This window comes from Giraffa tippelskirchi, chromosome 6 (assembly GCF_054371585.1).
Source record: "Giraffa tippelskirchi isolate mGirTip1 chromosome 6, T2T-mGirTip1v1.2.pri, whole genome shotgun sequence".
NCBI classification, from domain to species: Eukaryota; Metazoa; Chordata; class Mammalia; order Artiodactyla; family Giraffidae; genus Giraffa; species Giraffa tippelskirchi.
Window position 1 is genome coordinate 73,112,905 of NC_137280.1, and position 121,896 is coordinate 73,234,800.

General features: G+C 52.2%; 1 protein-coding gene across 1 annotated transcript; it reads right to left on the reverse strand.

Annotated features, from left to right (window-relative positions):
* Nucleotides 1-28,321: 28,321 nt before the first annotated feature.
* Nucleotides 28,322-121,392, reverse strand: KCNK9 (potassium two pore domain channel subfamily K member 9). Its single transcript, XM_081496690.1, has 2 exons — nt 121,110-121,392; nt 28,322-29,257 (listed from the first exon to the last, which is right to left on the reverse strand). The coding sequence occupies exons 1-2, from the start codon at nt 121,390-121,392 to the stop codon at nt 28,416-28,418; spliced, it is 1,125 nt and encodes a 374-aa protein (XP_081352816.1). The 3' UTR covers nt 28,322-28,415.
* Nucleotides 121,393-121,896: the final 504 nt, after the last annotated feature.

Sequence of the window (121,896 nt, forward strand, 5' to 3'; positions counted from 1 at the left end):
TTCTTCCAAAACTGTTTCAGGTTTACAGATCAAAGGAGCTAACATTAGTCCTACATGCTCAATATTATATGAAAAATAAATTTGTATTTATCTAAATTAAATCATTCTTGTGATGAACTTGTATCTGTTTTGTAGTTTGTCAGCTTGAAGACAATTTCCAAGATCTTTAGATAACTTAAACCCTTGGACTGATGTTAAATTGAGTTAGTGATACTCATTGGATGCCTAGATAAGTTCTAGGTGAAATAGAATTCTGAAACCCAGATCACAGAGCCTGGCTTTTAGGTTATGTGATTTTGCTCCCTGTTTTTATACACTACCGCAAGGCTGCATCTTTGGGTCTGTTGAGAACAGGTTTGTTTGCCACTGAGATGTTATATAAGGAATATGTGTGTCTGTTTAGCTGTGTTGTGTGTTTCCATGAGCTCTAACAAGCTCAAACACTGGTGTGCAACACATAGTTCTCATTTATCCCTCAGTTTTCTGTAAAATACTACTTAAATAACTAATATAGTTAGTATACTAATTTAGTAGATAAGCGTTTGATACTTTACTTGGGAGAGTGTTTGCAAAGACACATAACCATGCACATGCTTCTGTTTTGCAAGGAAGAGTAGTTTTGTCCTAAAGCACAGTGTTGAAGGTATTTTTGTTGTCCAAACTGCCTTTCCATTCTTCAAAGTTCTGTGGACTCCTTAGTTAAAAGTCTAATCTGAGATTTCTTATGAAAACTTTCAGCAAAGCAAGCTTAGGGCCTATATGGTAAATTAACAGACTAGGTGTACCTATGTATATAACCAGGCCCAAATTAATGAGACCAGCCTTACTCTGTGATCAAGAATAATTTTTGAACTTTGATCAAACATGTGGGAAATGTAAACTTCAATGGAAAATGATGGTGCATCATAGCACTCTCTCCCTCAAGTGATGCTGAATTTATGGAAGTTACATGACAACTCTGGAAGCTGGAGATAACTGATAACAGTGCAAAATCATTCTTGAGGTGAAATGTGATGAATCCTCCACCCCCTCCAGCACCAGATAAATCCATTTCAGCTCCATTGGCACATCCATTTCAGTATTTCATATCTATAAATGTGTTCTTTGAATTCTCCTTTGAACTGGTTGTACCACCTCACAAGTTTTCTCATTATTCAGTTAAGCAAAATATTTAATGTTTTATCTTTACATCTGTGTGAGAATCATGCCTGTGTTTTTAAAAATTATGATCTGATTTGCATACCTTGGAGAGCTCACTCTATGATAAAGACTGTATTTCAATTCAATGGGAAAATAACTGTCTAGGTTGTGAATGTTGCTGGTGTTGATTGGCTCCCTTTTTGGAAGAGAGCAAAGCCAGACCCCCAAGTCATACCACGTGCAAAACTGAGCACCAGGTGGATAAAAAATTGAAGTGTACATATGTGAAAAATGAACGTAAAAATGTAAAGATTTAAGTAATAACAAATGTGCATAATAAAACTCTTAAAAGAAAATTTAGGAAAAAATCTAATAAGCTTGGTGCGCTGGAGGCCTTCCTGAGTAGGACAGAAAAGTGTGCTACTTGAATATTAAAAATGCTAATTTTTATTTTTCATATGGGTTACATAAGACTCCTACCCATTAAACTGGTATTATAAAGATAAACACTGCCTCAGGCTATTATGTCTTTTGACTGTATAGCCCTTATTGTTATTCAAATTTTTAATCTTTTTAGTCAAGTTTCTCTTACTGTTCAGCTTCTGAGTTTCCTATTTTGCTTTTGGAAAGTTGCCTTTAATTTACTTTTTTGTTCTGTAACAATTCACATTTTGTTTTTAGTTTATTTTTTCTTTAACAATTCATAGTTTACCTTAAGTTCAATTAGAAGTGTTTTTTGCTATACAGTAGGTTCTCAGTTATCTACTTTATACATAGTATCAATAGTGCATAATACATCAGGTTCACTGCAGCACTATCTACAGTAGCCAGAACATAGAAACAAACTAAATGTCCATCAACAGAGGAATAGATAAAGATGTGGTACATATATACAGAGGAGGGCACAGCAACTCACTCCAGTATTCTTGCCTGGAGAATCCTATGGGCAGAAGAACTTGGTGGGTTATAGTCCACGGGGTTGCAAAGAGTTGGACATGACTGAAGTGACCTAGCACATATATACAATGGCATATTACCCATAAAGAACAAAATTGGGTCATTTGCAGAGATGTGGATAACCTAGAGAGTATCATACAGAATGAAGTAAGTTGGGAAGTTGTTTTTATATTATTATTTATTACTATTATTTTTATAAAGTTTTGTATTATGTTGCACCAAAGTTATTTTCCTATATACATGTAGAGAGAGTTCTTCGTAGATTTTGAATAGAAAAATGCATCCAAACAGTTACACACCAAAGGATGCATGGTGACTTTTTCCTGGAGTAGGATTATGGATAATTTTATTCTCTTGGGTTCTGTTTGCTCATTAAACAAGCAATACATGTTCATTATAAAACGCACACACAAGTTTTTTTTTTTCCTAAGAAAATTTAAATGCCTTATCTTTAGAAAGGTGTATATATTAAAAAAAAAAACAGGCTAAATTGGTTGTCTGTGTGGCTGGGCACTGGATAGATAGGGACAGGAGTGAGAAAGAAACTTCACTGAGTCCTCTTTTGTGCTTCTTGAATTTTGAACTATGTAAATGAATTGTCTATTCAAAAAATTAAAATTGTGATTCCTCCGTTCCCAAAGGAAACCCCCTCCCTCCACACATGGTTTCAGGCACCAAGTTGCCTGCTAGTGTATCTCCCCAGCAGAAGCATCTTCGCACCAGGTTGTGATTACAGCCCACCCGGCATCTCTGCAGCCAGGTCTGGGTACCAAAGGCCTGGGCCCAAAGCCCTGAGCGACAGGACCCCAGGAGGAACCTGCTTTTCCTCTCTGCTCATTTCTTCATTGCCAGAGTGAAGGTATGAATCTCAACAAACCTCCAAGTCTGGAGTCAAGATACTGAACATCAAGTACCTCATTGCAATAGATGCTGTTAGACTTCGATCAGGTGTCTTTTAGAGCAGGGTTCCACATATGGCATTACTGATGTTTTAGATGAAAATTCTTTTTTTTTTTTTTGGTGGGGCAAGGGGGGGTGGTCTGTCCTGCACATAGTAGGATGTTTAGCAGCATCCCTGGCCTCTACCCACTAGATGCCAAGATGCCAGTAGCACTCCCACCCCCCACTCCCCAGGAGCTGCGGCAATCAAACCTGTCTCCAAACTTGGCCAAATACCCCTCGAAGTTAACCCTAACTTGCCCAAGTTAAGAGCCACTGACCTAAACGGTCCAGAGAAGTCCTCAGATGAGCTGATTGCTACTAAGTTTTCACACACAGGCTGGTTCATCCTGAGCTTTGGGCAGCCCGGCTTCTGCAGAGCTCAAGGTCTCTCACCTTGGCCATCACTGAACTTAGCCTCATAAGGAGGCTTTATTCAGAAAGCTTTACTCACTGTGTGTGCTGATGCCGTATCACTGGCCTTAGTGCTCCAGGACAACTCCAGCCCTCAGGTACAAACTGTCCCTGTTGTTTTTCTCTCTTTGACACATTTTTAAATCCCCTCCGTTGGCTGTTCTCCTCCTCCACAAGCTTCCATGGTCTTTGTTCCCACCCAGGGTCACAACCTGTATCAACATGGATTTATGAGAAGCTCAGTCTCCTCTTCAGGACAGAGGGAACCCAAATGATCATTTCATTGCCCAAGATGAAAGTAACTAATTTGTCATATGATTTCCAAACTAAAGAGACTGCCCGGAGAGCAAGTCGCACAGCGGCCTGTGGGCAGAGATGGGCAAGAGACGTGTCTGCTGAGGGTCTTGGAGCTGAAATGTTCTGTCTGCCCTAAAGACGCCATAGAGTGCAAACATATCTGTTTCCATTTTCTCCTAAGTCTCCATGAAAACTGCAGAGAAGAGAATTTTTTATCTCTGCATCTAGAGGGACAGGAAGAAAATAGTAGTAGATAGCAACACACTTCAGTAAAAGGAAAGCAGACGGGGTAATAGTACTTAGCTCAGCCTCGCTGAGAAATCCAAGTACTAACTGGGCAGTGGGAAAGCCAACAGACACAACTGGATGTACCGAGTCCTCAGAAGGCTCAGGAATCAATGTACCAGGTACTTGCAGAGGTGGACGGTGAAATGGGAGCTTAGAATAAGAAAGATTCAATGATAGCAATTTAGAAACATCCTTAGAAAACCCCTTTCGCCCAACCCCCCTTCAGAGCTTCCCCTCCCCTCCCCTGGCAGAAGACTGGAAATTTATTCACTGAAGTGAGTAAAACAGAGCATCTCTAACCTAGAAGATCCTTGGATACTTAGGGACAGAAATGTTAATGTAGAAAACTAGGGCATTAAACGGTCATGTGCACATCGAACAATGAAACATTCCAATTCCTTCTCTTTCTCAGCTCCTAACCACTGACAGCTTAACCTCAGTCCTTTAGACAGGAGTTGGAAAGAGTGCTCTTTGCAAACCTCTGCCCACCATCAGGGGCTCTTCCCAAAAACACCTTGCTAGATCACCCTACATTGAGGTTCACAGTCAGCAAGTCCCACCCTGTGCCCAGAGACCCCATCCACTTCATTGTTCCCCATTCTTAAACATAACAGCCAGGTGAAGAGTACCAAAAATATGAGGGGAAAGTCTTTAACATAAAAAGCAGAAGCCAAAATAAGCAGGAAGGTAAAACAGCATTGAAATGAGACAAAGCAGGAAGAAAAGTGGAGGAAATACACTTGTATCCTCAGAGACACTGCATCCATGATGTGAAACAGAAAGTTGGACTTTATTGATTTAAATCAGCAAGCACTTATTAACTGCCTGCTGTTTGATAAGTAACCTGAGGACACAGCAATGACAATGTTATAGATTCTGCTCTCAGAGTTGGGAGACACATGTAGGTGTCCAATACTTTGGTTACTGTCTTCTAACAAGTTGTCACAAGAGCTGTGAATGAGAACATCTGCCTGCCAACACAAGAGATGCAGAAGACACGAGTTTGATCCCTGGGTCAGGAAGATCCCCTGGAGGAGGACATGGCAACCCACTCCAATACTCTTGCCTGGAGAATCCCATGGACAGAGAAGCCTGGTGGACATGGGGCCACAAAGAGTCGGACACGACTGAGAGGCAGAGCCTGCACACGTGAAAGAAGTCTAGGGCATCATGAGACCATACAAGAGAAAACTATAGTTTACACTGAGGGGGCCCAGGGGGTACAGCCAAGGAAGCCCGCCTCTGAGACCCAAAGGATGAGTAGGAATTGGCCAGGCCCCAGGAGAGGCGACCCTCCATGCAGACCTAGGAGCAGGGCCCAGGCCCTGAGTTGGGAGAACACCAGGTGACCTGAGGATACCAGGAAGAAAATGATCGTATCTGGAGGGCAGGGAGCCAGGGGGAGTGTGTTGGAGGCTGGGCAGGACTTGCAGGGTCTTATAGTATGTGGCAAATAATTCAGACGGTGGCCTTTCTCTGTCCAGAACCTATTCATGGCATGGCTTCTCAGTGGCTTAGGACAACAGCAGCCTGTGGGTGAGGCCTTGTCATCAACCAGAGAACGTGTTGAGAGGCTCCGCTTTGATTCAGAGCAGACAGTGATCACTGGCTGCCTTTTGAGATTTGATGTATCAGTGATGGGTGGGATCAGAGTTTGACAAATGCCTCAAAGACACGGCCAAGCCTCAGGGTATGGACCCTCAAGGAGGGCTCTCTCCACCTGACACTGTTCTGATTGCCCTGGTCTGAATAGAGACATTGGGAGGGTGACATGCACACAGCAAGCCCTGAAACCACTTACTGCTCTGCTTCACGGTCTGGTTCAGTGCCATCTGCCCACCTCCTGAGGATGCCTGGCACAGAGTGAGTGCTCAGTCGGTTGTTTGCTGAGCCAGTGAGGGTAGGCACCAGGCTGATCATCCATGGGGCAAGGGGACAGTGTGTAAACGGGGGTAATGTAGCCCCATCCCTTGCCTGGCATCACGGACCCAACACACACCTCTGCTCATCCTTCCCTGTCAGGGCTTTAAGAGGACGTGGCTTGTAAGTCGACAATGTCCTTACAGCAATTAAGTGTGCCTAGGGAAATACAGACTCTCCAGAGAGATTACAGAGGAGGAGCGCTTATCTTATTGTCTTTTAATTATTATTAAATACTCAGTCATTGTGCCGGGCCCTGGGGTACAATCTGCCAAGCAATTAGACCCAGCCATGCCTCAAAGAGAATGGAGGAAGGAAGTGGCACTTCCAGGCTGTGGGCTCCCCAGGGAGGCGGGACGTCAGGACTTCTGCCCCTTTCCCTCTGGGCCTCCGTCTCTGCAGATTGAGATGCTCTCACCTCCTCCATGGAGCCACGACCAGCCTCCTGGGCGTGAGTTTAGGCGTCTCCGTGTTGCCAGAACCTTGGCTCCCTGTCCACTGATGCCAAACAGAAACATGGAGACAGAGTATGGAGGAAATAGGAAAGAGTGGCTTTATTTTTGCCAGGCAAAAGGGAAACACAGCAGGCTAGCGCCTCAAGAACCGTGCCCCCCTTTCTTGGGAATAGGGAGAGGTTTTACATCCTCATGTAGGTCTTGTATTTTTTTTTTTTTTTGCTTTTTAAAATTTCCGAATGGCCACAGCTGACATCAGACAACTCAACAACTGGGTCTGGTGTCCGTGAAGTTACCAGCCCGTGACCTTAATTTCTGAAATGCAGAATGTTACAAGCGAGTGTAGAGGGAGAAGAATGCCAGGTACAGAGTACGATCTAGATGGAATCAGAGTAACTAGCTTTGTGAAGGATAAGGCCAGCTACAAGTGTTTGTTGGGAGTAACAGCTAAAGAGGAACCAAGATGGTTTAACTCTTGTAGGCCTGTGTGGCTGGTTTGAGCCAAAGGCTGTTCACTGTTTTTGTTGCAGCATCCTTGAGCAGCAAGGGCAGTGAGAGTCATGTACAGCAAAAGAGAGATAACTTCACTCTGGGAGTGACCACCTGTCCCCGTCTGCCTGGGACTGGGGGACCCGAGAAGGGGGGATAGTTAATGTTAAAGTCTGCAATGTCCCCAGCAAATCATAATGACTTTGGCACCCTGCTTCTCCCTCACATCCAGGGGGCCAGACTCCAGTGATCCTATCAAACGCTCATAAAGCATGTTGACCTTTTGCAGAGGTTGGAATGGCCCTGGCATGCCAAGCTCCCCAGTCCTGCAGACTTTCCATCACCCGACGTGGGCAGCCACCTAGCAGTTCCCAGAGCTAAACTTCTCTCAGGGCTCCAGCAGGAGACGATGGAGTGTGCAGAGGGTTTCCTTTGAGGGGGTGTAATGCAGAGACCTTCAGTAGAGATGAGGGCAGAGTTAAGGGGACAAGGAAGGGAGAGTGAGGCGCCAGAGGTCTGAGAACCATGGAAACCTTTGCCACTCTGGGGCCTAGCACGGGCTGGGAGAAAGGACGTGATGGGTGTTGCCCAGCCCAGAGAAAGACAGGCCACTACTGTTCCATGGCAAGGCAGGGAGGGGTCAATGTCAGCATATACTCTAATCTGTCTCTTCTCCCGCTTCCGTCTCCTAGCAGTGTCTCCTCTTGACCAACTCCAGCAAGAAGCCAGAGGGCACCTGGGTGATGAAGTTCACAGGGTCAGCCTCCTGGGGCACAGAGCAGGGAAAGGGGGCAGGCAGAGAACAGGTCTGGAGGGTGGCCAGCACACGCATCCTTAGGGAAGTCAGCCCAGATCTCAGCCCAGGAGCTTGCGTTCAAGAGCCCCAGGGCCAAACCAGGCACTTCCTCCAACAAACTTCCTCCAACAAGGCCAGGTACCAAGGGGCACAGACCTCGGTTCGACTCCTCGCCTGACCTATGGTCTCTGAGTCTCCAGCGACCACACAAGGACGATAACGTCCACTGCACAGGCAGGCACTGAGGACAGGTGAGAGGACCAGTGAGGCAGGCAGGTGAAGCCGCCTGCTTAAAGAATGAGCCAAGAAGGCGTGAACATGTAGAGGATATTTCTTTACTCTTATCAGATGGAATTTAATCCTCTCACATCACTTTCATCTGTAAAATGTCCAGCACAGTGTTAGTGTTAGTCGCTCAGTCGTGGCCGACTCCTTGCGACCCCATGGACTGCAGCCCACTAGGTCCCTCTGTCTATGACATTTTCCAGACAAGGATACTGGAGTGGGTTGCCATTTCCTTCTCCAGGGAAAGGAATAGCATAAGGAAAGGTCCAGCATAGCACCTGGTTTAAAAGACGCCTTTATTTGACTTCTGGATCCTATAAATCTTAGACTCAGGTTAAATAACCTCTTTGGTCCATGAAGATCAAAGTGATACCTCCCAGACGGGCTCATGGCAAGGACGAAACAGGCACTTAGAATGTGCCAGGCACACAGTGAGTTTCCACAGTTGTTGACTGCAGTTATCACTTGTCTTTATTGCTAGCACTAGGCTTGAATGAGATGCCACATGTAAATCACGCAGTAAGCTCCCACAAAAGCCCATGGACACTGTCCCCACTTTACAGAGGCACCGCCAGTCCTAATCTTCTTATGTATCAAACAGACCCCCATTTCTCAGCCAAGCACTCATCTAGGTGTTGCTGGAAAGGTATTTTTGTAGATATGATTAAAGGCCACTCTCAGTTGACTTCCAGTAAGAAAGATCATCCTAGATAATCTGGGTGGGCCTTGTGCTGTCCACTGAAAGGCTTTGAAAGCAGAGCTGAGGCCTCCCTGACAGAGGAAAAAAAAAAAAAAACCCACCTATGGACAGCAGCCTGAGCCTGTGCTGGAGAAGTCCAGTCTGCCCTTCCTGGAGGTCTGCCCTGTGGACTCCAGACTCAGCTGAGCCAGACCCCATAGTCATGTAAACCAACTCCTTGCAATAAGCCTCCTAAAACTTTATCTCCTCCTGCTTCTGCTTCTCTGGTTGATCCCAGGCTGATTGCAGCATTGAGTGTTTGAGAGGTTAAGACACTTGCCTGGGGCTTGCTCAGCAAGAAGATGAGGACCCAGGATAAAGACTCGGGCCCATACGACCCCAGGCTTTGAGTTTTGTCTTTAACTGTGGAAGGCCATGTGGTCCGGGGTAGGCCCTGGCCTCCAGGGCTCAGAGATGAATGGGTCTTGATTAAACCCCCATCTGCCCCTGTGGGTTCATACCTCACTCCCCATTGTGCCCAGACTGTCACCTGCGCTCCATGAAAGCAGCTGACATTTGTCTCAAGGATGTAAGGAACGGCTGCTTGTTGGCAGGACAGGGTGGAAGGGGGCAGCCCTGCACTGAGTGGGCAGCCCAGGCCCCTGTGCCCACTCAGCCCCCCCCCAGCTATTGCTAATATTTTTCACAAGATGCCAGCACACCCCCCCCCCTTTTAAAAACCATCTATTCCTGGTGTTGCACTGGGGTGTTGCCATGGCAACAGGACAACGCAGGAGGCCTGGTAAGCGGGCTTACTTCTCTGATGGGTCTGTGGGGACCTCACGGTTCGCAGAGTGGCTGTACAAGCCCACACCATCTGCTCTGTGCAGTGAATGCACACCCTCCCCGCCTACCCCCACCTCACTGAGTTTACCTCACAGCTAACCCAGCACCCAGGGTCTGAGGACCCCATCAGAGGGGCCGCAGAAGAAGGGTCAGCTGAGAAATGCAGAAAACCAAGGTCCTGATTCTAGTGCTGGAGCTAGGAACGGGGTGGGCTGTATACGTCAGGAGTGGGAGGTTTGTATCTCCAGGGAGGAATCAGCCCTGTTACCCCCTGAAGGGGAACATGGGGCAGGCGGTGCTTCCTAAGAGAAGAGCTGAGGGAAGAGCCCACATAAGCTGCGTCCTGTCCCTTAAGTCCAGAGCCGTGTTGGGGCCAGCCACCCTGAACCCTGGGAAGTCAGGGGACGGCTGGACCTCGGGGGTGGAAGCAGGGCTGAGCCTCATCACGCTGGGCTTTTGTGTCCAAACAAAGGAAGGATAGGTTGTGTCCTCCATGTCCTCCTGTGTCCACTGGGCTGCAGCACAGTGCAGCAGACGAGTCCCATGGACTGGGTCATGGCTCCCGTCTTGCAGGTGAGCATGGAGGAGGTCCTCTCCATTGTCCTCCCCACTCCCCTGTCCATTCCTCCACGCCCAGTCTCCACCTGCTCGCCTTTCTCCCAGCAGATAATGGGTTCTGGTTTTGCAGGAGACATGGCCACATAATCCTGGAGATGATCAATCACAGCCCTCATGTCCTAATCACTCATATACTAAGCAATTGCTCTCCTTTCCTGGACAACCGAAGTTAACTTCTCCAAGATCAGTGCCTTGGCAGAGATGCACACCCAGCGCTCAGGATGAGAGGATCGCATGGTGACATTTTGCCTGCCTAGGCTGAGTTGTCTGAGGGTAGCAGTCATGACTCATTGGAAAAGACCCTGATGCTGTGAAAGACTGAGGGCAGGAGGAGAACGGGGAGACAGAGGGCAAGATGCTTGGAAGGCATCACAACTCCAAGGACATGAGTTCGAGCAAGCTCCAGGAGATAGTGAGGGACAGGGAAGGCTGCCGTGCTGCAGTCCATGGGGTTTCAAAGAGTCGGACACAACTGAGAGACTGAACAACTATAAGCGGCCAGTCAGTGGGTGTAGCTCAGGGTCTGCCAGAAGACAGATCGCATGCGTACATTGGGTGGGCCATTTTTAAGTCTTTATTGAATGTGTTACAACATTGCTTCTGTTTTATGTTTTGGTTTTTTTGACTGTGGGGCACATGGGATCTCAGCTCCCCAACCAGGGATCGAGCCCGCACCCCGTGCGCTGGAAGGCAAAGTCTTAACCGCTGGACCTCCAGGCAAGTCCTGAGAACAGTTTAATGAAGGGACTATTTTCAAAACCTTAAGAGTATAAGGAAGCCATAAAGGACAGTGCAGTACCAGGAGCTAATAATATCAGGCCACTGTTGCCCCCTGAGTCAGGAAAAGAGGGGCAGTTCCGAACCTGAGAGCAGAGGCTGTGTGGAGAAGGCCACCCAGGAGAGGATGGGACTCTTGCTGTAGGAAACACCCAGACACCAAAGTCTACAAGGTGAGCAAAGGGAATAAATGCTGCCACCACTCCCACCCTGCTGCTTCCAACCTCCTGACTTCCTGACAGAGCTCTTCATTGGCTGAATCTAAATGGAAGCCACACAGGTTCATTTCCATGGACACAGACCAGACTGTATAAAGGTGGAGAGAGATTTGGAGGCGAGAATAGGAACATTTCAGCAAGCACTTGACACAGGACACTAGAGTCCAGTCCAAGTTCGCACTGGCTTGTTGAAATGGATTAGCTTCTATCATCAGTGGAAAGGGCGGGGGAAGATGTGGTCTCAAGAATAACTTGATTCAAGGCCTGCACACTCTCAGGCTCTGCGTCTGAATGCCAGCTTCATCCTCCCAGCCCGCCTGCTTCGAGAGGCCCCAGCTGGTAGCAGACACAGCTCTTCCGCCAAGTCCTGCTGGGGAAGAAAAGAGAGGGCTCGTACTGGCCGCTTTAGGGTCATCATGTGCTCATCCTTGGAGCGATTGCAGTGGTGGCCCAGGGGACACGGTGCTGTCATTAGCCCAGCCCGGGTGGCAGACCACGCCTGTGGCTGGGAGCGGGAACCAGTGCAGAGAGCTCACCAGTGCTGAGTGCCCCTGCCCATCAATGCAGTCCAGAACTTGAAGCAGCCCACACGGGGTGACTCGGGGGACCCCCTGGACCCCCTGGACCCACTGTGAGACAGACTTGACCTTGTTGATCACCTGACCTGTATAAGCTCCTACTCTGATGGTGGGATCACAGTGATGTTTTGGGGTCTCTTGGAATTAGTGTTAGCTCAGAGCCAGTGTCTAGGAATCCTCCCAAAAAGTCTGACTATTCCTCTTTCCCCACTGCACAGTCACCCTGGTAAATGGCCACAGGTCCCTTCAGGGAAGGCTGGGAAGATCAGTAGTATACACTGTTGGTGATGGACTCGGCTACTTCCTCAAGGGCACCTGGCCTCCCCTTCCTTCGAAGGGTTCTGGGTCAGTAATTTGGCTCGAGTCTGGACTATTACTAGAAGAAAGAGCACAAGAGGGTGGGCACCAGACGAATAAACACACTGGAAGCCACTTTTCACAGTAGACACACAGCCCACGGCAGACACACAGTCAAAGGGAATGTGTGTGGAATGCATACCGCGGAACTTAAAATAATAACTGCAAGCACAGGGTCTCAAAACAGCACTGGCACACAGCTAGCATTTATTATGAGCTTTGCATGTATTATCTCAGTAGGTACCCTGACTCATGGGGTGATGTCAATAATAATAATTCCTCAAAAGAGGCCTGCTTTACATATGGGAAACCTGCAGTGTAGCAAGGTTAAACAGCATTGCCACCTAAGACTGTGGGCACAGAGCTGGGAGGCTGACCCAGAGCGTCCCCCTCCCCACCCCCGTCCCCCCCACTGTGTCCAACCCTGCAGGTGGGCCCAGTGAGAAAGTCTTACATCCTCTGGCTGTTTGGGTTTGGTTGAGGCTGAGCTGATCAGAGCTGCTAACACAGTGGACTTGAGCTTCTCAGGCAATTTAATAGCTGAGTCTATATAGACTTTCTAACTCCTCAGGGGGAGGGGACTTGGAAAGGACGCCCAGGCTGTGTCACTGACCCTCGCCTAGAGCTCCCCACAGCCATCTCATGTTCTCTCTTTGGATGAATGATTTGAGCTCTCAGGAGGGCTTGGTGGGACTGGGATCACAGCCAGGCTGAGGCTTGTTCCCTGCTGCTTCCAGCGCTAGACACATTATGAAAAGCAAGATCTGGATTTTACCCACAGCCAACGCTGCTGGTCCCTCTTCTGCCGCTGCTGACTGAAGGATATTGAGGAGCCTGGAAAGGAAGAGGCTTTCTTAACATCCTCATTTGTAGAGGGTGTTGCTACCCCTGATGTGGGCTCCTCTGCACGTAGGGGAGATGCTGGACATGCCAAAGGTGGGAATGGGGCTGGAGTAGCTTGTGCTTAACCCAGATAAGTAAGACCCTGATGTGGAACTGATTTCACTGCATGCAGCTGTCTCCAGGAAGATGCTGCAGGCTGGCCGCTAACTCAACTCAGATAATTATGGTTGTTACACAACCAGAATTGGGTCCACTTGCCCACAGGCAGTAAAGTCAATCTACTGACTTTGGGCTGTGCTGGAGAAAAGTACAGCGCTTATTGCAGGGTGCCAAGCAAAGAGAATGGACAGCTTGGGCTTAACTCCCTGATGCGTTTCAAGGGAGGGGTTTCAAAGGCAGGGTGAGGGAGGAGTTGCAAGGTGCATGATCAGCTCATGGACAATTCTCAGATGGGTTGGCATCAGGGTGAAGTTTCAAGCATCGTCAACCTTCCGGTTTCAACAGTCTAGGGTCTAGGTGCTGTGGTCAGCAGTTTTCTGCAGGGCGTCTGCTTCCTAGAAAAACAACCTAGGAATGTGTATCAGGCCTTTATCTTTCAGGGAACTGGGGGTTCGGTGACCCTGCCACGTGGGGGATTTATAGTCTAAATTGTCACCTGGCAGCAGTTGAACTTGGTTTCTACATCTTCACATCTCTAACTCTCCAGCCAGCCTTTTGAGACTCATGAGAGGCCTGAGAGACTAAAACAAAGGCCTTTTATTTACAAGGACAGGGACACAAGGGTTTGTATATAGTTTCAACGGTGAACTCGGAAGAGGAGCCTGGTTTCTTTACGAACCAAACACATGCCTGGCACCACCCACCCCAGAAACCAGTGTTCCAAGGCACATGGCTCAGTCAGGAAATAGGTCATGGACAGTCCCAACCCCAACATCTTCATGCTTTAAAGGTATTTTTCTCCCTCACTTCCTGTGCCCACATGGGCCAAGCAGGGACTCAATGCCCTACCTCACTTCAGGACCTGAACTCGGAAACCACTACCTTGAAAGCTGTCAGCATGGTGTTCTGGAGGGTCTCACACCAACATTTCTGCAGCTGAGAAGGGACCAAGGCCACTGCTCATGATTCGTCAGCCAGAGCTAGTCACATGATTCCATACACCCAGTGGACCAGGATGTGCCAACTGTCTGTGCCTGAAGAGTGGGGCGCTGGGAAGAACTGATGCACCAGGGTGTTCTGGGTGGGGTTGTGATGCTTATAAAGAGGTGCCCTGGGGAGGGAGGCCTCCTTTACCCATTACGCTCGGGAGTCACTGGGTTAAAAAAGCTCTGAGGTTCTTCATATAGTAAAGGCTCTGAGGAGCTGTATGTAGTGAGCTGTCAGTCTCCAGGAAAGGGGCTTGACCTTAGTTACACTCGAGAAGGATTGCTGTAAGTTTCTGTGTGTTGTCAGAATTTGGAAAATTCTATATTCAGAAAGGGTGATTTGTCCTGTGTGTGAGTTATGTTTCATTAAGCCTGAGTTTAAAACGCAAAGGCATTCTGTGGCTTCTATAATGAAAACAGGGGGTTAGGGGAGGAGAAGGGGATGACAGAGGATGAGATGGTTGGATGGCATCACTGACTTGATAGACATGAGTTTGAGCAAGCTCCAGGAGTTGGTGATGGACAGGGAAGCCTGGCATGCTGCAGTCCACGGGGTCGCAGAGAGTCAGATATGACTGAGTGACTGAACTAGGGGATCGGGGGAAGGGGAAGGGCTGACACAATAATCCAGGGGAGACATGGTCATGTGGACCAGGGGGATTGGTAGAGGTGAGGAGGAGGGGTCAGAGTCCAGATAAAGGTTGAAGATAGAACCCATAGGACCTTGGGTTGGATTTGGGGTATAAAAGAAAGGAGTCAAGGATAATTCCAAAGTTCTTTGGCCTGAACAACCAGAAGGATGGTGCTGACTTAGATGAGATGCCCTTCAAGAGAAGCAGGAATCTGGGGAGATGGGTGGAAGGGATGAGCAGGGGTTCATGTTGGGCCCTTAAAGTTGGAGATGCCTGATGGAAACCCAGGTGGACATGTGCAACAGGCAGCCTGATATACAGACTGGAGATTTTTATGTGCTTGTTGAATGTGAGGGAGGGAGGAGGGAAGGGGGGAGGGAGGGGGGAGGGGAGAGAGGGAGGGAGAGCAGGAGGAAGCCACTCCTAACTGTTGTCCTCTACAGGACCACCTGGGTCCCCAGCAGCCCAGTTGGGCTGACACAGGATGAAGGCCCATCACCGCACCCTGAGACTCGTGGATCAGGGAGAGACCATCATCTCTAAAATGTTGACACACACTGTAGAACCCTCTGCCAGAAGCTGCCTGGTATCTTCTTGGGAACCTCCTAGAGGCAGGACAAGGAGACCTGGACTGAGCAGGTTTTCTCTGAGGTGGCATCACTGGGAACAATGGCCTGGGCTCCCTGACCTCACCTGGGGGTTGGGGTGGGAAGGCTGCATCTGGCCCTCACGTGTACCTGCTGTGTTTCTGCAGCATCTTTGCTGATGCTCGATGTTCAGGTGGGGGTGGGGTGGTGCAGAGAGAGGAGCAGAACCACGGGGTGAGGGTCAGGGAAGGCTGGCCTGGGCCAGTCGGCCTGATCATCTTTCTGAACCCTGCCAATGGTGGAAGTCCCTGAAGAAGGAGTAAAACAAGAGCTCCTCTGACCCGTGAACTGATTTCTTGCCCTTGCTGCTGTTGTGAGAAACCTGGCTCAGATGAGAACATTGGATGGTGATAATATTGTCAGGCTTGGACTTGTGGGAACATAAAATGAGTCTGTATCTGGAGAAGAGCTTAGGCAGGGGTCTGCAAATTGAGGCCTCCAGATCTCAAACATCCGGCCCACAGTCTCTCTGCTGCCCACCAATTAAGAATGAATTTTAGGTAATTAAATGGTGGGGGGGGGCAGTGGGGGGGCAGTGTGTGTTAGTCGCTCAGTCATCGGACTCTTTGTGATCCCTTGGACTGTGTCCTGCCAGGCTCCTTTGTCCATGGAATTTTCCAGGCAAGAATACTGGAGTGGGTTGCCATTTCCTCCTCCAGGGGATCTTCCCCACCCAGGGATTGAATCCTCCTCACCTCTACGAATCCTCCTGGTCCACGTGACCATGTCTCCCCTGGATTATTGTGCAGGGTCTCCTGTATTGCAGGCAGATTCTTTACCATCTGAGCCCCAGGAATGAGGTGGGACAGGGCGGGGGGTGGGGGGGGTGATACCAAAGATGAAGAATATTTGTGTCCCATGAAAATTCATGTGAAATTCACATCTCAGTCTCCATAAAGGCAGGTGTACTGGCCACAGCTGAGCTTGTGCATATCTATGTATCATCTCTGCATGCCTTCCTGCTGTAGCAGCAGAGCTAGGGGATTGTATTAAGTCTAAAATACGTACCATCTGGCTCTTTACAGTCAAAGGTGTCCAGCCTCTGGCCTGGAAGACCCTGCCCCCAAAACAAGGTGTTTTATCAGGTGACAAACTGGTGATGTGATGTCAATCATTAAGAATCAAGGTTCTTACCAGGGGCAGGCATGTTCCCTGCATGAGCCTCTGTTATGGGGGAGCAGAGCAGAGCAGGTAGCAGGTACCCCATGAAAGAGTACATTTCCCACCAGACAGGTAGAAAGACAAGTCACACCTGTGGCCACGATGTGCTTTGGTCCAGAATCTCTCCTTCATCTCGGAGTTGGGACCGTATGGAGAGGATCAGGTTCCTCAAGGTGTGGGACCCCTCCAGCAGCATCAGGCCTGCTGAGACCTTGTCAGAAACGCAGTCGCGGCCCCATCCTGGACCACCCTGACGGTGAGCCCAGCAATCTGTGTTTTCAAAGGGCCTTCCGAATGAGGGCAAAATCAGAGAACTACCACCCCTGATACGAAGAGTCGACTCATTGGAAAAGACCCTGATTCTGGGAAAGATTGAAGACAAGAGGAGAAGGGGATGACAAAGGATGAGATGGTTGGACGACATCACTGACTTGATGGATGTGAGTTTGAGCAAGCTCCGGGAGTTGATGATGGACAGGGAAGGCTGCCGTGCTGCAGTCCATGAGGTTGCAAAGAGTCAGACACAAGTGAGCAACTAAACACCATGACCACTATCCCACTGGGAATCTCTGACCCTGCCCTCCCTCCCCTCACTAGACAGAGTTCCACAACGCCCAGGCTTCTGCAACACGAGTGAAGTCAGAAGACTCTAATGTTTCAGCAGCTACTGTAGGTTGCCAGGAGCAGAGTTTTCCTTTGATGGAGAGATGATTTGAGCATCTTTATTTGCCTGTTTTTCCCTCTTTTTTCCATACACACAGAGGCAGGTAGAAAAAGGGCAAAAGGAGTCGTCTCATGTTTTGCAGACAAATTCCTCAGCCCAAAAAACAAAAAGTGGCAAATCAGATCTCAGTCAATTTTATTTGAAGTCCTTGCTGGGGTTTTTAGCAGTAAGGCTTCTCAGCAGGCCTGCCTGCAGTGAGGAAGACCAGTGACAAGACGGATGCCCAGTTTTGACTCTGTCCACCTTGTTTGAGAAAGTTTTCCAGATGTGAGCTCAAAGCAGGAAAAAGCCTGGATGAAAACAGCCCTTAGCTCCCCGTTCTCAGTGAAGGAAGACCACGACACATTTGCAAACGTGCCATAGAGATTTTAATGAAAAAATTAGAAAAGTGCATTATTTTACAACACTACAGTAAATGATTCTTTCTTTTTTTCTGTAAAGACATTGTAAAATATATACAGTGTTGCTTAGTGCATTCGTTACAAAAGAAAGATGCAATCCCTTGCATAAATTACATATTTTACATGGGCTGGATGTCTACTCGGACTTGTAAACATTGGTGATACAGTTTTGTTTTTGTTTTTCATTCTTCAGATAAGCTGCGATAGTAAATACCTCTGATATTCATTGGATGGTTGTCTCATTCTGTTAAACTTCAGAACGGCATTCTAAGGCCATTTGTGAAGGCACCCTCTCCACAGGCGGAGAAGGCCAGAGAAGAGAAACAAAAGGAAAACAAACAGGAACAGGAACAGTAGGCTTCTCTGAATTTGGTTCACTGTGGTCCACTGGGGATCACTGGCTTTGCCAAATCTGGTGCGGCTTCCCACCCAAGGTCTGATGCCTTGACCACACTTGGGCCTGTGGTCCAAATCCCAGATGCCCACCAACGTGGGAAGGGAGGTCCCTGCTAGGGGGTTTGGGACAAACCATTCCATCCTCCGGGAACATGGCCAGGCTGACCCAGCTTCTGGTCGAAACTTCCTAATTGTCATCACTCCCGGGGAGTGAGTTCTGGAGGCCCTCCAGGCAGCAGCATCACCATCAGAAAACACGCAGGTCCTTTTACCAATGCAGTCATGAGAATGTCCAGCAATGCCCCCAAAACAGAAAAAAAACAGAGACCCAAAGATACCCAGTCAGTGCATATGCGTGCGCACCTCAAAGGAATCAATGACGATCACACCTCTGTCCCCCCACCCCCCAGAATGAATCTCCTGTGCATACGGGCCAATCATTTTAACCAGTGTTTGAATTTAATTCAAGCTTAACTTCTTCTACACCTAGGGTCACAAACGACCGCTTCCGTAAAGTTTAATGTTTTGAGGTACAAGAATACACAGTTGGCTGAAGTTTAAAAAGTATAGAGGGAGTATCAGCAATTTCTTGGCCTGCTGGGAATTGACTAGGAATTCTTCCTCCTCGTTAAGCAGTTCAGTGGCTTAAACCTCCTCATCCTCTTTGACATCTTTGCCTATGGGTCCTGTGTTTGATAAATTGCAAACCTTCTGATCAACATTTATGGACACGTGAGAGAGCCTCAACCTCTCAGTTGGGGTCAGTCTGTTCTATTTCAATTTCACTCGATAAGGCCAATAGCTTCACCTGACCTGGTGCGTTTTCTACTCAGTGGAGGTTTCTGATAAAGCACAGAGTGGACTCAGATGGCCCCTGGAGGTCCCTTCCAGCCCCAAACGGCTGTCAAAAAGCTATTTGTGGGGCTGAATAAGCAAAATATATAATCAGCCTTTTTCAGGACTGTGTTCTTCTCTGAGGAGCCATCAAATTATAGAGAAATCTTGTTAATTGTGGGTTCTGCTTCATTGGGTTCCCACTAATCGTGTTTTGCCTTTCATTGGATTATTTTTATTTTTCTAAAATTCAGCTCAAGAAAATGAAGCAAGAGCGGAACCACATTCTGCTTCCAAGAACTGCTCATCTGCCTCTGTTTTGATGCCTTGTGCATCTTGGGAGCATACGATCCATTGGAATTTTAGCTTTATGAGGGCAGGGAATGTGACTGTCCAGTTCACCACAATGGCCTCCCGCTTGAAGTTGGCTTATGGCAGATGCCCAAAGGCTCTGTGAATAATCGCTGAATAAGGGAATCAAGCAGCAGGCAACACTGTTCAGAGAGGGGCTGCAGAGCCACCAGGCCCACTGGGGCTGCAGCTCAGAGGTAGCTGCAGTGGTCTCTCAGGTTAAGGGAGGGTGGGACACTCCCCAAGGTTTGTCAGGGAAAGGTGGGCTTTGGTTTACTGGGAAACGTCCCCCTCAACACCATCACCGAGCATCCAGCCCACTGGGGATTGAGCAGGGCTGCAAAAGAGAACCCATCAAAAGAAGAGTCAGAGGAGCTGGTAAAGACACGATTCTTTGGTGCAAAGAAGGTTCTAGACTAACTCTATCTGGAAAATGTGACGTCCCCAGGGGAAGGGAGCCCAGCTTAGTGAACCCTATGTTGGGAGGACTTGGTCATCTTTCCTCCAAAGCCACCCCTCAAGGAAATGTCAACCAAGAGCCTGGTACATAGTGACCTTCATCTCTTTTCATCTTCACCAGTATCTGTCTGGGGGATGCCTGCCTCTTCCCTGCCACTCCGTCCTTTGTAGAAGAGGAGAGGGAATGATTGGCCAAGGCCATGTGGCCGGTTACAAAGAGGAAGGAAGGGAAGCCATTGTCAGGGGTGCTTAAGAAGGCCTGAGGAGCTGAAAGGGGCAAAGCTGAGGTTGTATGCTTTTTTAGCAGCCGAGGCTTATGGCTAAACTTCGTAAGACCTCCCTCTTCAAGACCAAGAGTGGCTGTCTGGATGGTAGGGGTCTTCAGGAAACTGGACTGGAGTCTCTGGAGAGGCTGGGGTCAGGACCCAAGAGTGAATGGGATGATGTGAGGAATAAAATCTTCTCAAGCACAAAGTGCCCTCACCCTTAAATATGTCCTCCTCTCTTCCCTGTTCCCTGGTCACAGGCAGTCTCAAAGTCTGATGCTCCGAGATTCCATCAGGAAATGGCAGATTCTTCATGCCAAGGAAGCCCAAGAATTATACAACATTTTCCTTTTACTGGTTTCATGCTAATCTTTGGTCAAGTTGTCAGAAGTCTTCATCAGAATAAGCCCCCAGAATGCTTCAGAAGATGCTAGACAAGATCTTATCCAGAAATATTCCCATATGCAAACTATAGCTAATGTCTAGAAGATGGAGGGGGCAGGGGGACATCTAAACAATGGGACACCATAGAATTCAAGTTGGATGCGACTTGAGACTCCAGGATCTATTTTCAGGCTTATTATCAGAGGAGGACCCAGTAGGGACATCAGGATGGATGACTCCGCCATCAGAGACCAAGACTCAGGCTATGGTTGATAGAGTGGAGGGGACCTTGAAATAAATGTGTGGGCACTGGGGAGCCATGGAAGGTTCTTGAGCAGGAGAATGGCCTGGATGACTGAAGATGTAACCAGCTTGTGAAGGGTCTGGACAGTTCGCTGCCTCGTCTGTCAGATGTGACGCTGTGGCAGAATATTCTGACTACTGAACAAGACCTCTGCTCCCCTCACTTTCACACACCTGTGCCTTTGCCTAAAAGTGTCCACTTGCTCCTTCAAGGCTCCCCTCAAAGATTACCAAAAGATTCCTCCTCCTCCTCCATGAAGCCCTGCCTAAGTTCCTCTACCAGACCAATCCACCTCCTTTCACAGCTGGACTGCAAGTCAAAGCTCAGGAGTAACCTTGCAGGAGTCTCGGACTGGCCATTATGAGAAACGCAAATGTAAGAGGTCTCGCTTGGCACTCGGCTCAGAGCAGGGGCCCGTAAACATCATCACAGGCTGTCCTTGAACCCCGCTGCACACAGTGGCTGCTTCTGGAATCTCCAACTTAAAGGCAGGAACACTGAGGCTCAGAGAGGCAAAACCACCACCTGCCTGTGAAAAGCAGAAGCTGGTCCCATGTACGTGTGTAGCTTTACTCCCCTGCTACTCTGTGGAGGAAAAGGAGCCTGCCCTGGCCTGTCTCAGGGTCCCAGAGTGAGCACTGGGCAGGTGCAGAGTGGAGGCTGGGGTCCTGTCACTCCCTGTGTGTCACACACTGCTCAGCATCTATAAGAAGTACCTCGGTGAGAAGACAGTGCTGACCTGCCTCCAGGCGACATTCACATCTCAGGGCTCACTCGCTGCCCGGTGAAATGTCACAAGTGTGAGCCTGCAGTTTGATCGAACCTGAGTCTCCTGCATTGTAGGCAGAATCTTTACCGTTTGAGCTACCAGGGAAGCCCCTGTAGACCTACCAATCATGTTTTATGGGAAATGCCCAGCTGTGGACAGCTCATGGCCCCATCTTGTGTGGCCCACCCAACACTACCGAGGAAATACCATTGAGTTGCCAACGGTAGGGTGATGGTTTGCAAAGGGGCAAAGCTGAGGTTTTGTGTTTTTTAACAGAGGATGTGTGTTGGTTTCCAAGGATGGAACAAAGGTCTGTACTGAAGTTAAGACATGCCTTGATGAGAGCCACAGATGGCCATTTAGGCAAGATGCTGGAAATCTGATCGTCTTTATTCCCTACTGTGGGTGCTGTGCAGCACTTAATAGCCAGGACCATTGGAGGTCTACTTCTTATCCCAGTATTGTTGCTGTTTAGTCACTAAGTCCTGTCCGACTCTTTGCAACCCCATGGTATGCAGCATGCGAGGCTCCCCTGTCCTTCACTGTCTCCTGGAGTTTGCTCAAACTCGTGTCCATTGAGTCAGTGATGCCATCCAACCATCTCATCCTCTGTCACCCCTTTCTCCTCCTTCCCTCAATCTTTCCCAGCATCAGAGTCATTCCCAACATATTCCCAGAATATTCAACCATTATGGAAAGAAGGACCGGGGACCCCAGAGGAGGGCATCACTGAGTCGTTCATGGAGCAAACTGTCAGGAGGAGCTTTGAAAGGATTCATGAGATGCTCCCATCTCCACATCCACACTTGAGAGTGGGAACAGCATGGGCAGAGGCTCAGAGGTAGGAACCCAGGTGGATGTATTTTCTTGATCAAAATAAAATGTACTGAGCCACAGTGGGTGAGTTGCTATATGTTACTGGGACTGAGAAGACCATGCTATAGAACTTGCCAGTGCAAACAAACATATCAAAAAGAGGTCACCAGTCTTAGCACTTAATGGCCAAGAAGAGTGCCATACCAACAAATTACATTTTTGAGTATTGATTGAAAAGGCACTCACCACCACTCATTGAAAAGCACCTGGGTGCCAAGTACCCCACTGGCTCACAGGTATCCTTCCAGCCACCCTACTGGGCTCAACCTGCCAGCCCTTTATAATGGATGAAAAGATGTCTCTGTGCTTTGTCTATTTATAGCTGGACCCTCCCCTCAGGTGTTTAGGGGAATGATTCTGACTCTCAGCACAGAAGAGAGATCTACGTGAGAAGTTTGAAATAGCAGAGCCTGATTCGGCTTTGGTGATGAGACCCAGCATCAGGGGCTCCTGGACACCTCTCCTGCAGCTTCAGTTAGTGTCTCCAAGACAGGAGAATGGCATTTAACATGCCTTGTTTATCTATGAGAGAGGTAAGAACAGGTCTCCAGAGAGCCAGACTTCTCAACTGCATTCATCATTACAACATCAATTATGTGGCTCTTTTGCCTAAAATTCTTTAACCTAAGGAAAAAGAGTCAGGTTGTGGGCCAGCCCACAGGATAACTGTCTCAGACTCCAAACCAGCAACATCATGACAAACAAAAACAGGAGAAAAATGCCCTAGATTGGAGGGGTCTGGCGCAAGCAGACAAGCAATGTGAGATGCAACCTTGGATTGTCAGATTCACATAAGAAGCCCTGGAGGACAATTTTGGGACAAAGTAGGAAATGTGAATATGGGTTGCCTCTTAGATAATTTTATTGTACAAACGCTAAACTTCTTAGTGGTGATTACAGCACTGTTACCGAAGAGAATGCTCTCGTTCCTGCGAGAGAAACAATTTTTCCTTTGGTCCAACCACCTAGAAGTTAGAGAGGCCACTTCCTCCTCCCAGTATCTCTGGGTGTGAAGGGGGTGGTGTGGAGGGTGGGAGGGGATTAAGCAAATATGGCAAAGTAGTGAAGGCTAGTGAGTCTGGGTGAAAGGGGTACAGAATTTCATCCTTCTGGTCTTCTAGTTTTTCTGTGAATCTGGGTTTTCACAACTGGAAGTTGGAATGTAGGGGTGGAGTGGGGGGGAGCAGGGAGGAATCATGGTAATAGATGTTTTTTTTCCTCTGAAACAGCAACCTCTATTAAAGTGGGCTCAAGTAACAGCCACATAAAATGGATGTACGCCCAGGGCGTGGAGGAACCCAGCCCACCCGGGTCCTTGGTGTTCACGATGACCACTGTTCTCAATGCCCCCTGCCTATTCCTTCTCCATCTTCCCAGCTCCTAGGACGCTGCCAAGCAAAACGATTTGGGATTTTCATTTTTGTGGCTCAAATGTGCCCAGTGACCAGAACATCGGGCCAAATGTCTCTCATCAGTCAAACTGATTCTGTGCTAAAGGCTCACGAGTTCCACCCAAGCTGGCCCACTGCATGGATGAGGATGCCACCGAGGCCCAGGGAGGGGAAAGGACTTCCAGGAGCCCAGAGAAGTGGAGGTGAGAGCCAGGTTGTCCTCCCATCCTTTTCTTGCCTGGGATGCTCCTGGTTCCCACACACACTGTGGCTCTGTAAGAATCAGTCTTTAGCATCCCCAGGCAGCAGGCTCCAAGTCCCGCCCCTTTCAGAGTGCAGACACGATTCCCTGCCATGTTTGACAGATGATGTGGTCCATCCCATCAAGAGGATGGACATGGTCTGGCACCAGCCTCAAACCCACACCTCCATAGATGCCCTTAACTAGGGTACCCTAATTAGGACCTATTCTATGAAAAGAAAAAAAAAAAGATCAGCTAAAGACATAAGACCAGAAACCTCAGTGATAGATAGTTTTCCTCCTATAATCATTTTTACCTCTGTTTTTTTTCTCTCTCACGTGATGTGTACAGTGAATGCTTTTAAACAATTCTTCCCTCTAGCTTTGAGCTGCTAGTGATCAGGAATCAGGACCCACAAGGCTTTTGGATCTGGAGTCAGAGAAGAATGACCTGCCTAGGCTTATCTGTGGGTTTCTGAGTCACCATCCAGATAGTCTCCCAGTTGAGGCCCCGTGTGCAGAGACCTAGTGGTAAGCCAAGATTAAGCAGTCAACTCACCCTTTTTTATGGATGGGTTTTAATGAGCACCTGCAAAGGCAGGCATCCTGGGCAGCAGTCTGCATCCATCTGCTTCCTTTCCTGGAAGGATTAGGGACCAAGTGGGAATTCCTGGGCTGCAAGTGATCTGCTGTGATCATTCCAAAGTGCTGGTACCCTCCTACCCAATGGGAAATGCACAAGGGGAATACAACAGATGCTTCAGAGAGTGTGTTTAAATTTAGAGCTGTATTTACCAGGCTGCTGCCTGAATTTCAGGACAGACTGTGGAGGGAAAGAACTCTGATCTCAGCCCTGGTGCTGACTAGGTACCTCAAAACCCAAAAAGATTGGTTCACTCCTATGTAAAGAGTCTAGCAGGGCAATATGACAGCACCATCCACCCAGGATGGATGTCATGAAGATTAAAATGGGATGGTCTCTAGAAAGCATGGTGCCCAGAGTTGCTGGGATAATCAATACCATTGCCTACATTCCTTTGGTCTTTGATGGAGGGGATGGATTGAGATCTCCTAGTGGGAAAGCATTCAAGCAAGAATCTAAAACATCTAAGTATCTACGTGGTGTGTTGATCTCTAGACCCCATCAGGGACTGGGTGGCAGGCCTATTTCCTCTGGTTCTGGTAGAATGTGGCTCTTCCTCAGCTCGCTTTAACACAAGTTGAAGCCCAAATCCAAACAACCTGGTGAGATTTCTTCCCATTCCCTGAGCGGGTGTGGTCAACCGGAAGAAGAGTGTGGGAAAACTGGGCTGAAAGAAGGAAATCACCAGGTATGAGAGGCGGAGAGACTTGGGTCTGAGATGCTAAGAAGCCTGGCAACAGGGACTGTTGGGAGGGTATGAGTGATAGCAGTAACAAAGCATCCAGGAAAGCAGCAGGAGGAGAGACAAGTGGGAAGACACAGGTTCTGGCTGTGGGGCCTCAGATTTGTGTCCAGAGCCTTTCTGGACCTCAGTTCCCTGCTCTGAAGATGAGGGGGAACCTCAGCGATGTGACTCAGATGAAGCGTCCCTCCGTCTTTTGAGGACTCCAGTGCTGATCAGGAGGGCCACGCTCTAGGTAGAGAGGCCCCGGGCCTGTTTTATCAAGAGGAAAACCCCTGACTCAGCACCCCCATCAGAGCACCTCACTGGATGGATCTGGAGGACTCCTTGGCCAGACAGCATGGTAGGGAAGAGCTGGACCATCTGAGAAAAAGACAGACATCACAAGGGAAGCCAACCAAGGATCACCTCCCCCTCGAACGCTCTGAGTATAAACAAGGATGTTTAACTTCAGAAGAGAAGGCTTGGTAAGTGTCCTTTAGGGGGCCACATGGGTAGCAAAGGGCGGGGGGCAGGGGAAGGGATACAGAACTAAGAGAAATCTCAAGTTGGTTCAGACACTTAAGTTGGTGGTCATCCAACATAAAAGACTTCATCCTACTATCCTTAATCCTACAAAGAAGAGTCAGTTCTGTGGAAACAGAGATTATGGGATGTTTTCTAAACTTTCTTGCAAAGGGAGGAGTTCCCTGTCATTTGGAAGCATTTACGCAGATGCTTTATAACTGCTGTACCCTGGTGGGGGGAATAGTCCTGAATGACGGGTTGAGCCCATGTTCCTCTGACTTTAAGAACCTGGTATATTTACGTGCGGAGAAAGAGAAGCAGGTTCCCTCATCTGAAGGCTGAATGAGAGTGTCATGGTATGGCAGAGTCAGTTTCTTGGACCCTCTTGGGGGTCCAGACTGAAACTAAAGTCTCAGTTCTAGTCAAGGCCAGTTTTCTGACATTGAGCAAATCACTCACCTTCTCAGTGCCTCTGTTTCTTTACAGATAAAGATTATCACACACCCTGCCCCATTCAAGGTCAAGTCTTACAAAGGTTTTCTTGAGAAACCCACACTTACTCTGAGCACCTTCCTCCAGAGCATGAAGCAATCTGCAAATGTGCATGAGTACTCTTGCACCTGTGACCCCCTAGAGCCAATAAGGTCTTTTAAGAGAGAAAAAATTTAAAGAGCAACTGCTTCTATTCTCTAGACAGATTTTAGAGATCTCAATTTTTTCTTTTATTCTTAAAAATGAGTTAATCGATACGGCCTTGAAGGTTAGTAACTGTGCATTTTGGTCTAGAGAATCAGATTCCCAGACTCCTTCCGCAGACCTCGTGTCCCAGACAAAGGGATTATTTTCAACAAGGAACCTAATGTTAAAGTGCTTGCCTTTTCAGGGAAATCTCGAGGGCTGTGTTCAGTCCAGTGGCCCAGACACTTGGGGCGGGTGCACTGGGGCCATCTCTTAGGAAACCTTGTAGGTCTGCTCTTCCTAGGGAGCAGATCCTCCATTCTGGGAAATCACACTGGGGCTCCCACTTCCCCTCCTGAGTGCCCAGCCAAAGCCTATTTCCACCCAAGAGCCGTGAACTTCCAGTTTTTGAAAAAGGGGAATGAGGATGGCTGGTTTTTTAGAGATGGCAGAAACAGTGATGAGGGAATGAAGGTCCCCTCCGTGAATCTGGAGGTCAGACTTTACTTTATTCCTGCATGGGAAGGGCCTTCAAGATGCCACGTTCTATAGCCCAACTGGCCTCTAGGAGATAAGGAGGCCTTCACTTTGGGGGTCATCCCCTCTTGACAGTGGGGAGGAATTTCTCCATTACTCAGAAAAAGTCATCCCCTGAGATTGACAAGTTCCCAGCAGGCCAAGACGCAGCTCTTTGCCTCCAAACTCTTCCTGAGACCAACATCAACATTCCCTTGTTTACAAATCAAATGCTGTTGGAGACACACTTTAAAATACATTATATATATTCTTTAAAACGAGGAATGCCCTGTCATTGTTCATTAGGAAAAGAAACCACATCCATTTACTAATACCCATTCTCATTGAAGCATCCCAGACTATAATTCTCACTCATGTAGGTAGACGCTGCACACAACATCCACATTGTTACATAAATAAGAGAGAAATAATAAAATAGATACTCTGTGGTTGCAACAATTTTCCAGCTTCCCCCGACAATTCCAGTTACATGGAAAATTGTTGGAACTAGAGATAGCAAAATTAAAAATGTCTCTAATAAATTAATATTATTGGCTTTTGATTATTCCATTGCTAGTTTTTTGTTTTCTTGTGTTGTTAACGCATACCAGTTTAACAAAGAGCATGCTTGTTTAAAAAATTTTTGAACTGGCAAGCTACAATGATCCATGATGGCTTGCCCACCCACCCCCTAAAAAGAAGTTAATAGAATTTAGAACCTAGCAGTTAAAAAATGTGATCATGACACGCCTGGGATAAAGGCTGCTTATGGAACATGCTTGATTCAGCAAGATGATAAATCAAAAACCTCCTGGGTTTTGTTTTCCCCTTTTTGTTTAGAAGCAGCCAAAAGCAGGCTATTAACAGAACTGTGTGATGGAAAAGAAAGATGAACACCTGGTACTTTCCATCTCGTCACACATACACACACAGACACACACTGGTGTGTGCCCTCACTCGCACACACTCAGACCACACACGTACGGCCACCCGCTGCTTGGGGAGGAGAGAGGAGTTGGGTCGGAGAGGCCACTGTGGGTGGGCACTCAGCGGGGTGTGCAACTTTGGGTTGGTATCCTCTGGGCTCTGTCTCCTTGTCTGGGTCTCACACCTGTCCTGGGAAAGCCACCCCTCCCCACCCCAAGATATGGGGCAGGTTGGGGAGAAATGTAAGGCATACTTTGCTGGGAAGAAGGACAAAATCCATGCTTCATGCTCAGATGCGAGTTTCAGAGGAAGACGGGCTTTCTTTTCCTTTTGGCCTGCTCTGTCTCGCTGGAAAGGTGGGGAAGAAATGAAACCAAGAAAGGAAGGAAGGAGAGAAAGGAAAAAAAAAATGATGACGATAATCATAATCATAAAGAATAATCATAATAAATAAGACAAGTTGGCCCCATGAGACTGAACGTCAAAGAGGACACAAGACTCGGGCTTGTATTTCCTGCCCCAGACCTAGATGGACTTCCGTCGTCTCATTAGCCTGTGGTTGTCGGTAAAGCTGTGTAACCCGGGGGAGATGGAGCTGATGGGGGACGGAAAGAGGCTGTTTTTTAATGTGCTTGGCGAGATCTCCTCGATCTTGTAAGAGATGGAGTGGAAGTACTGGGGGGCGAGCTTGGTGCTGAAGGAGTTCTGATGTGCCGCCAAGCGGCCACCGTACTCCTGCGGGCGGTAGCAGGTGCAGGAGCACACGGACTGCAGGTCCGCCACGTCCGCCTTGTACCGGGGCCGGCCTTGCCGTGCCTCCTCGGGGATGTGGATGACCATGCTGTTGCGGTTGCCGGCCAGGGACGCCCGCTCCTCGGCGTCCCGCCGCTCGTCCTCGCTGTTCATGGTCAGGAACCTGAGGACCACCAGGTTGAGGAAGGCCCCGATGACCGTCAGCCCCACCAGGATATACATAAAGCTAAAGGCCACGTAGAGCGGCTTCTTTTGCAGGGCGCCCTTGGTCTGCAGGGCCACGTAGTCCCCGAACCCAATGGTAGTCAACGTGATGAAGCAGTAGTAGTAGGCGTGGAAGAAGCTCCACTCCTCGCACTGGGAGAAGGCGGCCGCGCCGATGCACAGCGTCCCCATGCAGGAGAAGAAGCCCACGGTCACCATGTTCTCCATGGACACCTCCGTGTTGCGCAGGCCGCAGCACCTCTTGATGCGCTTCAGCAGGTAGCGCACGAACGTGTTCATCCGCTCGCCCAGGCTCTGGAACATGACCAGCGTCAGCGGAATGCCCAGCACCGCGTAGAACATGCAGAAGGCCTTGCCCGCGTCCGTGCCGGGAGCAGCGTGCCCATAACCTGCAGGAGGAGGTGAGAAAACGGAGAGGCAGTGAGGCGGGGTCTCCTTAAGTCTGGGGTGGCGTGGGGTGGATGTGGGCATTGCAGTTGGGAGGCAGCTGGGGTAACTTGAGGGGGGGTGGTGGGAAGAACAGGCAAGAATCAATGAAGAAATGTTCCTCCAAGTTTGGAGCACTTAATTTAGGGCAGTCGGAAGAGAAGTTTGGGGGTCATTTTACTGTTCTTAGAGTAACAGGAAGGTTTTCCAAAGAAAAGCAGCATATTCACTCATACGATTTTGCAGAAAGCTGCAGACGTAGCCAGCCCAAGGGAGAAAAATGAAATATGCCCACCATGGATCAACCGTAAGAGCAATCAGTCAAAGAATGCTAACTGGGCTTTCTTGTTGTTGCTGTTGACCACCATGATTGTATTCTTAAATAAACGCTGGGTCTAAGGCCAGGTTAGGCGGACAGGTGGGTGGAAAGCTCAGGAAGTATGGATCCTTGCACCTCCCCCACTGGGAGCAGTGGGGCCACCCAGGGAGGCGGGGACATCTCAGAAGGTCAGAGGGGTGCACAGGGTGGAAGGAGATGATCGATCCACTTGGCTCGGTTCTGAGTGTGCTGGTAAAGGGGGAAAAAGAACCCCAGTTTCCACAGCCTCAAGAGTGGTGCCAGAAAGCTCAGCATGGTCTGGAGAACCCCCTGCCTCCTGCCCAGGTTTCCCGTGCCCAGCTCAGCTAGCCAATCAACTAGTTAGTCTGTGCGACACCCATCATACACCACCTCTTGTGCTAACCCTATAAAACAGACACAATGCATCCGACACCACTGGCAGGAAAACAGTTATTTAATAGCAGGGTAACTTGATTACTTCAGAATTGGGATTTAAACCCAGAGTTTTCAGCAAATGAGGCTTAAAAGCAGAGGTCTTGAATCTAGAGGTCCCTGCTGAGTGGAGCATAAACACCACAGGAGCAAAAATGTTTACCTCCTTTGTTCACTGCAGTATCCCCACACCTAGAGAAACACCGAGTACACAAAATACCTCTTTAACAAAGGACAGAATAAATCCGTGCCGCTGTGTGAATGAGGCCTTGTCAGAATCGAGGGGACACACAATCCTTAAAGACCCCACATGTGTAGGTGCCTCTGAAACTCTTCACGCAGCTCCACAGAACACCCCTCTGTTGATTCCCTGCATGAGCTATGCAAAGCTGAGCCTGTATTCCCTCAGGTTCAACTGAGCATGGTGGTGCTGGAAAGGCGAATTACCTGCCAGGGTCACTCAGCTGCTCAGTGATCATGTCAGAGCCTGGGTAGGGTTGGCACAATATGGCAGGAGGAACCTAAGGCTAGTTCAAGCTCCAGGACTAACATTGCACAGAAAAAAAACAAGGGTCACAGGCAGTATGTGGACTGCGAACTTGGAGGATGAACATGGCCTTCCAACATCTCCAATCTTGCCCCACCAAGAAGGGTTTCCCTGGTGCTCCCCTGAGCCACGTGCTCATGGTCACTTAACCAGGTGTATTACCATGGGCTGCAGACCACCTCTCCCAGCCTGGGTGTTCTCACCTGTTACATGGGATAGTAACTTTGAGGTAGGTTGTTGTGCAGACCTGCTGAGATCAAAGGGCAGGGCCTGGGACTCAGTAGGGACCTGCCCCCTCCCACTGCCTCGTCCAGGAAGCCTACCCTGACTGCTCTAGCCCACACCTCTCCACCAGGGATTCATCACTTATGTTCAGCCTGCCTGCCTTTCCCCTGCCATGAACTTGTGCCACGTCCTGCCTGACTGGGAGTCACACTTTCACTGCAGAGGTGACATCAAAAGTTCATACCCTCTCTGGCCCTCAGTCCCATTGAGGCAGCACAGAGCTCCGACCCCCTCAGAGACCCCATGGCCTTTATGAAAGAGGAGAAATGGCAGGACAACATTGGAGTTGGATCAGAAAGGACACACGAGGAAATAGCAAGAAGAAAATGACAGGCATATCAATAGAAATTATCTAATCTGAAGAGAGGAATAAGTCAGTCAGAAAAACAAATCGTATATTAACGCATATATTGATGCTTTTGAATTGTGGTGCTGGAGAAGAGTCTTGAGAGTCCCTTAGACAGCAAGGAGATCAAATTCAATCCTAAAGGAAATACATCCCGAATATTCATCAGAAGGTCTGATGCTAAAGCTCCAATACTTTGACCACCAGACGTGAAGAGTCAACTCATTAGAAAAGATCCTGATGCTGGGAAAGATTGAAGGCAAAAGAAGGGGACGACAGAGGATGAGATGGTTAGATAGCATCACCGACTCAATGGACATCAGTTTGAGCAAACTCCAGCAGAGAGTGAAGGACAGGGAAGCCTGGTGTGCTGCAGTCCATGAGGTCGCAAAGAGTTGGACACAACTGAGCAACTGAACAACAATAATGCATACATGTGCAGTCTAGAAAATGGAACAGATGAACCTGTTTCCAGGACAGGAATAGAAACGCAGACGCAGAGAATGGACATGCAGACACAGGGGCAAGGGGAAGGTGGGGAGGGGAGGGTGGGCTGAGCTGGGGGATGAGGACTGACATATACACACTACCATGTGTAAGGCGGTCAGTGTGGACCTGCTGTATAGCACAGGAGCCCAGCCCAGTGCTCTGTGCTGGCCTGTGGGGGTGGGTGGGAGGGAAGTCCAAGAGGGAGGGGATATATATATACACGCATAGAAGATTCACTTCATTGCACTGTTAGCAGAAGCTAACACAGCATTGTAAAGCAATTGTATTCCAATTTTTTAAAAAAATTTAAATCAAAATTGGATTATTTCCTCAATTTCTCTTTCTAATCTTTCATTGTTCACATATAGAAATACAGTAGGTTTCTGTGTATTAACTACAATTTCTTCTTGAGAAGGAGAGGCCATCTTCCCTCACTCGTGGCATATGTGCATTTTGTATGCTCTCTGCTGCGTCTCTTGCACCGTAATCTGTAGATAGTGTGTATGCTATTGAGAGCTTCCCTGGTGGCTCAGTGGTAAAGAATCTGCCTGCCAATGTAGGGGATATGGGTTCAATCCCTGGGTCAGGAAGATCCCCCTGAAGGAGGAAAGGGCAAACCACTCAAGGATTCCTGCCTGGGAAACCCCGTGGATGGAGGAGCCTGGTAGGCTACAGTCCATGGGGTCGTAAAGAGTTGGACACGACTTAGGAATTAAACAATGCTGTTGAGATACGAGTAAGTATGATCCCCACAGCATGGGCATACATGTGGTACACAGATCCTGTGTCCTGAGCGCTCCTTCCATGCTCACCCACATCCTGCACCAAGTGTGTGTGTGCTGTGGGTATACAGGAGACACTCTGCGTGTTAGTTAGTCTAACATATGTAGATGGCATGTGGCTTTCGCCTCTACGCTTCACATCCACATCCAGTTACTCTAACACATCCACCTTTCACAAAGTTCCAAGCATATGCCACATGTATTTGTATAAAGCGTCCACAGGTGCTATGTCTGTGCATACCATAGACAATGAATAGTCTAGATGTAGACTTCATATGTGTCCTGTTTGCATGCAGTGCCCATCCCATTGCATCATAAGCAGATATGGGAAGCGGATCCAGTGGAGCATACACATGGTATATCAGCCAAGGGCTTTGCTCGTCCCAGGCCACCACACCTTCTACCCTCCTCACACTCCCACGCTATAAATAGCCCATTAATTAACTGTTCAAGTTGAGAGTGCCACCTCCTGCAGTCATGGAGAGCTGTCAGTCCACACGCCGTGGATGTAGCTGCTGGCACTTGTAGAGAGTCGCTCCATGGTATGAACCCACTGAAGACGTCACTTATTACCAAGGTCCTCATCTCCCTCCCTTCCTCAGACCTCCTGCTGGGGCTGTCCCATGAATGAACTCAGCTGGACACCAGAGGGCCAAGAAGCCCTAGAGGTGGCTCAGACAGACTTAGCCTGCCTGGTGGGGAGCGGGGTGAAGATGGGTGCATCTCAATGTGGAAACTGAAGGTATCCAGCACAGCTTCCTCCTTCCTGGAGGCTCTGCAAGGTGGTAGCTGCAGTGGGAACAGTCCTGCACCCTGGACCACTGGGCCCTTGGAGACTTATTCACCTGGAAGGCCCTAAGCTTTGGGGTGTTCTAGGCCCACACTCTTGTGTACCTGTCTTGCTAAGGGATGTCATTGCTGTAACAGACCAGTGAGAGATACCACAGGGTGTCAAAATGATAGCGTTCTTTCTTTCTGCAGGGTGGCAGGCTGCAGAACTGACACCCCCAGGGATGAGATACACAGGCATACTGCTGTCCAGGCCCTGAGAAGGGCCACTGCTTCACCCATCACAGGAAGGGCTGGGGGCTGGGCACCTGGTTTTGACCCAGCAAATACTATGCTGTTTCCTTCCAGTAAATAGATCCCATCCAGAACCACTAGCTAATTTACCGCCTTATTAAGTTGCCAACCGTCTACTGTTTTCCAGCATCCATCTGGGTTTTATATCAGCTGCACAGGTGAGCTATATGGAGATGTCATGGGACTCCCACCCCTGCATTTTGTATAAATATAAACCCATTTGTTTACCAAGATGCACTTCGTTCTTTCCTGAAGACCTTAGTCTCCATCTGGCGTCATTTCCCTCCAGGCAGAAGCACCTCCTTTAGAAATCATGCTGCTGTGCAGGGCAGCTGGAAACAAGTTTTGATTCTGAGAGTGGATTTTGTCTTCATTCTCAAAAGATATTTTCCCTGGATAGACAGTTATGGGTTATGGTATTTAAAAGGCTCTTTAAAGATGTTGTTCCACTGTTTCCTGGCCTCTGTCATTTATGATTAAGAAGTGCTGTTCAAATAGTTGTTTCACTGTATGCAATGCACTGTTTCTCTTTGATGCTTTCAAGATTTCTCTGGATTTTGGCAGCTTGATTCTGATGTTTTCTTTGTATTTATCTTGCTTGAAGTTTACCGAGTTTCTTGAATCTGTAAATTTGTGTGTGAGTTTTGGCTATTATTTCTTCTGTTTGACTTACTCTCTTTCTTCTAGGACACCTGGTTACAGTGCCCTACAGGTCTCTGAGGCCTTTCACTACTGAGTGAATAGACAAGGAAATCTTGAGAAACAAAAATGGAGTAGGAGGAATCAGGCTCCCTGACTTCAGACTATACTACAAGGCTACAGTAATCAAAATAGTATGGTACTGGCACAAAAACAGACCTATAGCTCAATGCAACAGGATAGAAAACCCAAAAGGAGAACAAGCTACAAATACTCAATGCCATCACAAAACCTATGTGACAACTCAAATCCTAAAAGACTGTCTTTTTTTTTTTTTCTAATCTGTGAGTGAATGAAGGCAGCCTGGCCTTCTTAGGCAGAGCTGGATTCAAGCATCTACCCGTATGTTATCCAGACTCACTCAGAGCCTTGACTATACACACTATCTGTGCTTGGGACAGGGGGTCCACAGGGGCTTTTTGTCTTCCCCTGATATCTTAGGGCCACTAGCCAGCCCACAACCAGAATCTCCTTAGGTGGAGGGCATGAGTGTCGCCAATGCCACCGAGGACTCCCAGGCTGGTGCGTGTTCTCCTCAGTCACCTTCCACCCCACCTGTGAGGCCCAACCCCATGAGCTCAGAGCCACACCTCCACCCAGCTTTGCCCTCTAAGACTCTAGACTCCCCCCTAGAGCCTCTAAGCTCTAGGTTTCTCTGGGCACTGGAAGCCACTTTCTCCTCCACCAACATAACCTCAGGAATCCCACCTAGGGACCATACTGTTCATCCTTCCATCATCGTAAACGGTTCATCCTTTCACCAAAGAGACTTCTAAAATTGATCCATACAGGGTTCAGGAGGTGGCCATGGGGCCCAGGAGAGACTCTGAAACCCCAGCCCCAGGCGGAAGCCTCTGGTCTCCTGCTCTGTGACCTTGGAAGATGCACTCACATCACTGGACGGATGTGGGAAATGCAGCTGGAAGGGGACAGTGAGACCAGGTCACGGCCACTCCACAGGAGACGGGGTCATCCCTCCCCAGCCCTGCGAGAGCCCAGCAGTGACCAGCGTGACTGTCACCCAGACCTCCTCAGACTGGGGAACGCAAAGGCCACAGGCCGCTGGGTACGAAGCTCCCTGCACGCAGGGGGCACAGCGGCTCTCACTGTCCCTCTGCACGCAGCCCTGCAGCCCCCTCGCTGCTGACTCTCCACGGATGCAGAGCCTGAGATTCAGATGTGCTCGTGGTCCTAAGCAGCCAGGCCTCTGGGTGTGAAGACAGCCATGGGGACCGGTGATGGCCTGCAAAGCACCCCCAGTGTGCACACACGGCAGCTCTGACTCCAGCACCATGCTCCCTGAGTTCCAGGACGCCAGTTCAGGGTCCAAGCATAGGGAATCACCCCGGAGTCCATTTCAGGCAATGCCTCATCCCAGCTCACTCACCAGCCAGCCCCTGCTGGGTCCTCGCCTTGCAGCTCCCAGCCCATTGTCACTGACCAGGAGGCAGGTGAGCGGAGCGGAGTCAGGGGGAGGCCCACCCCAGAGGTGCTCCCAGGTCCTGGCCCAAAGCTGGAGCTGACGGGGACACAGACTCTGAATCAAATTCAAGGTGCCTCGGGGCCATGACAGGAAGTAGAGCCCTTTGACTCCTGAGCATCTGAGAAAGACACTTCCATTTCCTCGTCTGTGAAATGGGGCCAAGGACCAGGAGCAGAGAGGGACAGAGAGGCAGTGGGAACTGACCGCTCACCAGAGCATCGGGTCCCTGCTAAGGACTAAACATTCCTCCAGTCCCTCAGGGAGATGACATTTGAGGTGGGGCCTCTGGGATGAGGTTACATGAGGTCATGAATGTGGGCCCCTCTGATGGGACTGGTCCCCTTATAAGGAGATGAAGGAGCCAGCGCTCCTCTGTCTCTGTCACGTGAGGACTTGGTGAGAAAGTGGCTGTCGGCGGGCAAGATGAGAGCCCACCCACCCATCCCCCCACCCAGGCACTGAACTTGCTGTCACCTTTATCTCGGACTTCCAGCCTCCAGAACTCTGAGACATGTGTGTTGTTTGAGCCCCGCAGTCTGGCATTCTGTTACCAACCCCCCCAGAACTGATGCCAGGTTCACGGCCCCTCTCCGTGCCTTCACCCAGACCTGCATTCTGCAGCCTTCGGGCCAGGGCACCCGGAGCTGAGCCCCCACCCAGAACGACACGCAGACGCTGAGGGCACTGCCTTCTCACCAGAATGTGACCCCCAGGTGGGCAGAAGCCCACTCCTGGCCCGCCCCTGTGCATCCCAGAGCCTGGCACAGAGCAGTCACTCAGGATTTAGAAGGCAGCATCCCTGCACACGTGACCTCCATCTTCCACGCCTGCCTTGAGGCCCTGGCCCATCCATGAGACCGGCACGGCTGGGCGCAGCTTTGCCCGAGACACTGCATCATCCAGCCTGATTTTCGCGGCCCCTTTAATATACTTAGTGGGTCTCTTTGATCTGTCCTGGGAGAGGTTTTGCAGAGAAGAGGCCTGCATCTCAGGGCTGCAGCAAGCTAACAAATAAAACAAATGAATCGGCTCTGCCCCCTCAGTGGAGCCAGGCGGGCAAGGAGGGTAATGAAACTCATGGTTCCTACGGGGTTGGGGGCGCCCCAAAGAGCCCACTGAGGTGACAAGGCAGCACTCCCAGAAAAACGCCCTGTGCCCCCACCCCGGATTTCCTGCTAGATTCCCCAGGAGCATGGCAGCCACCAGGTTTGACAAATTCCCAGGCCCGGCTCCTGCTCTGGGCAGCGTTTCCCTAAGACACTGTGAGCATCCAGCGGGCTGTCCTCACTGGGAAAAGTATAAGGCAACGGGGCAAGGGGGGCGCAGACCAGCCTCACTCCCGACACCTCAGGACTGCCCATGGCTCCCCCGAAATCTAAGCTCATCAACAGCTGGCCGTAAACGACCTCTCCAGACTTTCACAGCCCTTCACCATTTGCAAAGCTTCCCCCACTGTGGGGTGTCCCTCCGTGAAGCCTGCTGGGATCCCTTGGCCAGAAATGACCAACCTGGCTCTGAATTCCCCTCCAGGACACTGTTGGGGGGTGGGGGGGGTGGGGACAAGAGACAGGCTGGGTTAGACTCTGCCCTTCAGGGACCATGGGTGATCACCTCTCTGCCCAGGCCTCGTTCTCCTTGGTCAAGTTCACTGCGATCTCAAGCTCCTGGAGTGCTCTGCCACTCTGAGTGGGGGCGGCCATCAAGGCCAGGTGCCAGGTGAGAGTGATCCACCGAACGCGCAGCCCAGGGAAGGAGGCGGCCACCCAGGCATTTGGACATCAGGAAATTTGCTGCTGGAAGAGAATGAAATATTTATAAAGGACACACAAGGATTCTGTGCCTGTAGGAATTAAAATAGGCACAAATTCTATTAAAGAATGACTCAGGGTGGCTTTGGAGAGGGATGGGCCAGGGAAGGGAGCTGCCCTCGGCCCCCCGTCCTTTCTGGAACCTCCCCCCCACTTCAGCTGCAACCAGCCTCCCACTCATCCATCCTCCCGGCACCAGCCTCTCTCCAGCCCCCTGTACGGGCTCCCCGGGATTCCTGAGCCCCAGGCGTCTGCAGACACCAAAAAGGAGAATGAATCACAGGCCCTGTGGGGGGGCGGTGAGAGTGGATAGGAAGGGTCCTCCTGAGGCTCCTGGGTAGAGATCAGGAAGGCCCAAGGACCACATCTGGCTCCATCTCCTGTTTCACCAACCACGACGCTGGGAAAGCCACCCAGACGCTAAGCCTTGACTTTCTCCTCTGTAGAGGGGAGTGAGGGTCACCTCCACAGCACTCCACAGCCTACAAAGCTTTTCTGCATTCATTCTCTCATCTGGAAGGTCCACCTCTGTGACAGCTCCAGGTCAAGGAACCCTTCTCACGATGTAACGGAACCCAAATATACCCCGGGTCCCACCATGGGGGCTTGGGCCAAGGTGCAGGACCCCTATTCAGCCCAAAAGGGGATGACGTTTCTTGTGGGCTCTGCTTGGGTCCACTGGCCAAGCTCTGAACCAATGAGCCTTTTGCTCTTTCCTGCCAGAAAGGAGCCAGACTGTGATGTCCAGAGCCTCGGAAGTCATTTCACCACCATGAGGATGAGCCCAGCCACAGAGGAGACTGTCCTGAGAAATGGGGGCTTTCTTTCCACCCCCGGGTCTGAGTCCAGTCTCCATTCAGCTCTTCTCAGCCACTCCCATCTGTGTCCCAATAATCTGGCTTCAGCGAGTGTTTTGATTGCAATGGATTAACACTCAACATGTCCTACACCTCAGCATGACTAGAAATAATGAAGGGCAATTTGGGGTGGAAAACAAAGCACTCTGCAATTCACGGGCCCCTGTACCTCACACGGTTTCTCTTACAGGCCACCAGGTCTGTTGGAGGTGAGGCCAAACCAGGCCTGTGGGCGGCCGGTGGCCAGCTGGAGAACCGAGTCCCCAGAAAGAGCAGCTGTTCCCCAAGCCTTGGGACCAGGGCTGCAGGCCAGGGTGACCAATTTTTAAAGAGAAGCTGGAAATACTGGATATTGAAAATATGGAATCTAATTAGCATCTAATGAAACATTTTAAAATGTGGCCCAGGCCAAACAAAATAAGACAAAACTGACCATTTGTTTGTCTAACGCAGAAGTCACGAGGCTCCAGAGCCAGAAGGAAAGGAGGAGAGAAGAGAATGGATTTGAGGAGAGGGCAGGCGGGGACAGGAGGGGGGCAGTGAGGGGCCAGCCAGGCCGCGGCACCCCACCGCTAAGCCCTGTCTCACGGCACCCACCGGCCCTGTACACCTTGCCCCATCACAGCAAGGTTCCTGCCACAAGAGTCACCCGCTGGCTCCATTTCACAGATGCACAAATAAAGGCCACAGACGCACCTTCCCCAAGTAGGCAGAGGTCAGCCCCGCCCCCCACGGAGCGCCAAGCAAAACCACGGCCCGGCAAGCATGGCCATCCTGGGCAGACGGAGGCCCCTTCCTACCATCCCCACGGGGTTCGGTCCACAAATCCTCGACTGCTACTCACAGATGAGAACCCGAGGCTCCCTGTCCGGGCCGGGGACACGAAGGCCTGAGCCCTGGCTCCTCTTGGAGGTGCCTGGAGGCACCTTGCTCAGTCACCGGTTTGGCACTGTGATCTCTGGAGGAAAACCTGGCAGGTTTTGTGTTTTATTTAATGACAGAGCAATTCCCTCATAGGCTTTTTATTATTATTATTATTCACTTCCCAAAATGTTCCCTTTGGGTTTCGCTTCATTATTTGTTCTTAAGATGGAAAGGAGACCTAAAAATATATTTTTAAAAATATGCAAGCTCACAAGCCACAGTTTTCTAATGACAGCTCCTGGTCATTAGAGGGAGGACCCCCTTGCCGAGGAGAGCCTGGTGAGCCCCTTCCTGGGAGAGCTGGGACGGATGGGGTGGGGGGTGCCAGCTGAGAGCAGAGCCCACCCGGCCTCAGGGACCTTCCTGCTCGTACAAACCCGGTGCCCACTCCCCCTGCTTGTGCTGAACAGACATTTCACCTTTCGCTGGGCCTGTGTTATCACTCAGGAGGGCCTGGCGGATGGGATGGGGGGCTCCTGGAAACGCTGGTCCAGACTCCCGCTGGGCTTCCCCACCCCACCCCAGCCCTGGGCTGCACCTCCCTGGGCCCCGCCCCCTCCATGTTATGAGAATCCAGTGGGACCCAATGCCCCGTTATTGTTCCCATCTTACAGATGAGGAAACTGAGTCTGGGCAGCCCCGTGTGCTTCTCCTTTAGTCCCACAAAGACTCAGGAGGCTGCCATCAGGAGACCCTCAGATGGGGCCTAGATGCATCCTGGCTGGGGGCAGGGGCCCCGGCACGTGCTGGAAATGACCCACGACAGACAGTGGTGACCACCCAGACATAGCGGGAAAGTAAAAGGCAAGACTTTATAGTTTGCCTAAGAATGTTCTCTTAAGAGCAGAAAAAAGTAACAAAAAAAATACTCCCTTTAGAGACTATTTTTAGCAACTCTACTCCTAGGTATAGTCAAAAGCATTTAAAATAGGTATTCAAATACTCCATGCATGTTCACAGAGCACCATTCACAGCAGCCAAAAGGTGGAAACAGCCCAGATGTCCATCAACAGACAATGGATTAGCAAAGTGTGGTCTCTCCCTACAATGGGATATTATTCAGCCTTAAAAACAGGAACGGAAGCAACCTAAGTGTCCACTGATGGATGAATAGATAAAGAAAATGTGGTGTGGAACCTAATTAAACTTAAAAGCGTTTGCACAGCAAAGGAAATCATAAACTAAACAAAAAGACAACCTACAGAATGGGAGAAAATATTTGTAAATGATGTAATCAACAAAGGAATTAATTTCCAAAATACACAAACAGCTCATATAGCTCAATATGAAAAAAAAAAACCCATTCAAAAAATGGGCAGAAGATCTAAATAAACATTTCTTCAAAGAAGACATATAGATGATCAACAGGCACATGAGAAGATGCTCAACATCACTAACTATTAGTGAAATGCAAATCAAAACTGCAATGAGGTATCCACTTTACTGGCCAGAACGGCCATCATCAAAATGTCTAAAGATAATAAACAATTTAGAGGGTGTGGAGAAAAAGAAACCCTCCTACACTGATAGTGGGAATGTAAATTGGTGCAGCCACTATGAAGAGAAGGATGGAAGTTCCTTAGAAAACTAAAAATAGAGCTACTGTGTGATCCAGCAATCCCACTCCTGGGCATATATCTGGACAAAACTAATTCAAAAAGATACAGGCACCCCAGTGTTCATAGCAGCACTGTTCATATAACCTGAATCACTTTGCTGTACACCTGAAACAAACACAACATTATAAATCAATTACTTCAATAAAATATTTTAATATTAAAAAAAAAACAGTAAATGCACAAACCAAACAAAAATAAACACACGGATACAGAGAACCAGGACAGTGGTTACAGAAGGGAAGGGGCAGTGGGAGGAGGGGAAAAGGTTAAAGGGGGTCAACAGCATGGGGACAGACGGAAACTAAACTTTTGGAGGTGAGCAGGCGGCTCAGATGGTAAAGCGCCTGCCTACAATGCAGGAGACCTGGGTTCGATCCCTGGGTCGGGAAGATCCTCTGGAGAAGGAAATGGCAATCCACTCCAATACTCTTGCCCGGAAAATCCCATGGACAGAGGAGCCTAGTAGGTTACAGTCCATGGGATCTCAAAGGCTGAGTGACTTCACTTTCACTTGCATGCCTTGCTTTGTACAGAAGCAGACATTTAACACCGCACAAGAAACATACAATGTCATAAACCAATAAAAATAATTAAATAAAAAGAAAACGTGGTGTTTGGGATATTACTCAGCCATAAAAGAGAAGAAAAAAACATTATTTTTAAAGCAGACTCTTCCCAGCTTCCAGGGTCCCGGCTCTGACCTGAACAGGACAGACAACGGGAGCAGGACCCAGTCAAGGCATACCCCACTCCCAGCCCCCAGCCCCTCAAATATCTCAGGCTTGGACCCACAGAGGCATAGAACCCCTCTGCTGGAGTAGGCTAGAGGCCCTCCATCCACCAGATAGGTTTGCTTCTGAAGAGGATCGCAGACAGTGTGGTCAGGAAAGAGCGCAAGGGATTGAGATGCCAGTTAAAGCCCACAGCCCTCGGTATTTTCAGGCCCACTCGCTAAGGAGCCTCCGCGCGCCGCCAGTCGAGACCAAAATGCAAGCGCGCCCTCTGGCGGGCACGTGGACGACTGCAGAAGCCGCTGCAGCCACCAGCCCGCACTCCCCTGGGACTGCATCCAGAATCAGGAAACTGGTGTGGGGCAGGGGTGGGTGGGTGGCGGTAGCCATTCATCTTTTTCTCAGAGGCCATGTGTCATGTGGTGAGCCTCTCTGAAGTTACCACCAACCAATAATAACAGTAATAATAACAGATGATGGTGGTGGCCACAACCACAGTCTACTGAGGGCATACACGGGGCCAGGGAGGGGTCACCGTCCTTAACTCATTCACTCTGCAGGAGAGAGAGCACTCTGAAGGAGGGGGAGCACCCTACAGGAGAGGGAGCACTCTGAAGGAGGGGGAGCACCCTGTAGGAGAGGGAGTACCCTTCGCACAGTTAGTGGTGTTATCTCCCAGCCATGGATGAGGAGCCCCAGAACCGGGTGGAGCTGGATCCTCCATCTCTCCCGTTCCACTCTCCTTCCCTCACCACCCACAGTCCATAACCGCCTCTGAAAAAAAGAAAAGAAAAACTGCAAGGAAATATGGGGAAACAAACTAAATATAAAAATCAGGTTCACAAGAAAAATTATATAAAATTGGGCTGACTTTCGAAAAGTCTATATCAGAATAAGAAAATTGTAAGTCAGCTTTCATACGCAAGAATACTGTCTCATTCAGTAATAACTGATACTTGGGTATTTTTTTTAAGTGAAACAAAATATTCAAACTTGTGCTTTGTTTCTGTTAGAAGTGGGGACTCTTCCTTCAGGGCCTGGAGTGCAGAAGAGGGAGGGAGCAGGTGGAATTCATGGAGGAAAGATCCTTCGGGCAAAATAGACAGAGGCTTGGATATCAACGCACTTAGGACTCTGAGTGCTGGGACCCCAGCCGCCCAGCCCCACCCAGGTGCCACAGCTTCCCAGCTCCCTGCAGACACAGCATGCGCCTCCCTCTGGGAAGCCCTTGCCCCCTTTTCAGGACCCAGTTCAAAGGCCACCTCCTCCAGGAGGCCCTCTTCTCCCTCACTGCGAATCCCAAAGGAGCTCTGGGCACACAGGGACCTAAGGGACACGGATTCAGGTGGCCTGCGGTTAAGCCTGGCAACCCCCTCCCTGAAAGGAGCATGATCCACGCCAGTGGGGGGATGGGGCCGGGAGAGCAAAGACACTGGTGCTTTCACAGCTGAAAATCGTCATCTCTGCCTCTCGGACACCTGATGAGCCGAGTGAAGGGAAACGCTCAGCTTCCCAAATTGCCCACGTTCACGCGGGCCGACCATGCTGGCATCTTTTTCCAGGGCAGAACCCTGAGGCAGGAGATCTGGGCCCGGGACTCTGGGTTCCCCTCCAGCCCCGTGGATTCCCCCTCTCCCACCGAGTAGGGGGCACAGGGGCCTGTGAGAGCTGGTGGGGTCAGTGGTCGGCCTTAGAGGTCACCACCCGGCCTCACCCAAGCACGTGGCGGTGGTGAGAACGGAGGCCATCTCCGTGCACACACGTTGGCAGCCACCCACGTCTCGCAGACCGAGAGCTGCTCACTTCCTCAAGAAGCAGGTGGTCTAGCCCCAGGCGCTGGTGCCCACCTGGGTGGGGGCCCTCCCCGGCCCCCAGCACAGCTGCCCACAGCGCCCCTCAGGACTCAGGGCCAGCGGGGCCCTGAAGGCCCGCCATGTGACTCTCATCTGCTCCCTTCCTCCTCCCCGCTCCGCCCCGACAGGGAGAGGACTCAGGACCTTGGGGAGGATGGGGCCTCCAAGTGCTGGGAGCCGGGTTCCTGAGTGACCGTGCTCAGCAGAGGCCCTGCTGACCCGCGGTGGCTGTGACCCAAGCAGCAGAGGAACTCAGGGAGCAAGAGGCCGGGGGTGTCGGGGGGGAGCGCCTTCTGGGCCCCCGGCTCACCAGAGGCACTCAGAGATGGCATCTGCTAGCAAGGAGGCCACACACGAAGGCCAGACACGTGAAGACCGTCACTGCCAACCTTGCAGCCCAAGAGGAGCCCGCAGAGACCCCTGACTTAGGTGCAGACACGACAGAGCCCCCTGTACCTATCCCCACATCTGCCAGGGCGGCCAGGCAGGGACGGTTGTGTCCATTTCACAGGTGGGAAGACTTGGGCTCAGGGCCATGACTGGCTGTGTGACCTTGGGGACATTCCCTTAGCAGTGGGGCAAGGCCTGGGACGTGGCAGTGATGCCAGAGTGCAGCCTGCTGTACGATGCTGACAGTCCCTGTGCATGTGTGTGCAAATACACACACAGACTCATGCATACATGGCTGTATATAGATACATTTGCACATGCAGGCACACATACCATATACCTGCATGCACACACATATGCAGACATATACACAGAGGCACACGCAGATACATACGCATGCAGACACAGCACATGCACTCATGCACACACATATGCAGACACACACTACATACACACATGTGTGCACACACAGGCATACACAGATACATCTGCGTATACACAGAGGCACATTCAGATGACACACACACACGTACCTCTGGGGCCCGAGACACTCTGGAGAGTAATGGCAAAGAAGCAAGATGAAGCCGAGGAACCCGAGAAGCCCACTCACTCCTTCCCTAATTATTAACAGTGAACATGCATCAAATGTGCACACTTAAAAACACCGCGGGGCAAGGCTCAGAACACGGCCTCTGTCCTCAGTCCCCTTGTTGGAAATCCTGAGTAACAAGAGCAACAGCCTCAAGGAGCGTGGAGGATTAAAGGGTTTCAGCCAAGTCACTGGCCCAAGGACACGCACTAATATGCGGGCAACCTTGGCTGCCACACAGCCACCCGTGTTGACCTCCTTCTCAAGAGGCTGCAGCTGGCACCTGCAGGAAGACATACACAGGCATGCACACACACAGATACACACATAGACACACAGACATACACATAGACACACACACAGACACAGATACACACACACAGATAGACACAGAGATACACACACACACACAGATACACACAAACACACAGAGAGACATACACATAGACACAGATATACACAGACAGACATAGACACTGACACACACAGACACACACAGAGACACACAGAGATACACACACACACACACACACAGAGACACACACATAGACAGACATAGACACTGATACACACAGACACCACACACACAGAGACACACAGAGATACACACAGACACCACACACAAACACACAAACACACAGATACAGACACACAGAGACATACACACAGACAGACACAGACACTGACACACACTGACACACACAGACACACAGAGACACACACAGAGATACACACAGACACACAGAGACACACAGAGATACACACAAACACCACACACAAACACACACACAGAGATATACATAGACACACATACAAAGACACAGAGATACACACAGAGACATACACATAGATGCAGACACACAGACATAGACGCAGACACACAGACACCACAGACACACACACAGAGACACAGAGACACACATACACAGAGACACACAGAGATACACACAGACACCACACACAGATATACACACACACACAGAGACACACAGACACACGGCCCAGACCATAGCACTTCCAGACCCTCGCTTACATAACGGCAGCCAAAGGTGTCTCCAGGCAGAGTGGAAAAACCCCAGCACGGAGCCACACCAGCTCGGCCTGCCTGTCTGTCGGTGTGACTTCGGGATCACACGCCAGCACCTCGCACCCGCGTCTGTCCTGGAAGCCAGGGAAACCCCCACCTCCCCCAAGGCTGTCTGCAAGTGTTAAAGAAGGTGACAGACATGAAACCCCAGGCAGCAGCCTCCCTAAGGTCAGGGGCCTCTCCCTGGACCCTTCTGCTCTTTGATTTTTGCCTTGTGGCTTCCCAGACCCCCTGCAAATGTTACATTAATAAATGAGCTTGTCCCAGGCACACATGAGCCTCCTTTCTGCTATTTCAGCCCCAGGGACTTGGCACGTGCTGTTCCGTTGGCCGTGGTTGCCAGCACACTCCGTGGCTCCCCTTGGTTCACCTCGGGCCCCTCAGGCCAGGACGGCTCAAGGGCTCAGCGGAAGCACCCGGTGAGGAGGCAAGGGGCCCCGTCTCATGGCACCCTCAGGCTGACGGCCTCCGGTGACTGGTAAGTGCCCGTCCCGAGGGAGCAGGACTTGTCCTAGAGGCCAGAGGGAGGAGGAGACCCTGAGGAAGGACAGAGTGTGTGGGCAGCCCCGGCCAGTTACTGCCCGTGGGGGCGCGGCCCGGGACCCTGACCTCCTTCGCAGAAAGGCAGGCATCCAGATGCACAGACGAACGTCTACAGAGCCTCTGCCTCATCGATGTCTCTGCCACCCTCCTGGAAAGGAGGCGTTGGTGTCTGTGTGCCAGGGTGTGCCGTGTGCCCTCACGGGAGCCCTCACTCCCCTCGGCCCGAGGGCCGCAGGGGCAGCAGGTCCACCGTCGCCAGCCCTGCAGGACTGTGCCGTCTCCCCCCATCTCGAGATTCCCCACCCCTGCCCGTCTCCTGGAGGGGCTGGCTCGCCTGTGCGGCACCGTCCATCCTCCCAGACCAGGGAAGCCTCTGGCTTATTCCCCGAGCCCCAGGACCATGCCTGGCATGAGGGCAGGGCAGCTGCTTGCTGAACTGCCATACAGGGGCAGTCCCCTCTGTGTGTTCCCTCCAGCTGACACCGTGTGTCATTGCGGTCCCCAGGGAAAGGCAGATGATATAGAACTAAACCAGCAGAGGCTGACTGGGCCTCCCCTGGTGTGTGCGGGAACGCTCAAGGGCTCGGGGGGGGGTCCTGCCTGGAGCACCGGGGATCCATGATGAACAGGAGTCCCCTACCACAGCGGCCGGGCAGCTGGGTCACAGCTGCACACGGAGCCCGGCCACGGAGGGCGGGCGGCCGGGCCGCAGGCAGAGGGGGGCAGGCGGGGCCCCTCACGGAGCTCCCTAAAGCTTGTCTCCCTCACAGCCAGAAGCACCCCCAGTGTCTGGTACATAGACTCTCAATAAAACATTTGCGACATGAATGAATGAATGAATGAGCAAATAGAAACCATATGCCTGCCACGTGCCCAGCACTGTTCTAAACTCGGGGGGTACGGTCACTACATGCACATATGCGCTCAGTCGTGTCCGACTCTTTGCACCTCAGGGACTGTAGTCCTCCAGGCACCTCTGTCCATGGGATTTCCCAGCACTACCCCCGAGATTTTAAACAAGCAAGCCAAGGCTCAGGGGCCAGTAACCAGCACAGGATCACACAGCCGTGAAGACAGCAAAGGGGCAGTCGAACCCAGAAGGCTGCCCCCTCGATCCCCCATCCGCAAGGCCACCGTGCCGCAGGGTGGGGTCTGACTGTCCTCCTGTGACAAAGCAGTGCCCACTCTCCCGTGGGGAGGTTCAGGGCAGGGCCTTGGGAAGGGGGCCAGAGCAGGAAGGAGAGAAGGCAGCGGAGGGGCAGGTGGGGCTTGGACGAGGGAAAGGCCAAGGGCTGACATCCGGGCCAAAGGGCTCAGAACTCTCCGAAGGTGAGGCCCACCTCTATGAGAGCAGACGGCCGTGGGGCCAGGTGGGAGCATCTCCTTTCCTGCGTTAGGGGGTGAAGCGCCGGTGGCTGTCATCTCCGCAGCCCCAGTGCCATGTCGTCACTTACTTCATCCTTTCACTCAACAAGTATCTACGGAGCACCTACCGTGTGCCGGGCACTGAGGAGCCCAAGAGAGTGATGACAGTGAGGATGGGGGTGATGGCGGGGAAGGGGAGGAAGGAGAGGAAGATTTGGATGATGACAGAAATGATGGAAACGATGACCATGACAACGGACATGATGATGGTAACGAGGAGGAGGAGGAGGCAGGTGACAAGGATGACGATGATGCTGATAAGGAGGACGACGAGGAGGAGGGTGGTGATGAGGATGGTGCTAACAACTATGATGAGATAATGGCTGTGACAATGGGGAGGAGGAGGAGGATGAACAAATTATGAAGATGACGGTGATGAGGATGACGAGGAGGAGGGTGGTCTTGAAGATGCTGACAACAACTATGATGATGATAATGGCCATGACAATGGGGAGGAGGAGGAGGATGAAGACAATTATGACAATAAGCAGGAGATGGACAATACAGTTACGACAAGCATGACGGCATGAGGATGGCAGGGATGACGGTGATGAGGAAGAAGAGGAGGAGGATGGTGGTGATGAGGACGATGTGGATTATAAAGATGACAACGATACGGTGATAATGACGAAGAGGGTGATGCTGTGTGTCGGGCTCTGTGCTAGGCGCTGGCAAGGCCAAGCGAGTGATGACGGCAACGAGGGTGATGATGGCGATGATGAAGATGACGATGAGGATGACGCGGGGAGGGTGCTCTGTGTCGGACACTGCTGTGAAGGCTGTAAATCAGCGGCATCATCACAGAAGACACGCAGCCACGAGGGTAGGGTGAAAGATGTGGAAAAGAATACGGGCTCTCAGGGAAGCCTACCGTATCCTCTGTTCACCTGAAGCACAAAGACGCCATCACTTCCCCGGGGTCTCACATGCCGAGCCCCCTACCCTGCCCCTGGTTGTAAATGAGGAGCCCAGCCCTGGGCTCAGCACTTGAGAAGGGGAGGCTACCCTTCCCCCCACTCACCCCTGCAGAGAAGAGCCTGCCCAGACACCCCCACCCTGGCTGCAGGGAGTGTCCACACACAGAAGCCGAGCCACGGAGCCCTTTTAATTAAAGAGCCTGCCAGCTGTCTGTGGGTGAGAGATGGCCCTTGGGCTGCAAGAGCGGCCCTCTGTCTGTCTGGTGAGAGGCTCGGTGTCCCAGGGCTGCTTACGCAGGACTGAAGACTCGGCCTCGGCCAAGGGAGCCAGGCCAGAGGGGAGCGCCCATCCTGCTGCACACACGGCCGTGCTCTCCCTAGAGCGGCCTGGGCCCTGCCCGGCCCCGGGGAAGACGAGGACCGCGGGCTCCGCTTCCATGACTGTCCCGGCGAGGTCCCCTCCTGGCTGCACCACACTCCTCAGAGACCCAGGTGCTGGCCCCAGGGAGAAGAGGCCTTCGAGGGACGGGTCTAGGAAGGGCACTAGGCTTGGGTCACAGGAAGAGCGCTGGCCTCACTGGGACCCAGTTCCCACTCTGCCACATAGAATGAGATCAGTCCTGCTGCCTGGGGAGGCTGGGAGGGCTCATTAGGGCAACTCGAACTCTGATCAAACAGGGCCAGGTATATAGAAATTGCTGCATTACCGCTCAAAACAATACAAGGTCGCCATCCATCACTGATCTTCCTTAGAACACCGCAGTGGACATGAAATGGCATCACAGACCCATAGCAGGCCCTCAGCAAATGCGAGCGGAGACCTGATCCCCTTCCCATCCTTGGATGGGATGAGGATGAGACGGGGAGGACAAGAACACCACTCATGTGTCCCCGAGCCCAGAGTTCTGCAAAACATAGCCATAGACCAACCTTTCTGCCGGTCAAAACCTGACCCCAGAACACCATTACTCTAGGACAGTCTGCTGGAAGGACCAGGTGTGTAGAGTACTGGGAAAGCTGTCTGGCCTTTCCCCCAAAGGGTGGAGGTGACATTCGGGGAGCCCTGCACTGGCTGGTCTAAAGTTGGACTAGCAGTGCTCACACAGGTCGTGTGCCTGAGTAAGTCACTTAGCCTCACTGTGCCTCCAAGTCCTCATCTGTCAAAGGGAAAGGAACCCCCACAACGGCGGGGGTGGAGGGGCAATGTGCTGTGATGCACACGGCCCAGGGCCGGGCACACACAAGTTCCACCAGTGGTCGTTGACTCCTCCGGCCAATCCTGGGCCACCTCCACATGTGTCTTTCTTTTGCAAAACCCCACATCCCTGCCTTCCGAGGCACCACCCACTCAGGTGTTCCCTAGCCCAGCGTTCTGCAAAGCATGGCCACAGGCCATTCATGGGACTGGGGCAATGGTCAAAATGCAGATTCCAGGCCCTGATCCATGGAATCAGGACCCTGGGAGCAGACCCTGGAGTCTACACTGTAGAACCACCCACAGACTGGGGTCCGAGAGCCGCCGCCCTGACCTGAACCAGACTCTGGGTTTGGTGCCCATTTCTGAGCCTGCCATGAGGTGGAAAGTTGACTGGCTCTCCGAGAGTTTGGGTGCAGTCTGGATGGACGCTCATAGGGTCCCCAAAGGCAGACACCCACTGATGTAAGCTTCTGGGTACCAGCCCCACAGCGAGAAAAGCATGACTGCCCAGAGCACTGCCCTTAATACCCTTCCCAAAAAAGAGCCAAGGGTGACAGTCACTGGGATGGACGCTCTCCTGAATCTGTCACCACCAATTTCCATCACACCCAGCATCTGACACCACCAGCAAGGGGAGCGAGCTGGTATCTCCAAAGGGGATGCTCTACATCTGTAATCACTCTGTCATAACTATGAGAGAGGACCCAGGTCCTAGCACTACCTCCTCCATGTCTCAGCCATGTGACCTTGGGCAAGTCACCTAACCTTGCAGAGATCAAACACTGAGATACAAAACAAGAGATGGAAAAATCCCCATTGATCTAACCCTCCTTCATTTATCTCCTAGACTTCCAGCCACTTCACTTTATTTTCTACTTTTGAGGTTTTTCCATTTTGCAAATTGCTAATTGTAGGAATAATACTTGCCTAGTGAAGAGCATCAGAAGTTTAAAGATGAAGTCTACAGAAGCAGGAAAGAATTACCCACAGTGCCACCACTCAAGAGGAGTCCTGTGAATATCTTGTTATATCTCCTCCAACCTTTTCCTAAATACATCTTCCACGGCTGAGAGCAAATCATACATAAGCAATTATGTAGCATTCTTTTTTCTACTTATAAGAAAATGCTGTGCCACTATATTGCCAATAGAAATTCTTCATAAACATCATTTTTAATTCTTCATAAACTTCAAGTAGATGAGCCATAATTTCTTTACTTAAATAGGCTAAATAGGAAATCCATTGATCTCTAATTTGTCTCTGTTGCTAATAACCATTTGTGTTTTAGCCCAAAGCACACTGTTTCTGGCCCTTGGTGTTTAATTCGTATCACACAGAAAGACCAGTAGCCAGTGAAATGCCTGAACCTGGGCTGAGCACTGCAAGAGATTCAACAATGAAGAAGATCCCTCATTGCCCCCCTCCCTCTGAGGGCAACATCTAATGAGAACCTTCTTCCCAGGCATGCCCATCTTCTAGGGAGGATAGGCCCATGTTCCTGGATGAAGACACATGCTTAGCGAGGTCAAGCGATTTGCCCCAGGTCACACAGCTGGTATGACCTTCTCATGCTAACGATCACAGTCAGGACTAGAGTCATCCCAGCTGAGATGAACAGGGCTGGTCCTGTGGCCCAGGATTCAGTCAATTCCTGAGCCTCTCACCTGGCCAGATCTAGAGTCTCTCTTTCCCCTGCCCCCTGTGGCCCTTTCCTTTCAGCAGAGGTGGATCCCACCTACTACCGATGAACCCAACCCTTAATGTGCTTTCTGAGGTCACAGAACTTCACTGATGGAGGGCCAGCTTCCAGAATGGCAGAGTAAGGACTTCCAAAAATCTACCTCCAGAGAAACAACGACAGCACTGGGAAAAGTGTCAAAATCAACGTTTTCAAATTCTGGAAATTAACTAAAGCCTTTCAATAATCTAAGATGTTTATTCAAGAAAAATGACTAAATTGTAGTAAGAAAGGAAAGCCTTATGGCATTTCAACTTTTTCTGGTCCTGTCTCCCTGTCCCCAGCTCCACAGTAGCCTTGAAAACCAACAGCAGAGCATTCATGACAGCAGTGAAAACAGCACCCCAACATCCAGAGTGGACAGAGGAGGGTTAGCGTTCCTCACAAAATCCCATACCCAGAGAATTACCACTATGTGATCTGTCTCACAGCTTCCTGAAAGTTCCACTTGCACAGCTAGTCTTTATTTGACCTGACTTAGAGCCTGCTCAGTGAGAAAGCATATCCCCCCAGGGCATTTGCTGAAAATAATCAGAGGCAATTTTTTAACAGTGCAGCTGCCTGAAGTGGCATTACTAGTTGGAGCTATTAGATTGGTGCAAAAGTAATTGCAGTTTTGCATTGTTGAACTTTGCCATTTGATACTGAAATACATTCTTAAATGTGGTTATGTTATACATCATTTTAATGGACATTTCTTGCTATAAGCTAATGACATTACTTACCATTTATTTTATATTTGTTTTAGACTAGGGAAATGATATTAAACAAAAAACAAATTCGAGTGATTTTCTTATTCAAGTTCAAATGGGTCATAAAGCAGCAAAGACAACTCGCAAAATCAGTAACACATTTGGCCCAGGAACTGCTAATGAATGTTTAGTGCAGTAGTGATTCAAGAAGTTTTGCAAAGGAGATGAGAGCCATGAAGATGAAGAGTGCAGTGGCCAACCATCAGAAGTTGACAATGACCAGTTGAGAGGATTATCGAAGCTGATTCTCTTAAAACCACTTGAGAAATTGCCAAATAACTCAATGAAAATCATTCTATGGTCATTCAGCATTTGAAGCAAATTGGAAAGGTGAAAAAGCTCGATAAGTGGATGTCTCATGGAGCTGACTGAAAATAAAAAAAATCATTATTTTGAAGTGTTGTCTTCTCTTATTCTACACAGCAACAATGAACCATTTCTTGATCAGATTGTGACATGTGACTAAAAGTGGATTTTATACAACTGGTGATGACCAACTCAGTGGCTGTACTGAGAAGAAGCTCAAAGCACTTCCCAAAGCCAAACTTGCACCAAAAAAAGGTCAGGATCACTGGCGGTCTGCTGCACTGATCCACTACAGCTTTCTGAACCCCAGCGAAACCAGCAAATTGGTGAGAGGCACCGAAAACTGCAATGCCTGCAGCCAGCATTGGTCAACAGAATGGGTCCAAGTCTGCATGACAACACCCGACCGCATCTCACACAACCGCTTCCAAAGTTGAACGAATTGGGCTGTTAAGTTTTGCCTCATTTACTATATTCACTTGACCTCTTGCCAACACAACTTTTTGCAGGGAAAATGCTTCCACAACCAACAGGAGGAAGAAAATGTTTTCCAAGAGTTTGTCAAATCCTAAAGCATGGATTTTTATGCAACAGGAGTAACAAACTTATTTCTCATTGGCAAAAATGTGTTGATTGTAATAGTTCCTATTTTGATTAATAAAGATATGTTTGAGCCTAGCTGTAATGACTTAAAATTCAGTCTGAAATTGCAATTATGTTTGTACCAACCTCATAACAAGAGGTTGACCAAAAATTTAAAAAGGAAAAACTAGGGAGTGGATGACTTTGAAAACCTCTGACATATTCCTGTGAATCTAGAAGGCCACATGCATATACAGGATTGCGCACATTACATTACAGGGAACATTTTATATAGCCCTAAACTCCCACTTCAAGATGAACATGAGGGTCTACCCAAGCAGGAATAAAGGCTAAGATGGAGTTGTAAACTGCCTGCCAGGGCAATGTGTACCCCAACCCCTATACAAATTTCTCGGCAAAGACTTTTATTGGCTTAAGGCATTTAAGGAAATCTCTGTCCAATAACTAGTGGACAACTAAACTAAGCCAGCAGAGACTTCTTGGCTACATGTGACAAAGAATACAGAATTTACAGAATTCATCCAGGACAGTTGCTAAGCCAGCCAACAGCAGCATCATTGACAACAAAAAGTAACAACAACAACAAAAGCAACAACATTAAATCCTGGAGGGTAAGGAGAAATTTGATTTCCAGAGTTTTCATATCATATCAGTTTAAACATCTAGTTTTCAACGGGCTTCCCTGGTGGCTCAGCGGGTAAAGAATCTGCCTGCAATGTGGGAGACCTGGGTTCAGTCCCTGGGTTGGGAAGATGCCCTGGAGAAGGGAACGGCTGCCCACTCCAGTATTCTTACCTGCAGAATTCCAGCGACTGTATAGTCCATGGGATCACAAAGTCAGACATGACTGGGTGACTTTCACTTTTCAACAGAAAATTCTAAGATACACAAAGACACAGGACAGTAAGGCCCATACATGGGGGAAAAAGGTGGAGGAGGGAGTCAACAGACACTGTCTGTGAGGAAGCCAGAGATTAGTAGAGATGCTAAATCAAGTGTTATAAATACGTTAGAAGACTGAAAGGAACCACGTCTGTAAAACAAAGGAAAGCATGAAAGAGTCTCACTAAAGAGTAAAGAGGTAGAAACTGTTCTTTAATAAAAACTCTAGGATTGAAAAGTACAATAACTTTAATGAACAATCCACCAGAGGGCTCAACATCAAATATGAACTGACAGAAGAAAAAAAAGTGAACCCAAAGACAGGTTAATTGAGATTATCAAGTCTGAGGGACAGAAAAAATATGGAGAAAAAGATGAATAGAGTCTTCAGAGACCTGTGAGACTATAATAAAAGATCTACCATTTATTCCCTTATAGTCCTGGAAGAGAAAGAGAAAAGGGCAGAAAGGAGATACAAAGAAATAATGACCCAAATCTTCCAAAATTTGATGAAAAAATTAATCTGCACATCAAAGAAGACTAACAAACTACAAATAGGATAATCTCAAAGAGATCCACACCTAAACAGTAATAATTAAGCTATTGAGTCGTAAACAAGGATAGACTGTTGAAAGAAGCAAGAGAAGAATAACCCAACGTGTACAGGGATTCCTCATTAAGCTTATAGCTGACGTCTCATCTGACACCACAGAGGCCAGAAGGCACTGGGATGACATGTTCAAAGTGTTGAAAGAAAAAGACCATTAACCAAAAATTCTATAGCCAGCAAAACTACCCTCCAAGAACAGAGGAGAAAGTTAGCCATTCCCAGATAAACAAAAACTCAAAAAATTCATTGCTGGTAGTCTGACCTTATAAGAAATATTAAAAGAAGCCCTTCAGGCTTAATGAAAGGACATTTGACAGTAATTCAAATCCACACAAAGAAATAAAGAATGCCAGTTAAGATAACAACATACGTAAATATATAAGGATACATACGCGTTTGATATGTAACCCTTTTCTTCTCCTATCTGATTTACAATGGCTGAAAAAAGCAATAATAATAAAACAGTGCTGAAGGGCTTATATCATGTAAAGATGCAATTTTTTTTTCCTTTGGCTGCATCGCATGGTTTTCAGGATTGTAGTTCCCTAACCAAGGGTTGAACCTACGTCCTCAGCAGTGAAAACCTGAAGTCACAACCACTGGATCACCAGGAAATAAGGTGTAATTTTTTTTATAATAATAGTACAAAGGAAGAGAGAAGAAATAGAGCTATAATGGAGAAGTTTTTACATACCATTAAGTCGGGGGACTTCCCTGGTGGTCCAATGGTTAAGAACCTGTCTTCCAATGCAAAGGACATGGATTCGATCCCTGGTCAGGGAACTAAGATCCCACATACTGCATGGCAAGTTAGCCCACATGCCACAACTACTGAGCCTGTGGACTCTGGAGCACGTGCTGCAACTAGAGAAGGTTGTGCACTGCAAGATCTGATGTAGCCAACTTAATTAATTAATATTTTAGAAAAGGAAACTAAGTGGGTATCAATCCAAACTAGACTTTTTAAGGTTAAGATGTGAATTATAATCCCCAGGGGAACTTGAGAAAATAAAAAATATATATAGTGAAAGAAACAACAAGGAAATCAAAATTATATACTAGAAAATATTTAAACACAATAATGTAGGAATCAAGGCACAGAAAAGAACACATATAGAAAGCAAACGGCAAAACAACAGACTTGAAGCCTACATTATCAGTGACTACATTAAATATAAACTTACTGCACAGCACAATTAACAGATAGAAACCGGCAGAATGGACAAAGAACAAAAACAGGATCCAACTACAGGCTGTCTATGAAAGACACACTTTAGATTCAAGGACACAAACAGGTTTAAAGCAAAAGGATGGAAAATACAGACCACGCAAACTTACCAAAAGAGCTGGAGTTGCCATACTACTATCAGATAAAACAAACTTCAAGACAAATATTTTTAATAGAGACAAAGAAGGATATTTTATAAGGATACAAGTTTCAGTCTTTCAGGAAGGCATCACAATTACAAACATATACTACCTAATAACCTAAGAGCCCCAAACTGCATGGGACAGAACTTCACAGATGTAAGGACTGGTTCAATGTTTGCCTCAGCCACTGCCTTCAACCACACTCTGTCTGCCCCATTGTCCCTTCATAAGAATTGGGGGAAATTCCATAATTTTCCAGTCCCTTTCAGTTATTCAAACCTCAGGAAAGTCTAAAGTGTCATCTCAAACTCAATTTAAATCTTGTCTCCTTCTTTACTTCCAGTGCAAATGGAGCTGGGATCCTGACTGGGAAAGGGGAGAAATGGAAGGAGCCCACAGTCTGGCCAAGAAACATGCTCCCACTCCCTTGTCAGCCAGTCTTGTGTGAATGACAGAGTAGACACAGCAGGGTGGGGGGCTGAACTTCCTCTGATGTATTCTGGGCACTTGTTGCCAAGTTAACATCACCCAGATATCAAAGCTGCAGCATTCACATGGAGCTCTGTGGTTTGCAGGGGCATGCGCTGCTAATTAACATAAGTGGGAGGGGCGTGGAGAGAAGGGAACCCGAGCTTTGAGGTCTATCTAGGAGCTAGCTATACCACCTTGGGCAAATTACTGCACCTCTCTGAGCTCCACTTTTCTCATGAAATATTAGCTAACATTCACTGAGCACTTTATGCTAAGTGATGCTGAGTGGATAAGCCAACCAACTCTCACCATAATTCCCCAGCAGGTACCAGCATTTGCAGAAGCAGAAATGGAGCAAAGGGAAGGTGAAGAACCTTACCAGGGGCCAGGCCACCAGCTGGATTTGACCCCAGGTGGTGTGACCACAGACATCTGCTCATATGCCATGCCTGGCATATAGTAGGTGACCAACACATGCTAGCTACTCTTCCTTCTCTGTCCAAGAGTGCCAACACACCCCGAGGCCACAGGGTGAATAAACAGTTGCCTTGTGCCAGGCAACTGGGAAGGAATGAAAACCAAGCTGTTAATACAAAGCAGGTTGCACTGCGATGGCCTGTGACTCTACCTCACAACTCTGAGGATGTGGACTTTGAGCCTGGCCATGAGGTTCATTGTAGCCACATGGGGGTCATAGCACACGGGGGCTTCCCAGGTGGCTCAGTGGTAAATGAACCTGCCTGCCAATGCTGGAGATGCAGGAGACGCCAGTTCGATCCCTGGGTCGGGAAGATCCCCTGGAGGAAGAAAGGGCAACCCACTCCAGTACTCTTGCTTGGAGAATCCCATGGACAGAGGAGCCTGGTGGGCTCCAGTCCATGGGGTCACAAAGAGCCAGACAAACAAACAACATGCAACGCCTAAAAGGCTAGAAAAGTGCTTCCCTCCAGGACTGGCCTCTCTGACTGCCTCCAAAGCCCAGCCCCTGTGTGTGTGGCAAGACGCCAGCTTCCCTGCGGGAGTGAGACCACATGGACCAGCACCCCTCAAGTCAACCAGAACCCAGCTTGCCGGCTCCACACAAGCAAGCCCTGGCCAGACCTTGTGAGACTGCCCGACTGGGTCTCAGACTTTCTCTCTAAGGTCAGTGTCCACAACTGCAAGGTAAGGCAAGGACCCCAGCTCTTCCCCATCAATCACAGAGACGGTCATCGGGGGGAGGGCCTGCCTGTCCAGGGCTGACTGCCAGCCCTCGCCTGATCCCCACACTAGCCTCCGGTGGCAGGTCCTGCGGCCTCTGAGCCCGCTAATCACACCTCCAAACTAGCCCGAGCCCAGCCTCCTTCTGCTTTGCCGGGTAAGGCATGCCTCCCAGGGCCTCCTGTGCTCGGCAGGCTTCCCGGCCCCAGGAGAGCAGGAAGACCAGCCTCGGCTAACACTGCGGACAGAGCCCTGGGCACCGTGCTCAGCTCCACGCAGCACGGAGAGATCGTGTGGAGCTTAAAGGAAATGGTGCCCATGGTCTTCGCATCCACAACGCCCCTGCTTGAGCCCATCGGCAGTCCAGCTGGTGACTTGAACCCTAGTCTATCCGTCACCTAACACACCCCCTCACATGTCTTTCCCCCTTTGCTCTCCCCCAGAGCCCCCGCCAAGCTCCTGCAATGCTGCTCACGTTCCACCCCCCAAACCAGCCACGTTGTTGACCTCCGGCGGGGTGATGGATGGGATGGTACCACAACCCGTGATGCTTCACACCTCTTTCTCCCAGACAGCAGTCTGGGCTCATTTGTGGGGCCCTTCTGGACTAGGTTGGGGTCTTCCCCTCACTCCTGCAGCCATGTGCTGGCCGGGGTCAGCCAGAGAATTGTTATTTCTTCAATGCTGTTCACCCTGGTCACAGACCTGCACCAGAGCCACCTGGGGTTCACAAGGGCCTCCTAAAACTACAAGTCCATCTGTCCTCAGGGCAGGGATCCTGAACCCTGGCGGTCTGTGGCTATAATTCAAAATCTGGATGGGAAGAAAATACACCACCTTCATTGTCAGCCCCCTCTAGCTGCAATGTGGCAATTCCTATACACTTGGGAACAGCAAACCAAAGGGGTCTGTAGCAGCCGCTGGTGTGACTTCAGCAGAAACGGGATGTGTTTCCCTCCCACGTGTGCCATTGGGGACATTCTGAAACCTCACGGACACACATCTTCACTGGGGGTTCACCGTAGTCACTGGACCCACCATCATCCCTGTGACTGAATGCACTGGTCAGAATGCATACTTATTGCTGGATCAGCCACCTTTAAAAATGACTTTCATGCCTGTGTTTCAGGCTCCTAGTTTCTAGAGAGGACTAAGGAAGATGATCGGGGCCTCACCCAGCCCACAGCCTGACACCAAGCAGGGGCTCTGTCTCTCCTGGTGGCTTGGGGCACCCTGTGACCTGCACCTTTGGGGGTGGCAGTGGAGGCCTGGACCACCCTGCAGCTGCACCCCAGCTCCGCCCTAAGGCCCAGGACACTCAGGGCACTTCCTCCTCCAACTCCCACCTCCTCAAACAACCTGGCTCTCCCCAGCCTGCTGCAGCAAGGCCGCCCCTCAGCGTGCCGGGCTCCGCAGGGACCACACGGCCTGCAGCAGATGACCCAAGGGGTGCTGGGCCTGCTCCTGTCATCCTCAGTCTTCCTCAACACCCAGGACATGGGCCTCGTGACCTTTCTTCTCCTGGAGGTGGAGTGGCAATGTGATGGTCACCCCAAACAGTGTCTGCACCCACTCTTACCCATGCCCACCTCTCCAGCCCGCCACTGCCGCATGCATGCGTGCTAAGTCACTTGAGTCATGTCCAACTCTGCCATTCCATGGACTATAGCCCGCCAGGCTCCTCTGTCCATGGGATTCTCCAGACAAGAATACTGGAGTGGGTTGCCATGCCCTCCTGCAGGGGATCTTCCTGCCCAGGGATCAAACTCACGTCTCTTACATCTCCTGCATTGGCAGGTGGGTTCTTTACCACTAGCACCATCTGGGAAGCCCTGCTGCGTGCCCAGTATCTAACACACATGTACACCTTCATCCATGAGCAGGCCAAGCCCCTTCTCACCAGCAGCCTGGTCTCTTGCAGGATAAGCTGACCCTGGCAGCCCATCCATCGCAACTTTCCTAACCCTGCTTCTGCAGGGCCATGATCCCCTTGGTTATATGCTTCCCTGGACCTCGCTGGCCCAGACCTGACCGGGAGCTCCCTGAAGGCAAGGCTGGAGCTGCAGGAGATGAGAAGGGCTCTGGAAGGGCCCGGTAGAGGAGCTGTCCCACTGGCAGGGATCACCCCGTGCAGTGAACAGGCCTACTCTCAGGCTCTGCCAGACAGATGTCCACTTCAGGGGCCGGCCATAGCCTGGTGAGGTAGTGAGCTCCTCACGGTTGACAGCATGCAAGCTAGGGCTCGATGACCACTCACCGAGGGTGGTCCTGAATAGATTCCTGCATCAGAGAAGGTACTTTGGACTGTCCTTACTCCAGCTAGGGTGCTCCTAAAACCCCAAGTGTCTTCTATGGCTTAGGGGCAGCCTTTTACCTGAAACTGAAATCAACTAAATTCCATCCCTCACCAAGAGCAAATTTAGCGGCTCTTTCAGAGATAGTGGCTTAGGCTCAGGAGATGCTAAAAACGTGGTTGGAACCAGAGGTCCTTGAACAAAGGAGATCCTACCCCCACTGGAAAAACTGGGAGCAGCACCAAAACAATTAAATTAATTGAAAAAGAAGAACTCTAATTCACTCATTTGTTGTAATCAAAACCAATCAACAATTTCAGTGAGCTTAAAAGCACATTTTTTTAAAAGTCTGAGTTGTTTTTTTTTTAAAGTGAGCCTCCTGTAGAATGCCATGGGTCTGAACTAGGCCCCAGTCTTGTCAAGTGAAAAGTGATTCTGCCAGTCAACATGCCCTCCCTGGGCTCCAGCTGGGACCCTCCCCTCCTGGCTTAGCCTAGGGGCCAAAAGCACACACAGCTCTCGAGAGGTCGCCCCCAGAGAGGACCCTGGGAGAAGCTCCTTTCTCTTGGCAGAACCCATCTGCTCAGAGGACTTACGGGAGCGGCAGTGGGGTCGGCCCCACTCCGAGGAGGTAGAAGCCCCAGGCTGGATCCCACACCCGAGAGACACGGTGAGGATGGGGGAGGGACTGGCGGGGAGAGCAGAGAAAATTCCAGAACCCAGACCCAGGAGGCCAAGGGCTGGTTTCTGACTTTGCTGGGTGACGGTGATGCCCACTCCTGCTCGCCAATGGCTTCCCCGCCGTGAAGTGACCAAGCAGGACGCCTCCTCCAGCATCCTTCGCTGCCACGCCCACTCCGCAGAGAGGAGTACCAAGCCCTGCAATGGCTCCCCCACTCGGGCAGAGGGCTCGGCCAGCTAACTCTGGCCCAGCCTGAGCGTTTAATCCACTCTGGGCACCGGGATCCTCTCTGTCCGGCAGGAGAGCGGGTCTGGGGGCAGGTGGCTGATGAACACGACTTGGGTACTGTGGTCGGAAAGGGGACAACTACCATCTGCCCCCTGCTCAGATACCCCCAGGGACCCTCCAGACCCTCCAACGAGGCCCAGACCCCTGGGTCTGACAGTCAAGACCTTCCCCCACCTGCCCCAAACTCAGCTAGGCCTCCCAAGAGCCCCCACACACCTTCGGCCATATCCCTCTGCCTCTCACCCTTGCAGCAGGTGAGCTGGCTTGCCAAGGTCACAGGCGCCTTTATCCATCAGGTGGAGAATCTAACACCTCCTCACCCCATCCCATCACAGTCCCACAAAGCAAGGACTCACTGCCAGCACCGGGCTCAGCACAGTTCAGAATCCATGAAACCAGCCAAGCCGGATCACCTCCACCCCTGCGTCTCCAAGCTAATCCCATACCACAAAGGCCCCTCTTACAGGAAGTCCTCCTGATATTCCAACAGGGAGCATTTGAGAGGTGGTTGGAGAGACCACCCACTGTGTGCAGGCATCATGGGAGCCCAGGGAGCTCCCAGTGGACAAGTCAGGCTGATCAGGCAAGAGCCAGAGCCCCCCACTCTGGAAGCCAGGTTCAAGGTCCACTCTGGTCCCCTGGGCTGTGGGAAATCAGGAGGGGACCCTGGAAGCCGGCGGGTGTCCCTCACTGGGACTGGGGCCCAGAGAGGGTGCCCTGGAGGAGAGGACTTCACACCTGTCCCACTTCAGGACTCAGCTGCAGCTGGACAAAACCCTGGGGGCAGAGAAGAGGGAGGGACAGGGTCCCAGACAGAAGGATTGCCTGAGCCAAAGGCTGCGTGAAACTAAAAGGGTGATTCTAAGAAAGGCCCTCGAGAGGGCAGGGAGCAGGGCTGGAGACCACCCCCCGGGCCCCGAAATGGGTGCACCTTTTCTGAGCTAGAGGCTTAGCGGGCAGATGACTGGAGGGGAGGGCTCCTATGGGGAAGGGGGCTCCAGGGACTGAGCGGGCCAGGCAGGGAGGAGGGTCACTGCCAGGCTCCTCTGTCCACGGAATTTTCCAGGGCAGAATACCGGAGTGGGGAGCCATTCCCTTCTCCAGGGGATCTTCCCGACCAGGCATTGAACCCAAGTCTCCTGCACTGGCAAGTGGACTCTACTGTCTGAACTACCAGGGAAGCCCAGGAGGAGCACAGGGGCTCTCAGAATTCTAAGGGTGAGCCCAGGGCTCCCAGTAAGCAGCCCCTACGATGATAACAGTGAAAAGAGGGGAGGGACTGAGGTGGGGAGGAGGGTAGGAGGAGGGAAGGGGAGGAGGGGAGCGGGGGTGGCCCTCCACAGGCAGTCTGCCTCTCTGGAGCTGTCCCCTGGACAGACCCGCAGGCCCCCTGCCCTGGCTCCAGTCCAACCATACTGCCAGCAGCCCCCTCCACCCGCTCTGCCTGGAATTATGCCTACCCCCTCCCAACCTGCTACCCAGAGCCTCTCCCATCCTTCAGGCCCTGGTTCACCTGCCACTCCTCCAGGGGGCCCCCATGGTCGCCCAGACAGAGCACCCTCTTCATCCACCCAGCACTTCCTCACCCCCAGGGCTGGGGGGCGGTCTCTTGCCACAGTGCCATGGACCCCAGCTCTCCAGGCCCTGGGGTGCTCTCGGCATCAACCCAGGGCCCCCTAGGGTGGTGGCTGTGGTCCCTACCCCTCCGGCGGCATCCACGCACACCCAGGAGCTAGCAGCTGTTGCTGAAGTTACGATAATCCCGGCTTTAACAGTCTTGTCGTCAGACAGGGCCAGACCTGCCAGTACACAGCGCTCTGCAGATGAGGGGTTTGGGGACCGGTGGGTGTAGGTCCTACCATCATCCTTATCACCCCGTCCGACCGACAAGGGGCAGAGGGAGGACTGGACCGGCGCCCCCCGCTTGCAGGTGGCAGAGTCGACAGTCAGACCCAGACGGGCTGAGCCCAGCACAGTCAGGAACAAGTGTGACATGGCGAGTGTGCGCAGCCAGCCGGGTCTCAGCACAGGCTCTCCTGATGGCATGTTCCCTCTCTCTCTCTATCCCATTATTTGATTCCCCTCTATTCTAGTTTGCTTTTTAATATTCTGGCTGTGACCCGCTAAATTGATTTCATGACCCACTAATGGATCACAGCCCACAGTTTGGACGGGCTTCCCGGGCAGGGCTGTGCGGGCAGGCGGGTGGGGTAGGCACGGGGGGCGCTCAGGCGGGTCCCCGGGCTCAGGGGTGCCCACTCAGCCCTGGGCTTCACTGCCGCCGACTCGGAGCTGTGGCTCTCAAGGCCTGATTGGTAGCCACCTCCCATGCCGGGGAGCGCAGTGGGGGGTCTGCTGCCTGGCCCACCCAGGTCCACACCAGGCAGGAAGAGGCTGCAGAAACAGAAGGCTGGCATCAGACTGAGACACGAAGCTGCTCCCCTCCCCACCCTGGGCCCTGCTTGTCATCTCAGAGTTAAGAACATGGAGAGTGAACCACAGGGCTTCCCAGGTGGCGCTAGCGGTAGAAGAACCTACCCGCCAAGGCAGGCGACACAGGAGATACGGGTTTGATCCCTGGGTAGGGAAGATCCCTTGGAGGAGGACGTGACAACCCACTCCAGTGTTCTAGCTTGGGAAATCCCACAGACAGAGGAGCCTGGCGGGCTACAGTCCATGGGGTCGCAAAGAGTCAGACACGACTAAAGCGACTCAGCTGGCATGCACGCACACACTAGGACCATGGGCCGTGGCCCCCCCCTGCCAAGCAGGGGCTCCCCCGAGGGCTCCAAAGGGTCTCAAGGAAGCATTCCACGGGCGCCCCTGGGGCCCTGAGCACCAAGGCTAAGTGGAAGATGCGTGCTGTGTGGCTTTAGGCACCTCACTCACCCTCTCTGGGCTCCAGTGGACCCACCTAAAGAAGAGGTCAGGATTCTTTCACCCTCCAAAGACTGGGGCTGGACTGTGAGCCCAAGGTCCATCCCACTCAAGGATTCAGCTGCAGAGGGAAAAGGCCACTCCCCTTGCCCGCCCAGGCTCACCTGCCCTTAGCACGGGACCAGGCCAGGCCTTTGGGGTCCTCAGGAACTTGGCAACACCAGGCAGGAGAAGAGCCGGGAGGCTTCCCAGGCCTGGGCTTTCGTGTCTGCAAATCAAGGCCAGATCTGCGTCCCACCCAGGGTGCAGAAAGCGCTATAGGACAAGGTGTTCTGAAAAACCTGAAAGTGGGCTTGCCCAGGGCAGGTGCTCCAGGGAAGCCAGCCCTCTGCCCTCCTGGCACTGGGGACCTGCCACCACTAGCCTGGCCCACGTCTGTCTTGGGGACAGCTTCAGCCAGACACCCCCCCATGTCACCTGCAGCCAATTAGCCATCGACGTGGAGCGCCTGCCTTTGAAGCCTCGAGAGGTGTGTGGGGGGATTGTCACTGTTACAGGGGCCTTCCACTCCCCCACTGCTCCCCAATCTCCACCCTGGCTACAGGTGGGGGGGTCTCCTGCATCTCAGACCTGCATGCCGCCATGCCCCTGCTGAAGATCCCCAACACTGCTCAGCACCCCACTGCCTTAGCCTCACACCCCAAGTCCTCCCAGTTCTCACCCAGCTGCCCCTCCTGGCGTGGTCAGAGCCCCCAGGAAAAACCTGCCCCTTCCCCACTGCCCATCCTCCAACACCTCCACCCAGGGGTCCTGCCACTCCCCACAAGGATCCCTCCCCCACTTCTCAGTTGGGAATTGCACCCAGTGTTCAAGGCCCGGCGGGTGTCACCTCCCCAGGAAGCCCTGCCCAGGTGCAGCAAGCAGAAGACCCCTGGGGCCAGCACCTGCTGGGAAAGGCCGCGAGCAGGGCATCTCTGCAGCTGCCGGGAGGCAGCCCGCGGCCTGCTGGCCCCACGCCAGCTCCGCAGAAGCAGCGCTGCTTCCGTTTGGAAAGACCAACACCACTCACAATAGACATGTGGCCAAAGTCATCAGTTTCTGAGTCTCCTCCAGTATCCTGTGGAGAAGATGGGTGAACATGTTTAGACAGACAAGTGGCTTCCGAACTTCTGTTAGTAACTAGTACAACGGAGATTCTGGGGACCAGATTAGCGTGGAAGGAGGTCTCCAGTGGCAGGCCACGGGGCTCTATCTTGGACTTGACCTCAGCAATATTGCTCGTTAATGACCCCCACGATGACCCAGAAGAGTCCTCTCACACAGAGCAGGGGGGACAGTCTGCTGTAAACGGATGGGTGCCCTCAAGGACAGTGCTCCGACTTTGAGTCAGGCAGTATCTTAGCCATGGGAATACAGGTATTCCGGGGACATTTGCCGACTGATGGACTGAATAAAGGAATGGTGTTTCAGATGGTACATGCTAAGTCGCTTCAGTTGTGTCCAACTGTTTGTGACCTCACGAACTGTAGCCCACCAGGCTCCCCTGCCCATGGGATTCTCCAGGCAAGAGGACTGGAGTGGGTTACCATTTCCTCCTCCAGGGGATCTTCCCGACCCAGGGATCAAACCTGCATCCCCCGTGGCTCCTGCATTGCAGGCAGATTCTTTACCGTGGAGCCACTGGGGAAAGCCATTTTGGATGTGGTAGTTCTGGTTACCTTTCCAGCATTTTAAAATCTTGCCCCTAACAAGATAAAAATAAATCATGATAAACAAGAACTCCCAGAAATGGGCTCTAAGTTTATGGCACAAACATAGACTCGGTAACTAATGGGTAACCCTCAGCTGAACATGGTGAACTGACGTGGCTGCCCCAAAAAAGAGATCTCTGACATCTCTCATAGGGGACCCTGGCACACTGTCTTACTGCTGGTCCCCAGTGCTAAGACATCCACAGGGCAGGTGTGCTGAGCACATAAAGGGGAACCGGTCCCTCCGCGCACTGGGCCCCTAACCAGGCGCTCCTGCTCCTCTGGGCTGGCAGCGGGATTCTCTTAGGTCTGAGGTTCACAGGCATGAGCAGGGGGCTGGGGCTGTGCTCCAGGAAGTGTGGGCTTTCCAGGGGACACGGACGCAGGGGGGGGCGGGCCCAGGGGCAAAGTCTGAAGGGGGGTCCTGGCCTCCTCAAGCCCGTAGGCCCCTGAGAAGTTGGTGGGAGGTGTGGGGAAAGAGCTCACCTGTGTCCTCACCTTCATTCACCCACTCAGCAAATATTTACTTAACCATCAGGCACAGCTGTAGACACGTGGATTCTTTTGTGGGGAGAGGAAGGGAGGGAGGCTGGAATAGGAAATAGCAATCCACTCTCACACTCTCGCCTAGAAAAGTCAATGGGCAGAGGAGCCTGGCGGGCTACAGTCCACGGGGTCCCAAGAGTCGGACACGACTAAGCACAAGCACACACACACACTCAAGGAAAGGAGGCAGACAGTGATTTCCCACCACAATAAGTAAGTAAAGTACACAACTGGAGAGTGGGTGGTAAGGGCACGTGTCATGGTCTTCTGCCCGACCCCATGGCTATGGGACAGCTGTGCAAAGGCCCTGAGGCACAGGCTTGCTGGCCTGCTGAAGGAGAGAAGAGGGGCCAGGGCGGCCGGGGGTCGCCAGTGGTGGGGAGGAGGCAATGATAGGGGCACGGGGATTCGACGGGCAGGGCTGTGGACCATTGTAAGGGCTTTGGTTTTCCTCTGAAAGGGAGGTCTAGAAGGCTCTGAACCTCAAAGTGCTCCGCCCTGAGTTCTGCTCTAAAAGGAACCCGCAAGTCTCCAAGTCCCACCTTTGCCCCCTGCTCAAGAGGCTACTGCAGAATATAAGATGGGGCGGCCATTGTATAAAACAGTTTGACCGTTCCTCCAAAGGCTAAACCCAGAACGACTGCATCACCCAGCAATTCCACTCCTAAGTACGTGCACTGGAGAACTGACAACAGAACTCGGACAAGTCCACGTTCACAGCAACCCTATCCACAACGGCCAAAAGGTGGAGACAACCCAAGTGACCACCTGCACATGAACGTGTCTGTCCCCACAACGGCACAACCCTGAGCCGTGGACGCACAGTGCAGAAAGTGAAGGTCTGACATGGGCGACAGCGTGGGTGGACCTCGAGGGCATTCTGCTGGGAGGAAGGAGCCAGACGCAAAAGGCCGCACATGATGAAATCCCACGAAACAGCCAGAAGAGGCGGGTCCACAGGAGCAGAGAGCAGGCAACAGGAGCACCTCAGAGATATTTCGAGCTAGGACTCAGACCACCCCAATGAACCGAATGTGGCAATGAACATGAATGTTTTGGTTTCCCAGTGCACATAAGAGCTATGTTGATATTACACTGCAGTCTATTAAGCATGTGATAGCATTATATCTAAGAAAATGGATGTATCTTAATTTTAAAATACTTTGTTGCAAAAAAAGTACCCCAACAATTATTAATATAATACAAAGGCAGAAGATCCCTGGTCACTGTAACAAATACAACAATAAAGAAAAAGGTTGAAATACTGTGAGAATTACTGAAATGTGACACAGAGACACAAAGTGAGCCAATGTTGTCAGAAAAAAAATAGTGTCAATAGACTTGCTTGACGCATGGTTGCCACAAACCTTCAATTTGCAAAAAACAGTATCTGCGAAGCGCAGTAAAACAAGCGATGCCTGTTTCAGGGCTGGAGGGAGTAGGGAACGGTGAGTTAGTGTTTAATGGGTACGGGGTGTTTTTTTGGGAGGATGAAAATGTTTTGGAAGCAGACAGAGGTGATGGTTCCACAACGCTGAATGTAGAAAACGCCACTGAATTGTATGCCTTACAAGGATTGATTTCTATGACAAGTACTATGGCTCAGCTGGAGGTAGGGGGGCTCTCACACACAACCCCGACTCAAGGTGGTAGTAGCTGCAGTGTCGACCCCCACGTGGGGCTGCTGCCTCCTACACCCCCTCACTGAGGGGCCGGTCACTAGCTCAGCACACAAATTCGGGAACTCGCTGCCACCTGCTAGTGACCATAAATGCCCACTGGCACCAGCCACCCAGGACAGCTGTGTCTCAACCCAGAGCCTGGCTTAACCAATGAAAAGAACTTGCAGACAGGTAGGGACACAGCGCCTGCCCGCAGGGAGCCACCCCTGGGCTACAGGTGGGTGGGACAGACAGAGGCCCACCAGCCACCCTGCTGTCTGCAACTGCATCCCGGGGACCGAGGTGGGGGCCACTGCTGCCCCCTTTCTTCCCCGATTTCAATCTCCACCTCACGGCTCCCCCCATGGCAGGTGCATGCGGGCACGCTCAGTCGCTCAGTCGTGTCTGACTCTTTGCGACCCCATGGACCAGAGCCTGCCAGGCTCCTCTGCCCACGGAATCTTCCAGGCAAGAATACTGTAGTAAGTGGGCATTTCCTCCTCCAGAGGATCATCCCGACCCAGGGATCAAACCCACATCTCCTGTGTCTCCTGCATTGGCAGGCAGGTTTCTTACCACATAGCCACCTGGGAAGCCCCTCTGTGGCAGGTTATAAGGGGAAAGGAGCCACCGGAAGCCTAAGGAGTTACTGCCATGGACTCTCACAATTCACTTCCGTAAGACATCCCCCAAAGAATCGAAGAAGGCTGAGCTGCTCTTGGCCCTCCGAGAAGCATCCCCTCCTCCCGCGCACACACACCCTCAACTGCAAACGGCCGGACTGCTCACTGGCGCTGAAGATGGATGCACTCCGGTTAAATGATCCTTTTTCACTCTAACTCATCTGGTGGAAAATGACAGGATTTTCAAGTAGACACGATCTGGAAAATTGGCCAGAGTGGCGTGTCAGAAGAGTGTGTTTAATTATGCAAATGCTGGTGCCAGGGGCGAGGCAGGCCAGGTGACAGCTCGCCTTTGGATGTGGGGGTTGGCAGCCCATGGACATCGTGGGTGTCGGAAGCGAGCGGACTGAGCAAAACCAGAGGCACAGGGTGGGCCCCATACACTGCCCCTACGTGACCCCCGCACACGCCGCCCCCGGAGTCCTTGCGTGGACGCTGCACCCACCCTGGTCTAACTCCCCACCCCCTCCTCCTGCACTGCCCTGCTCCAGTGTCTCTGATGGCTGCTCAGCACCTGTGAGTCAACTGGGTCTGGTTCCAGGGCTGTGCTGCCCGGCCTCCAATCCCAGCCCTTCCACTTCTCAGCTATGTGGCCCTGGGCTAATTACTTAACCTCTCTGCCTCAGTCATTCATTAAGAGAACATTGACTGAGCACCTGGCATGTTCTAAGGTCTGGGGACACAGCAGAGAACAGAGCAGCACCACTAGTGAGCAGTAAACAAAGTCTCCCCACCAGAACTGAGGATCCGCAGAAGCTGAGTGGAAACTCGCCATTCACCAGGGGGAGAAGTAGTATGGGGAAGCATGTGGTCAGGGAAGACCCTCTGTTCTACTTCCCGAAAGGCAGTGAGAGGGCAAGTCAGGCAGGTACCCAAGAGGAGGGCATGGCAGGCAGAGAGAGCGGCACATGCAAAGGCCCTGGGGCAGGGACAGTCTGCTAAGGGAGGTTAAGATCCGAGGCCATGGGAGAAGCTTGGCTCCGAACTCGCTAGGGCTTCTCATTTCACCCACAGCAAGCTCCAGAGTCTTTAATCTGAGTTTACTTTTCTACGGATCAGCCTGGCTGCTTTGTGAAGCACAGACTATTTTGAGGGCAAAGTTGGGGCACCTCCTGGTAACACAGGTAAAGCCTCAGCTCACTCATGTCATCTGCACGCCAGGCCTATGGGTACCAGTAACTCCCTCGCCCAGCCCAGCTGCAGGTCTCACTGTGAACCCTGAAATAGCCCGGCACACATACTGGGTCATTCAATTCTTATTATTACAGTTAACAGGGCCCCAAAGAGTCCGAGGGTGGGTGGTGGGGGCAGTGCTGACTTAGGACAGGGCGGAGCCAAGGTGCCCCATGCCTAGCCAGTGTGTGTGGCTGCCCTGCCCCTCCCCACCCCTCCTGCTCCCTGAGGAAGGCAACCCTCAGGGGAGACCATGTCCCCTCCCATCTCAGGTCCTGGCCACCTAGCCATGGCAGGAAGCGATGGGCTTTGCACCAGGTACAGATTGAACGTTTGCAACCAGACCAGAATTTGTTGAGATTCTGGTTGCTGTGAATTTCAATAGCCAGAAGTCCTAGGAAATGCAACAGGCATATACCTAGGGAAAACTGTAATTCCAAAAGATACAATGCACCCCAATGTTCACTGCAGCCCTATTTACAATATGCAGGACATGGAAGCAAACTGCATGTCCATCAACAGAGGAATGGATAAAGAAGTGGTATATATACATATACACACAATGGAATATGACTCAGCCATAAAAGGAATGAAATGGTGCATTTGCAGACATGGATGGCCCTAGAGTCTGTTATACAGAGTGAAATAAATTATAAGGAGAAAAAGAAAGATCGTGTATTAACACATATACGTGAAGTCTAGAAAAATGGTACAGATGAACCTATAAGCAAAGCAGAAATAGACACAAGCATACAGGAAAAAATGTATGGACGCCAAGGGGAGTGGGTGGTGGTGGGATGAATTGGGAGACTGGGATTGACGTATATATAGCACTCTGTATAAAACTAATGAGAACCTACTGTATAGCACAGGGAACTCTACTTTGTGCTCTGTGATGACACAGGGGATATTTGTACACATATATAAAAGCTGATTCACTTTGCTATACAGAAGAAATTAACACAACATTGTAAGGCAACTAAACTCCAATTCAGTTCAGTTCAGTTCAGTCACTCAGTCATGTCCAACTCTTTGTGATCCCATGAATGCCAGGAATGCCACGTCTCCCTGTCCATCATCAACTCCCAGAGTTTACCCAAACTCATGTCCATTGAGTCGGTGATACCATCCAATCATCTCATCCTCTGTCGTCCCCTTCTCCTGCCTTCAATATTTCTCAGCATCAGGGTCTTTTCTAATGAGTCAGCTCTTCGCATCAGGTGGCCCAAGTATTGGAGTTTCAGCTTCAGCATCAGTCCTTCCAATGAACACTCGGGACTGATCTCCTCTAGGATGGACGGGTTGGATCTCCTTGCAGTCCAAGGGACTCTCAAGAGTCTTCTCCAACACCACAGTTCAAAAGCATCAATTCTTCGGCGCTCAGCTTTCTTTATAGTCCAACTCTTATATCCATATATGACGACTAGAAAAGCCATAGCCTTGACTAGATGGACCTTTGTTGGCAAAGTAATGTCTTTGCTTTTTAATATGCTGTCTAGGTTGGTCATAACTTTCCTTCCAAGGAGTAAGCATCTTTTAATTTCATGGCTGTAGTCACCATCTGCAGTGATTTTGGAGCCCAAAAAAATAAAGTCTGACACTGTTTCCGCATCTATTTCCCATGCAGTGATGGGACAAGATGTCATGATCTTAGTTTTCTGAATGTTGAGTTTTAAGCCAACTTTTTTACTCTCCTCTTTCACTTTCATCAACAGGGTCTTTAGTTCTTCTTCACTTTCTGCCATAAGGGTGGTGTCATCTGCATATCTGAGGTTATTGATATTTCTCCCAGAAATCTTGATTCCAGCTTGTGCTTCTTCCAGCCCAGCGTTTCTCATGAAGTCCTCTGCATATAAGTTAAATAAGCAGGGTGACAATATACAGCCTTGGCTGTATATTGGACTCCTTTTCCTATTTGGAAGCAGTCTGTTGTTCCATGTCCAGTTCTAACTGTTGCTTCCTGACCTGAATACAGGTTTCTCAAGAGACAGGTCAGGTGGTCTGGTATTCCCATCTCTTTCAGAATTTTCCACAGTTTATTGTGATCCACACAGTCAAAGGCTTTGGCATAGTCAATAAAGCAGAAATAGATGTTTTTCTGGAACTCTCTTGCTTTTTCGATGATCCAGAGGATGTTGGCAATTTGATCTCTGGTTCCTCTGCCTTTTCTAAAACCAGCTTGAACATCTGGAAGTTCATAGTTCATGTATTGCTGAAGCCTGGCTTGGAGAATTTTGAGCATTACTTTACTAGTGTGTGAGATGAGTGCAATTGTGCAGTAGTTTGAGCATTCTTTGGCATTGCCTTTCTTTGAGACTGGAATGAAAACTGACATTTTCTAGTCCTGTGGCCACTGCCGAGTTTGCCAAATTTGCTGGCATATTGAGTGCAGCACGTTCACAGCATCGTCTTTTAGGATTTGAAATAGCTCCACTGGAATGCCATCACCTCCACTATCTTTGTTCGTAGTGATGCTTTCTAAGGCCCACTTGACTTCACATTCTAGGATGTCTGGCTCTAGGTGAGTGATCACACCATCATGATTATCTGGGTCATGAACATCTTTTTTGTACAGTTCTTCAGTGTATTCTTGCCACCTCTTCTTAATATCTTCTGCTTCTTTTAGGTCCCTACCATTTCTGTCCTTTATTGAGCCCATCTTTGCATGAAATGTTCCCTTGTTATCTCTAATTTTCTTGAAGAGATCTCTAGTCTTTCCCATTCTATTGTTTTCCTCTATTTCTTTGCACTGATCACTGAGGAAGGCTTTCTTATCTCCTTGCTATTCTTTGGAACTCTGCATTCAAATGGGTATATCTTTCCTTTTCTTCTTTGCTTTTTGCTTCTCTTGTTTTCACAGCTATTTGTAAGGCCTCCTCAGACAGCCAGTTTGCTTTTTTGCATTTTTTTTTCCTGGGGATGGTCTTGATCCCTATCTCCTGTACAATGTCACAAACCTCTGTCTATAGTTCATCAGGCACTCTGTCTATCAGATCTAGTCCCTTAAATTCATTTCTCACTTCCACTGTATAATCGAAAGGGATTTGATTTAGGGTACTCCAACAGAGGTTTTGAAAAGTAAAGTAAAATAATGAATGCATTTAAGGACCAGCACCTGAGCAACCTGGGCAGGGCGAGCTGACCACACGCACACAGCACTCCCTGATTTGGGAGAACTGCCCTCCCTACCTGGCCCCTAGGCTGTCCCAGGGGCTCAGGGTTCAACCCCTGTCCTGCCACTGGCCTGCGGCCGGCATCAGCACCCCTCAGTGTAAAAAGCTGGGTGGAAGGGGCTTCATCTGATATCCATCAGGTGAGGGGCGGGAAGAGATGGGGGCTGCCCACCCAGGCGTCCTGACGGACAGGATTCTCATGCTAGGAGCTGGAGGTTAATTAAATGGTTATTTGTTCTGCCTTCCAAATGATGGAAATATGAACCCTAAAGAGGTTTCAGGAGAAAAAAGTGCTACGTGATGATTATTTAATATTTTATGGGTCCATAAATACAGCAAGCACCGCACAGCCAAACGCTGTCAACCTCCAGCCGCCGGGACTGCCTGTCAGCAGGTGGCACGCAGGGGACTCCCCTGACTCCCAGCCCCCGGCGGCAGCGGCCCAGGGTCCCTCTGGGTTCAAAGCCACCGAGACCAGGCAGGGGCTCCGGACCCTGGCTCCATCCTCCTGGAGCCAGAACGTGGTACCTCAGGGGCAAGGGATGGTGGCCGTGGGCCATGATGGCAGACTGCCTGGCTCCCTGCGGGCCACATCGGGGGCCTCCTTCCACAAGTGGATGGTGGAGGCAGCCGGAGCGCTGGCCCACCTGGGCCCTGCTGCTCAGGGCTCCCTGCAGGAACTGATGGAGAACCATCCCACGAGCCTCTGATCCCAGACCCATTTCCAAGTGGCTGAGACCATTCTTTTTATTAAAAAGTACATTTTGTTATATGAGTTCACAAATAACTCGCCAGGAAGTGTTTGGACACATTTTAAACACACTGGTTTTACCTCAACATAATAAAGAGTGGGTTTCCCAGGCGGCGCTAGTGGTAAAGAGCCTACCTGCCAATGCAGGAGACGTAAGAAAAATGGGTTTGATCCCTGGTTGGGGAAGATCCCCTGGAGGGGGAAATGGCAGCCCACTCCAGTATTCTCACCTGGAGAATCCCATGGACAGAGGAGCCCGGTGGGCTACAATCCCTGGAGTCACAAAGAGTTGGACAGGACTGAAGCGACTGAGCACAGACAATAAACAGACCACCTGAAATGTCTGCTTTCTCGCTGCTATATTTGCTCTGAATCGAACTGAGGTGCCCCCTGCCCGGAGCCCCTGCCTACCTAGTCCCCCCAGCCTGCCCCCAGCAGGTGACCCTCCTCCCAATTTCAGGGTCCATGGTTCCAGTGGTCCACACCTAGGACCCCTCACCCAAGACCCACCCTTCCTCCCGCTCTCTCCAGACATTTCTGGGGTGTGGCTGAGGACCCCCGGGAATGTGAGGAACCATTCCCACTGCCTCCCTGACCCCGCAGGGCCCAGCTTCCCCTCATCCACCATATGCAAACACTTGTTCAACAGACACTCAAAACTCAAACCAGATGACACAAGGGAAAATGCTTTCAAAATCCATAAATCGCTCCACAAACACAAGATGGTATTATCGGCTCAGGAAGAACCCGTCTTCCACGCTGTCTGGGGGCCCAGAAGCTCACTCCACCCCACACAAGCCTGGCTCAGCTCTCCGCAACACCTTCCCAAGAATTTCTGCTCCAGGCGGCCCGAGGCCGCACAATCCCCACGTCCCCCAAACCCAGAGCCTCAGCACAGAAGGGGTAGGCTCTAATCCCCATGTTCCTTTCAGCCTGGAGGTAGTGGAGGCCCAGAGTGGGCGAGTGAGTGCCCAAAGGCCACATAGCAAATCAGAGCCCAGACCAGGACACTGAGCCCCGTGCCCAAGGCCGTGTCCATTCAATTCTCTCAGAAACAGAGCTTTGCAGCTTAATACACCTGAGGAAGAAAAGGAAGATGCTTTAAGAAAAAAAGAAGACTCTAAGTCCAAGCACAACCTAGGAACAGCAAAGGTTTATGTGAATTTTCTGCTTATACTGCTAGGGAAAGCCCTGGGCAGTGTTTTTAACGTGTACTGTAAAACATAAGCCCCAAAATCGCTGGGGTGCTCCAAGGTCGCACTGCCCCAGGCCCCTTCACCTAGGGACGGCTCTGCCTGATCAAAGAAGACAGTTTCTGAACAAGAAGCCAGCCCCAGGGCGTGTGTCCCTAGGTCCAGACCTTCCAGGTGTGCCACGCTCTATATCAGGCACAGACAGACACTCTCCAGCCCTCTGGGGTCTTGTTGTCTGACCACCTCCTCCCTCACTGAGCTGCAGACCCTCCTGCCCCCCGAAATAAGCCCCCTCCCACCTCGGAGCCTCCCCGGCTCCCCTCTCAGCAGAGGGAGCAGAGAAGGAGTGTGCTGGGCGGACTCTTGGCCTTTCTCCCAATCACACCTGGAACATCTCCCCCACCAGGAGCCTTTCATTTTGGCCCCTCGTGCTTCTCTCACAAGGCACCTGGTTCACATCCTCTCAGAACCCTAGGGATACGGTAAGGTCCAGAAAGATAAGCACCAAATGCCAAGTTAGCTGTTTAATCGCGGCCTCTAGTGGGAAAGGCAGGTGGCAATAGCGTGTCTTATTTGCCATCCTATCCTGGAGCCTCATACAAGACAATGCACAGATTTATGGGGCCCCTGTGGTATCTGTGGATGAATGGGTAGGTGAATGGATGGGTGGGTGAATATACGAATAAGTGGATGGATGGATAGATAGATGGTTCAACTGGATAAATGGGGTGGAAGATTGGGTGGATGGATGAATGGAGAGAGAACAGGTGGGTAAATGGGCGGGTGAGTGGGTGAATGGTGAAGATGGGTGGATGGATGGATGGATGTGCGGATGGGTAGATGGATGCATGGATGGATGGTGAGATGGTTTGATGGATGGGTAGAAAAGTGTTTCAATGAATAGATGTTTCATATGGACAAATGGATGGATGGAGAGATAACAGGTAAACATGAATAGGTAAGAGGATGGATGGGTGGGTAAACGGACAGGTGAGTGGGTGAATGGTGCAGTGAGATGGATGGATGGATGGTTGTGTGGATGGGTAGATGGATGCATGGATGGATGGTGAGATGGATTGATGGATGGGTGGAAAACTGTTTCAATGAATAGATGTTTCATATGCACAAATGGGTGGATGGGTGGGTAGACAGATGGGAAGATGGGTGAATGGGTAGAAGGATGGTTGGTTGCAAATGGACAGAGCAGTGGGTGGATGAGTGGACAAAGGAGCAGATGGCAGAGCTGGAAATAAAACCCTGGTGTGGCAGGACTGAGTTCCCTGCCTTCCCAGCCCTCCCCTCCTCCACGCCCTTCTCTCAGATGCTGCTTGGGAGCAAGCTGACAGTGATGAGTGATGGGGGCTAGGCTGTAGACCTCAGGTGGCCTCCAGTCGTCAGGAGGTCTGACAGTCCATCTCACCGAGAGCCGCAGACCTTGTCCCTTCCCTATCCTCAGCTCAGCCTTCACGCGATGTCCAGGGGAGGAGAAGCAGGACTCTGCCACCTCTTGTAATCACGAGGAGCAAACAAAACAAAACACTCCTTCCCCGCTCGTTCCCAAAATAGCCGCTCTCGCCACCCAGACACGCCGGCGGGCTGGCTCCCCCTCATTCAGACCTGACTAGGCAGATTTTACAGAGCCCTGAGCTGGGGGTGAGGGAGGGAAGGGGCAGGAGAGGCTGGACTCCCACCAGGGCCAGAAAAGAAGTGGGGAGCTGGGTGGCGCCAAGCCCGGTGCTGCGGTGTCACAAGGTGGTGACTCCCCCGTGCACACTGCCAGGAAGGCACTGCACCCTCATCTCTCATCTGAGTAAACTGAGGCCCAGAGAAGGGCCGTAACTGCTTAATTAAGCTGGCACAAGCAGGCATGGCTAACCCCAACAGCCTGCTTCTCCCATGCCCTGAGCCTTCTCATCCAGGGGCTCCTCATTCAACTAGAGTCAGAAGGGAGAAGGCAGATGTAGCGGGCCAACCCAGGGTAGTCATAGAAGGCTTCCTGGAGGAGAAGACAGAGTTCAAAAGAGGACTCTCACCTAAGGCAAGTGAGAGGCAGAGCAACGCGGCAGGGCCTTGGGAAAGTTCCTGGAGTCCTGTGAGCCTCAGCTTCCTCATCTGTGTAATGGGAACAAGAATCCTTGGAGGGAGATGGGGCAAGCTTTGGGTCAGATGAGCTAAGGCTGCTCTCTGGTAGGCACAGAGCCACAAGGCTCCATGGACACTCACTCAAGTGACTCGGGGCCCTTCTGCTTCACTCTTCTCGTAGGCACAGGGAGGGAGGTTCAGATGAGCCAGGATCAGGTGGTGGCTGATGCCCACAGCCGTAGACTGTGTGGATCACAACAAACTGCAAAATTCTTTAAGAGACGGGAACACCAGACCACCTTACCAGCCTCTTGAGAAACCTGTATGCAGGTCAAGAAGCAACAGTTAGAACTGGACATGGAACAACAAACTGGCTCCAAATTGGGAAAGGAGTACGTCAAGGCTGTATATTGTCACCTGTTTATTTAACTTATATGCAGAGTACATCATGAGAAATGCCAGGCTGGATACAGCACAAGCTGGAATCAAGATTGGGGGAGAAATATCAATAACCTCAGATACGCAGATGACACCACCCTTATGGCAGAAAGTGAACAGGAACTAAAGAGCCTTTTGATGAAAGTGAAAGAGGAGAGTAAAAAAGTTGGCTTAAAGCTCAACATTCAGAAAACTAAGATCATGGCATCTGGTCCCATCACTTCATGGCAAATAGGTGGGAAAACAATGGAAACAGTGTCAGACTTTATTTTGGGGGGCTCCAAAATCACTGCAGATGGTGATTACAGCCATGAAATTAAAAGACACTTACTCCTTGGAAGGAAAGTTATGACCAACCTAGACAGCATATTAAAAAGCAGAGACATTACTGTGCTGACAAAGGTCCAACTAGTCTAGGCTATGGTTTTTCCAGTAGTCATGTATGGATGTGAGAGTTGGACTATAAAGAAAGCTGAGCGCCAAAGAATTGATACTTTTGAACTGTGGTGTTGGAGAAGACTCTTAAGGGTCTCTTGGACTGCAAGGAGATCCAACCAGTCCATCCTAAAGGAAATCAGTCCTGAATATTCATTGGAAGGACTGATACTGAAGCTGAAGCTCCAATACTTTGGCCACCTGGTGCGAAGAACTGACTCATTAGAAAAGACCCTGATACTGGGAAAGATTGAAGGCAGGAGGAGAAGGGGACGACAGAGGATGAGATGGTTGGATGGCATCACTGACTCGATGGACATGAGTTTGAGCAAGCTCCGGAAGTTGGTAATGGATAGGGAAGCCTGGCATGCTGCAGTCCATGGGGTTGCAAAGAGTCGGGCACAACTGAGCAACCAAACTCAACTTATGCCCCCAGGTGCAGCTGAACAAACCTCACTGGTGCCCAGATCTGAACTGAGAGGTCTCAGCCGTCAGCCCTTCCCACGGTCAGCCTGGCCCTCGGGAGCACAGGACGCAAAATAGGAGCCACCTGATGGCGAGCCAGAGGTGGTTCAGCCCCTGACCCTGACTGTCCAGCCTCTTCGACCCCCACCCCCGCATGACCGCTGTCCGGATACAACAAGCATGTGCCCACCTCCAGGCCTCCGTCCACACTGTTCCTGCCATCCAACGCTCTCCTCTTCCCGCATCGTCTCAGGTGGGACCATGCTTGCTTCTCCCCCAACATCTCGGGCCAGCCAGCCAAGGCTGCTCTTTCCAGGGGGTAGGAGGGGGTCCCAATCCCAAGGAGGAGACAGACGAGCAAGCAGCTGGGTGCTCAGAACCTTGTCAGATGGCCCCTCCTTCAGGAAGCCTCTGCCTTCCTGCCCCTGCCTTTCTGGAAACAATCGATCACTTCCTCCTTTAAGCCAAGTTTTTTTTGGGGGGGGGCTCAAACCCACACAATGCTCTGTCCACTACCACAGACCCTTCCTGAACCATCTTGATTCTCTCTCAGATCTGTCGCTTCTCCTGGGCTCCATGCACTGCCCGGGTGCAGGCCACCATCCTCTGTCACCTGGACAGGGGCCATGACCTCCTCTCGGCCTCCGCATCCTCAGGGACAAACCACCCAGTGGCCAGGGTGATCCTCTCCAATACAAATAGGATCAAGTCCCAATGCCAGGGCTCCCCTGTCTCCCACCCCAACCCTCCCCCCTCCATAGGCTGTGCTTCCCTCTTTCAGCCCCATCTTTCTGCACCCCCTGGCCTCGACATCCATTCTAACCCATCACGTTCCTCTCCACACCACTGCACATGCTGTACCTACCACGGCACAGCTGTCTCCACCCTGCTAGGTCCTCCCATCTAAGTCCTATTCCTCCCCTGGGGCTCAGCTGCCTCCAGAAAGCCCACCCTTGTGTTCCCAGGGAAGCTAGGCCGCACTTAGCAGGAGAAAGGCACGCACTAGTTTGAGCCAGGATTGGTGTGCCTAACTGGCGGTGTGACCTTGGGTAGGTCGCTGAGTCTCTCTGAATATAAACCTTCTTAGGAGTCTGAGCAGGAAAGGAGGACCCACTTGAAAAATTTAGAACAGAGGGAATTCCATCCAGTCACAGTGGCAGCAAGAAAGGTGAGGCAGCCCAGAGTGGGAGACAAGAAGCTGCCACCAGGCTCAGGCAGTAAGAGGAGGCAGGCCAGGATCAGGTCACTAGGCCAGGGAGGAGCTGTGGGACCGTCCCCTGGGAGAGGGAGCCGCTGCCAGCAATGCTGCTGGAAGGAGGGTGCAGGGTGCACCCTCTCACCACCCTGCCCTTCAAACTTCTGCCGCCACTTGCCCCTGGGCTAAATGCCACCAGACCAGAGTACACGTGCACCTGGGAGTGAGTTCCCTGCTGTCCACCGTGGGAGAAGGGGACCAAGTGGGTCCTTGAGCAAAGCCCTTTCACTGCCTGCCAAGCAGAGCTGATGGCATGGTCATGGCTAGCAAGGCCGTGTTCCAAGAGCTCTGTAGGTGGTAGCTTGCTGTCTCTCCAAGAAGCCCTGGGCTTGTCAGGGCCCCTGGATTCCCCCTCTATGTCCCCACTGACTTGGGCGCTGTCCAAGGTGCTGAGACTCCATGTTCAGAGGGTAAAGGGGTGGGGAGACCTAATGTTTTCTAGGGGGTTGTGGAGAAGATGGTCCTGGGAAGCTCCCTAAGGGGACAAAATCAGAAGTGATAGGAAAATAAAAATTAAAATGTTGAGGCAGGACAAGTTATCAAGGGAGGTATTCCAGCAGGGAGGACCAGCACGTGCAGTCACTGGGAGTCCTGTGGGCATCAACTGAGTTCATAAGTCAGAAAGTGCTTGTGCCCCAAGGTACCCCGTGTGGATAGGGGCTATGACTGTCATAAGGGACTGGCCCAAGACCCCAACCAAAACTCAGAGACACAGCTGTAGGCTTGGGCCTCGGGCTCCTAAGACAAGACCCAAGGTTTTTCTTACTGGCCCCACTAGTCCATTTCAAATTTCTGAAGCAAAGCTCATGCCTAGGATTGAGGGTACAGGCTGGGTCTCTCTTCTCTGCCCTCTGCCTCGGCCACATCAACTAGAAATGGACGGTGGCCCTGTCCTGCCCTCTGCCTTGGCCACATCAACTAGAAATGGAGACGGCCGCCCTGTCCTGCCCTCTGGCACCGGGCCCCGGACACCTCTCTAGCTCAGACCTGACCCCAGTGCCAGGCTCAAGGCACCTGCCGGCCACTATCCAACAGCATCAGCCAAGTGATCAGAAAGCGGGGAGGGTGGGCTCCTTCCCTCGGGGCCTGATTCTCAAAGGTTCCTCCTTCTCTTTTTATTATTAGTTCCCCATTTCTTCTCAAGTTCTAGGAGAGGTGGAATTTGAAACTGGGTGGGGAGCCTGGGCAAACGACAAGTACAGACAATTTCCTAAAAAGAAAGAAAGAAAGAAACACAAATAACCACTCAACACATAAGGAAAAGATACTCAACTTCACCCTCAAGCTACACCAAACTACCATTTCCCACTAACAGGTTGCTGGCAGGCAGGCACAATGGTCCAACCCAATTGAGGGGAATTTCTACTCTTACCAAATTTGCAAATGCATTTGCAATTCCACTTCTGCAGTTATCCTCAAGGTACACCTGCACACATATGAAATGATGTTCATACAAAGTTATTCATTCATGAGTTGCTTCTAATCCTCTTCTATCAGGAATAGAACACAAATCAGCAGAGGACTCACTGAACTCAGCTACATTTGCACAATGGAATATTATGCCGATGTGAAAAAAAGAAAAGAGAAAAGGAAGGGGAGGTTACATACTGGTATGCCAAGGTCTCCAGGACTTACTGTTATGAGAGAGCAAGAGATGGAACAGTGATTGAGATGCTGCCTTTTATATATGAAAGGGAGGGATAATAATAGATATTTGTGTCTCTATCAGAAAAATAAGACTTTAATAAAAATGATTCCCTCTTTATTAGGAAGGACAGGGAAAAAAAGATGCAGGTGGAATGAAAAGAACAGGCAGTGAGTTATTTAAATGAACACCTTTGTATCTTGACTTAAATCTGAATTATGTAAGTGTAGTACCTACTCCATCAAATAGCTGGTCAGAGCAGTTTTATTTATTTTTATGTGACCCTGGGTGAGTAACACATTTCTGAAGGTGCTAGTACTGGCAATAAAACTGAGCCTCGGCCTCTCTGGAATATCCTCATATGGATGAAATGGGAGAATGTCTGAAAAGCACTTACACCACCAAACCACAGGTAGCCCGCACTCAGCAATAAGAGCTCAGGGAAGAATGGGGTTATTTTGGCCCAACTCCTTCAAATAAAGCACAAAAATGTCTGAGTAAAGCCTACACATTGGATATATTTCTCACCCAGTCAACAAACACGTGTTGATTATCAATGATATGTGCTGTCTGCCATTAAGAAGCTTATCACGCGAGACAGTCACGCTCACCCTTCTGTGTCTACGGCCTTCTCCATATTTGAGACGGGAAAAACTGAGGCTCAGAGAAGTCAAACCATCTGCCTAAGGAGGTCTCAGAGTCCGCTGGCCCAGGTGACAACACAGGAGGGGTGTCAGGGACAGGAGAGAGTACAGGCCAGTGGGCTCTGAGCAGATCTCAGTGTGAGTGGAGGTGTGCACGTGGGGAGCACTCTGCTGGAGGAAGATGTGGTTCTGGGTGGGTGGGAGCACGAAGAGCACTGGGAGCAGGGGGACCTGCTTCCTGGGGAGGGGGACAGGCGGGTAGTCCACTGTGATGACTTGACTCGAACCTTCCAGAAGCTTCCATCCCCCTCGGAATGAAAGCCAGGAGAATGCAGTCAGATTCTGTCTTCAGCGGGGTCACACTCACTCTGGCTGCAGTGTGGGGACTGGAGGGGACCAGCCGGACAGGCGCAGGGTGAGGAGGGGGCCAGGCCAGCATCAGTGAACTGTCCAGAATGTGGCCAGGGTGGCAGGAGGAGGGCCGGAGGCTGGGCCTCATCTTGAATGAACCCGAGGTTTCCAGTCCCAGCAACTAGAAGGGAGGAGGATCCAACAGTGGGGCAAGGGGGACAGCTGCTGGAGGAACTGGGTGGAGCAGTTAAGAGGATGGTGATTCACACACGCCCATTTTGCAGATAAGGAAACTGAGGCACAGAGAGGTGAGACTTGCCCTCTGCAGAATCAGAGCTCAGCACAAGTCCCCCCACCAGGCTGCTGCCTCGACACCCATGCCTGCTGGATGGCCCTAAGGCATAGGCACAGCCTGTTTCCTTCATGGGAAAACCGAGGCTCAGAGGGGCAATGGCCTAGCTCCCCAGGTCTTCCTCTGGGCTGAGGCCTGGGTCCCGCCACCCAGGGAGTCTGAGCACCACCCAATCTGCCTCCCTGTTGCCATGACAATCTCCTTATAATTCCGAGCTGCCCACTCCATGGTGGAAGGGGCAGCCAGCATCTGCAGCACCCCAGCTGGAGCTACCAGGTGCTCAGGACTGGACAGCACTGGCCGGGCGGGTGGCGTTGCCCTGCCCCAGGCCAGCCCAGGGCCAGCTGTGCTCCAAATCCACCCCCCAACAATGCTGGGGCTCAGGGCCACTGAGCCGACTCACTCCCTGTGGTCCCAGCGGCCTCTCCTCCTCAGTCCGGCCCTGGGCCTCCCCCAGCCCCTGGGCTGCTGAGTGCTACGGCAGGCAGGGAAGGGCAAGTGAGGAGGCCGTGGTCCCGCTGCCCTGCCCAGGGCTCAGTGAGCGAAGACGCAGGTGTGGCCGGAGTGAGACAGACATGTGGTCAGAGACGGCCCTACCGTCTCCCTGCTGCGCGAGGTACCCTAGTCCCTGGTGTGTGGACATGTCCAGGTGAAGCAGGCCTTTCTTCTGCAGCTGTCAGGTGCCTGCCCTGTTGGAAGCACCTCACAGGTGGTCCCCACAGAGCTGGGCTCCTTCCCCCTCCTGGCCCCTAACAACTTCCTTCTTGTGAAATGGGATGAAGAGGCGCAAAGCGGGGTGGTGGTAAGGGACACTATCTCACGATCCACTCCAGAACAGCCGAGGCAGGATGACCCCAGCCTGCTGTCCCCAGACCAGCACTTCAGCTTGAACGTGCACAGTCCCCTGAGGGTCTCGCCAGAATGCAGCCTGAGGGGGTCCACCTCACACTCAAGCAGCGAAGACCTGCAGAGTCAACCACCCAGACAGAAACTCAGCAGGACACAAGGATGTGATGGGGACATGACGGAGCAGTAGGCCGAGGATGGGGACCTTGGTTCCCTCACCAGGGGTTGAACCCAGGCCCTCGGTAGTGAAAGCGCTGAGTCCTAACCACTGGAACTCCCAGGAGAACTCCCAGACTCCCAGAAGGGCTGGCTGAGACTCCCCTGTCCACCCGGCTGCCAGGTGAGGCGCTGCTGGGCCGAAGGGGAGGAACTTGGCTCTTCCCACCTCACCGGAGCTCAGCTCAGCTCCTCGAAGCACATTTTACTCCATCAGCACTGCACCTGGGATGCACTAAGTGTTCACAGCCCAAAACTGAATCCTGCAAGGGAAGAATGGAGACCCATCTGGGATCTGATCCTGGCTGCCAGCCGTGTGTCGTGTGACAGGTAGGCATCCCTAGTCTAGAGCAGAGAAAACTTGAAGCAAACAACAGTAACTAATAGAGACACAAGGGCAAATCCTGCTTTTACCAAGTACTGGCTAGTGACCAGAGGCAAGTTCCTCATAGTCCCAAGCCTTGGTGTCCCTACCTGTATAATGGGAATAAACCTGTTAAAACAATATACAACAGTCTCTTTAACCTTGCTACAATATGCCCCTTCTATGAATTGTTAAATAAATACATATGTGTGATTACCTACCTCTTGGGCACTGGCAGATTTGAATGGGTCAGCTCCTTGCTGGCACTCTCTACAAGCTCAATCGTCCCATTTTACAGATGAGAAAACTGAGGAAAGGGAGGACCCATTCGTCCGCCAGCTCTGGAGGCCAATGAGCGGCACAGCCAGCACTTGAACCTGGCTGCCCACCTGAGCCTGTGCTCTGAGCCACAGCAACACTGCATCCGGCAGGTGTTCAAATATCTGCCATCAGAAAAAGCCCCGCAGAAAAATCCAGATCCACATTACACCATACCTAACACCTGACACCTCACCAACCCTTTCACCAACACCTAGTGCAATTTTTATTTCTTTCCAGTTACAGTTCTTCCATCCATGTTCCAACTTTCAGCCACGTACCTCCTTGAGCACTGATGTCCATGGCCTTGCTCTGGCCTGGAGGGCTGGCTCTTGCCCTTGAACAAAATGCTCCCTGCCCCACCTCCATCCACGGCATCCCTGTGGCTGCATCGGAGGCTGGCGCACCACCCACTCACCCAGCACCTGACAGCTCTGCTGTCAAGGGCCCCGTAGGGAGACAGGGCCCAGCGGGGGTCTGCGTGCCAGACGTGATGCAGCCAAGGCCACTCAGCCTCAGAGGCGCCCACGGGGGCAGGGGGGTCAGGCCCACGCCCACATTCCATGCGCAGCTCCGTGACATGAGAGAGCCCAGAGCACAGGGCCCGGCAGGCGATGGTTTCCGGGCCGCTGATGCAGAGACCAAGTGCTTTCAGACATGAGGCATCTACGCTAGAGACAGAGAAACGTTCCCTAACGGAACACCAACAACACCTTAAAACATTTCTATGTGACCCATCCACACCAGCCACGGGTCACAGCTTATGAAAAGCCTCCAACAGGTCAGGCACTTAAAACCTCTGCTCCAGAGGGACACAGGGAGGCCTTGCCACACCTCTCATCCCCCAATCACAGGTGAGGAGACCCGGCCGGGATCAGGTCATGCAGCAGCTCACTAGGAGCCAGACCTCCATCCTACAGGGTGCAGGCAGAGGCCAGAGGTGGGGAGCATGATGGAGGTTCCCAGAAGGAGGGCCACGTGGCATCCCGTGTGGGACATGTTCTCTCTGAATTCCTGCCAGGACCCCTGAGGGTCCCTGTACACCCCCCTACAACTCGGAGATGCTAAGGCCTCCAAGGCCAAGGGGCTGGTCCAACCATCTGTGCTGAGAGCTCAGAGCTGCCTGACTCCACAGTCAAGGCCGAGACCACGGAGAGAGCCTGCTCCCTTCAGGACCATGGACAGAGCCTGCTGCCTTTGGACACGGCCCTTAGAGAGTGTCCACTGACTTAAAAACAAATAAATAGTATATGTGTAACTACTGGACTAGGAAACAAGTAACCCATTCCAGCATTCTCGCCTGGAAAATTCCATGGCCGGATTCACTGCGCTGTACAGCAGGACCTAACACAACACTATCACAATACTCTAACAAAAATTAATTAAAAAAAATAACAATAGTCACTATGACACCGAGGCACACTTTGGGGCAACCTACCCTGGGTCCCAACAATAGCAACAATAAAATATCTTTTAACAAGAGGGAAAAAAATACATGACCAAAGGTCCCATCTTTAGGGTGTCTTCCGAGTTCTGCTGGGGTCTCCAGGGCATTCAGAGAGGAGGGGGGTGGGGCGGCACAAGAGACCCAGAGACCACGGCGGTGGACAGAGAATCGATTTCATGGCTGTGATCCTCATATTTTTCTGATTGTGGAAAAGAAATGAAGAGAGAAGAGGTGAGGGGGCGGGGAGAGGAAGGAGGAGGTGGGGAGGAGGGAGAGAGGGAGGGAGTGCCAGCAGCTCGGGCAACACTGCATCTACCGCTGCGGGGACCTGTCCTCCGATTTCCTGGGGAGGGTGGCGGGGGGCATGTGGGTGGGCTCTGGGCCAGGGAGTTAAACCTGTCCCTCTCCCCTCTCAGCCTGAAGTCTCCCAGAGCCACCAGCTGGCCCTTCCTTTCCCTGCAGACAACACCGAGGTCCCGCAGAAGGTCCTGCCCACTGAGGCCACCCAGCCCGAGGGTGGCCCAGAGCGGCCAGCATCCAGACCCTGGCTCTCCCCATGCCTCTGGGACCTGTGGTTAAAACGAAGAGGCCCCACAGGACTCAGCAGCCCTCTGGCCTGGCAGGTCCCATCACCTGTGCCTGCGCCAGGCTGAGCCTCACACTCTCACACCCACTGATGATCCACCAGTAGAGCCGCCCCAGTGCACACCTGCCTGGGCCCCCTGCTTCCTCCTAAGGAGCCTGGGCTTGGGGTGGGGGAGGCAGCACCATCTCTGGATCACGTGTAGTGGGATGGGCACAGGCAGGAGTCTGGGCTCAGGCCCTCCACGGCTGGGGTCCCCAAGCGTGATCCTATCGTAACCCCCTCTGGTTCCAAGAGGCCCAGACAGGCTCCGGAGGTGTCACCCAGGGAGAAAATGTGACCAAACAGGCCCCACCTTCTCGGATCCTGAGACACTGTTCTGAAACCTCCATTAAGGAGATTTGTCAACAGGGCCCAGGGCGACCTGTGGGCAGCTGTTCAGGGTGGCCACTTCCTTCGGGACCCTCCGTGGCCCCTCCCTGCCTGTACCACCACCCAGAGCCAATGGACGCACCCCTCCATCGCCCTCAATGCCCCTGTGCGTCTCTGACTGCATCCCTCCTGGTGGTCCCCATAGCATCATAACCTGAGCAGTGTAAGGGCTCAGTCGGGACCAAGAAGGAGCAGCGGCAGCCAGACTGGCCAGCAGCACCTGGGCCTGGGGCCCGGCCTCCTCCAGCAACCCCTCCAGGCGGCCTTACACCCCCTCCCCAGGGCAGGGCCGCTATGGCGTCAACTGAAAAGGATCCTGACCCCGACATCACAGCTGCACTGCCTTCTCAGGCACAAGAGGGTCCACTGGCGCACAGAGCCCCCACTCCCAGGCTCTGGACAAGGCAGGACCCAAGGACAGGCCCATGTGGAGGGGCAGGATCACAGGGAGGGCCACCCAGCTGCAGGCAGGGAGCTGGAGGGAACATGGGGACCACAGGGCCTGCTGCCTGCAGCACACACCACACCAGCCTCGACTCCCTTCCTCTGGGAATCGCTCGGCTAACGACACCCAGTCCACTGTTAAGAAGGGCTGCATAGACACCCCAGAAACACACACCCCTCAGGCTTCTGATGGCTCTGACCCACCACGCAGGAACTGCTAATTCAGTCATGACAGCAATTGCTCATCTGAACCCCTACCTCCTATCCTCCCTGAATGATTTGCAGGAGCCCCAGTGGGCCCTGAAGGTGGCAGACGAGGGCACTGGCGCCCCCTTGCCTTGTTCATGCCCATCCCCTCTGTCATCACTACAAAATGATGTGAAATCAGTCCCAGACACCATGGGGCATAGAGGGTGAAGTGATTCACTCCCAGGTAGGTTCTGCTGAAATCTGCAGCTCTCCTGCGCCCTCGCCCTGCCCCGGGATGGACAGATGCCACCTGGCCAGAGGCATCATCTCCACCTTTCCTTAGAAAGGCCAGCACCCAACACCGTGAGGGACCCAGCGCTGTGAGACTTCACCTGCAGGAAGACCCAGTGAGGTGAACTCAGTTATCCCCACTGTTGAGATGAGAAGACCGAGGCTCTCAATTACGCACATAATTGCTGTGTGAGTAGAGAAGGTTTGGCAACCCCAAGGAAGTTAGGGGGCATCCCCCACAGAGCAGATCCCCACACATGAGCTGCTGACCACGCCTGCCAAAGGGGCCCCCCAACACGGGCTCCACCTTCACAGCCCAGGCATCGCTGGTGAGGACAGAGCAGAGCGGGCTGCAGGCGATGACACTGGACTCACAGGACTGCACCCAAGAGCAACAGCAGACGAGTGGACAGGGGACTGTGCACACCATGCTCATCACAGCACTCCTGACAACCGCGGGACTGGAGAAGACCAGAATCTCCAACATAAGAGCAGCTCATTATTGCTTATTAAGAGCCCACTGCACAGATTGGCCATTAAAGCAGGACTGGAGATGTCCGCTGTTCTGCTTCTGTTCCTGAAAGGTTCTGGATACACTAAATGGCAAATGCCAAAGGTCTAGGCGAGTAAGCATGGTGCATGCGTGCTAAATCACTTCAGTCATGTCCGACTCTTTGCCACCCTATGGACTGCAGCCCACCAGGCTCCTCTGTCCATGGGATTCTCCAGGAAAGAATACTGGAGTGGGTTGTCATGCCCTCCTCCAGGGGATCTTCCCAATCCAGGAATCAAACCCATGTCTCTTATGTCTCCTGCATTGGCAGGTGGGTTCTCTAGACTAGAGCCACCTGGGAAGCCCAAGTAAGTGTAGTACAATCCTGTTTTCTTATAAAGTAAACAAAAATAAGAATAAGAACAGGAAACGATGCCAGCTGCCTTTGTACTTGAAAAGTGTGGACCAATGCACTAAGAGTGGCAGATTCAGTGAGGAGAAATCAGATCCTTTTCCTCACTTGTACTTTCTAACTTTATTTACAATGATCACGTATGGCTGACCTGATTATAATGTTTTTATTTTTATTTTTTTTGGCTGTGTACCACATTGCATGTGGGATCCTAGTTTCCTGACCAGAGACCGAACCCTCGGTCCCTGCAGTGGAAGCAGAGTCTTAACCACTGGAACACCAGGGAAGTCCCCCCAGTGTTTGTTTTATTTATCCAAGTTAGAAACACTGCAATGGGACACGTTTGGCAGCCTAACCTCCCACCTCGAGTCTATCCAGCTCCAGGATCAGGTGACAGCCCAGGGGACACCCCCATCACCCCGATCACCAAGCAGAGGCTCTGCGGCCACATCACCTTGACCGCTGCCCCCACCCAGCCTCGTGGAGCAGGAGCGGGAGTGTCCCTTGCCCATCCCATGGGCTTCCTTCCTGGATCCATGTCTGCTTCAATCATTACATCAGTGAGAGAATATCCAGGCAAGAGCAGCAGCTGGCCTGTATGGGCATAGGCAGGTCACCTGGCAGCCACTCCTGGAGCCAGGCAGCAGAGAGAGCCCACGCCCGGGCTCCAGGCCCCCTGACCCCAAAGACAGGCTCTCCATGGGCGGCTCCGCCCTCCCAGAGGTCACACTCCTGGACCCCCTCTGGCCGACACCTTCACTCCTCTGCTCTGCGGCCCCGGCATCAGGACCCTGAAGCCTGCCCCCAGGGAGGGGACAGATGCCACCAGAAGCCCCCCCAAGCAGGAGGCCTGGCACGCTTCGAGCCCCCTCCCCGAGGCCACGCACTCACATTCACTCTCTTATTCACACGTCTTTATTCACGGCTCCCTTGTGCCAGGCACACCGTGGGGATGGCAGGAGTAGCACAGCCCCGGTCTGTCCCCATGCAGTCTGCAGCCCAGTGAGAGAGGCAGATGTTAAGTGTACACACTCTCAGCTGCAGTCCAGGCTCCAGTGAACGCCATGTGGGGGAGGTGGGGGGGCCACTGGGAGCCAAGAGCGTGGCCAGACCCCTCATCAGGCTGGGGAACAGTGGGAGAGCTGCGGACAGCAGTCACTCATCAGGGTTCCATCAAGGCTCCATTGTCCCTCACCCCCAGGCTCTCATCGAAGTCCCAGGGATGGGCCTCTCCTGGGTTCAGCATCTGTCCCCCAGGGCACAGTCCTGCCCACTGATGCCCTGGCTGGCCAGAAGTGGGGTGGGGAGGGGGATACTCCATCACACCCTCTGCAGGGGGTCCTCGCAAGGCCCCCCCTCCCATTACCAACTGCTCAGACTGTGCTCTGGGCAGGGCCAGAGCCAGAAACAAACCCCGCCCAGCCCTGCTGGCCAGTCAAAACCCACTCACTCAGGAAAAACGTAGGAAAACCAACAGCCAACACTAGGCAGCCTTAAAAATCATGCTACGAAATGGTCTCAAAATAGATCCCAATACACAATTTCCATGGCAACGGCCCCACGCCCGAGAGCCACCTCCGGTGGAGTGCAGACATGGGCCCAGGCGCCCTGGGACTTGGCCCACCTCAGGGGCAGAGGGCCCGGCCCCCTTTCCAATCCCATGTCTTTTCCAGGGACACAGTGGGCTAGGAGCTCAGTGGTCCAGGAACACCCTAGAACATGCAGACCGGGCCGGGCCACGGGAGAAGCTGCCCCAGCCTGCAGGACCGTCACAGATCTTCCCTGACCCGTCTCCCCAGCGTCACCTCCCCTGAGGCCAGGTGCCAGGCCCACAAGGTGGACGAGGCCAGGCAGCAGCCGGTCCAGGGGGAGACGAGACAAAGCAGGAAAAGTAAAGAGCCGTGGGTCCAGCCGACACACCACCGACAGAGCCCCTGCCCCACCCTGTGCAGAATGGGGTGCAGGCCCAGAGAGTGGCAGGGAGGGCCCTGGGTCCTCGGCTTCAAGACCTCATCCGCCCAGGGGCCAAGCCAACACTCAGTAAGGGCTCAAAGCCCTGCCTGAGAGCCCTCAGGGGATCAGCGGTGGTTTCAAGCTGGGGAGGGAGGCAGGGGGACTATTATAGGGTACAGGGTTTCTTTGGGGAAGACAAATGGCTCCAAAAGCTGCACAATCTGTGAATGTGCTAAAAATATGGGATTGTACACCCTAAATGCAGAGCTAATATGGTCCAAGAGGGCTTCCCTGGTGGCTCAGTGGTAAAGAATCTGCCTGCCAATGCAGGAGACATAAGAGATGTGGGTTCGATCCCTGGGTCGGGAAGATCCCCTGGACTCTTCGGTCCATGGGGTCGCAAAGAGTCAGACATGACTTAGCAACTAAACAAGAACATGGTCTAAGGCCTGTATCTCAATAAAGCTGCTACAAAGAAAGAAAACCTTGAGGGGCCTGTGCCAGGAGTCAGGAGGGGTGATTTTGGCAGTGCCTGACTGGTGCCAGGGTGGTCAGTGGGAACTCCGAACTTCCATCAACCCCCTGGACAGTCCCTGTCTCACTTGACTGCCCTGAGAAGCTGACCTGGTAAACGCCAGCAGCCCATTTTACAGTTGGGGATAGAGCTTCAAGAGCTCACAAGAGCCACACAGCTGGCAAACACAGGCCAGAGAGACAACCTGTGTATAGAAGCAGGACTCCAGCTGTGCACGTTTGAGACAGCAGGTTAAAAACCTTTGCAGGTTGTGCAAACGCTGTCCAAGAGACGGCCCCGCCTCCCCACTGCCTTCTCAGGGTCCCATGGGGAGAAGACAACCCATCCCAGCATTAGGCTGAGCACTCAGCCCACCCACCACCCTCGTACTTCCTCTGGGGCCGGACCCCACTGCTCCAGCCTGAGGAGGCTCAGCCCTCCTGCCAGTTCATCTGTCTGGACCATCTTTCCAGCCCTAGACCACTGCACACAACAGGAAGACATAACCCCAACCTTGTCTCCCACGGCCCATTTTGGGTGTTAGGCACTGAATGTTTGTGTCTCCCCAAAGTCCATATGCAGGTCAAGAAGCAACAGTTAGAACTGGACATGGAACAACAGACTGGTTCCAAATAGGGAAAGGAGTACGTCAAGACTGTATATTGTCACCCTGCTTATTTAACTTTTTTTTTTTTTTTTGAACATTGAGCTTTAAGCCAACTTTTTCACTCTCCTCTTTCACTTTCATCAAGAGGCTCTTTAGTTCTTCTTCACTTTCTGCCATAAGGGTGGTGTCATCTGCATATCTGAGGTTATTGATATTTCTCCTGGCAATCTTGATTCCAGCTTGTGTTTCTTTCAGCGGGGGAAACAGTGGAAACAGTGTCAGACTTTATTTTTTTGGGCTCCAAAATCACTGCTGATGGTGATTGCAGCCATGAAATTAAAAGACGCTTACTCCTTGGAAGGAAGGTTATGGCCAACCTAGATAGCATATTTAAAAGCAGAGACATTACTTTGCCAACAAAAGTCCATCTAGTCAAGGCTATGGTTTTTCCAGTGGTCATGTATGGATGTGAGAGTTGGACGGTGAAGAAAGCTGAGCGCCACAGAATTGATGCTTTTGAACTGTGGTGTTGGAGAAGACTCTTGGGAGTCCCTTGGACTGCAAGGAGATCCAATCAATCCATCCTAAAGGAGATCAATCCTGGGTGTTCATTGGAAGGACTGATGTTGAAGCTGAAACTCCAATACTTTGGCCACTTCATGGGAAGAGTTGACTCATTGGAAAAGACCCTAATGCTGGGTAGGATTGGGGGCAGGAGGAGAAGGAGACAACAGAGGATGAGATGGTTGGATGGCATCACTGACTCGATGGACATGGGTTTGGGTAGACTCCGGAGTTGGTGATGGACAGAGAGGCCTGGCATGCTGCAATTCACAGGGTCGCAAAGAGTCGGACACGACTGAGCAACTGAACTGAATTGAACTGAACTTATTTAACTTACATGCAGAGTACATCATGAGAAACGCTGGGCTGGAAGAAGCACAAGCTGGAATCAAGATTGCTGGGAGAAATATCAATAACCTCAGATATGCAGATGACACCACCCTTATGGCAGAAAGTGAAGAACTAAAGAGCCTCTTGATGAAAGTGAAAGAGGAGAGTGAAAAAGTTGGCTTAAAGCTCAACATTCAGAAAACAAGTGTCATGGCATCTGGTCCCATCACTTCATGGCAGATAGATGGGGAAACAGTGGCTGACTTTATTTTCTTGGGCTTCGAAATCACTGCAGATGGTGACTACAGCCATGAAATTAAAAGACGCTTACTCCTTGGAAGAAAAGTTATGACCAACCTAGACAGCATATTAAAAAGCAGAGACACTACTTTGCCAACAAAGGTCCATCTAGTCAAGGCTATGGTTTTTCCAGTGGTCATATATGGATGTGAGAGTTGGACTATAAAGAAAGCTGAGTGCCGAAGAATTGATGCTTTTGAACTGTGGTGTTGGAGAAGACTCTTGAGAGTCCCTTGGACGGCAAGGAGATCCAGCCGGTCCATCCTAAAGGAGATCAGTCCTGAATGTTCATTGGAAGGACTGATGCTGAAACTCCAATACTTTGGCCACCTGATGCGAAGCTGACTCATTGGAAAAGACCTTGATGCTGGGAAAGATGGAAGATGGGAGGAGAAGGAGACGACAGAGGATGAGATGGTTGGATGGCATCACCAACTCGATGGAGATGAGTTTGGGTGGACTCAGGGAGTTGGTGATGGACAGGGAGGCCTGGTGTGCTGCAGTCCATGGGGTTGCAAAGAGTCAGACACGACTGAGCGACTGAACTGAACTGAACTGAAGGTCTATATGGTGACACCCTGACGCCCAATGTGATGGTCCTGGAGATGGGGCCTTTGGGAGGTAACTGGTTACAGATGAGATCGTGAGGGTGGGGCCCCATGATGGGATTTGTGACCTCACAGGAAGAGGAAGGGACCAGAGCGCTCTCTCTCCAACATAGAATGATCCATGAGAAGGCGGCCGTCTGCAAACCAGGAAGAGGGCCCTCACGTGATCATCCTGGTGCCCTCATCTCAGGCTTTGCAGCCTCCAGGGCTGTGAGAAATAAACTTCTGTTGTTTAAGCCACCCAGCTTGCGGGATTTTGTTATGGTCACTGAGCTGACCAAGACAGGGCACCAGAGTCAGGTGGACAGATGACAGTGCCCCGAGGACCTTCTGTCTGCAAGGCAGGGGACCCAGCACCCCCGTTCCACACATGGGGAGTCTGAGGCTCTCTCTCATACAAGGCTCACCGCCATGAAGCAGGGAGTCAGGACACGAAGCCAGGACCTCTGGCCCTGACACTGAGCTCTGCCTGTCACACCTGCGCCTCCCCCACCAGGGAGGCCAGACAGCCTCCCTCATCTGCTCGGCCTGGGGCCCTGCTCCTTCGCTGACATGTTGACGGGGAATAACGGTGCTGTGATGGGGCCCATGCTGCCAGGGTCAGAAGGGCTCAGGGACCGGTGGCCCTGAGGCCAAGCGATGACCAGGGGTTCAGCACAGGCTGTGCACAGCAAGTGCCGCCCTGAAAGCCACACCCAAGGGCCCTGCCCCTAGCACATCAGCCCCAGGACCTTCCCCACACTGGGTCCCCCCAGGCACTCCTGGCTCAGCTGACACGGATATAAACAGCACTGGCCATGGACTGAGACACACTGGGATTCAAATCCTGGCTCCATGCTATTTGGCTGAGCAAGCTACAGGAAAAATACTCATCTCCCAGAGCCCTGGTTGTCCACCAGCCCCAAAGGGAGCAGAGGTGGAAGGACCGATGGAGGTAATGATGCCCATGGCGGGGCCTGCTCGGGGCACAGGCAGTGCCTCAACTGGGAACGGACACCCAGACCCTCAGGGGGAGGGGAGGACAGAGGGGAGACATCCCACGACCCCCCGCACACCCTTCCACGCACCCGATGCCCTGGGGTTCTCGTCTCCCCTCATGTGCTGGACTCTTCCAGCCCTCACCCAAGCTGTATCCCCACCTGGAGGGCCCATCTTCCCTCCCCACTCCCAGCCATTCTCTGCAGTCCGAACTAGCCTCAGCTTCTCCCAGAAGCCTCTCAGGACAAACCCCACTGGTTATGGAAAACCTCACAAGCTTCCTCCTGGACACACAACTGGACTACAACTCCCAGACTTCTTTGCAGGCAGGCAGGATCACATGACCACTGCTGGTCAATAGGATGTTGGTGGGTGTGAAACACAGCAGGGCTGTCTCTGCACACACCTCCAGGTTCTCTTTCCCCACTGGCCAGTGGAATGGAGAGGACTCCAAGGAACTAGGAGAAGACAGAGCCACAAGATGGAAGGAGCCCAGGGCCCTGAGTGAACTAGCGGAGCAGAGTCTGTAATCTGCATTAACGTGAGAGCAAACTAGAAAGATGGTACTGATGAACCCATCTGCAGGGCAGCAATGGAGACGCAGACATAGAGAACAGATTTATGGACGCAGTAGGGGAAGGAGAGGGTGGGGTGAATGGAGACAGTACCATGAAAACATATACTTGACTACATGTGAAATAGAGAGCCAGTGGGAATTTGCTGTATGACTCAGGGAGCTCAAACTGGTGCTCTGTGACAACCTAGAGGGGTGAGAGGTGGGAGGGAGGTTCAAGAGGGAGGGGACATATGTATACCTATGGCTGATTCATATGGCTGATGTAAGGCAGAAATGGACACACAACATTGTAAAGCAGTTATCCTCCAGTTAAACATAAATGCATATAAAATAAATAAAAATAAAGCATTTCATAAAAAATAAACTTGTATTGTGCTAAGCCAATAGCACATGGAGGGATGTGGAGGTCTTTGTTACGCTGATGGATACACAGCCCTGACTCCTCTGCAACAACAAAGATGCCTCGAGCCCCTCCTGGTCCTTGATCCTCTGTACCACCATTAGCCAGGTCCTCCTCTGTCTCCTGCCCTGGACTGTGAGCTGTCTGAGGACCAAGTGACAACCTGTCCCACGCTTCTGCTCCCCTAGCTGGGGCTGGTGCAGAGTGGGCACTCGTGAATCTTGCCTGATGAAAACAGTAGAGTTCCTCACACTAGGACACCTGGAGAATGAGATGTGTGTCCCCAGAGGGCCTTCCAGCCCTAGCTTGTGTCTGATTCTCTGAGATTGATGACAGGGCTGGCGTGGGATCAGCCCCACGTCAGGCACCATCCTAAGCTCTTCCCAAGTACATGCTCAATCTACCCTTCCCCAACTCAAGGCACAAAGGAGCTGAATCGCTTGTCCATGGCCCATGGCAGGGGGGCTGCAAAGCAGGATGAAAGCCAAGCTGTGGGGCCCCGGAATGCACCTGCTTCCCCCAGAGACAGGTCAGCATGGTGCCTGTCCCCTCTCCAGCCCCACCTCCTGCTGAGGATGTCACAGTCTGGCCTGAGGCTCTATCGTCCTTCAGGGCTGCCGTCAGGAGCTGCTCACTCCCAGCTCTTGTGCTAAAACGCTTCACTCGTGTCCATGTATGGCATGTGCTGATGTATGGCAGAAATGGACACACAATATTGTAAAGCCATGCCAGTTGTGCCATACATCACACGCTTCAGAATGTTTGCACTTCCATGGACTGTAGCCTGCCAGACCCCTCTGTCCATGAGATTCTCCAGACAAGAATACTGGAGTAGGTTGCCATTTCCTCCTCTAGGGGATCTTCCCGACCCAGGGATCGAACCCGTGTCTCCTGTGTCTCCTGCATTGGCAGGCAGGTTCTTTACCGCTATTGCCACCTGGGAAGCTGCTCACCCTCAGCTGGGCTGAGTGCAAACTGCAGGCACTCAGGACAAAGGAATCAAGTGGGACAGACACTGCCCCCAGCTGAGCGGACGTGAGGCATCAGAGAAGGACACTGGCCCCCAAGACTGGGCCTGCCTGCCCCAGGAGCCCACTTGGGCTTGAGAAGGAGGAACATATCCCAGGGGCCCGCAGACCAAAGGGGACCTAGAGGGACGCTGCCCTCTGCACACAAGGTGCCTCAGATGCCACCATCCCACGCGAGGTGGGTGCTCACGTCACTAGCGGCTCTCACCAGCACAGGGAGGCCATGCTGCTGACACACCGAGAGTCTCTCACCAGCTGGGAGACGGCCACTCCCTTGCTCACCACCCTGTACCCTCCACGGCCCATCGCTCACATCTACCAACTCAAGGTTTACCCCGGGTCCAGCAGGTCCTGCAGCAGCTGCGCCTGTGCGGGGTATCAGATGCATTCACTGCTGCCTCTGGGTATGCAAACCCCATGTGGCAGATGGGGAAACTGAGGCCGAGACACCGAGCCATGCCGGGGAGGAGGGACTGCGCTGGGCTCCCGAGCAGGTCTGCCTCACCCCCCTCCCCGTAGCTCTGTCCACAACACCGGTCCTATAGGCTAGTCTGACCCCAAAGGCCAAGAAGTGTTCATCACCCGGCCTGCCTGGTTTGTTCAAACCCCAAGAGGCAGCCCGGGGCCAAGCAAGAGCATAATTCCTCTAAACGCTGAGCACTAAGCACAGGGCAAAAAGTGGGTTGTAACCCTTGACAAGAAGAGAAACAAGCTGGACGCCCCCACGGCCAGCGTGGTAACTGGAAGCCCAGCCTGACGGCTCAGCTGTCCTGCTGCTTGGCCTGGAGCTCCGGACCTGCAAGCCCCACCTTCTTCCTCAGGCTCCACAAGACCCCAAGAACCCCAGGAAGCTTTGGTATCAGGATTCCGCCAAGCGTGGATACCCCTCTTTCAGACAGAAGGACTCCAGGGGGTCGTGGCGAGGACTCTCCTGGGAGGTGGGTCTCTCGGGCCCCACCGCCCTCATATTCGGGATCTGAACCCACCTGTCCTCTGTGGGCTATGAGCCCCAAGGTCTCTGTGCCCCTGGGACCACTGCCCCGTGTTCACACAGGCTCCCGGGACACCCCGCTCCACGTCACTTCAAAGCGCATCTGGATCTCAGTCCGCACCAGCTGAGCCCTTCCTCAGGGGCCTCCAGTTCTGCAGGGGTGAGGCTCTGAGGGGCTGGGTCCTCACGCTTCTAGGATGTCCTCTGGGGTCCCCAAGGGCCTCTGGGCCCACTCCTGGGAAGGTCCCTGGTCCACTGCACAGCCACTTCTAACATCCACAAACGCTATCCCCTTTGGGAGTCTGGGGCCTGCTGGCCTTGGGGCACTGTGGCCAGGCTGAGGGCCAGCACGGGGGCTTGTGGGCTCCGATGTGGACCTAAGGCCTTGCTGTAAGACTCAGCAATGAAGGGCCTCTCCCCTGGTGTTAAGTGGGCAAGAAAGCTGCACCCATCCTCACCGGATGTGGCTCCACATTATACCCGCATAGCGGCAGAAACACAGCGGCTGCTGCAGAGACCCAGTCTATGCTGACCTGAAAGACCACCCCTGAGGCACTTGCAGGTTTGCGTTGTTTTAAACTCATTTCAGAATAGGAAGCATTCTATTCAGGGCCTGAATCTTGTAGGGCCACTCCATGCTGTTCCCCCTTTTTCTTTACCGAGAAAACCCCAGTTGGACGTGGAATAGCCATGGGCCCAGCTAGAAACACCAGGTGTGGGCACAGGCCCCCAATCTGCCAGTGACGGCTGGAGCGGGCGTCGGGCAGGGCTCTGGGAGTACACAGGTGTGGCCCCTGGACTCCAGACTTCACTCCTTCCCTTCTTCCCACGAGGAAGCAGGATGAGGAATGACAAACAAAAGCTGCTCAGTAAGACGGGGGCGCAGGGGCCGGAAGGGGCTGGGTCCTCAGCGACTTCCCCAAGGAGCGGTACCTGCCTGGCCTCAGTCAGTTCAGTTCAGTCCAGTCGCTCAGTCGTGTCTGACTCTTTGTGACCCCATGGACCGCAGCACGCCAGGCCTCCCTGTCCATCACCAGCTCCCGGAGTTTACCCAATCTCATGTCCATCGAGTCGGTGATGCCATCCAACCTTCTCATCCTCTGCCTGGCCTGCAGACACCCAAACTACCTGTTCTAGGGAAAATCCTGAACTGGTTAAGCTGCTGTGGTCAGACTTTTACAAAACGCTCAAGAAGTGAACACAATCCTCACGGACACAGGTAGAGGTCATTCCACCCAGCACCTCTGGGTGTGCACGTCCCTGGATAAAACCGGGGAACTGTTAGCAGGAACCAGCCAAGGTCAACAAGGGTTAACACGTGCCAGTATTTTCTCAGTCCTCACACCAGCAGTCCCATTTTACAGATGCGAAAACCGCTCAGAGCAATTGATGAGCTCACACTAGGTCACACAGCCTGTGAGGGCACAGGTTAGGATTTGAACCAGGTCTTTTTAGAGACACCCAGGTTCCTTTCTCACAAAAGAGAGACTGAAGCCAGATGGGGGAAGCAGCTCCACACCGGGGGCAGAGCGGGACTCCAGGTGGACGCCTGCCTTGCTAACTCCTTAAACACTGAGCTAGGATGTGTGGACCAGAATGAAGCAAGGATAGAGCCCACAGCACGCTGCCCTCCCACCTCCACTCCGGCCCTGGAGTCTGCAGTCCACCCAAAGCCGGGGGCTCGTTCCTGGCCATGCCTGGAGCCCTGTCACAGCCGTTAGTCACCAACTGATGGAGTGACCCCCCAGGGGGTGAGCCTGGGGCCGCAGCTCCCGGGTCCTGCCCCCCAAGCCACCTGGTCCCACTCCACGCCTGCGGGGACTTGGGGCCTCAGGCCCGAGCCCAGCAGGCATTGGCAGCATTTCTTCCGGCTGGCACAGACTCTGCCCAGGGCCAGCCAAGTATGGGCGCCTGGCCTGGCCTTGGCCAGCAGTGGCAGAGGTGGATGGACCGTAAGTCCCAGAGCCCAATCCTGCGGGGGTGTCACAGACGCAGGGCAGGCCCCAGCTTCAGGAAGAGGCCTTCCCCAGGGCGGCCAAGGTGTACCCTTCATTTACCCGCCCTGGCCTCCTGCTTCGATGGCCCCAGAAATCAGAGCGAGGGCTTCATCTGGGGTCTGCAGTGGGCCCTGCACACCTTCAAGGGCTGTAGTTGGAAGGGGACAGCCCCAGGGCTGGGCGAGGGGCAGAAGGGAGGATCCTTCCCACAGAGGAAGTGGCCCTCCTGGACTCTAATATCTCACAGGTTATGGGAGGTGTTAAGGAAGCCACACACTAGGGAACAGTGGAGCCAGGATTTGAGCCCCACTGGTCAAATTCTCTAATTCCAGAGCTCGGCCCCTTCCCTCCAACTGTTCCAGGCCCCACCCACCCAGCCTGGGGTGCATGCTCCAGCCTCGCCCCAGCCTTCTTGCAACCCCTCTCCTGCCACAGGGCCTTTGCACACACTGCGATGCTCCTTCATCCTGGGGAAGTGCCTTGTCCCTACATCAAGTCTCAGCTTAAATGGCACTTCTGGCACACACCACCCTTGGCCACCTCATCGGGGTTCAGCCCCCATCGCTCACTCTCACAGCACCCACTTGCCCTTTACAGCACATGCCATGACTTGGAGCTTCAGGCTTGCATTTACTCATTTAACAACTATCATCCCGAGCAGACATGTGGCATTCGTGTCTGTTTCAGTTACCTCTCAGCCAACCACACTTGGCAGAGTTCAGCACATCACCATCACCATATCCAGCATCCATCCATTATGGACCATGTGCCAGGTTCCAGGCCAAGTGCTGTACTCACCTTCTCTCACTTAATCCTCGCAAAACCTCTCAGAAGCAGCCATTCATCTACCCATTTTACATATAAAAATACTGAGGTGTTCAAGAGGCAGACCAGGATGTGCACCCGTGGGGATGAGCCCACAACAGCTCTAACCACAGGGCAGGGCTCCTCTCGCCAACAAGCTGCTCCACACATGCATGGTGAATAAAGAACCAACAGAACAGCCTAAAAAGGTATCGGGCAGAAAAAGCTGGCTTAAAACTCAACATTCAAAAAACTAAGATCATGACATCTGGTCCCATCACTTCAAGGCAAATAGATGGACAAAAAGTGGAAACAGTGACAGTTTTTATTTTCTTGGGCTCCAAAATCACTGCAGATGGTGATTGCAGCCACAAAATTAAAAGACACTTACTCCCTGGAAGAAAAGCTATGACAAACCTAGACAATGTATTAAAAAGCAGAGACATCACTTTGCCGACAAAGATCTGTCTAGTCAAAGCTGTGGTTTTTCCAGTAGTCATGTACGGATGTGAGACTTGGACCATAAAGAAGGCTGAGCGCCAAAGAGTTGATGCTTCCGAATTGTGGCACTGGATAAGACTCTTGAGAGACCCTTGGACAGCAAGGAGATTCAATCAGTCAATCCTAAAGGAAACCAGTCCTGAATATTCATTGGAAGGAGTGATGCTGAAGCTGAAGCTTCAATCCTCTGGCCACTTGATGCAGAGCTGACTCACTGGAAAAGACCCTGATGCTGGCAAAGACTGAGGGCAGGAGAAAAAGGGGGTGACAGAGGATGAGGTGGTTGGATGGCATCACCGACTCAATGGACATGAGTTCGAGCAAACTCTGGGAGATAGTGAAGGACAGAGAAGCCTGGTGTGCTGCAGTCTAAGGGGTCACAAAGAGTCCAACTGAGCGACTGAACAACAGAGGACTAGCCTGAGCAAAGGTGGGAGGCAGGAGGCACGGCCCACAGTGTAAAGGAGAGAGGATGCTGACAGAGATGGGTGGAGTCATGAGGGGAGGTCCACTTATCTCAGAAGTCTGGACTTGACCCAGCAGATTTCCCAGAGGCCCTGAGGGCTTGGGGGCTGGGACAAGGGCTACAGGCTTGTCATGCGGGGGTGAGGGGGGGTAAGCTCACCCCACATCACAGGGAATAGCAAGTTGACTGCTCCCTTTGCTGGAAGGTACTAAAGTTCCAAAAGCTTCCCTAGTGAGGCCAGTGGTAGGTCAATCCTACATCATGGGATGGGGCACTGGCCACCTGCAGTGGACGCCTGGACCCAGTACCCTAGAGAGGTTGGGGCGTGGACCAGTGCACAGAGTGATGCTGCAGAGAATTTTTATTTAACTGACTGGCAGTGTGTGTGGCCCATAGTCAGAACCACACTTGGGGCTCAGGAGAGCGAGCGACCTGGAAGAGAGGCGTAGCCCCAGGTGGACGATGGAAGGCCCTCTTCCTTCCTAGGCCTGCTCATACGAAACTTCCAACCCCAAGGGAACCAAACCAGGTCCTGCAGCATCCTGGGATCTGCAGGAAAAATGGCAGGGTCCTCAGAGCAAGCCAGGCGGCCAAGAGGCACAAGGAGAAGCCCACTCTCACCGAAAGGGGGGCTGCCCCCACAGCTGCACTACCCACCACTTCTTGTAGACACCTGCTATTCAGATTCGTGGGCTGTGGCTTTTCAAGGATTTGCTTGTCTGAAAGACTTGGAGAATATTCTAGAACAATTAAATAGCCCCCATGGAAGCTGTTCCACTTCCATGCCTATATTCATTCAACCAACAGTCTGCGAAGGTCTGCCAGGTGCCAGACACTGGTGGACAAACGTCTCAGTCTCTGCTGGGAAGGCCAGGGGCAGGGGAGGAAGTTGGGCTTGGGGGGAGCTGAGCACAACACAGGGAGATGGGGGCTGAGCTGGTGGGGGCCTGGAGCTACAGAATAATAGGGAGCTGACCAGCCAGAGAGGAGGGGTCTTCAGTGGTTAGGGGCTCCGGCTACATGGCACAGGGTGCCTGCTGCATGAAGCCAAGAGGCAGGTAAGCGCTCAGACTCCAAGGTCCGCTGTGAGCAGAGCCTGGACGCCGTAGGCAGCTGGGAGCCATCGACAGCTTCGGAGCAGCAGAGTGACTCCATCTGATCTGATGGCCCGTGGCCAGCTTGCCGCACATCAGCACAGACCTTGAGCCATCTCAGAAATGCATGCGCTGGGACAAGGCCGAGTGGGTAACGTGGTCCCAGTGCACGGTTGCATAATGCCCCGTGGCCCCCCGCCAGCCCTTTAAAAACAAATGCTTAGGTCATTCCCAGAGGAAGCCAAGAATGAGAGAGGGCTCCTCTGTGTGCCCAGAAAGGACCGAAGCTGAGCTGGAAAACAAAATCTGAAGGAAAAAACCCAGAACATTTCTGATGGCTGGGTCTCCTGGCTGTGGGAGCAGGCGGGACTTCAGCCAGGGGAGCATCGGGGCCTGGGGAAGGGGGCAGGACATGGTCCTGGCAGATGGCCAATGTCCACTTGATAGGCAGAAGTGAGGAAAAGGCACCAACAGCTGTAAGGGTCACTGCTGGGCCCAGGAGGAATGGCTTAAGGAGATGAGGGCATTGGCCTGCCAGCACTTGCCCTGTCGGTGGGTGGGGAGAAGGTGTCTGGGACATCAGGAGTGAGGAGGAGGCAGCCAGGGACAGGAACACTACCTGGGCCAGTGGCTCCCTCTGCTCACCCCCCTCATCTCTGCCCCTCCCACCCCAAGAGGTGCTCCCCTGCTGACAGCATGCCTCATCTTCTCCTCCCATCCCTTGATGAGGGACCTATCTCTCAGGACACCCTGAGACGCCAAATAAAGCAGCCAGTGGCCTGTGTCTTCAGCAGTAGGTCCAGGGGTTTCCATCGCCAGCCACCGGGGACCTCAGAGCCAACCTTGCCTGCGGGATCACTTCCCACTCGGGAGATGCAACCCAGGCAGGGAAGGGAAACCTGCCTGCGGTGTTGGAGCTGACCACAAGGTACTGGGTCACACCCCAGGCCATGTGTTAGCTGACCCTGGCCAAGGGCTCGGAGGCCATACAGGCAGAAGCTGCAAGGCCCTGAAACAGGCTGTTGGGAGCTCCCTTTCACTCCTGGAGTCCAGGATCCAAGCTCCTACACCTCTGGGGAGGTGTGAAATGGGGCAGGTGGCCACACCCCCTTCTCCATCATCTTCCAAGGACTGGGCTAAGGGTGGCCATGTCACCCCCCCCCCCCCCGGCACATGAGGGAGAAGCAGAAGTTGCTGGGTCGGGCTTCCAGGAAAGTTTGTTCACAGAGAAATCTCAGCTGGCATAGCCCATCCTACTTCTTCCTGCCTGGAACACAGATGTGATCCGCATGAGTATAAGTGACGACACACAGAGAAGATGAAGCAAGAAAATCAAAGGAACTGGGACCCCAGATGACCCTGGACAGAGTCCCGCAGAGCCCAACACCGTCACTCCCTGGACGTTCCACCCAGACATTCTCTGGGAACTCCACGTCCTCCGGTTACCTCCAGGTCAGCCACACCTCAGCAGAGCCCTCACTGATGGACCTGACACCAACACTGGACTCAGTGAGCCCTCAGTGAGGGCGCGAGAGCAAATTCTTGTGCAATTTAGTGCCAACCGCTCTACAACAGGAGCTCGAACATTTGACGTCTTTTCTTTTTTGTCCTTTACCCTAGGAAACTCCAAGTAAACCAGATGTTCTATCATGGCCATCCTATACATGAATCACACACAGAGTCCAGAGTCTTGGACCTCTGTACCTTATTCTTGGGCATTTTGTTACAAGCCATATTAAAATCTTCCTAGAAGAAAAAGGGTAAAGTTAAGCTAAAAATATGAACATACACACACACACATAGACATATATATATACATACATATACACTCGCCTACATTTATATATATAACAAATGCTAATAAAAGAAAGCAGGCACAGAAATAATATCAGGGAAAAAAGAACCCAAGGCAAAAATATCAAACACAATTTTAAAAAGCTTGTCGTATAAAGGCAAGCTTATCTCCACACCCAGACGAAATAACAAATATGAACCTTTATGCATCTAACCACATCGCTTCAAAATACATAAACCTAAAATTGACAGAAATACAAAAAAGTGACAAACCACAGTTACAGTGACAAAGCACTGAAAGAGACACTAACATGTCTCCCTCAGAAATTAAGTAGACCTAATAACAATGATAATCAGATGATTATAGGGCAGGGACACAAGCAGAAATGTCTCTAAAGCCAAGTAGCTGAAGCAAATTAGTGAGGTGACCTTATGTGATGATGATGGGGACTGTGGTGAACTGGACAGAGCACACGTTCCATTAAAGGCATAAAAATTAACAAAATAATGATAATTTCAAATAGTATATATGCTTAATGCAATATGTATGCAGGTCAATTTAGGCAATAATCACTAATAGTAACCCTTGAAAGGTTTTGAACAATATAATAAACAAGTTTGATTTATCAGACTTACATAGAGCTTCATGCACAACAAAGAGATAGGTGTTCTTTTCAAATATACATGAAACTCTACAAAAAAGCAATCACTGAGCCACAAAGAAAATGCCTAGTAAACATTAGAATATAGAAATTATGCTTTAGCAATGTGCCTGAGATAGTGAACACTCAATAAATGTTTGGAATGGAATAGCTAACAATTTTATCAACTTGTGGGCTATTTTATTATTATTATTTTAATTATTATTATTACTATTACTTCTACCATTATCCTCATTTTATAGATGGGAAAAGCCCAAGGTCACAGCTAGTAAATGACCAAGGATTCTTCCTTGCTCAGGAAACCTGGCTCCATACCCAGGAAATCTGGCTCCAAAGCTCATGCTTGTAACCACTATGCTAACTTTATGTGTATAACTCTCTGTGTGCACAATATTAAAACACATACTTCAGATAACTCTTGGACTCAAGAAAAAAACTAATTTTCAAATTGTTTACAAATAAGTGATAATGAGAGACCTATGGGACACAGCCAAAGTGGCAAGCAAAGGAACATGTATAGCCTCTGATACATTTATTCAAGAAACACAAAGACTAGTAACTGTCAGGGTGTGAAGGGAAGAAAAGAAAAATAAAACTAAAGAATGTAAAATAAATAGTTAATAAATACAAAAGCAAAAATCAATACGATAGATAACCTAACTGTAATATAATAAAACCAAGAACTCTTTTTTGTTTTTAAGATCAGTATATGTTGGCAACTAATTTAAAATATTTTCAAGCACCATGAGGGCTAAAGAAAACTTGTGAGCAGGCCAGAGCCTGCATGGGAGCTAAGTGTTTCATACTATTCTACTCAGCAACCTGCCTCAGCCATCACCTGGAAGTGGGGCTGAGGGGCCAGACAATGACGAGACTTCCACTTCTACTTTATGTTTTTGCTCAATACTTGAAGTTTTTCAGTATAAAAATTCTCAAATATAGACTAAGGTAGAGGGTGAAAGTATACACACTCCCAAACACAAATAATAAAACTTCAATAATTAACAACCTATGGCCAATCTTATTTCACCTGAATCTCCACCCACTTCCTCTGCAATTCAGAAAATTTTGAAGCAAATCTCAGACATTTCATCTGATCTTTAAATATTTCAGTAAATATCTCTAAAAGATAAGAATTCATTTATTAATATTATATGTTGTTGTTTAGTCACTAAGCTGTGTCAGACTCTTTTGCAACCCATGGACTGTAGCCCTCCAGGCTCCTCTGTCTGGAATTTCCCAGGCAAGAATACTGGAATGGGTTGCCATTTCCTTCTCCAGGAGATCTCCCTGACCCAGGGATCAAACCTGCGTCTCCTGCATTGGCAGGTAAATTCTTTACCACTGAGCCACCTGGGAATCCCCAATATTACATATAATCATAATAAAATAATCACACCAACAATGTAACATTAATATGTATGTGCTTAATTAAAGAAGTAACACATGCTACCTGTTTAAAAAAAACAGTTAAAAGAGAAGTTTAAATTCTTTCAAACTTCTACTTCTGTGCAATAGACCTCATATACCTCAAAACATGCTGAAGGATCATCCACAAATGATCCTTGTACAAATGGGGACACTGAGGCTGAGACCAGGGAAAGGGTTTGCCTGTCATCCCCCAGCCAGTAAGACGTGGAGCATCGATTTGAGCTCTTGGTGACACACCCCAGGCTGGGTCCACTCTACCATGGCAGCCTTTTAACCCGACTTATAACCAGGTTTTGAAAATAATGATGGAATACTTAAGACGGTGAGGCAACAAAACCTCCTTGGCCATAAGGATACACACTCACTATCTTACATGTGATGGGGCAGAGAACTAACATCTGTGCAGGAAATTCTGCATGGTAAGCCTGGGTAGGTACTTTCATTTCCATCTTCTCTTTCAAGGCTCCCGGCAGCCCTAGGCCATGGGCTGAATTTGTCGTTGTTGTTCAGTCGCTCAGTCATGTCTGACTCTTTGCATCTCCACGGACTGCAGCATGCCAGGCTCCCGTCCCTTCACCATCTCCTGGAGTTTGCTCAAACTCATGTCCCTTGAGTTGTATCTCCCCAAATTTGTATGTTGAAGTCCTAAGTCTCCATCTCAGACTGGGACCAAATTCGGAGATGGGGTCTTTAAAGCAGTGATTATGGTGGCACTAGTGGTAAAGAACCCGCCTGACAATGTAGGAGACATAAGAGATGTGGGTTTGATCCCTGGGTCCAGAAGGTTCCCTGGAGGAGGGCATGGTAAGCCACCACTCCAGTATTCTTGCCTGGAGAATCCCATGGACAGAGGAGCCTGGTGGGCTACAGTCCAAAGGCTCGCAGAGAGTCAGACATGACTGACGTGACCTAGCACGCATGCACATGTTAACATGAGGTCACCAGAGTGGCAGAGTAGTCCACCGTGACTGGAGTCTCTCTTTGGCTGTGGTGGGTCTTCGTTGCTGCACGCAGGCTTCCTCTAGCTGCGGCGAGCGGGGGCTACTCTTCGGTGCAGTGCCTGGGGTTCTCACTGCAGTGGCTTCTCCCATTGCAGAGCACAGGCTCTAGGTGCATGGACTTCAGTAACTGCAACACAAGGGCTCAGCAGCTGTAGCTCACAGGCTCTAGAGCACTTTCTTCATAGTTGTGGCTTAGTTGCTTTGCCACAACTGTGGGATCTTCCCGGATCAGGGATCAAACCAGTGTTCCTTGCATTGCAAGGCAGATTCTTCACCACTGAACCACCAGGGAAACTGGTGTCTTTATAAGAAGAGGAGATTAGAACAGACACCCACAGAGGTATGACTATGTGAAGACAGGGAGATGGTCCTCTCTCAGCCAAGGAGAGAGCCTCAGAAGGAACCAATCACGCCAACACCTTGATCTCGGACTTCTGGTCTCCAGAATTTAAAAAAATAATAACAATAAGTGTCTGTTGCTTAAGCTACTCAGTCTAAGGTACTCTGTGCAGCCTGAGCTTCACCAAGAGTAGAGGTACACTGGGCACTTCACCGATGAGAGAACAGCATGCGCCTTACAGCGCTGAAATGGGCAGTGCTTGAACCCAGATGAGAGTCCAAAGGTATGTTCCCTCCACCGCACCAGGCAGCTAGGCATGAGAGCGAGGAGGGCTCAGCAAAGGGTGAGGACAGACTGTCGGTCAGCCAGGAGGGTGAGCAGACAGCGCCCCGGCCTTGGCCCCACCGTGGGCAGGCACACCTCCGGCCCTTTGGCTCTGGACTGCGTCACCTGACTTGCTTCTGATGAGAAGATGTGGCCGAAATGACAGCACGGTAGCAGGGTCAGGACATGAGACATCTCACTTGCTTTTGCTGCCCTCATGCACCTCTGCCATTACCGAGAGGAAAACACACAATGGCTTGGGACAGAGCTGCCCCATCAGGTTGCAGACCAGCAGTGAGAAAAAGCTGCCCAGCAGAGCTCTCTGGAGCAGCCAATCCCAGCTGACCCACAGTCTGTGAGTGATAAAAAAAAACGGTTGCTCTTTTAAACCTCTAGGTTTGTGGGTGATTTGTTACATGCCACTACCTAACTGAGACAAAAGGTCAAAAGAAGCAGTGTACAACCAAACAGATATAAGCTCAGACTCTATAGTCAGACTGCCTGAGTATAACTCCTGGCTTAGCTACTATTCTGCTGTGTGACCTTGGGCAAATTACTTAACCTCTCTGATCTTCCGTATCATCTGTAAAATGGAATACATGAAAATATCCATCTGATAGGGTTGTGGAGAGCATGAAATTAATTGAGATGGTGTCTGAAGAAAAACAAAACTCTCTGAGTGATAGCTCTACTGTGGTGACTAGGGACTAGCAGTTAAGCTTGTCCTGGGGTGCTCTGGTCAGCACGACTGAGACAAGAGATGAGAGACCTTGTGTTTTCTTTTGTTTTAACATTGATCCCACACCTGCCTTTCCCTACTAACTTTGTGAGGCAGTGAGGTCCCTATCACTGGAGTATCAAGCAATGATCCACTCTCAAAGGGTAGGACCAGATGCAATAATCACTGAGGCAGGTAAACAGTGGTATCAAGAAGAGAATGTCGGGCTTGAGGGCAGGAGATCTGGGTTTCAAGTCCCAAACTCCATGTGTGACCTTGGGAAGCCACTGGACGTCTCTGGTCTCATGCTACAGAATTGTTACGTGGATAAAAGGTAGAAGTGGATGGGACTTTGCCTTGTAAACTAGTAATACCAAGGACAAGCTACAGGGTCATCACAGAAATGTGACTCCAGGCATATTGATGGAAAAGCCCTCCACCTCTGAAGTTCTGTCTCTCACCAGCTTAGGGTGGGCAGGCATGCCGCCACCATCCATGCTATACCCGTGACCACGTGACTGATGGGTCACACGCAGCCCTCTTCCCCAGTGGGGCTGCCTCTCAGCTCAGGGTTCCAGTGGCCAAGTCAATTGGCTGCATCAGATCATCATCAAGCAAAACCTCCTACCCTGGGAGCCGGGCCAAAGCTCACTGGCTCCCCTCTCTCTGCCTGGTTCTGGGGTGTCTGGGAGATTGTGAGTTCTGGGTGTCAACTGAACCCACAGACCCCCTTGGACCAGCTGAGTCCACAGCTATGGACACCAGCCCTCCAACCCCACATGACCTGGTTCAGGCCACACAAAGATTACTTGGAAAATGTTCTGAAATAGTAAGAACATCAAAAAAAAAAAAAGCCTTCAGTATTGCTGAGGGATGCTGCAATTGCAGTGAGAGCAAAATCCCTGCACCATATGCTGTTGTGTTTACAGAACAACACACAACACTACCAGGTGCTCGTGCCCTCTGACCCAGGAACCCTACCGTGACAGCAAACCCAGCAGAATCCACACACACACACACACTCACAGAGATGTTCAATAATTGCCAAGAAGAAAAGAAAAGACACATACACATTTGTTGTTGTTCAGTTGCTAAGCCATGTCTGACTCTTTGCGACCCCATGGACTGCAGCATGCCAGGCTTCCCTGTTCTTCATCATTTCCTTGAGTTTGCTCAAATCCATGTCCATTGAGTCAGTCATGTCATTCAACCATCTTGTCCTCTGTCACCCCCTTCTCCTCTTGCCCTCAATCTTTCCCCATATACATTAAAACATTATAAATATAGAAGTGATTAAAAAGATGATCATACATTCCTTTAGTGGATATGGAGCTATGAAAATAGATTTTCTTTAAGACTGCAGAAATACAAGGTAATGTTTGATGTGTCTGATGTAAACTTAAAGGATTCTGAAATGCTAGGCATATGCCACAGACACCATGGAAGAATACCAATACCTATCTCTACTCCTTCGTCTCCTTCAGAATCCATTCAGCTTGAAAAGCAACATGTCGTATCTCCCCAGACTCCCTCGCAGTTAGGGTTGGCCATGAGACACACTCCTGGCCAATGAGATGTGAGTAAAAGTCCTTGGGAGGCCCATCCAGGAAATCTGTTTAGAACGGAGCGGCTTCAGTGGGTGCACACCTTTGTCTTCTATTCTCTTTTTCCTGCCAGGAGAGGATGCTGGAGGTGATGCTGGATGCTAAGATGGAGCAGCATCTTAGAGCTGTGAGGCACCTAAGGACTGAAGCCGAGAAAACTGGCTGGGCAGAAAGACAGAAGGAGCCTGGGTCTCCGCAGGCATCATGGGGCTCCCTATCAGCCCAACGACCTGCCCGAGACTCTTTCACTGCTGTTTGGTCCAGTCACTGTGGCCTAGGCTCTCTGCTACAGGCTGCTGAACACAGTGTCTGAGAGATTCATCCTGGTGAAATGACAGAAACAGTAGGCACACATTTGGGCAAAGATGAAAGTGTGAACATGAAAAGCTAAAGCCATTCCCACATGTGACCACACGACCACAGGGGAATGATGGGGAACTTCCCCCCTCTTCATAAAACCATCTTTGCCACAGTTCACTACTTCTCCTTTTCAGCCATATGAGAGCTACTTTGTGAACTGACACACACTGGCATCCACTGAGCTCACTGGTGGTTGAATCCCTCTGGCCTAAACACTTGTTCCAAATAGATGCTAGACCAAATAAATGCCCCTCGGCACTTGGGGTGGGGTCAAAGAGGTCACTGCCTCCCCGAAAATGGCGCTCACACTGAGAAACCTCTCATGACAACTGGACTCAGCGGGAACATCCCCCACAGCTCTCAGCATCCCGGGTCAGGCCCTTTCCTGGGGCCCAGATGAGACTTGCGGTCAGAGCCCATCCAGTCCAGCCCTGCACCGCCAGCGGTCACCAGAGTCCAAGAGAGAAAAAGTCCCAATGTTGCACATGTGAGGATCAAGAGGCATGGGGCAGCCTCCAGACGCACCTGGGGCCTCGCCGCTAGACTGGAGCAGAATCCACGCCCCCTACGACAGAACAACGCTGCGAGGGAGCTTCTGCCTGGGGAGAGGGGAGGCCGAGTGTCCTCCTGTGGTTTTCCCCAACGCCTCTCCCACCACCCCGAGTGAGTCACCCCAGGGGCATCTGAGCTCCCATCTCCCCTCCACACAGGACTGTGCCTGAGTCACCTCCCTCCAAAGACCCTGGCCCACCCTAGGTGGTTGTGTGGCCTCCTCCAGGCAGAAAGGAGGAAGCAGGCAGACGGAAGGAACCCACTTCCCAGGTACCCAATGCGCACGTGCACGTGCCACATCACTCAGCACCCCACCACCACGTTCTGTGGAGGTGGCTTTTTCTCCCCGTCTGCAGGAGAAGTCAGCAGGGCAGGGGACACTGTGCACTTTGGAGGCCGCATGGCAATGTCTAGAGACATTTTTGTCTGTCATTGCTGGGTGAGGAGGGGAGTTGCCACCAGCAACTAGAGGATGGAGACCAGGGGTGCTGCTCATGTCCTACAATGCACAGGACAGCCCCCACTGCAAAGAGGTGGAAGCAAAAGTGAAGTCGCTCAGTCGTGTCCCGCTCTTTGTGACCCCATGGACTGTAGCCCACCAGGCTCCTCTGTCCATGGGATTTTCCAGGCAAGAGTACTGGAGTGGGGTGCCATTCCCTCCCCCAGAGGATCTTCCTGACCCAGGGATCGAACCCGGGTATCCCGCACTGCAGGCAGACGCTTTAACCGTTTGAGCCACCAGGGAAGTCGCAAAGAGGCATCCAGCCCCAAACGTCCGTGGTGGGAGGGGGGAACTGTGCCCTGGCCCAAGGTCACACGGGGACCAGAGCCGGGGTCCCAGGCACAGCCTGTGCTCTTCACGGCATTCACAGTGCCATCCTCATCGTGGATCATGAGCAGTCATGGTCTCCTGCCCACAGAAGCAGGGACACTGCCAGTGAGCACCAGGAAGTACCCAAAGGAACCCCCAAGAGCCAGCAGGCAGATCCCCGCCAAGCTCCGCTGCACTGAAGACCAAGGTAAGAAGGTGTGGGGGGAACAGAAAGGGGGCAGACGTGCGCCCACAGTGACTCAGGGGGCCCGGGCTCCAGGAGCAGACCCACTCAGCCTGGACACCCCAGGGCTGCAGCATCCACAGCAGCTGCCAGCGCCAGTCTCTGCCCCTCACCCCCTAGCAGGTCTCGCCCACCCCAAGACTCACTGCACCCCAGATGCCTGCCCCCTCACACACCTCCAACAAGTGGCCAATGGGGACCAAAGACACCACTGCACATGCTTCACACTCACTAACGTCTAGTCCCGGATAGTCCATCGGGCAGTCAGTCATCAAGCATCCAGCAAGTACATTCCTGGGGCTCAGGACACCGGGATGAGAGTCCTGACCACAGCCCTCTAGCATCTTTCATGTGCACAGACCCAGCACAGCAACAGGGCCCACTGTCACCTCCCGACAGTGTCAGGGGACAGACCCGAGGGGGACCCCAGCGCCCTGTGAGTGCACGGGCCAGCCTGGCAGGGGGACCAGCACGGGCAGGGTCTCAGGTGGGAGCGGCCCACCAGGGGTGTCCAGGGAAGGGTGGAGGGAGACGGCGGTGGAGGGGGGAGGCTGGAAGGGCAGGAAGGATGCCACAGGGCGGAGGGCTGGGTGCCATGACAACACGCCGCAGAGGGCAAACACCTGTGCCCCCCGGCCCCGGGCAAAGGCCAGTGATACTGGCCTCTAGGAGGCCTCTGGCCTCCTGCCCCGCATGTCTGGCAGGACCGTGACAGCCCCAGGCTATTTTGCAGGTGGGTGTCTCTCCCCTCCAGGTGCCCAGCAGACTCACACGGGCCTGTCACTGGTGGTGGCCCTGGGGGCTGAGATCACACATCCGAGCTGCGGGAGAAAGGTGCTCCCCATCAGCGAGATGGGTCTCCAAAATGCCATCTTCCCTAAAACTGACAGCCGAGGTTCAAGAAGCTGGGCCTGTGTCCTGCACCTGCCCGGTAGCCCCGGGGCCCAGCCAAGCAGGAAGAGGGCCCCTAAGCACTCAGTTCAAAGTCTCTCCAGCTCTCGGGACCAGGCGTGAACCTCGGCCCCCAGCAGGTGCCCTGAGCGGGGCCCCGGGAAGCCCGAGACCAGTGGGCGTCCAGCCCTGCCCTGGGCACTCAGGTGTCCACTGGGGAGGTTGCTGCACACACACAGACCTGGGGTGCCCTGCGCAAGGAACGGTGGGCCTGGCTCTGACCCGAGAGGTTGGGGGTGCAAGGAGTCAGTGGCAGCGGAATTTGGTGGCGTGGGCTTCAGAAGGGTGGCTGTGGCTGCGGCTGCAGGGTGGAGGAGGGTGGCCTCCCAGGAAGTCACATTTTCCCAACAAGCCTGGGGTGAGAAGACCTACAGCCTAGGCTGGGACCCCATGATTCCAGAAGCCCCCAGCCTGGCCCCCCTCCCACCATGGCAGCCTCCTTCTGCTGCAGGCCAGAAGGTTTGCTATCTCCAGGGTTGTTCTCTAATGCGGTGTGGACACGGAGCAGCGCCCACAATGGCCAGGGCGACAGGAACCTGCAGGGGCAGGGGCTGGAGAGAGGCTGGGGTGGGACAGCCCCCAGAGGGTGGGCAGGGAGCCAGGCTGGGAGGCTGTGATGACGACACTCCAAGCGTGGTTCCCTTACTGTCCTGAAACAGTCTTGGGAATTTGGAGATGGTCCCAGGGCCCCAGAGCTGGTGCGGTGCAGGGAGGCGGGAGGCACCTGCCAGCCGCTGTCATCACAGCAGAGCCTGGGGCTGGGAGAGGAGGCCTCTCACTGCACGTTCTGGAATGTTCTCTGATGCTCCACACAGCCGCCAAGCTCTGCGTCCCCATTTCACGGATGAGGAAGCCCAGGTTAAGGGGGTGTGTCCAGGATGGGGCCTCGAGGACAGGCAGACGTGAGCTGTCCTGCTCGAGGCGAGGGGACCCCCGTGATCTGCCGGCCCCTTGAGTCCCTCTGCACTCAGGCTCTGGAGGCAGGCGGCCCCATGACCCACACCTCCGGATGGAAGACCGAGGCCAGAGGTTGGGCCTAGCCCTGGGCCCCTCTGCTCTCCACACGCCAGGCCCAGCATGGCCCTTGCACACCGAGCACACCTGCACGGCCACCAGCCCACCACAGCCCACAGCTCACCCACCTCTGGGTCTGGCCCCCTCCTTCACCACACTGCCACCACCCAGGGACCCTCCCAGGGCTGGGAATGTGGCAAGGGTGAGGGCAGGTCAGGACAAGCCCGCGCAAGGGGCTGCCCCACCTTCAAGCAGCTGTTCCCCGGCCAGGCCCCCTCCTCGCTCAGGACCAAGACACCAGGAAGGAGCATGGCTGGGAAGGTGGCCGAGCCAACAGACGGTCACCAGCTGGGGACGCTCTGTGTCTCCCAGGCCCAGGGGCAGACATCTCACGGTGTCCTGACAAGCCGGGCCAATGCACTCACGGAGCTCCTAAATTTTCTCATCTTCCCCTGCTGCAATTTCTTTCCATCGATCATCTATTTCTCTGGTTCCACAGCACATAACTGTTTTATGCTCTGAGATCAACATCAGGGCCTGGGTTCACCCCACTTCAAGACAGTGACTACAGGAGAGCTCTCTTGGAGCAGACGACAGACGTTCGAGGGGGCCAAAAGCTCAGAATTCTTCGGTGCAGGGAGGAGGCTGCCCAGAAAAGCTGGCATACTAAGTGGGAGCATTAACAGAAGTATAGTGCTAGACCAGGGGAGGTGATTCTCTGCTCTTGCTGCGTGATCAGACCTGACTTGGAGAGCACACACGTGTGCCAAAACTGCTCAGAGGAGAGGGGCCCAGCTTATGAAGGCATTATCGAAAGAAACTCAGGGGCCCTGGGACCATCTCCAAAATCCCAAGACTGTTTCAAGCCAGGAAGGGAACCAAGCCCTACTCAGCCCTTCTGCCGGAGAGCTGTTAAACCACAGGGAGAGTGCCTTCAGTTTGAAAGGGAGAACTTTCTACGAGTAGAGGTCCCAGAGTGAGGACAGGCAGAAGGAAACTCTGAACATAACCCCTTAAGAAAGTGAATATCAGACACCCCCGGCCCTGCGCATGGGTGGCAAGGAGGAGGATGTCCACCAGCTGGAGGAGAAGACCCTCACCCAAGCTTTCACATCCCAGACCCCGTTGCCCATGGACTCTCTCAAGAGTGCCCACTGCCTCTGCTTCACCAGCCCAGGGGCCTTGCTTCCTAATCTCAGCATTCCACTCATTTCCTCCTGTGCTTTCCCCGGTCCTCTAGCACAGCTGGTGTAAGTCAGAGCACAGGTCAGGTGCCCGGGACCTTACTGTCCATCCTGGCTCCCTGTGCCCATCACACCTTGAACCACGCCACATGCCTCCTGCTCCAGACCCACCACACTCTGGCTGCTGAGTTGTCTCTCCTCTTTCAGGTCTGGACCCCCAAGTTCCAGTTTCTATATGGAGACCTTCTGGTCCCTCCTCAAGTGACCATCATGGAGACTGGCCAGCCCATTGACAGAAGGCCCGCCCTCAACATGCAAACCCCTTTTCCATGTGGAGGCCCACATCAGAACTTCACACAATAACCTCCACATTTATTGAGGCACACGTACTTCATCACATGGGAAGCAATGAGCTCCCTGTCACTAGAAGCATTCAAGAAAAGGCTGGCTGATGATGGAGGATTTGGGGGGCTGGCAATGTTCTGTCTCTTGAGCTCAGTTCTGGTTGCATGGCAGGGTTTGTTTACAGGGATCACTGAGCAATACATTTGTGATAGGTGTGCTTTTTCGTACAAATGTCTTAAAAATTTTCAAATTAAAAGTGACTGGGATCAGCTGATCAGATGGGAAGATGAGGCTGGAACAACTTGAAGACCCCCTGCCATCGAGGCATTAACACTCACTGAGCCCGCTGGGGTGCCATGCACCTCCCCCCTCACAGCAGCCCCCACCCAACTCTGCACATGGGAGGAGCTAGGTAACATCCCACCAATACAGGAAAGCGTGAGCCATGAACAGAGCTGAGTGAATGCTCCGAGCAATGAGGAGTGAGTGAACAAGTAAGCGAATGACAGCATGGAGGAAAGAAGGGTGCACACGTGGGTGTGTGGGGTGTGACACATGGGTATAGGGAGGACGTCGGGGACAGGTGTGAACACAGGTGCATGGGGACGGGCAGGGACAGGTGTGAACACAGGTGCATGGGGATGGGCAGGGACAGGTGTGAACACAGGTGCAGGGAGGACTTGGAGAGGGAGGGCGTGGGGTGGGCAGGCGGAGATGTGGACACAGGGCCACAGGGGAGGAGATGCACATGGAAGCCTGGTTCACCTCCTGTCCGAACTTCCCAGACTCAGCTAGTGAAAGTCGAGGCTGATGAAGACAACAGGTGTCCACACACGGGGCCTCACATTGTACCTGTCATCTCGAAGCCCTCACCGTGGTGGTGTCTCCTACACCTCGGGAGAGCCATCTCTCTCTCAGGTCGCCCTGAGTCAGGGCACCCACCCCTCTGCCTCCCTCAGGACGTGGTTAAACAGGCCTGAAGGACCAGGGCCACACAGAGCAAGGCCAGGTCTGGGCAGGCCTGGGAGGCGGAGCTCAGCACAGCCTCTCATGTGGCCATACCCAGCCCATTGCCATACAGAAGGTCACAAGGAGACCCCAGCCCTCCCCTCCAGCCCGCTGTGTGCGGGGTGGCCAGGCCTCCACCTGAGTCTGGCTGAGCAGGATTGCTGGAGGTAAAGGGAGAAGCAGAAAGACACAGATGGAATATCCCAGAGGCCTGTCCGTGGCTCCTGGTGGAATCTGTACTTGGAGCTGGCAGTGAGGAAATCCCGACTACAGAGTTCTGGGCCCTCTGCCCCAGTTCACACCGCCTCCTCTGGGCTTCAGTTTGCTCATCTGTAAAGTGGGATGATGCTCCCTCCCTCCTCGGGGGTGACGTGTGTGGAAGCCCTGTACTCAGGGGTCCTGCTCCTATTCAGGGTTCTCCTGGAGGTGCCCACTCCATGCGGGGCTCTGCATGGGACCCAGGGTGCCAGGGAGGACACACTTCCCCCAGGGGCAGAATAAATGGCATCAACAACACTGGAGCTGGAGGAGGCACTGAGGGCAGTGGCAGTGAGGGGTGGAGGGGAAGACAAGCATCCTGGAGGACAAGGGCCAACGGGGACGCTCACCAACCCAGGTTGCCTGCTGGCCGCACAGGAAGGGTTAACTGAGTTCAGCTCTCCCTGCGCTTCCCTCTGGACTGTACCCAACTATGTGGCTTCCCAGCCCCCCTCCTGCCTCAAGGCCAGATCTTATCTTATCATCTTAGATGGTCCCAGAGCCTCAGAGGCAACACAGGCCAGGCAGGGGCAGCGCAGCGAGGGTGTAAACTATGGATGGAACACCGCACCAAGAGCACGAGAGGACGACGCGGGAAACACTTTCCACTTGGCGAGAACGCTGTTCAAGGTCCTGTGTGTGAGCGGGGAAAGGGGATGTCCCACCGCATTCTCAGGGGACCTTGAGCAGGGACGGCGTCCCACTCCCCGCCAGAGACCTGCTCCCTGAGCCGACCACCTTGGTTCCTGCAGCAGCCACCCCGCCTTTAGCTAGGGGGATCCCCCCCCGTGTCAGTCTCCCCTCCTCCAAACAGCAGCAAAAACATAAAACCACGTCCTCCACTCCCTCCTTCCCCTGTGAGGACCAGTTTTTAAATTGTCCTCTTAGATCCTCCAAATGAGATCAGAATTCTAAGCACAGTTTCTTCCTTAATGATCCCGAAGGTGGTAACAGCTTAGAACACAGATGTGAAGAGTCTGAAGAGAAGTGTCGAGATTCCCGCTGCTGTCAGGTGTAGTAGCTGAGTGTGGGACACAATTTTGGCCTCAAGCGCCTCCGTAGGAAGAGTGCAAGTTTGTTGGGGTTCCTTCCCCACCCGGGCCTTAGCCCCGGCAGAGCAACTCAGCCCGGGCACTCTACAGCCCTGCCAGGCCTAGTCCTACCGCTCCTCCCGACAGCCCAGCAAGTGGGGTGGGAGGGCATCCAACCCTCCTGCGAATCAGGCAGGCACGGCAGGGTGTGCAGAAGGACTTTCATCTTGATGTGATGGAGAGTTCCAAAGGCCTAGGGCTTGCCAAATTTAGAACCAACAACATGATCTACTCGGCAGTAGCTACAAGTGGCACAGACCTCAAAAGCAGCAAGCGGGGACAGACGGCTCCCAGACCCAGATCAACTACGGAAGTGAGTCTGCCCTCTCAAAGCCAGTGGGACCTGTGCTCGTCCCTCCTCGGGACAAAGGGGGCTGAGTCCGGGCCTCCCGGGACAGCAGGGGCTGTGGTCGGCATGAGAGCCCAGCAAAGTCTCTTACAGAGACGGCGGCCACGGATCCAAGGCAAAGTGGTCATTATACGTGTTCTTAAAATCCATTTCACCAAGTGCGCTAATAAGTGCATTCATCTGGAAAGCAGGGCTCATCAGCAGAGTGAGTGCGGGTAGCGCCTGCCCCACCTCGGAGGCTGGAACTAGAAGCTGGAGCACACAGCCTCAAGAAACCGCTGAAGGTGAGATGAAAAAGAACCCCTCGAAGACGCACGTGACTCATCAACATCACCACCGGATAGAAGACGGCTCCTCAGAGGGCCTGGCTTGGGGCTGGGTGTTGTTCTAGGCCTAGAAGCACCTTAATTTACATTTATATTAAAAAAAAGAAAACAAACAGAAATAACTAGAAAGGTGCTTGGTTTCCTGCAAATGCAAGCTCTTCAGAGCTAAACAGCTTCTTAGGGGAGAATCTGAGGCTGATGTAAAAATTCCCGGATTCTCACCTACTAAGTGCAGACAGCGCTGTACCAGGTGGCTGCAGGCATGAGGGAGCCCACTGGCCCTTCAGTCACCCCAGTGGGTGTTACCAAGCCACACCTCTCCTACAGGTGGGGGTAACTGAGGCTGGGAGTCAGGAACCAGCCCACCCCACGCGCGCCACGGTCTTCCAGGTCTGACCGGCCTCATGTTCCAAGCCCGGTCAGTGGGCTTCCATGGCAGGGAAGCGCTGTTAGGACAGTCTTGTCTTCCTAACCTTACACATGTATTCCAACCTTTCTTTCTGGAAAATCAGTTTGAAATTCAACAAAAGAACTGAGAAAAAGTCACCCAGTAATCAGCGGCCTTTTCTCCTGTGCTGACCAGAGTCCTACCCGCACCTCTGGCTAAGATACACTCAGCCACCATGTCTCAACTCTTTCTCTTTGGAGCCCTAACTGTTAGAAGCACATGTCCAGAACTGCCAATCAGAATCAATCAACTCAATCGACAAGAACCTGATCAGATAAATGGACCATCTCTGGGTTTGATTTGTAACTCCAACCACCATCTCACCAATGCTGCAATTCAATTCTCAGGACCAGCCCAAGCGAGGTTTCCTGGGCTCATGTCACTCCTGGAGGCCTGCACGCTCACAGGTTTCATCTGTTTCGGGTCTACATCACTCAAGGCCCTTCTGGGAATGATGAGTTCTTCCCCTTCCCCAGGGCGGTCAGCTGGTGAGAGGGGGAGGTACATTCCCACAAGCAGGCCCCTGCCCCACTAGATTGCAGTCCCACACATGTGTGTCTTGGCCACAGCTCACGCTGAAAGTTTAAAGACAGAAACGCTGGCCGGCTGGCCCTTTCAGGAGCTGGAAGCACAGGGTGGGAAAGGAAGGACTTTTCTGTGTTTTGGCCACAGGGCCAAGGGCGTGTGGCAAGAGGGAGCAAAGCTGGTTTTGCTGACAACAGAAGGACGATTTCCTTCTGAAAACATAGAAACCTACAGCAATGAATTAAACATTTCAAACAAGATGACTCTCTACAAAGTCTTTTCAACCAAGAAGGAAAGACAAGCCGTCCTGTGCTGGCGCTTCCTGTTGCATATGGCACTGAGAAATACTGTTTTTGCAGCATGCAGAGCTTTCCAGAGAAAGGAAAATATCAAGGGGAAGGAAAATCAGAAAAAGAGGTCCAGAGAAGTCAGGCAGGAGGGATGATGAGAGGATGGGGGAAGAGGAGGCCTTTGCTCAGGGTGCAGGGGCACAAATAAATGGAGGAGGGCAAAACAGCGATGGCTGTGAGCCAACGCGGTGGCCCCGACAGGTCCAAGGAGGTGGCCATGGAGAGGCCAGGAGCCGCGCTGGGACAAGTTGCAAAGCAAAGATGCCACCCTACCTCCTGCCACCGTGGGGAGGGGTCCCCCTCTCCACTGGGCTGCAGTGACCTGATCCTTCCCACACGTTTCAAAGTGTGATAGACACAAGTTTTCCAAACCCCTAGGCCTCAGTGGGGGTCCTGCCCTAGGAACCTCCCAGAGACTGCTTGGTGGGGAGTGCCTTTGGGCTCAGGACCCACAGGATGTACCAAATGGTACATCTCTCCCTGAACCGGGCCAGAACTTCCCCACCTTCTCAGCAATAAGCACACTTGCCTCACCCACCGTCACAGCCCTGGGGTGGACTGGTCCTGTTCCCACCCCACCCCAGCCCCCGCCCTCCTAGAGCCTTTCAGCGGGCTGTCACAGCCCCTCAGTCTCTCCCCCCCGCCCGCCCCCCACATCACCAAACAGCAAACTCTCCTCCCAGGGGCCTGGCACAACCGGGCTCCAGCTCTGGAAGAAGAGGAGCCTGGAGGGAGGAAGGCTGAGATGTGGGCTCGGAGAAGGCTGGCGAGGGTCAGCGCCTCCCACGCTCCAAGAGCAGTGCCCGGGCCATCTGAGTCTGTCTCCGCGCCGCGGGTGCCAAGCCAGCCCTCTCCAACTCCGAGAGAGGTAGTAAGTGTAAGGCTTGGAGCCCCGCGAAGCCCAGCCCGCGCCGGGGCGGTGGGTGGGTGGGTGTCTGCTACGGGATTATTCTTAGCGCTCCACTCTCTTCGCAAAAGTGGCGCCTCCGCCCTCCAGGCTCGGCACGCTCGCTTCGGGTTCGCACGCCCGGTCCAGACACCGGCGCGGAGGAGAGCCCCGGGTGGGGTCCGCGAGGGGTGAGGCCGGCAAGGAGGCGCAGGAGAGGCGGGGGGCTCCCGGAGAGGAGGGGGCGCTGCGGGGAGGGCCACCCCCCTCGCCGGCGACAGGCGGCGTTTAACCCTCGGCGCCCCGCACCCAGCCCTGCGCTGCGCGCTCAGCCGCCTCCCCGGACTCCTCCCGGGACGCGGGGAGCCGGGCGGCGGCGCGCCCAGCTCTTACCTATGGTGGTGATGACCGTGATGGCAAAGTAGAAGGAGCCGGCGAATTTCCACTGGACGCCGGCGCGGTGTGGCTCCGACTGCAGGATCACCAGCTCCAGCTGCCGGTAGTCCTCGCTGCTGATGTTGTACTTGCCCTTGATCCGGATCTCCTCGGCTTTGAGTTTCTCCTCCTCGCGCATCTCGTGGTCCGACTCGAGGGCGTCGAAGACGGCGGCGCCCACCAGCAGGTAGGTGAAGGTGCAGACGATGAGGGACAGAGTCCGCACGTTCTGCCTCTTCATGGCCGCCAGCAAGGAGCCGGCGCGGGGGGCATGTCCCGCAGGCTCGCAGCCGCGCGCGTCCCACTGCAGCGCCCGGCGGCCGCCGCCGCCGCCTCCTCCGCCGCCGCCGCCGCCTCCAAGTTGTAAGCGGCAGCAGCAGCAGCAGCAGCGGGGAGGCGGGGGGCGGGGAGGCTGGGGGGGGCCCCCTCCGCCGGGGCCGCCACAGCCGCTGCCACCGCGAGGCGGCTGGCGGGGCAGGGGCGGCGCGGGCCCGGGCTCCGGCGAGAAGGCGGACAGGCACAGGAGGCTGCTGGAGCGCCGGGGCCAGGAGTCCGGGAGCCCCGACACCCTGCGCCAGACCCGGCCAAAACAGCCCGCCCCACTGCGCAGGGCCATGCACGGCGGCCCCGCCGGGCACTGCGAGGGCCTCGCTGCCCTCCGCACCCCGCCCCCCGCTCCCGCCGGAAAAGCAGGGGCGGGAGCGGGAGCCGGAGCGCGGCCGCCGGGGCCCGCGCCCCTCCGGGT

Bases quoted from the DNA above. Each gene is read 5' to 3' on its own strand.
- KCNK9 (XM_081496690.1), bottom strand. From the start codon at position 121,392: ATGAAGAGGCAGAACGTGCGGACTCTGTCCCTCATCGTCTGCACCTTC. The intron at 29,258-121,109 runs GTAAGAGCTGGG...CTCCTCCTGCAG, and splicing joins CACGGTCATCACCACCATAG to GTTATGGGCACGCTGCTCCC.